The sequence below is a fragment of the Podarcis gaigeae genome (genome assembly GCF_964106915.1).
Source record: "Podarcis gaigeae genome assembly, chromosome: 15".
NCBI classification, from domain to species: domain Eukaryota; kingdom Metazoa; phylum Chordata; class Lepidosauria; order Squamata; family Lacertidae; genus Podarcis; species Podarcis gaigeae.
The window spans coordinates 31,824,873-31,929,372 of NC_139692.1; the positions used below are offsets into that span (position 1 = coordinate 31,824,873).

Consider the following 104,500-nt stretch of genomic DNA (forward strand, 5'->3'; position numbering starts at 1 on the left):
ATTGCACTTGTCAGTTACACAAATCCCCTTGCACTTATTCGCCAGGAGAACATCAGGAGGAGGGAGCATGTTTAATTCTTAATGAGCAATTAGCTGGAGCACTCCCTGTCTGCTTTATCTCCATGCGTAAAAGCGTTAGAAACTTAACTATATATATAAAATTTTAATTCAGAGAGGGACCTGGAATATCTCCAAGGGGGCATTGCTAGGTCCGTGAAATACTTGGGGCCCTAATTTACATTTACATAAAATGTGTATGCACAAATATAGGGCAGCTTTCAGAAGATGAGCAGCCCCGTATTCAATTATTATTATTATTATTATTATTATTATTATTATTATTAAAAAGTTTAAAAGAAGGAGAAAGAGCAGGAGATCCCATGCCTAGTTTAAAGGCACAGAGCTCCCCTTGCCCTGCAAGCCATCCCATAACAACGCCTTTGCAGCCCTGACCTTGGCTAGAACCCTGACTCTCACTGCCTTGCAGGGGTTAGACTAGAAGACCCTTGGGGTTCCTTCCAGCTCTACAATTCTATAGAATCACAGAGTTAGAATTGAGCACGAGGGTCATCTACTCTAACCCCCTGCAGTGCAGGAATCTTCTGCCCAACATGGGGCTTGAACCCATGACTCTGAATTTAAGAATCTCCTGCTCTACTGATGGATCTATCCCAGACCTGTGATTCTACTTGCCTCCGATCTTCTGGGACCCCCAGCGAATAGCTGCAAGTCGCAAAGGTTTGCGTCCATCGTTGCATCTGCTTCTTCCTTCAGTGCTATGTTCTACAACTCCAATGCGCTTGAAGGAAGAAACTCCTGTGAAATTTGGTGCACATTTCAATACATGGCCATTGGCCATTAAAGAATCTATGGCCTGTTAAAGCTGGGGAGGGGGGGACACTGTTATTATGAGTATTTTATTATTACACTTTTTATTATTATGCTCCATAAAATGTGTTCTTAATGCTGTATACCACACTGGGATCTTTTGATAAAGGGCAGTATATAAATCGATTAAACAATAAATAATAATAATACATTTCTCCAGAGGTGGCTGGTAGGGCAGAAGGCAGAACACCCAACAGTAGGTGGTGCTAGAGGCAACTTATTCCAACAGTAAAAGGTAAAGGTAAAGGGACCCCTGACCATCAGGTCGAGTCGTGGCCGACTCTGGGGTTGCGGCACTCATCTCGCTTTATTGGCCGAGGGAGCCGGCTTACAGCTTCTGGATCATGTGGCCAACAATACTAAGCCGAGCAACAGGAACTCACCCTGTCGCGGGGATTCGAACCACCGACCTTCTGATCGGCAAGTCCTGGGCTCTGTGGTTTAACCCATAGCACCACCCATGTCCCTACATTCCAACAGTAAGTGGTGCTAAAGAGACTGAGCAGGGGGAAGCTGATGGGGTGGGGCCACCCCTGGACTGGATGTATGTAAGAAAGAAGGCAGGCGAGGATAGGCTGAAGTTGGCAATGCCCTCCCTCACTTTGCCTTAGGGACCAGCCTCCATCTGGAATCTAGAGATGCTGGTCATCTCTTTGGCAGAAGTGTGGAGGGCAGTCAGTGGTGCCTCCAAGGTAGGACTCTTGGCCACAGGTCCAGAGTCTCCTTCAGCAGAAGGAGCAGGAGGGGCCCCCAAGAGAACCCTGGCTGGTTCACCCCATTTAGAAATAAGTGGAGTTGTCCAGGGTAGACAAGGTGGTGCCCTCCATAGGTTGCTGGCTTTTGAACTCTCATCATCCCTGGCTGTTGGCCATGCATTGGGTCGATACCCACAGGCTAGCCAGCCATCTTTTAGGACAGAGTTAGAATCATAGAATTATAGGGTTGGGAGGGATTCCAAGAGTCATCTAGCCCAACCCCCCTGTAACTAAAGGAGTTGGGTTTTGAGGATGGGATTTGAAAACAGGAGAGAGAGAGAGAAATGGCTCCTGGGTGGTGTCCCCCAACCTAATGCCCTCCAGACATTTTGGAGAACAGACTCCACCAGTGCCAGCAGGGGCCAATGGGAGTTGGCATCTAGAGAGCACCAGGTTGGGGAAGTCTCATGGGCACAGGTGGGGGTTGGGGGGCAGATCCCACCTCCCAAATCAAGTAAAGACCTGGCTAAGGTTGACAATGATAGGGGAGCATCTCAATAGGCTGGGCTTACTGAATGTGCACAGGGAAAAAAACTGCATTGGAAAAGAGGAATTTGAGAAGGAAGTGCTGAAAATGTTTTCAGCAAATCCAAGAAAACTTGTCTCAGTTTAGATTTTCTTAAAATAAGATAAAAAAAGGCATGTTCTTTGTAATTTTGCAAAATATACTTGATAACCACATGAAAGGTACTCCCTGATGTTTTTATTTAACTTCCTAATTTCCAAAGGACTGAAGATTTTGACAGATTTTTCTGAGCACTTGGGGTCAAAACGCAATAATTTAAAACAACTGTTGTTGAGACATTTCATTCCGAACCTGCTAGGCAGAGGGTGATGGCATATGTCCCTAGCCTGATATAAATCCTGGCTACGCCCATGGGAAGTCTGTTTTGGGGACAAGGAGCAGCAAAGGGAGAAGGAATACCTTTTTTTTGGTTTTGGTTTTCGGATGCAGGATCTAGAGATTTTCGCTCTGCCTTCGGTTCCAACTGCCTGCTCTGATTGCCTCGTACAATCTGATTGCCTTGGTACAATCTCTGCCGAAATGTGACTTGATCTTGAAACGGGTAACTTTGAAAGCCGTGGTTCTGATTCTCCTCCGTGAGTCATCGCCACTCTTTCTCCTGCTGCAAAGCCTGCTCTCTCCTCCTCCAGGAATGATAGTGTAAACCGCTCTCAACAGGGTGGACTTTTTAAGCTACAATTTACTGATTGTTCCCAAGTGCAAAGAGATGGAGCCGCTCTGGGTGATGATGGAAGGAGAAGGAGAAGCGGCTGAGTCAGGCACAGATGTGAGATTTTAATAGCAGACGTCATCTCAAACTCTCAAGAACAACACAAGACTCAACAGAAGAGCTCTGTTGGGTCAGACCAAAGCAGGGATGGGTTGCTGTTTTTTTCTGCAAATCTGGATGCCAAGTTTATCTGTGTGGATTTGTCATATTTCCCTCTTATTCCTTATCTTGGTGAAGAACGAGTTTCAGCCTAAAACACGAACAGTTCTGGCATATTGTATGTGTTATACATTTTTATACATATAATATAGTATTCATATTATATGTATATACACTCCTGCTTTTCTAAAGCAGCCAGAACATAAGAGCTAAATAAAAGATAAAGGTAAAGGGACCCCTGACCATTAGGTCCAGTCGTGACCGACTCTGGGGTTGTGGCGCTCATCTCGCTTTATTGGCCGAGGGAGCTGGCGTACAGCTTCTTGGTTATGTGGCCAGCATGACTAAGCCGCTTCTGGCGAACCAGAGCAGTGCACGAAAATGCCGTTTACCTTCCCGCTGGAGCGGTACCTATTTATCTACTTGCACTTTGACGTGCTTTCGAACTGCTAGGTTGGCAGGAGCAGGGACTGAGCAACGGGAGCTCACCCCATTGCGGGGATTCGAACTACTGACCTTCTGATCGGCAAGTCCTAGGCTCTGTGGTTTAACCCACAGCACCACCCGCGTCCCTTCCAAGAGCTGCATAGAAGGATGCATATAATTGGATAAAATAGTTATATGTTAGTATATATAAATTTATCATGTAGGAATATAGTACTGAGTTGTATATGGTTTTTTGTTTGTTTTGGAAATATTTTTGCGTTTAATTTTGCAAGTGATTAGCTGGGCTTTTAAAAAAAAAAAGAAAACAGAACATAAAGTGTCTCCTGGACCAGGCCAATGAAGTTCAGCACCCTGTTTTCACAGTGGCCAACCAGATGCCTGTGGGAAGCTCCAAGGCAGGACCCCAACACAAGAGCCCTCTCCACTTCTGTAGCTCCCAGCAATTGGTAATCTGAAACATTTACTGCTCTTGACCATGAAGGCAGGACATAGCCACCCTAGTTAGGAGCCATTGCTAGCCTTCGCCTCCTCCATGAATTTGTCCAACCTTCTTTCAAAGCCATCCAAGTTGGTGGCCCTCAGATACCTCCTGAGGAGGAGAAAGAGCCATTGTTTAGCTATGGAGAAGGACTTCCTTTTATCTGTCCTGAAACCTCCAGCAAAAGTCATAGGTCATTAGGCCCAGTCCTAAGCAGGTGCTTGCAAGAAGTGGTCCGATGCAGTCACAGAGGTGGCCCAATGGGGAATCTAGTTGGAAACTGTGGGAGCAGGGCTAGAAGGGATCTTCAGAGTTGCTGCCCATCTTCTCTGCCCCTGAAGCACAGAAAACAAGCAGCAACGCCATGCAGAACACCCCGGCTTCCATCCCCACCAACATTTCTCCGAAGAAAACAGGGACATCTCTTGCTGAGTTTGGCAAGAGTCAAGGCATTCTGGGGGTGGGGTAGGGGCAATTCACAACCGGATGGGCCTCCCCTACTTTAGGACTTCATTTAAATAATTTTTAAAATCCTTTTGTATTTTGTAAGGTTTTTTTCTTTTAAAATCCAAACGTACACAAAAGTTTATCCATATATTTTAGCTTTAAGAATAGGTTTGCATGAAATGGCACACCCTGGCTTTCAATTCTTAACAGGCCTGCTTCAATCGATGCCCCTTTTTTGGAAGCTTATAATAATAACACAGTACCCCTCAAACAAAAAGAGGTGCTGGGGGAACGATCCAGCCACTCTGTAAAAGTGTGCGTGTTTTCTGTATATCTGGTGTTTTGTATGAGCCACTATAACAGTGATCCAGGTGAGTGACAAAGGACGTGGCCATTTTCTTAACATGACAGAGGCTATTTTGAATTCCGCCATTCCACCTTAGAACAGGGCTTTCCATGAAAAACAAAATGGCGGCCTTTCTCCCCATACCCTTGCACATGAAACAGCCAGAGCTTGAGCAAAACAGATGATTTTGAGGTGGATGAAGCAGCTGACAGATTATCCTTGTCAACAATCCCTGAGATTAGAGATTGCTGTGGTTATATCAAGACCCCTCAGAGACGTTCCTTGCTCAGAGACACTGAGCTGGGCTCTCCAAAATGGCAGGGAGACGGACGCAGTGGCTGGTCTACAGAACAAAGAGGAAACATACCTGGTTTTTCCTTTTAATTTGATCTCCATCTCATAACAAGGGCTGTTTTACAAGTTTTACGGTCACCTGAAAGATCTCCCAGCAAGGAACCCAGAAGGGAGAGGAAGCATCAAGGCCCCAATCCGATACTCGCTTACCTGGAAATAAGCCTCAATGAACTCCATGGGACTTACTTTTCAGAAAACTGTATAGGAATGGCACTATAAATCTTTTAAAAATAAATAAATTAAACCCTGTTTCCAAATCACCAGGTTCTTTGGAAACCGGACAAAAGCATCCTGCCAGGACATACCTTTCCCCAAAATAAATTGTTTGCTCTTGCCCCCATATGTTGCCTGGAAAATGGTCACTGCAGCACAGAGATTCATGTGGACGTTTCCTCTGTTAGAACAAGGACAATTTGTAGAATCTACCTGTCTGCAGAAAGCTCTAAAGGAAAACCCTCCAGCTGCCTCCCTGATGTCCCTGTCTGAAAACACAAAAGTCTAATGTCCAAATCAAGAGAAATAATAGTTCCACTCTATTCTTGGTCAGACCTGGAATACAGTGTCCAGTTCTGGGCACCACTGTTGTAAAAGGATATTGGAAAGCTGGAAGGTGGACAGAGGAGGGCACCCAAGATGATGAAGGATCTGGAAACCAAACTTTATGAGGGATGTTTAGCCCAGGGAAGAGAAGACTGAGAGGTGACTTGATAGCCATCTTCAACTTTATTCAATGGAGCAAGCTTGTTTTCTGCTCTTCCAGAGGAGTAGGACCCAAATGAGTGGATTCAGATGACAAGGAAGGAGATTCCAGTCAAACATGAGGAAAAACATTTCTGATGGTGAGAGCTGTTCAAGTGTGGAATGGGCTTCATTAGAAGCTGGCGGGTTCTCCTTCCTTGGAGGTTTTTAAACAGAGGTTGGATGGCCATCTGTCAATGATTCTTTAGCTGTGATTCCTGCATTGCAGGGGGTTGGACTAGATGGCCCCTGGGTCCATGTTTCATGATTCTGTGACTTGGATCCCAGGGTTCTTTGGGGGAAGCCTTGATGTTAAGGTGGAATGATTCCGCTTTAAATGTATAGTGCAGATGGGCCTTAAAAATACATGGCATTAACAGCAGCGATTAATTCCTGTGTAGTATTTAAGGAATTTGGAATAATAATAATAATAATAATAATAATAATAATAATAATAATAATAATAATAATAATAGAGCTATCTAAATTCCCAGCCCTTCCATCTCTCTAAACCCAGGAAGGAGGTCAAGAGGAGGGCTGGTAGGCAGGAATTTAAATGAAAATTTATTTGTTTAGTAAGAATTCTCCACCACCACCCCATTAATCTCAGCAGAAATTTAGCTTGTACAGTAATTTTAAAAGAGAGAGCCAAGATTGTGCCTTGGTAAAGTTAGATGAAGAAAAGGTTAAAAAGGCTGATGACTTCCTCCCAATGGATTCATTCCCCTAAATTAGAAAAAAAATCTCATTTAATAACTGCTTCTGTACTGAAAGGTAGACATAAAAAACGTCCCCTATAATTTGTGTCTGTGGTGGTAACAGAAACTGAGAATTTGCTATATGCTGACCTGCCCTTTGTCTGTAGGTATAATGGATTAAAAGAAAGGAATTGAGAAATATAAAATGCATTCGGAAAGTTGGTCAAAACTCCAAAAGAGAGATTTCTTTCTCACTAGTTATGTTGTTGTATGGTATCCAACCTTTGGGGGCCCAGCAGTGTTTTTGGAGACCAACAGAAGTGTCATGGGCACCACAAAATACCCATTTCACAGAAGAAGAAAACTAATCACACATCCCCTCAAAAAAACACCAGGGAAAACACCTACAAAATCACAAAACAAATAAAATTCAAATTAGAAAGCAGTCAACACCCCCCATAGGCAACCCTCTCACAAATAAGTAACTGGGAGGGGCAGGGGGCTTTGGGGGTCGTGTCTGAGGGCACCATATTGGGGACCTCAGGGATATGGCAAATGCCTCAAATCGTACCCTGTCTGGACTTTGCTTGGCCAAAATCCCACGTTTTAAAATCCACTTTCATTCGCCAAACTCTTAAGATTATTGCATATGGATTCTCATAGTTAATGCCCCAAACACATAAACTGATGGGTCCTTTGGCTTTTCAAAGAATAAAAAAAAAATCATTTTTGAAAAAAGCTGAGAAAATAGAAGGGCTGCTTGGAGAGGATGGCTTAAAAGATTTGTTGCAAAAACGATTGCAGCCCTTTAACTCAGGGAGGTGAGGAAACATTTATGGCCTGGTGGGCCAGATCTTTATTTCCCCGCTTCCAGACAGGCCATATGGACAGTAGGTGATTGACAGGCGGGCTGCCCCACTCACCTGTCAAATTTGGTCCTCAGAGGACAAGATCTGGGGCATGTCAGCCAGTTCTGGCACAGTCAAACCCAGCAGGATTGAATGAGGGTTCAATCCTGCTTTCTGTGGGTTTTTCCCAAAGCAGAACTGAATACCCCATGCATCAGTTGAGAATCTTTTTGGCTTGGGTTAGTGGGCAAGGAGATCATGCTTAACCTGTTAAATGTCTTCCTTTATTTTGTTTTAATTCAAAACTCTCCCCAGCTTATTTTCCACCCACCAGGGAAAAGATGTCAGGAAGAAGGCTTTTAACTGATCCATCAAACAAATTCATCAATGAAGCATTGCATTCAAGCTGTGGCCCCAATGTTGCTGGACCCTGGCTCACAGCATCTCCAGTGAACAATCAGAGATGATGGGAATCAGAGTCTAGACACATCTGGAGGGCCACACCTGCCCCATCCCTAAAATACAGCTCATCAGCACGACAGCCACTCTCAACCTTTCAGAGAAAAAGGGTAATATCGCACAATCATTGATAAATCGCATAACCAGAGAATTATGGTCAACTTGGGGTATGCTCTGGTCTGAAGCCTACACCACACAAACAACGCCAACTTTTGCAATGCAGATTTACTTGGGAGTGAGCCTCACTGACCTGGGTGGGACTTTCACACACACCCCAGTAAAAATGCACAGACCTGCACTCTGAACTGAACGATGCTGCGTGAATTTATGTCTATTGCATAATTTTGTTTTAAACATGTGGAGGGGCTTCTAACTGCTGAACATTACAAACCCCACCCTCTTGAGGCCCCTCAAGTGCCTAAGTTTTGCAGTGCCCCCCCCCAAGCTGAGTAACTGATACTCAAACCTGGGGGGGGGGGCGGATAGCTATCACCCAAAAATATGATACCTGATGAATCAGATGACTGGAGGATTCCACTTTAATTTAAAAAAAAACAACCCCAAACCTTGCACATAGAAAGTTAACATGTCAGGGAGAACATTGAGTTGGCAGGCACACCAAAGGTAATCCATTCTCACCCTTGGCCAATGAAGGAGGTCCACAACGAGAGCATACAGAAGGCTGGCCTTCTCCCTGGCATCCTAGTTTTCTATGCACAAGGGCTTCTTAAACTTAGCATCCCATTGCACCAACTGAGGACCAGATGTGCTTAGAAAGAGATCCTCATTGACAGTCCTTCAACTCTGGAGTTTTCTCCTCTCCCATGAAGACCCAACAACTCCTGAGCCACTGAAAGAGTCAGGGATGGGGTTCCGTTCTCCAGATGTTGCTGGTCTCCAACTCCCTTGCCCCTGGAAAAAATAAAATCTGACGGTCTGAGAAGAAGATTGGAGCTGTAGACCAGCAACACCTGGAGAGGTGTAATTGGCGAAGGTTGCTTTTGCAAGCTAAGGAGGGAGGTGGAGAGGCAGATCTGAAGATGACATAATTTAAAAGTGAAGCTCTTGGTGTTAATATAGTATCATTACTCACTCTGAGCCCTTGGGAGAGGGTGAGCTATACGGTAAATAAAAGGAATCCATAACTAGGCAGGTTGGAAAGTGTATGAAAAGATAGGTCATTTAAAAAAAAGGTGTTGTCCCTTCAACAGCAAAAATATTCTTGTGGGGAGAGACTGTAGCTCTGTGGCACAGCACCTGTCTTGCATGCAGAAGGTCCCTGGCTTCTCCAGGTAGGGCTGGGAGAGAACCCTGTCTAAAATCCTGGAGAGCCGCTGCCAGGCAGTGTAGACCAGTGTTTCCAAAACTTGGATCTCCAGCTACTTGGGACTACAGTTCCCATCATCCCTGACCACTGCTCTTACTAGCTAGGGATAATGGGAGTTGTAGTCCAAAAACAGCTGGAGACCCACGTTTGAGAAACACTGGTATAGACAGTACTGAGTGAGGTGGACCAATGGGTCCAAGTCAGCTAGAAGGCAGCTTCTGATGTTCATTTAAACTATGGGCTCATCCACACTTTCTATTTGCCCCACTGCTTCCCCCCGGGGAAAACCCACAGTTTAGCGCAGAATCAGAACAAATGGCAATGGGGTTTTATGCAGATTCCCGTTGGTTCCGAGTTAATCCTAAAGAACGGGTTTTCTGGGGGAAAGTGACTGGTCGAAGGCAAAAACACTCAGACCCATGCCTGGGAAACAAGCAGAAAACCACTCAGACAGGTGGGGCAAGCCCTATATGTCTATGGAGATCCCTAGCAGGACCAGGATACATGCGCTGTTATCATAGCCACTCCATTCCTGGTGGTTTTTAGATGTACAGTGGTACCTCGGGTTACATACTCTTCAGGTTACAGACCTTTACTAACTCAGAAATATTACCTCGGGTTAAGAACTTTGCTTCAGGATGAGAACAGAAATTGCACGGCAGCGGCAGCTGCAGCAGCGGGAGGCCCTATTAAAGCAGCGGGAGGCTAAAGTGATACCTCAGGTTAAGAACAGTTTCAGGTTAAGAACAGACCTCTGGAACGAATTAAGTACTTAACCCGAGGTACCACTGTATCCCAAAGATGAATTGTGTGGACCTGAAAATAGAATGTGTGGGTGCCTCTGACATGTTTGTTTACTATACCCCAGGAATTGGCTGTGGTTCCCTGTTGAGCTTAGAGATCAGTGGCAAACCAAGTCATGGCTGAAACAGCCCACACAGTAAAGGATTCTCTTGCAAATCTCTGTGCTGATGTGACCTGAGATGCCCCCACCTTCCTTGCCTCTGCTTTGCCCCTGTTAGTTAGACCCAACCATTTCCATCCAAGGTCACCTTAACTCCCCAATATCCTGTCCTTTGTAGGTACCTCCCTCCTGTGGGGAGATTTTGATCAGGCAGGATTTCCTTTCTTTGCACCGAGAGAACATGCCCTGCTGCCAACACCCTCCCGCTTTCCGTAGAAACATCCACTCAGGAAATCTGGAACCCGAGGAGTCGCACGAGGCAACCAGACGCCCCCTTAAAGGCTTGATCTCGGATGACACCCAGCAGCTTCTGTCCCATCTGCCGGGAACTCTCATATTCCGGGTTCGTGATCCGAAGCGAGGAAAGGCCTCTTGCATTTGAAGGAACCGGGTCTCCTCTGCGAATCCGCTGCTCCAGGTGATGCGGCAATGGCAAAAAAAACCCAGCCAAAGCTAGATCACACCCCCAGGGGGTTACGGGTGGAGAGGCTTCGTTGTAAAACAGAGTTGCTCGAGACCTCCTGCTCCCACCACCCGCTCCGGGTGGAAAGAAGGGCTCCTGTACACATGGCACAAGGGTGAGTGGTGTTGGCAACACCTCTGGAGATGGAGGGCAGCGACGGAAGGGGGTGCCCGTCCTGAAAGGTCTCACATGATGGCACACCGGTTCCTCCGCAGGGCGCCCTGGAAGCGGATGGTGGTGTGGACATGCTTGCACCGGGCGCATCCCACGCTCTTGAGGAGTTCGCTGAAGAGCAGGAGGATGTGCCAGTTGTACTTGGCGGAGCACTCGATGTAGCCACACTTCCAGGTCTTCTTCACCAGGTTGGAGACGTTCCAGCGGGGGATGACCCGCCCTTTCTGGAGGTCCCTCTTGTTCCCCACAATAATGATGGGTGTGTCCGAGGTGCCAATGACCCTGCAGAGAGATGGAAAGAGAAGCCTAAATGGTTGGAGCAGGGAATGGAAGAGGCCAGGCCCAGAGGCTGCTACACCTAGGGCTGCCATACATCTGGAATTTCATGGACGCAGCCGGGAAATGTAGAATTTGTGCCAAAATAGAAAAGAAAAATAGCTCAACAACTTTGGCTGTCTGTATTAAGTACAGTCGTACCTTGGAAGTTGAATGGAATCCGTTCCAGAAGTCCGTTCGACTTCCCAAAACGTTCAAAAACCCAAGCATGGCTTCTGATTGGCTGCAGGAAACTCCTGCAGCCAATCAGAAGCCACCGAAGCCCCATCAGACATTCAGCTTCCAAAAGAACGTTTAAAAACTGTAACACTCACTTCCGGGTTTCGATCATTCGGGAGCCAATTTATTTGGGAGCCAAGGCGTTTGAGATCCAAGGTACGACTGTATAGTGATTTAATTTACTGAAGTTGGGAATGCTTAAATACATTGCCGTGTGTTTAATTCTCAAATGTTCCCCGGTAACTCTTGTGTGATTGGTTAACACAGGTCCCATGATAGGTACCTTATTACATTCTCCATTCTGTTTTGTGTGAGAGTGGCACATGGCTGCATCTCCATGAACACTGAAGAAGAGACAGTGTTAGATAACTCTCTCTCTAAACACAATAGAGGAGAGGAGTGCTAATATTTCTGTGTGGATGCATGTGATGGAAAGAAGCACAGAAGTTGATGTTCTCTCAAAGAAGCAGTAAGAAGTTCTGCTGGAAGGAGAAAAGGGAACCCTCTCAGAAGGAGCTGCATGGCCCAGCTGGGCCATATACAGGAAAGAGAGAAAGACACAGTTTGTTCAAATGTTTAGTGAAGAAACTGCAGTCTTCAACTAAGGGGGGGGGAGCCCTGGATGGACATGTGAATGTAAATACTTTGCATATATTCTTCTTTGGCTATAGGTTCTGCAAGTAAAAGCTTTTTAATAAGCCATAGCACAACATACATAGAAACAACAACACAAAATGGGGGTGGGGAAACAAAAGTGTATGCTGTTCTGGGCGAACACTCTGAGAAAATGGGGACAACAAAGGCAACGGGAGACTTAAAACATCGAGTGACAGAGAACACAAAAAACAGGTTCGACTGTGCGGCGCATCAACTACATCTGTGGTATTGAGGAAGGAGTTGGTGCCGCTTTCCTCTTCATCACACTAAGCAGGAAATTAGCTGTCATCTCGGTAATCCAACAGTCAGAATCCTGCAGAAGAAGGGACACTATCCAAGGCTGGATTGGGAGATGAAGCTTGTTCACGAGAGGAACAAGCTTTTTAAATATTTTAACAAGTTTTTGTTTTAATTTCAAGAAAAGAGTCGGTATTGCACCTGATTTAGCTTCCTAGCTGCAATTTAGCTACCCTGCCAACAAGTTGCTGAGAACTGCTGTTGGGTACAGTGCTGTTGTGTTCAGGTTCTGCTTGTGGGTTTCCCATATGGGGCATCTGAGAACAGGGTGCTGTACCAGATGGGCCATTGGCCTGATCCAGCACACTCTTCTTCCCTTCTTACAACTTAAGTTACAGCAGGTCCCTTGCAATAGTGATCCAGCAAAGAACACCTGGTTCTTTGGAGAACTTGAGAACATTTTTTTCTTGTTGGCTCCAACTGCCCTTCTCCTTCTATTCTCTTAAGAAAGTTAAGCGTGTATAGCTGCGTATATGACCGTGTTTGTCATTCTCAGGATTTGAGAAACTCCAAGTGCCTAGATCACTTGGATTCCATGCCATGGGAAATCTAAGACCAGAGTTTGTAAAGCCAGGAATTTGCCCTGTTCTCGGGGAGAAACCTGGGGCAGAAAAGTATAAAGTAGAAGGGATTGGCCGGAGGGAAGAGGGATGCTGGTCTAGGATCCCAGGATTTTGCAACTTATTGGATACCCCCCCTTTTCTCCTCCCCTTGAGTATGGGATATTCCAAATGTGGCTGCAACCATAGGATTTGCAGAATGGCATTTACAATATTGGCAGTTTTATTTTCAATGATCCCTAGCACTGAAATGCGCCTTTCTCACAGCTGCCACACACTGGGTCAACCTGTCATTTTGAGACTCCCTGAATTAACATCTGGCTCCATGGCCACTACCCCTTTTTCCCAGTCAGATCCCAGGTGAGGCTGAACAGAGGCATATTTTTACCTTGTTTCCAGGATCTGCTGCCTAATGGTCTTGACATACTCAAAGCTGTCAAAACAACAGATGTCATAGACCAAGATGTAGGCATGAACGCTCCGGAGGCCTCTGCAGCACACGTCCGCCCACTCCTGCAAGACAGAGAGGGACGGATCAGGGAACGCACAACACACAGAGAGCCATGGGGGTGACCGCAACACCACCAGCAGTCCCCCCCCCCCAAGCTTAATCCAAGGAGGAAGGGTTCACTCCCAGTCTTCAGCTCAATTGTGGAAGCAATGCCCAGCTCAGGGACAGTCCAGCTCTCCAATTTCTCTTTAAGTACAGTGGTACCTTGCTTCTCAAACTTAATCTGTTCCAGAATCCATTCCAAAACTAAGGCGAGCTTTCCCATAGAAAGTACAGTGGTACCTCGGGTTACATACGCTTCAGGTTACATACGCTTCAGGTTACACACGCCGCTAACCCAGAAATAGTGCTTCAGGTTAAGAACTTTGCTTCAGGATGAGAACAGAAATCGTGCTCCAGCGGTGCGGCGGCAGCTGGAGGCCCCATTAGCTAAAACTGGTCTTCAGGTTAAGAACAGTTTCAGGTTAAGAACGGACCTCCGGAACGAATTAAGTACTTAACCTGAGGTACCACTGTAATGCAAAATGGATTAATCCGTTCCAGACTTTTAAAAACAACCCCTAAAACAGCAATTTAACAGGAATTTCACTATCTAAGGAGACCATTGATCCATAAAATGAAAGCAAGAAACAATGTACAGTGGTTTAGGAACAGTCCTGTTCACGAACTACAGTCATACCTCTTGTTACGTTTGCTTCAGGTTGTGCGTTTTCAGGTTGCGTCCTGCGGTGACCTGGAAGTACTGGAAAGGGTTACTTCTGGGTTTCACCGCTCGTGCATGCGCAGAAGTTCGCGAATCGCGACCCGCGCATGCACAAACACGAAGAGGTGGGTTGCATTTTGCTCATGTTGTGAACGGGGCTCCGGAACAGATCCCGTTCGCAACCAGAGGTACCACTGTATTCAGTTTATGAACTCCGCAAAACCAGAAGTAGTGTTCTGGTTTGCGAACTTTACCTCGGTCTACGAATGGAAGCTGAACAGTGGAAGGGCTCCGGCGGCAGGAGGCCTCATTAGGAAAAGTGCACCTCAGTTTAAGAATGGATTTGGTTTAAGAGCGGACTTCAGGAATGGATTAAATTCATAAACTGAGGTACCACTGTACTGCAGTCACACAATCAGTAGCTGAACAAGTTTCTACACGGTCATTAAAACAAAAACAAAAATGCAAAATAAATAGCAAAACCAGGTAGACCTCAGCGTAGCACTCAAAACAGAAGTGTGGCACTCAAAGCGAAACATTCAAAACGGAGCACATTCAGCTGCCAAACAAAGTTCACAAACCGGAACACTTACTTCCAGGTCTGCAATGTTGGAGTACCAAGGTGTTTGAGAACCAAGGTACCACTGTAGTAAGAAGCCTGGGGTGGGAGGGGTGAGGGAGGCCACAAGGAGAGACCTTTGAAGTGGGTGCAGCCCACTGAGGTGGGTGGTGGATGCCAGAATGTGAGTGGGATTGAATTGTCTTATAGTACTTCATTCTGGGGAAAATGCTCAATCACCTCCTGCCACCCGTGAAATGAAAGCACCTTTGCAGGATATTTTTTATTCTACAGCCACATTTTGGGAAATGGCAGCCATTTTTTTGTTCCCATCACTTCCAACAATGCCCCGGAATGATGCTATGTTCCAGGGTGCTGGAGCAGATGGGGCCTTTATGTCCTGATCCAATAGCCAGGCTATCCATATGTTCTTGTCAGGAGAAGCATCCCAGTTTGGAAGGGTCAGAGCTGTTTGAGGGCGGAAGAGACTGCCGTCGGAGGTGGTGGACTCTACTCCGCTGGAATCACCGAGTCACAGGCTGGCTAGCTCTCTCCTGACGCCACAGCTGCTTTTTGAGTGCTTCCCTCAGTGGCCAACTATGCCAACTCTAGAGAGACCCCGATCCCTCCGTCGCAGAGTCACGCTGTTCCAGTTTTATAAGCATCCATTTCATTTTCCCTTTGCAGAAAGAACATTTGGGTAACAGCAGAACGGCCTGGATTCCATGAGATACCACTCTCCTCCCTCTCTCTGCCCTTGGCACCAAAAGCCCAGCGAATGAAATTGTGAACGTCCAGCCCAACAGGATTTTTAGGGCTACACCTGGAGCTTGCAGATCCTGCTTCTTTCAGCTCACCCTAGGCTTCCTCTCTGACCCAAGAGAAGCTCAGGCCATGGCAGTGTGAGGTGCTGGAACTCAACATGGTGTCAAAAACGCCTATCCCTATGGGAGGACTTGCTAGCGTCTTACAGCAAGCCCAAAGGCAGAATCACTGCACTCTCAGAGCCTCTAGTCGGAGCCCGCAATGCTCTTTCCGGTAGTGAAAACCTGGGACACTCTGCATGTCAAGCAGATTCTCTACCACTGAGCCACATATTTCCCCATACATTTTCAAGGAAAATGGGAATGGAAAGAATTACAGCAAGCTTGCAACTTACATGGGGGTCATGTTCCGGGGATCGCACCTGAAGCTGAAATCGCGTATAGTCAAAACCCATTGAGTGCAATGGTAGATGGGATTGCCAGAGTTGTTTTCCCTGGAACTTCACCCCCTTTCTATTTATGTTTGCATTATTTGCCTTGTGCATAAAGCTAAATGTGGGCTTACTGTACATGCATGTATAGTACAGTGGTACCTCAGGTTATGTACTTAATTCATTCTGGAGGTCCGTTCTTAACCTGAAACTGTTCTTAACCTGAAGCAGCACTTTAGCTAATGGGGCCTCCTGCTGCTGCCGTGCCACTGGAGCACAATTTCTGTTCTCATCCTGAAGGAAAGCTCTTAACCCGAGGTACTATTTCTGGGTTAGCGGAGTCTGTAACCTGAAGCGTCTGTAACCTGAAGCATATGTAACCCGAGGTACCACTGTAGATCTGTGCCATAATTGAAAAAAGATGCCCTGGAGCCAACCTGCACTCCTGGTGAGTAACCCTTGCAGGCTCTTTCCAAAAAGCATTAATTCCATTTGTTTCCGGGAGATGATCTGTTGCACAGAGGCACCAGCCATTAGCCTGTGTCTGCTGCGTCCATGAGTAGTTCATGGAAAAGCATCAGCCTTTGTTTGCTTTTAGCTGGAGAGACGAGCTTCATTGCTGCTGTTAAAGTAGGCTGAGATAGTCACAGGAACCCCATCCCAACTATCTAAAATGTATGTCCACTTCTGCTTCAACTTCTTGTGATGACCCCCCCCAAAAAAAAGTCCTGCAGGGCGTTGGACTAGATGACCCTCGGGGTACCTCCCAACTCTACAATTCTATCATCTATCAGGTGGGGAGCAATTTTTCAGCCCAAAGGCTACATTCCCTTCTGAGCAACCTCCCAATGCTTGGTGGGGCTAAAGGCAGAAACGAGGTGGAACAAGGAATGCAAATTTTACCTTTAAGGCTAGCTTCTAGACACACACCCTTCATTGATTGATTGATTGATTGATTGATGATTGATGATTGATTCTATTTCCAGGCTGCTTTTTATTCAAATAAATCCCTGCCCTCCATTCAAGCAAGGAATATGCATTATTAGAGTTCAAGGGCATATTTTAGCCAGGCAAAGACACTCAAGGTCTGAAGCAGGGCTGGTGAGGGCTGTGGTCTAAGGAGAGGGGTGTGGCCTGGAGAGAGTTTTGAGGGCCAGATAGAGAGGCTTGGAAGGCCGCCGTTGCCCCCCATGTCAGAAGTCCCATATACTTAGATGAAATGTCTTTTTATTTATCATTACATTTCCTTCCCACCTTTCCTGCAAGGAGTTCAAGGTGCTCGCATGGTTCCCACTTCCACATTTTCAACCTCACAACAACCCTGTGAGGTAGGCTAAGCTGAGAGACAGGGCCCAGCCCACAGTCACCCAGCAGGCTTCTTGGTTGAGAGGGGGATTTGAACCCAGGTCTCTCTCCCAGACGGTCGTAGTCGGACACTCTAACCACTAAGCCAGTCTTCTAAGCTGTGGTGGGGTCAGTAGGTTCAAAATCTGTGACTGTGGCTCCACTGTAGTCCAAGGGTGTTTTAACACTTATCTCAAATTCCTTTTTGTCACTAAACTCCAAGGGCGGGTCAGCATGCTGTTTTCCTGTGAATTCTGGTTTTTTTTAATGGTGGTGATGATAGTGCTTTGTACCCAGGCAATCCAAATCTTGCAAAAAGTAAGGATAGATGAGGTTTCCAATTCAGTATTCATTTAAAGCCAAATCTATCCAATTTGTACTTTATGACGCAGCAGAGGAACCAAAACACAGCAATCTTTTGAAATTCATATGCACCCGAAATTTGCAATGTGTTTCTCCAACCAAAGTAGGTTTCCAAAAATGCATTATGGGGGAAAATAACATACGTCATATTTGGGGAAATGCTTATAAACATGTATACGTCAGTCAAACCTGCATTAATCAGGAGAAAGTTGCACTAAAATGCTGATAATTGCAGATTGCTGCAAAACGCAGAAAACTGAATTTCAGGTTGCAAAAAACAACAACACCCAAGAAACAGAGAGACCAGAAACCTGGAATCCTGAGCCATGTTAAAAATAGTGCAAATCGAAAAGAAAAGTGGAGAGGAGAATGGGGGAGGGGAGACCCCTCTCTCATTTTGCATAATCCATTCTGCTCATGGCAGGAGCTCCACAGGGTGGGCTTATTGTTCAGCAGCAGAAACCCCTCTCCTGCCTTGCACACAGAAAGAGCTGTGTTCATGATCCACTGAAAGGAAATAGATCAAGTTCCTAAGGAAAACTTTTCTGGGCCTGGAGATCCTGAGGAGCTGCTGCCAATAAGAGTGAAAAATATTAGGTTTGGTGGGCCAGTGGGTTAGCCTGGTTAAAGGCAGCTTCCTATTTCATCTTCAAATAATAATAATAATAGGGTATCTGTTTTCAGTCTCTGGATTCTGAAATTTTGGCTGGTATTGTACACAGGCTTTCAAACCAGTCTATATGTCTGAGTATGTTTCAATGCACCATTCAAAGTGTTGGTGCTGACCTTTAAAGCCCTAAAAGGAGCATCTTCACCCCCATCGTTCTGCCCAGACACTGAGGTCCAGCACCAAGGGCCTTCTGGTGGTTCCCTCACTGCGAGAAGCCAAGTTATAGGGAACCAGGCAGAGGGCCTTCTCGGTAGTGGCACCCGTCCTGTGGAACGCCCTCCCGCCAGATGTCAAAGAGAAAAACAACTACCAGACTTTTAGAAGACATCTGAAGACAGCCCTGTTTAGGGAAGCTTTTACAGTGGTGCCCCGCAAGACGAATGCCTCACAAGACGGAAAACTCGCTAGACGAAAGAGTTTTCCGTTTTGGAGGTGCTTCGCAAAACGAATTTCCTTTGGGCTTGCTTTGCAAGACGAAAATGTCTTGCAAGTTCCTGCGGGTTTTTTTCCCTCCCCCCCTTTTTCTAAGCCGCTAAGCCGCTTATCCGCTAAGCCGCTAAAAGCCGCTAAAAGCTGCTAATAGCGCTAATCCGCTAAGCCGTCAATGGGCTTGCTTCGCAAGACGAAAAAACCGCTAGACGAAGAGACTCACGGAACGGATTCTTTTCGTCTTGCGAGGCACCACTGTAATGTTTAATAGATTATTGTATTTTAATGTTCTGTTGGAAGCCACCCAGAGTGGCTGGGGAAACCCAGCCAGATGGGCGGGTTGTTGTTGTTGTTGTTGTTGTTGTTATACGGCCATTTATGGAGGAGAAGGCCATAAAAAGGAGGAGAAAGCCGTCGATGGCTACAAGCAACACATAGTGTAGTTAAACTGGGGAACTCCCTCCCACATGAGGCTAGGATGGTCATCAATCTAGATGGCTTTGGGAAAAGGTTGGACAAATTCATGGAGGAGGAGAGGGCTGCTACTGCTTGGCCATGACGGCTCTCCTCTGCTTCCGCAGCTGGAGGCAGCAATACTTGTGAACACCAGTTGCCAGGAACCACAGGAGGGGAGAGGGCTCTTGTGCTCTGGTCCTGCTTGCAAATCTCCCAGAAAATAGACATCTATTTGGTCACTGTGAGAAGAGGATGCTGGACCTAAGGCAGGGGGTTGGACTAGATGACCGTCGGGGTCCCTTCAAATGCCACAATTCTATGTTTCAAGGATTCCATGAGCAGATGGGCCACTCGCCTGATGAAGCCGGGCTCTTCTTTGGTTCTTCTTCTCAAAGCCGGATTCCCAGTGCTACTTTGATCTACAGCCGTATCTTGGTTCTCAAACGGCTTAGTCGTCGAACAAAACGCCGCAAACCCGGAAGTCAGTGTTCTGGTTTGTGAACGTTTCTTGGAAGCCAAACATCCGACGTGGCTTCTGATTGAGTGCTGGAATCTCCTGCAGCCAATCGGAAGCCACGCCTTGGTTTTCGAATGGTTTCGGGAGTCAAACAGACTCCCAGAATGGATGAAGTTCGATAAGCAAAGTATGACTCTACAGTGATACCTCAGGTTAAGTACTTAATTCGTTCCAGAGGTCCGTCTTAATCTGAAACTGTTCTTAACCTGAGGTACCATTTTAGCTAATGGGGCCTCCCTCTGCCGTTGTGCTGCCACCGCACAATTTCTGTTCTCATCCTGATGCAAAGTTCTTAACCCGAGGTACTATTTCTGGGTTAGCGGAATCTGTAACCTGAAGCGTCTGTAACCTGAAGTGTCTGTAACCCAAGGTACCACTGTATAAGGCCAGGGGAGGGAAGTACTGTCCAGCTAGAGGGCCGCATTCCTTTGTGTGTGAACTCCCGGGGGCCACACATCAGTGGTGGGCAGGGCCAGAGATGAAAGTGGGTGGAGCGATGGATGCAAATTCCCCCCTTTCCCCCTTTCTCAATGTGGAAGAAAACAAGATTCCTTCCCCTCCTCTCTGACAGGCTGCCTCCTTATGGGTCCTGCCCAACAATGTCACCATCTCCAGCAAAGCTTCTCCTCCTATCCCCTCCCCCTTACAAGCCTCCATCTGCTCCTGCATCACACCCACCCACCCATTTGCATTCCAAGGCATGGGCCCAATCCAGTTTGTCCCCACCATATGCCTCTGTTGATCATTTATCCTGTGCTATTTCCGATTGCCTCATTCGCTGACCTTTCCTTCTTCCCGCACGCAAATCTTCCTCGTCACCTGCTCCTCCGCAACCCCCCCCTCAGGAAGACACACCCTTTCCAGGGCAAGAGAGGAGAATGAGAGACGTCACCCTGCATCCTGGAACCTGGCTGGGGGGGGGGTCATTGGCATAGCGTGGGTTGTGGCCCCGGGTGCAAATTTCTCAGGGAGGAGCAACTAGGTGCCCCCTTGGCAGGTTCCCTCATCAAGGCCAGAGCCACAGGGAGGCAAGCCATGCCCAAGCCAGGCGGGGGCAGCGCCTCCTTCTCCTTGTGGCCATTGAAAAGAGGCCCAAACATGGCCGTCCCTGGGTCAGCTGAGAGGGAGGAAGGGGGAGGGGGAGGGTGGTGCCAGTGCCCACCGAGGAAGAAGGGAGGAAGAGAAAGGTGTGAAAGCACTGCTGGAGCCATTTGCATTGTCCAGAGCGCCTTGAGGCAAGGGCAGCAGGGCGAGTTGACACAGCTTCTTTATACGGGCTCCCAGGGTGGGGTTAGTTTGCAAGGAGATACAACCCTTCATTAGATTCTGGCCAGCAAAGGGACTGACCGCTGATTGGTTCACCAGGGCAGCACAACACTTGCCCCGCCCCAGGCACCGGCCACCCATGCTACGCCACTGCCTGGGGTGAGAGACGCTGCCTCTACAGTGGCAGGTTCCTTGCAGCCACCTGGAGATTCAGCTGAACCGTTCAATGCCAGCTTACGGTTGTGAACTGCAAATTATAGCTTAACATGTACAGCGGTACCTCGGTTGACGAACAGCCCTGTTAACAAACTATTCAGTTTATGAACTCCACAAAACCGGAAGTAAGTGTTCTGGTTAGCAAACTTTAACTTGGTCTACAAATGGAAGCCGAACAGTGGAAGGGCACCAACCAGTGGCGGGAGGTCCCATGAGGGGAAAACGCACCTCAGTTTAAGAACGGATTTGGTTTAAGAACAGGCTTCTGGAATGGATTAAGTTTGTAAACTGAGGTACCACTGTACAGTGGTACCTCAGTTTTTGAATGTAATCTGTTCTGGAAGACCATCCGAGTTCCGAAACGTTTGAAAACCAAAAACTCAGTATGGAAGCATCAATACGAAAAACTCAATACAGAAGCCAAGTGGCATGTTGGACTTCCAAGGCAAGTTTGAAAACCAAAGCATTTACTTCCGGGTTTACGGTGTTCGAAAACTGAATTGTTCACAGTGGAGACATTCGAAAACCGAGGTACCACTGTATATTGCTGCAAAACAGCCTTGGCGAAGCTGGCGCCCTGCAGATGTGGTTGGACTGCAAATTCCATCAGCCCCAGACAGCACTTGCAGGGCCAGAGGCAAAGTGGGTGGAGCATTTATTTCCCCTTTACCGCACACCCTCCTCTATCATCCATCCATCCAGGCAAGCGAGCAAGAGGCTTTGTCAGAGTTCAAGGACTCATCCCAGCCTGACAAAAGCATGTGGGATGTGAAGAAGAGGCAGGGAGGGGCGTGGCCTGAGAGAAAGTTCTGAGGGCCACATTTGGCCTCCGGCATGAGGCTTTCAAATAATAAGAAGATAATGAGAAGAAAATCATCATCATCATCAGACTTTCTAGATAGTGGCCCATTTGGTGCCTCCTCCCACAAGGCTTGAAGACAATTGTCCTCTCCCACAGTTTACCCATGGGTGGTAGACTGCCTCTGAACATGGAGGTTTCATTCCTAGCCATCAAGATCAACAGAAACCTAAGAGCTCTCCGACAGATCTACCTGGCCCAGTTTCCAGCTCCACGCAGGAATCACTGAGAAGCCCACTGTCAATGCACGAAGGCAAACTAAGACTTCCTGTTTTAAATAAATAGGTAGGCAATGAGTCTTCCAAACCCCTGCTGGGAAATTGGAGGCTGTGGGTGTCAAGCCTTAGAAAGGCTACCCAGAGATTTCTTAGATTTCTCTCTCTCTCCATTGTGACTCTGTAAACGAGGGACCATCATTTTAAGAAAGGGAAGGTAAAGGCGAGGCTTTTGAAGTTACGTTCTCAGGCTGAAGCTGTAGGAAAAGAATTAATCCTGCTCTGAAAATGGGCATGAATAAAAGGGCAGTGTACCAGATCTTTGGCAACTGACAACATAGTTATTACCTTATTATATGGGGGACCTACAACCAAATGTTCTGTTGGGTGTGTGTGTTCCTGATCAGGGTTCTTACCAGTCAGCCATGCCATGTCTATTTATTATTTCTATATTTAGAGCATTTGTGGCCCTTTTTTCAGCCCAAAAGGCTGCCAGAGATGCTTACAGGAAACCAAAATAAGGCACTTTCTACCCGCAGGAGTGGGGCCTTGCTGCATCGCCTGCAAGTGCAGGGGGAAGCCTAGCTGGCCGATGCAGCCCTTGGCAGGTGCATCCCCCTAATACTGCCCCCCTAATACTGGCCAGGTGTGAGGGGGGTTGGGGCCACAGCAGCAAGGCCGGCTGGGCTCAAGAACCCAGGGACCCCCAGCGGCAGGCAGGTCGGGATGGGGATCCCTGCATAGGAGTGCCTGGCTTGTGCCCCCTCAAAATCCTGCCCCTGGGGCAACGGCCTTCCTGCCCCCTCCCCATGCTGCGCCCCTGCGCCACACCACCTGCCTCACACCTCTTTTACCTGCGCTGCATACCCACAAAGCGCCGGCAGAGACACCAACTTCTGGTGAGATTTTGTGAGATCTTGCTGAGGTCTTGTGAGACCTCATGTGCTCCTTGAGATCTCACAAGGCTTCAGTGAGATCTTGCTAGAAACCAATGCTGGTGGCAGAGTTGGCGGGGCAGGTGGCGGAGGCAAAGCGAGTGTTGCATCTTGGCTTCCGCCAGTTCAGGTGAGCATCTTACCTTACCTCATCAGTGGACCAGGCCTGGTACTATTATTAATAATGGGATTTCTATGAGAACTTTCACCTAATATAGAGTGGTTTAACAATTACGGTAATCCCTCTTCTCAAGGAACTCTGGGAAATAGTAGCTATGTAAAGGGAGAGCGGGGCCTCCTAACAACTCCCAGCACCCTTAAGAAACTACAGCTCCCATGATTCTTTGGGGGAAGCCACGGCTGTTTAAACTGGCATCCTAGTTCTCTAAATGTGCGCTGTGCATGTGGCCAGGAACGGAGACGCTGCGGGCAAGTGGAGATTCGTATCACTCCTTGCATGTAGAAAGCTAGCATGTCTGGGAGAAGGATTCAGAATTAACCTTGTGCCTGGCATAGCTGTTTCTCTGTGTGCATGAAGACACATTTGGACACTGAAACTCCAGACAGACTCATTCCATACATTTACAGCACTGCGACGCCTCTTTAAATACAAATGGCTTCCCTCAAAGAATGGTTCAAAGTGGTTGAGGGTTGTTTGGAAACCTGTTCCTCTTCCAGAGCTACAATTTGCAGAGTCCCCTGTGAAGAGAGATGGAAAACTATGGATCTGGTCTGGCTCCTACAGGGCATGGTGAGGGCAGACAATGGGCCGTCCTCTGCTGCCCCCTCCAGGCAGAGCCGTCCTCTGCAGGCCTGAGCCGGCGAGGGAGACCTACCTGTAAGGTGTTTACTGGGAACGCCGTGATGGGGGGAAAGTCCATGATCTGCAGGTCGTGGACGTGGCCGTTCATGACCACAGCGGGCAGGTAGACGCGTCGGGTCTTGGTGGGGACACAGACCTCGCTGAACTCGTTGTAGAGGAACTGGCGGACAATGGCGCTCTTCCCAACCCCTTGAGCTCCCAGCACTGCCACCTTGAACGTTGTCACCATGCCTCCCGGCCGCGGTGGCCCTCCTGCGCGACGTGGCGATCGGCTCCTCAGCGCAGTCCGCTGCCTTTGCGCTGCCAGGAAGGCCCCCGGGCTGCATATTCCGGCAACTGCGATGTCAGCCACAGTCAGCAACCATGTCCTCTCCGGCTTGGCCCGTCACTGGAAGACCAGGAGAAACCACATCAGGCGGAGGAACAGGAGACAAGGGCATGCAGGGCCAGACCAGGAGTCCGCCAGGTCCAGCGCTAGCTCTCTCTCTCCCTCACTGTGTGCCTTTAAATATAGGAGAATGGGAGGTATACTGCCTCTACACATATACCACCTTTTCCCCCAAGGAGCCCAAGATGGCGTACAGGGTTCTTCTCCCCATCCTTGTTTAATTTCCTTTTAGAAGTGGATGGGATGTTTTTAAATGTATTTATCTTTTCTCTTGGTTTAATGTATCTGGGTGAGGTATATTGTCTATTCAGTTGGTTGTAAGCCCCTTCGGGCTGCCCTGGGCAGGGTAAAGTGACTGACAGACAGTGCTTTTTTTCTTAAAAAATGTTTAGGGGTACTCTCATTTTCCTACTCATATTGAAATACTGCCCCTCGGTGAGGCCAAACTTAGATTCACAAAATGTTTAGGGGTATGCATACCCCTGCGTCTCCCCAGAAAAAAAGCACTGCTGAGATATATGTACCCACATAATCCTGCTCACATGCTGAGATCTAGGAACAAAGAAAGGTGCCTTATTAGGCTTGCCATATTTCAAAAAGTAAATACAAGGACATCCCGAAAGCTGTTGAACCCCAAAAAAGCAATTTTTCAATTTACTTGCTGAAGATTCAGGACAAACCGCCACCTTCCAGAAATCCACCTCCCCCCGGACGTCACTTCCGACTTTGAAATCCTGGTAATGTCCTTATACTTTACTGAATCAGACCGTTGCTCCATCTAGCTCAGTATTTTCTGCCGTGACTGACAGAACATCTCCAAGGTCCCAGACAGGGGTTGCTTTCATCCCTACCTGGATAAGCTGGGAATTGAACCTGGGATTTTCCACATGCAAAGCAGATCCTCTAACCACTACACTACAACTCTCCCCTCCCCCCCCCGGACTCTTCTTGAATGGTCACTGTATAATCAGTTGGGTTGGCACACACAAAATGCAGGGACTTATCAGTGATGGCCCCAAAACAACCTTCCAATGGACTTTGCCCCTTCTGCTCCAACATTGAGGCCGGTCTTAGGCTGGCACCAGCACATTTTGCTGCCATGCTGACCAGAGAAGCAGTGGGATCTCACTTCAACATCTTCCACTAGAAGGAAAGGCTCAGGCCAGCCATAACCTCGCTCCGTCTAGTCACCGCCCCTCAAAATCTGCCACCTGAGGCAACTGTTTTGCTTTGCCTCATGGGAGGGCCGGCCCTGTTAGAAGACCTTCCTCTATGCAGGGCTGGCTAAGCTTTCTGGGTCCCAGCAGGGGCTCCATGGCAACCTCTTGGGGGTGGGGACTGGATACACGTGGAGGGCATCCCTGAAAAGCAGGCGTGGCAGCCAAGCCACAGCCTCACCCGCATCACAGATAAACACCCATCTCACAGGAGCCGCAAATAGCTCCCATCTCACAGAGCAGCTTCTGCTTCTGTTCTGCTGGGGCTATTTTCCCTCTCGTACTCCATCTTCCCCTCCCTTGCGTGTCACTTTCTGAGGGCGTTCTGCTCTTAAAAGCAGCTGAAAATACCTTGAACAAATAAAATGCATTTCAACCAGAAGAGAAAAACAGACACTCTATTATGTCCTTTTAAATGTGTTCATGGGACGGGTTACAGGTAGGTAGCTGTGTTGGTCTGCCGTAATCGAAACAAAATAAAAAAATTCTTTCCAGTAGCACCTTAGAGACCAGCTAAGTTTGTTATTAGTATGAGCTTTCGTGTGCATGCAGACTTCTTCAGATACACTGAAACAGAAGTCACCAGACCCTTATGGGGAGGGGTATTACTCAGAAGGGTGGTGGGAATGGGTGATTGGCAGATAGGTGTGGTAAACCTGTTGACGACCGTTAACGACTGCAATTGGTCTTGCAGGAAAAAGCAAGGGGTAAGATGGCTAAAAATAGCTATATCATATATAATGAGATAAGAATCCAATGTCTCTATTCAGACCAGGTCTCTCCATGGTTTTAAGTTTGGTAACAAGTTGCAATTCAGCAACTTCTCTTTCCAGTCTATTTCTGAAATTCTTTTGTAATGAGACAACTACTTTGAGATCTTGTATAGAATGTCCTGGGAGATTGAAGTGTTCTCCTACTGGTTTCTCTGTCTTGTGATTCCTGATATCAGATTTATGTCCATTTATCCTTTGCCGTAGGGTTTGGCCTGTTTGTCCAATATAGGGAGCTGAGGGGCACGGTTGGCATTTGATGGCATACACAATGTTAGAAGATGAGCAATTAAATAGTCCTGAGATGGTATGCTTGATGTTGTTGGGGCCAGTAATGGTGTTGTCTGGGTGTATGTGGCAGCAATCTGGGTTTATTGCAGGCTCTGGTACCAGTGTCCATGTTAAGTCTGGTTATTGTATTATTGTGGGTGAGGAGTTGTAGTCGGGTGTGGGACGGGTGTGTCTGTGTGTGTTATTGGTCTGCTTTTGGTTGTGTTCTTGCATTTTGGGTTCTCATTTTATAGTTTTATGTTGTGAACCTTCGGAAGAAGGGTGGTATACAAATTTAGTAATTAAAAAAAAAAGAGTGGAGGGTCTTCGAGAGCGTGGCACCCCATGGGGAGTCTGAGACAGGAACCAGCCCAACACCTTCTCAATAACTGAAAGACCTCTCCTTTCCTCACAGACCCTTTCCGATGCTGAGATTGGCAGAGGCAGGGCCTTTTGGGTAGCTCCTCTGCCCTCAGAGGCTTGGGAGAAAGGGCCTTCTCTGGGGTGGCCCCTAAGCTGTAGAACTCCCTCTCCACAGAGGTGTATCTGTACAGTTTCCTGAGGATTTTGGCCTTGAGGTGTATATTTTTAGGACCCACCTTATTTCTGTGATTATAAGTTGTGCGAAACCCTTTTTAATATTGTGTTTTAACTGCTGTAACACGCCCTGGGATCTTGGATGAAAGGTGGGCAGTGCTTAACAAGAAACAAACAACACCGCAACTGGTCTTGCGTAAGCAATAGGCACATGTCAGCCAGGCAAGAACGCTCAAGATGAGATGCAGCGCCGGGGAGGACGTACCGGGGGCCAAGCAGAAAGACCTGGAGGGCCGCATTTGGCCTCTGGGTGTGTGGTTCCCCACACCTCCCCTAAATTGTATGGGGCTGCATTATCTGGAGGGTGTCCAACCTACCCATGCTTTATGATCGGATTTGTATTTGAGGCCCTGTCCACGTGCAAAGTGACCCAATCAGACAGAGCCTGCCTGGGGGTGGCCCCGCATTGGTGGGATGTGGGGAGGTTTTCAGGTGGGCTGCTGACACAGCGGTGCTGTTTTATTCTGCTTATCATCTGTGCTAGGTAGACTGTGGTTTTTTAACACACTGACTAATTCCAATGCTTTCAGCATGATTTAAAAGGCTGAAGACCTTTATTTATTTGTTAAATTTCTATAATTAAAGAGGTTTTTGTCTGGCTACTGTCCACTAATGTTTGATGCTTTGTGAGGAGATTCTGAACTACAACTCGGCGACAAATGGAGAGCCAAATTCTCCTCAGAAGTGGGATACAAATATATGAAAGCAGGAGTGGGGGCACCTGTGCCCCTCCAGATGTGGAAGGACTACAACTCCCATCATCCCTGACCATGGGCCATGCTGGTTGGGGCTGATGGAAGTTGTAGTCTTACAGTGCGAGGACTACAGGTTCCCTACCCCCATCTCAAACGAATAAAAGTTTCCTAATCAAACTTTGGAAGAAGCCAAGAAGTGGACACTCCTTCCTTTGGGTCAGCGACCCAATTTCATTGACACCTACCAGGCAGGCAGAATTAAAATTGGTAACACCTCTGCATCTGTGGGGCAAATTTCACCTGTGGAATAACTGCACAGGAGCACCAGCGGAGGAAAAGGTGGCAACCCTGCTCCCTCCCTCTTGACTCTGCCACACCTGGCAATGCCTGATATTTATTTCAAAAAATACAAGCCGGGCTGAAGTTAATTAAACTCCTGGTGTTATCACTGCTGCCTCTGTGCTTAATGTAATCTGCTTGTACAGATCTTTCCGATGCAATCAAGTCAGCGACGTGTTAATTTAGGAGGCTGCTGGAATGAACTGCTCTCACCTCCTCTCTATAAATCCATAAAACTCTACAGTTCCAAGAATCTCCCTTTCCACAGGGCTGGGATTTCTGAATGGGTAGCCGCTCACTTTCAATTCCCTTTAACTACTCCCGTCATGCAGTTCAAATATTTCCCACACCCCTCTCTGCCCTTGTCTGCAGCTCAGAAGTGGGGAACATCTGTGGCACAGCAGATGCCCTTGGACTCCAACTCCCATCAGCCCCAGCCACTATGGCCAATGGTCAGGGATGATGGGAACTGGAGTCCAAGGACATCATCTGGAAGGCTATGGGGTCCCTGACCTTGCTATAGGTCAGAGATGGGGAATTGCAGGCTAAATGTGGCCCCCTGGCCACTCTATCTGGCCCTTGGGACACCTCCTTACAGGCCAAACCCCTCCCCAGCCACACCCCTTACTGACCCTGCCAAAAAAAACCCCTTCCTTAGTGTCCTTGAACTCCAATAATGCCTCTTATCTGTCTGGAGTTGTGGTGAGTATGTTCTGAAACAAACTGGCTGCAGAAAGGTAAAATTTATTATGCATTTGTGTTTTTATATTGTAAATTTATGTTGTAAGCACCATGAGACCTGCAGATATAGGGCAGTATAATAATAATAATAATAATAATAATAATAATAATAATAATAATAATAATAAATTTCACATTTCACATAGAGACCTGTTTGTGTCTCTAGCTATACCCATCACTGGCATTTGAGCTCAAGAAGGTGGGCCTTGGGCCTGATCCAGCTGCTAGGTCCTTCCTACCTTCTTATGAGAGCATTCCCTCCAACATGTTGCAGAGGAAAATCATAACATTCCTTTCAGGGCCACACTCTCCAAAATGGGTGATTTTGAGAGCCACATTTTCATGGGAGCCAGGTGACTGGCGAGAGAGAATGGCCCCCCAAAATGGGCGCCTATTGGAGCCACCCTATCGCGGGAGCCAAAATGAGACATCTCAGGATCCAATCAGAAGCCGGGGTGGCATCTGTAATTCTGGGATGAGTAGAACAGTTGAAGGGTAAGTGAGGGAGAGAAAATCAGGGGCAGGCAGTGTCCTAGATGGGCCAACGCAATATAAGGCAGCCTCTGTGATGCCCTCTAGATGTTCTGAACTACGACTCCCATTGGGAGCCGATGGGAGTTGTAGTCCAAAACATTTTGGAGGTCAACAGGGAAGCAAAGGCTGGTTTAGACTCCAAGCTGCTCAGGGCACAAACCTGTCCCCTTGGACTTATGAAATGCTGCACGTGTTGATTACAAGTGTGCGATAGATCGATCGATCAATCAAACAATCAATCAATCAATCGACAGACATATCTGATGCGAGATGAGCGCCGCACCCCATAGTCAGGTTTGACTGGACTTAACCGTCCAAGACTCCTTTACCTAAATATACATATATGTGCACATGTTTACATTTTCTTCTAGTCTGCAAACAAAAATGGAATTTCCTTCTGCCAAAGAATCCAGGTCACACTGGACTGCCCCCCTCCCTGTCCTCTGTTTGAAGGGGCCCTGTGTTAGAAGGGTCACTTGCTCTGAGTCCAGTTTAAAGAGAAAGAACCCTAAGGAGGGAGAAGTGCCAAGGATGGGGGTTGGTGGTGCAGAGGCTTGCATTTGCCCACCCACAGTGAGCACCTGAACTACAAAGTGAGGAGGCACCCGCAGGCCGCCTGCCCACAGATTTCCCCACTAGGGTGAGACGGCTTGTGTTCCTATTCAAATCACAGCCCTGCTTTCTAATTTTGCATCTATGCATATAAATCAGCACATGCAAATCTTATGTAAACCTGTGCCCTCCTTTCCCCCTCTTTTCCAAGGGATGAACGACCTCTTTTTTTCTTTTGACAAAAGCTAACTCTGGCTTTGCGATGGGGCTTTTTGGACAACCCAACAACAGATCTCCCGAAATACCTTCGGTGCTCCTCGCACCCCCTCCAACTTTTAAAGTCTGCATTGACTCTCCGCTGCCAAGGCTGGTATCTGGCATCCTAGCAGAAGCCTTATGCCCAGGGGGAATTCAAAGATTCCAAGGGCACCTGGGATTCTGCCAGACTCCACCAAACTCCCACCGTAAGAGGAGAATAAGCAGGTAGCTCAAGGGAAGAGGGAAGGCCCACCTGGCAGATACAGGGGTGGGGGGTATTTTTGGAAGTTTGTGGGAAGATGGCGAGCATCTGGAAAGAAGAGAGACCTCGGCCCAAGCTAAGAACAGCCCCACTGGATCAAAGAGAAGGTCCAGATTTCTGAGCATCCTGTTGCTCACAGTGACCAATCAGAGGTTTGCTGGGAGCCCATAAAACAGGGTGCAAAGGCAAGAGGCCTTTGTTGCCTGTCACCCGGCAGCAGCTGGAAACCAGAGGCAGATTGCAGCCTGTCTCTGGATACCGGCAATCACAGCAAACAGGTGTGCTTGGTAGGCCTATCCTTCCCTATGAATTTGTCTCGGTCCCTTCCCAAGCAACTTTTGTTGTTGTCCCGCTTGCTGCCACCATCACTACTACACTGTTTTGACATTTGTATAAACCACTTGGGGGGCGGGTTGTCTACCCACTTAAGAATGTAACAAGAGCCAGCAACCCACCTGGTGCAGTATCCTGTTCTCACAGTGGTCAATCAGATGCCTCTGCTGGGAAACCCGCCAGCAGGATTCGAGCAGGAGAGAACTCTCCCCTCCTGCAGTTTCTAACCACTGATACATTGGTACCTCGGGTTAAGAAATTAATTCGTTCCGGAGGTCCCTTCTTAACCTGAAACTGTTCTTAACCTGAGGTACCACTTTAGCTAATGGGGCCTCCCGCTGCCGCCGCATGATTTCTGTTCTCATCCTGAGGTAAAGTTCTTAACCCGAGGTACTACTTCCGTGTTAGTGGAGTCTGTAACCTGAAGCGTCTGTAACCTGAGGTACCCACTGTACTCACAGAAGCGTTACTGCCTCCCAAAGTGGTGAAGAAACGGTTAATGAAAATAAACAGAATGCATCTATATAAGCTGAAGGCCCTCACCACAGCTCCTGATGACAAATTCCACAGAGCAATTGTGTGCTGCTGAATAAGTTATTTCATCCTGAGTCTGCAGCCAGCCAAGTTGCAGCAGGATGGAGGGACGGAGGAAAAGTCTGTTCTCCCTCCTCTATCTCTCTCACACCATGCACACTTTTAGAAACCTCTGTGGTGTGCCCCTTAATCCTCCTTTCCCTCTTAAACTCAAAAGCTTGACTGCCTTTTTCTCATAACATGAGAAGATAAGAGCCTGCCTGCAGGATCAGGCCAGTGGCCCCTCTAGGCCAGCATCCTGTTCTCACACTGGCCAATCAAGACACCTCTGGAAAATCGGCAAGCCAGGCTTGAGCACAAGAGCAGACCTCTCCCCTCCTGCAGTTTCCAGAGACTGGAATGCTTAATATTTCCAGTGTTTAGGGTCTCTAAAGGACTTAATCCCACCCTGGGTTTATGACCTGCATTCTGGACTCTGGGGTGTGCTGCTTTGGAGTTAGTCAGTCTCTCCAAATCGAGAACCTGGACCCGAAAGTAGGCTCCTCTGTGTGTGTGTGTGTGTGTGTGTGTGTGTGTGTGTGTGTGTGTGTGTAACAGCCCCAAAGTTTGGGAGGCCCACACCTGCATGCCAGAGAACAGGCTGTTCGCTAGGTGTGCATATGCAGGGATGACAAGACAAGCACACGCCCGTCCTGGCAGCCCATCCATGCGCAGCCTCCGGAGCACATGGATCCTCACAAACGGAGGCTGCCACATTTTGTCAGCTGATCTGTGGCAGCAGTGTGTGAAGGCAGCATGCGCGGCCTGGTAAACAGATACACAGAGACACACACACATAGACTGTAAGTGCATAATTTCCAGAGCATTATGAAGTTGAGGGTGAGGAGGAGGAATTATGCTTTTAAATGTACATCCCTGGTTTGCCTGGAAAACATTTTTTTTTTTGCTGTTTTTGGCTTGCCTAAATAAAAATGTTTTTTGCAGGCACCAAAGGGAGTGTTGTCTGATGTCAACAGGCAGGCAGTTCCAAAATGTGGGTGCTGCCACACTAACAGGTTGATTTCTTATAAGTGCAGAGCAGGTCATAATCATAGAATCATAGAATTGGAAGGGACCACGTGGGTCAACTAGTCCAACCCTCTGCAATGCAGGAATCTTTTCCCCAACGCGGGACTTGAACTCACAACCCTGAGATTAAGAATCGCATGCTCTACCGACTGAGCTATCCCAGACTAGAGAGAGGGTGCTGTTGCTCTTGTGGGCTTCCCAAAGGAGGCATCTTGTTGGCCACTGTGAGAACAGAGTGCTAGGCTCCATGGGCCCACATGGGGTTGATCCAGCAGCCAGGCTCTTGGGGTGCCCTTACGTTGAGAGACTTGTCTCAAACCCCGGAGTGTTTGAGAGTGCAGGAATTTAAAGAGCTAATGGAGCAGTGCTCTGACTCAGTATAAGAGTTCAGAACAGCACTTACATAGGAGACTGCCTTGTATCTGTGCATTGAACCACGCAGCTCAATATTGTCTACACTGACTGGCAGCCGCTCCCCAGGATTTCAGACAGGGGTCCCACCCAGCCCTACCTAGAGATGTCTGGGATGCCTGCAAACCAGGTGCTATGGCCCTACCTGTCACATAGGTGCCAAGGGCCCAAAGTTATTCTTTTTTGGGGGGGGGCAAACTGAATGCACCTGACAATCTCAGACAGACCCTCACCCCAAAGAGCAAACTCATCTACATGTGTGTTATTGTGGCAGCATATTATACCTCCCCACACACAACATCTCGGACCCAACATGTGGGCGGTGAATGCCCACCCACACGCACCTCCATGCACAGTGCGCCGAGCATATTGTCCACACGCAAGCTACCATGTGGCCCATCACACCATGCGCAGGGAGGGGGGGAGTGTGTGTTTGTCGGGGGTGCCACTCTGGCAACCCAGGAAGGGAATTCAAGATGTGCCATGCACCAGCTCAAGAGGTCGGGGAGACTCAGCAGGCCTCGTGTGATAACCCGCTTGCGGTTTAAGGGCTGGGCTGGTGAGCATCACAGTGGAATTTAAGGTATGGGGCTTCATGTGCCAGGAGTGAAGGCCTCTCTTGCTTCAAGTCGGTCTTCTCTATGCTTGCAGGGAAACTGAGCAGCCCAAAATCCACACAAGACCCACCACTTGACTTCCACACACCCCTTCCTTGATGCCAGACTATACACTACAGCTGGGGGCACAAGACCCCCTTTGAAGAAAGTGATGGTTTTGGAGAAAGCGGGGAGGTGCAGCATCTGTGGAAACAGGTATGAGTTTCCTTGGCTGAACAGGTAGCCACAACCACAGTCACGGGACTTTCAAACGCACCCCCGATTTGGCTTCTGGGGAGGGGCCCCAAAACTAGGTCCTTGGCCCTAACACCCCCCCCATCAACTCCTTCCAGGTGCACGGTTTTAACTTTGAGCATCAGCTAGAATCCTCCCACCCATCACTGCTGTGCTGAGTCCAGAGGACAGGTGCATCTGGTGCGTCTCACCTGTGCAGTGCCCTTTGCTCCACCTCCCCATAGATGGGCGCCCCTCGGGAAGGGGGAGCCCTCCTCCTCCCCCTCACCGCCTTCCTCCCACCCACCCCAGCCCCAAAGCCCACCCTTTACCTTGCAGAGATGACGAGGAGGCCAAGGACACTCGCCCCCCCAGGCGGTGTCTCCAGTGATGGGTCCCAAATCCTTGAAAAAACGGGGGGTGCCTGCTGGTTGCAGAGAAGGAAAGATATTCCATTCAGTATCCTCACGCAGATCTTGGAAGGTTTTGGAGTTGTTGGGGGAGGGGGCAGCTCGGATCGGTGTATAATATATATATATCTATTGCAGAGAACTGGGGGGCTGCAGCGCTTACTTGGAGGCAAAAAATAATAATCTGGTAAAACGAAACCTGCGATGGTAAAGGGAAGGAGGCTGGTTCTACAGTTGAAACAATTTCTCTCTCATCTCATCTGGGTTGTTGTTTTTTATTTTCCTCCCCCCCTCCAACAAAAATGAGAAATAGAATCTTCTCCTCCCCACCCCCCTTCCTATATTTCCTTGCAATGCAGGGAAGTCAGCTTGGATGGAGAGAACAGCCTCTGTGTGCGTGTATGTGTGAGGATAGAGAGAAGGGGGGGTTGGAAATCTCCTGCTACTGATTGCAGGAGATCCACAGGGTCACAAAGCCTGACATGTTCTGTCTTGAGAGAGAGAGAGAGAGAGAGAGAGAGAGAGAGAGAGAGAGAGAGGCACACACACAGAGAGAAAACAGCTAAAGGCTTCACAGTTTCACCCCTTTGAGTTTCTCTTTAGCAGCAGGCGTGGATTGGGGCCATAAAGCTCAGAAGGACGTCAGACCAGCTGTGGGTGCTATAGGGTGCCTATAGGGTCGCTGGATGATGCTGTCAGAAGAGAGCTTTCCATGCATTCCCAGCCACCAGCAGGTTCAGAGGGAGTGTTTCGGCCACAGGGTATTTAGGAAGGTGAACATAAGAAGATCCTGCTGGATTAGGCCAAGAATCCTGTTCTCACAGTGGCCCTCTCCCCTTCTATGGTTTCCAGCACCTGGTATTCAGACGCATTGCTGCCTCCGATCGTGGAGGCAGAGCATAGCCATTGTGGCTAGTAGCCAAGGACCTCCCTCTCCTCCACGAATTTGTTTCATCTGCTTTCAAAGCCATCCATCCAGGTTGGCAGTCATTACTGCCTCCTGCGGGAGGGAGTTCCACAAATTAACAGTGTGCTGCATAAAGAACTCCTTTCCTTGATCAGTCCTGAATCTTCAAACATTCAGCTTCCCAGCATGTCCACAACCTCTAGTGTTGCTAGAGGGGTAGAAAAACTTCCATATCTGCTTTTGCAAAACCATGCAAAATTTTATATTCCATGCATAATTTTATACATGACCCACCCTTCCTGCTTCCAGGAATTGTGTTACATTTTCTTTCTTTGTTGTTGGTGGTGGTGATGGTGTTTTTTTTTAAATTTCTGCCCTGCCTTTCATCTATCATGAGGCTTCTGAGCATGTTACACATCCAGGAATTGCCCTGGCCCAGATCAGCTTTCCTCCAGCATTCAATCCACACCTTGATTATGCCATTGATTGGGGGGGAGGGGAGCCAATCTATTTAAATGGGCATGTCAGGAGAACAGGTGTGGCGTAGTGGACCAAGAAGACCTGGGTTCAAATCATTGCCCAGTTAATGAAATTTGCCGCATGTGCCTGTCGCTTTCCAAGCCTGCTCTGTTTTGGGAATGACTTTTGCTGAGTGGTAGAGCACTTGATGTGCATGCACAAGGTCCCAGGTTCAAATCCTGCCATCTCCAAGCAAGGCTGGGAAATATCACCTTGCCTAAAGCCCTGGAGAGCTGCCCCCAAGTCAGTGCAGCCAATATTGCGCTGGATGGGCCAAGAGACTGATTCAGTAGAAGGCCTGTGAACCTATTTCTATCTGCCCTCTCTTCAGAACCACAGAACTGGAATCCTAGAGTGGTAGAGCGTCTGCTTTGCATGCAGAAGGTCTCAGGTTCACCCCCAGGCGTCTTCAAGCTAGGGCTGACTCCGGGTATAAGGGAGCTTCCTATGTCCCTGTTTAAATCATCCCTTCCATGAGGACTGGAACCTTACTTGAGTCTTAGGAGAACGGTCTGTATACAGCGATGGCTACTATATTATACCACTTACATGCAAAAATGTATTCTAAGTGGTTTGGAACTACAAAATCAATACATAATTAAAATACACAATAAACAAATTCCACATTATTTCCAGAAAAAGTTTGTGGATTTGCTTCAAAGAAGCCCCCACCCCTTCCTGGTTTAAGTTCAGAATATCATAAATGCTGAAAGGAGGGGAAAAAGCTGGTGTCATCGTTTCTTTCTTTTTTTCTGAGTTGCTTAGCAAATTTTAAAAATGAAGTTTGACCTCTGAGCCTATTTGGATATCACAGCGACGGACTCCTCATCCTTCCTCAGACCTGGAAGATACTCTTCTTAATTTCATACATAAGAGGCTGATTAAGATTACTCACAGGTGGGATGCGCTCTGCACATGAGCAGATACTATTACTTCACATATTCAGGACTGAGCCATGAATTGTAAATTATGCCCTGATGTGGTCTGGCTCATGTGAAACTGTTGTGTCTTTCAGGTAGACTACTTGGTTCTTTAAGGTAAGAGAAAAGATAGTCTTTTGGATGACGAAAATTAAAATTTGGGTGGGGTGGGGGAGAAAACCTGATTGCAGTTAGAAATAAGTGTTCTTGGTATTTTAAAGTGGTTTTTTTGCGTTTGTGCATATTTTTTGGCAATGGTGCAATTAATATATTAATTCAAATTCATTGTATAAATTCAAAAACTTACATTGTGTGGTATGCCTTAATTTCTAAATAAGAGGCAGTGTAGGTGGAGAGAAGAGGCCTAAAAATACTTTGTTTGCTCTCAGCCCCTTGGACCTCTCTGTAACCCTGAAGCTACCCATGGTCCTGAAATTCCTGACCTCACTTGCCCTGGGGAATCTGGCACCAGACCTGAATGGGACATCAGCAGAGGTTTCACACAGGAAAAAACTAAACCAGCCCATTCTGAACAAAAGGAATCAAAACTGTGCACATACCAAGAAAGCAAAGGTAGAGAATCTTCTATTTTTAGTGTTTTAGTGATTTTATCTGTCCCCAAACACCTCACCTCCCCAAAAAAACAACCCTGTTTATAACCTGAAGCACTCTGCAATACATTCCACTTGGATCAGCTTTGATCAGTTTGGTACCATTCAGCTATTTTGAACCATCACCATCATCTTAGTCATTGTGGCTTTCGGTTCTGATACTACTACATTTTATTCTTTGTATTTTGTGGCTTTAGTGTGAATTGTATTTATTGTAAATATATACCACCGGTCAGATTTCCAGGCAGAGTACCACAATAAAATAGATCCCAACACAAATACATCACAATGCAAAACAGAAACGAGCAATGTAATTTTTATAAATGTGCATCTTTGTTCTGTTGTATTCTACCTCAGGAGGATTTTCTGAAGGGCAGAATACACACACGCCAGACTACAAACTTCAGCAATATGGACTAGAAACTTGATTTTTAAAAAGGGTGGGGAGAGATTCTCATGGAGTTGAATTCTCTTCTGAATTCTGCATCCTCCTGCCAACACACACAGAGAAAACACGTGAGGAGGAAAACTCTTCTCCACAGCAGCTGGGCACCTCGCTGGACTCTGGACGCCTGCAGAATGATCAGGATTCAACAGCAGCAGTAGCAACAAGGCAGAGGCTGAGATCACAAGACGATCTGAGGCGAGGAAGAAAGTGCAGCCAAATCCCTGAGCGGAAGCCTTTAAGGGAGTGAAGACACTTGCTTGTATTCACAAGCAGGAACAAAGCAGAGGGAGACAGGCAGCCACAGGGATTCTTTTGCAACAATACCTGGGAGCCTGGCTTTTATAGCTATAATAATAAAAAGCCCTTCCCTTCCCTGTAGTGGGAGCTTTCATCTCACCAGGGCAGGGCATGAAGAGCGGAGGGTGTCAAAGAGGTTCGGGGGCTCAAGGTGCAGAACAGGCCCCTAACCATTTCCAAAGCACGCAGTGTGCCAAACAAAACAGCTTTGGTTCCACAGAACCCACCCACTGTGAGGGGCCTCCCTGCTGCATCTCTGCAGGATCCACCGGTCTACTCTGTGCTTCCTGCCAATCAGCTTCTATGGAAGGGGGGAGTCATTGCAGTGTGTGGCTGGGTAATTCATTCACTGCCTAACAAGAAACAAAGCAGGATTTCCAGACTTCAGAGGAGGCTCACCGTTACTTCCCTGCACCAGTCTCTGATCTGAGTGCAACCGCCTTCCAACACGCAGCTAATTGCCAGCTGAGGGCAGGACGTTCTTCCTCTGACACCCTCCTAACCACCCCCCCCCCCGAGTTCCTGAACAGGAAAAAGAAAAGGAATATAGGGAGCAGAGATCTCAGAACCACCAAAAGCCAGGGGGATTGGGACCCACCCTCCCATTTCCCCCCCTGGTGTAGTGGTTAAGAGCAGTAGACTCGTAGTCTCTCAGCCCCACTCACCTCACAGAGTGTTTGTTGTGGGGGAGGAAGGGAAAGGAGACTGTTAGCCACTTTGAGACTTCCTTAGGGTAGTGATAAAGCGGGATATCAGATCCAAACTCTTCTCCTTGACCTTCACATTGCTACTTCCTACATGGGGTAAACCAATTCTGATCCCGCTTAAACTTTTGAGAACTGTCTTGCTGTTTTACATCTCCCCCCTCCCTGTTCTGCAATCACTAGAACTCTGCAAAATGGATGCGAGGATGGATCTGGATGTCCACATTACAAAGATGAGGACTGCACTGCAAATATCCACACCATGTTCCATTAGAATATCTTGAACATCAGGCATCACCTTGCAGCACATTTTACAGCTCGCCTGGTCCCTTGCAAATAGGCATGCATGCAGGTGGGACAGGCTGGCTTTTAACTTGCAACGCAGAACGCTACCCATAATATGCATACCAGTTGCCCTTCTAGCCTGACGTTCAAGGGAAATTCCACCTTCGACATTAACGTGATATTTTGATTCTGCTTTCGCCCTCGGGATGCAGGTACAGAGCCTGGACTGGCAATTCTTCACGCTTGAAACATGGAATGTCAAATTGCGGAAACGCCTGTCTTTAAATCAGGCCGCTGCCATTAGACATGGGCTAATTAGGCAGGGTTCCGGCTGCATTTGCTCCTCAGTCCCCTGCTCTGGCAAGTCTAGGGCATTGTCCCACCCTCTTCCTGAACAAAAGCACCACCACCAGGCACCCAGATCTGTGTAAATGACATTTATTGATGATACAAGGCAAAGCTTCATTCCACCCCCCCACCCCATAGTCAAATGCCTCAGAATGCAGCAATTTTGAGCAAAAACAAAAAGTACCCTCCACCCCACACTTCACAGCATGCAGACAAAAAGGAGGCCCAGCAGAGAGACAGAGAGAACAGGGGCATGGTGCATTTCTGGAAGGTCCTGGGCTTGCACCCGCCATTTTGTTTCCATCTTCAGCAGCTCCATTTTCCCTGGGCGTGGTGTTGCTGGGCACCACTGAGGCCACAATCACAACATACATTTAAAGCACCTTGATGCCGCTTTGAGCAGCCATGGCTTTCCTCAAAGGATTCTGGGAACCGTAGTATGTTGAGGGTGCTGAGAGTTGTTAGGAGACACCATCCCTCATTCCCCTCAGAACTACAATTCCTGGAGTGGTTTAATAGTCCATCATCTCTTCACACAGAATTATGGGAGGGGAATAGGGGAGTCCCCCCCAAAACGCACAGCACCCTTAACAAACGGTAGGATTCTTTTGGGGAATCTACGGCTGTTTAAACTGGCATCATAACGCTTTTGAAATCTGAACGTGGCTCAACACTGAGTCAGAAGAGTTACCCAAAGCTTATCGCTGCCAGCCCATCTCCCTCAAGAACTCCACATCCCCCATTCTTGAAACTGCTATGGAAGTGGTTTTTTGGGATGCACTAAATTCTTTACCTCCTGAAGAACACAGCAGGGAGGAAAAGTCCCTTGGTGTGTACAATGTCTCTCCTTTGTTTTTAAAAAAGAGAGTTGGGCCACAGGGTGCTTCAAACTTCGATCCAGAGGGGGCTTCACGCAGCCCCTTTGGGACACCTCAATAAGGCTGAGTAATTGCAGCCTTGTGCTCAAAAAAGAGAGTAAAGAGGGGATCAGGCCCAAATGTTTTCCTTGGCCTCCAAGTTCAGACCTTTCACTACTGCAGATATCTTGGCCCCAAACGACAACATTTCAGAGGCACTGTTGGCCTTCTCAACCCTTAAGAAGCTTGAGCTAAGCTCCCCAAATCTCCTGCCCCAAACTGCAACTGCTGTGAGATCCCATTTTGTTTCTTGGAGCAGCTCAGCAGCAGCAGCAACCCAAACGGCAGCCACATTGACTTTTTTCCCACAAGAACAGGCCTGAAGGGAGATAGTCCGCCACAGGCTACAGCCCCCTCTCCATGCGCTGGTGCTCAATAGCACAGCTTGGGCAATCAGAGGCAGGTGGCAAAAGTGAGGTTACTGAGCCCCTGGGGTGGGGGTGGGGCTCCTGTGTAGGGCTGCTGCCCCATGGCTTGCTTGAGGGAGCCCATTAGATAGCCATCTTGGGGCCTTCAGAGCCTCAGAAAGGAGACCAGCTCCTTGGCTGACGCTTCCCAAAGGGTCACAACACAAGATCCCGAGGAGACAGCAGCCACAAAGCCATCACCGTGAAGAGTATTCTTATGGGATTCCTTATATGTCAATGATTCTTGCTAGGGAGAGCTAAGCTCCTGTGTGGTTCTAAGCGGCAGTAAAGGGAGTCGCCTGGCACATTTTTGCCCTCTAAATGTCCCGTCCCCCCTGTCAGGGTCTTTTTTTGTTTTTAAGTGCTGGCAACCCAACAGTCTTGTCTGTCTCCCTTGCCCAGCTCGGTTCTGGTGAACAAGCTTTCCTGTCAATTCCACTGGATTTGACCTGGATCCATGTCGTGGATTCGGGGCCAGTGAAACAGCAAGAGGCCGGCTGGATCAACCCCACACCTACCCCCTTTTCCCTCAGTGCTTAATGCCACCCCTGGTTTCTTCTCCTGTGTCTTGCAGAAGAAGGAAGGCACCTCCGTCTTCTGCCGAAAGCTAACAGGAGGCTGGGGGTGTGAATGAAGCAGGCGCTGATCCAAACACTGTACATGCACAGAGGGCCCTTGGATATCGAGGATCTGCTCCCTAAGGTGAAGCGAGGAGGTGGCAGTAGGAAAGCGGGCAAGAAAGGGAGGACCATCTTAAGCTTTCCTCAGTAATGGGGCACATTTAAGTTTAGGGTTGGCAAAATGTGCGCTCTCCCTCTCCGGATATTGCTGCACTCCAGCTTACCACCTTCCTGACCATCAGCCATCCTGCCTGCAAGGGCTGATAGGAGTTGGAACCCAGCGACACTTTCTGGAGGGGCCACAGATGCTCCTCCACCACCACCCTCGATAACAGATGCTGGTCAGCAGTTTGAACTGGGTGCCTCTTTGACTACGCCCAACTTGGCCTTGAGGAAGGACTTGGCCCCTACGTGGAGAGGGCCCCACACTTCCTTAATAATGCCAAACATGCGCTGTACCATCAGGAAAGACAGCCGCATTAAATGCAGCCCCGGAAAGCAGCTTTTGTGAGATGCATGCAGGCGCATATTGGAGCTGGTTCTCTGACCTTTCACACCTCCTGAGGTTCCCTAGAAATGGAGTCTCTTCCCAGCTGTAAGACACAGCTCTGGGTGGTCCTTTGCTCATGCTGAAAAGCTCCATGGGTCAGGAAAGACTGCCATGTTTGCAGCAGGCAGGATTTTCAACCAGGGTGGGAAGAGAGCACACTTCAAATTTAAGGGCGGGGAGACGTGCCGGTTCCTAAAGACCAAATTGACCAATACTCAGTGTTGTTTCTTACAAGGCTGGTCTCTTTCAGGTGCCCCTTCCTTCAGCCTCGCCTGCTTGAGACAGCTGGTTTAATTGCAGAAAAATAATAATATCACCGTTGTCATCATCATCATAAGTACACAAATGTAAAAGAATAAAGTGCGATGTGAATGGTTTTTCTCAGGCTGGGCAGAGATGGTGCGTGTGTGCGTGTGTGTCTCTCGAGTGTTTAAAATGAGACTGCATGTTCTGAAGTGTCAACTAGAGGCCTACAGTGGTTCAAGAAAACGCAAAGCGTTGGCACAAGATGAAGAAGCCCCACGGGGAACGGATGAGCGAGACAAGACGTGGCAACGGACTGGCGGGAAAATGAAATTATATTACAAAAAGAAAAACAACGGGTGGTGCAAAAAAAGTGGTTACAAACTCCTCACAGATGCTAAAAGTATCAAATGGGACAACATCCCCCCTACAGTTACCAGCAACGTGGACACTACTCGCTACCTTGGTTTTGCCTCAGCGCGTCGCACCGAGATCTTAGACAACAACACAGAGCTTTTTTTCCCCCTCCCCCCCACGCCAAGAGGGTTCTGGGCCTGCACCGGCAAAATGGGGGCGGCAGAGTGTCTGGAGTCAGCCCCGTCCCGATTTCCCTGCGCGGTGAGGCCGGCCGTCAGCAGCGGCGGCGCCTTCGACGGGCTTAGTTTTTCAAAATGGCGTCGTAGACCTGGTAGACGTATTGGGAGACTTCGGGAGCTCGGCATTTCAGAGAGAGCTGTGGGAGAAAAGGAGGCATGAGAAGAAGGGAAGGGGGCTGGTTTATTTGAAGGCACCTGGGAGGTGTGGGGGGGAGCGCATAAAGTTGCTGAGACAGGTTTCAAAGGCCTTCGTTTTCCTCCCTCCTCATTCCCCAAACTGAGGTTTACAAATTATTGCTGACTCGAGCAAAACCCTGTCAGCCCTTAACACTTCTGCCCCAAGACCTGCTGGCGGCTGGGCCATTCTGACGGTGTTACTATCAGTATGTAAAACCCTAAACAACTTGGGACCAGTTTGCCTGCAAGATCGCCTTGCCACTCGACAGCTTCTATCTGCGGAACTGGCACTGTTACAGGGGCACATCATATTCGTTCCGCAGTTGTACAAAATGAAATTTTCGGCACCGCAGTACCTAAACTTTGGAACTCTTGACCGACTGGCACCAGCCAGGCGTCTTCGCTGTTCAATTCTCGGCACCTGCTGAAAACATTTATGTTGAGAAATGCCTCCCCAGACATGCCAAATGTTGATTTTTTTTTAGTTTAGAACAGGTCTCAATTTTCTTAAATGATCTGAATTGTTCTTTTTAATTGCTTTTACCAATTTTTCTTTTTGTAAACCGCATTGAGGTCTTCTACAATGAACAAATAAATCTGAAGGCAGAAATTTATCGTGCTTTTTCTTCCCCCAGACACAGGGCTGGTCCCACCATTAGGCTGCCTTGGGCGGCAGATGAGAAAGGGAGGGCAGTGAGGCTCTGGAGGCCGCACCAGCGCTTGATGCATGTTCTCCCCAATACTCCCAGGCCAGCCCTGCCAGTGGGGGTCTTACCGTGTAGTTGGGGTTCCCTGGCTGAATGCGCAGCTCAGCCAAGATCCAAATGCCATTGGTGAGCTTCAGGGATTGGTACAGCATGTCCTGTCCTTCCACGTTCCTCTTGGCGATGGTGTAGACGTTGTTGTTCTGGAGCTTGCTGGAAACGGTGTCTGGGCGGAAGGGCAAACAAGGAAGAAAAACCTCATTAGATCACACAAAGGATCCAAGCCAGTAATGTGCTTCACCGGGGTGGGGGTGCCACTGTGAATACAAGGGCTAGACTGGCCCCTGACCTCGTCCAGCAGACTCTTCTTCTGTGCATTGCTCCTGACACTCTCTCCAGAGGCCGGATGTGTGCATGAGTGGGTGCGCACAGAGGAGAGGCATAAAGAGCTCACCCCCAGAAACATTTGAGTGCTGTTCAGTTGCAGTGCCGTCGAGAAACATCCGCAGACCGTTGACTAGCCTCACTTCCCCAGAGCTCTGCTTAACGTGCAACTCTCTCATTAACTGCCAGGAAACTCCACATTTCACGACACAGCATCCTCCCCATAAAATGCTGGCTATGCACACCTTCTCAGCACGGGAGCTGGGCTTTCCCAGGTGCTGAATGTGGAAGGCATGGTCGGGTGGGCCAGATCAATGCCTCACACCCAGCTAGACTCTGGAATGGCTGGTTGCAGGGGGTCGCACAAGGTTCACTCACTCATCTATCTACACACACACACACACACACACACACACACACACACACACACAGACACACACACCATGTTCACAATCTGATGGGCTTCCCTGTCTTTGGTCGCTGTGGAAACAGAGACACAACACAAGTGCCTATCCCTTCCCAGGGCTAAAGCCCCCTTACCTCCATACAACTTTATCCAGGGAAATGACACCCACACAGCCCACCTAAAAATGCAGCTGCAAAACAGCTGGTGACACAGCAGGCTGCAATCATGGGGCTTTGGGAGCAGAGTGGGAAACTCGCCAAGCCCACCTCATCCTACCTTGCGAGGGGACTAGCGCCCTGCAAAAGCCAACTCCCCAAATCTAAACCAGAATCCTCAGTTTATAGGATGGTGGTTTGGCAAACACTTCCAATTTTGCAAAAAAAACACCCCTTACTTTGCAGCCAACACACAGACACACACACAGACACAGACACACACACACACACACACACACACACACACACACACACACTCATGCAGACTACACTACTGAGACTTCTGAGTTTGGAGAGGCTGGAAGACAGCCTACTACAAAACAGTAAGAGTCGCTTCCAGTGCTCCACCGACTTTTCCCTCTGGCCCTGCACACTGCCACCACGCGGCCCCCGGAAGCCTGCAAATGAGAGAACCTGGACCTTGGGGGTCGTCCACCTGTGCTCCAGTAGGAAGGAAAAGCCATTTTAAAGTCTGATATTTTTTCTCCCCTGGCCAAACCAGAAACAAGAGAGGAGCTTCAAAAAAGAAACGCGTAGAGCGGTCAGGGTCATTTCTCTGCCCTGTTGCTTCACATCTTAATTCCTTTGCCGAGCAACTGAAGTTTCCATTGACTGATCTCCACCCATTTAAATGGCTGAGCCTGCCAGCCTTCATAGCAACTGACCTTATGAGGTCACCAGAATTGTGAGTGAGAGGCACGGAAAGGCCTCGAAAAGGATTAGTTTTGGGAATTTTTTTTTTTTTTAAATCAAGACATGCATTTGAACTTGCTCACTGTCTGAAATGGGCCAAACCAAGAAGGGCAGTTTGAAAAAGGCCAGCCACCCCCACCCCCCCACCCCCTAAAACAACACAGTTGGTTTGGAGCCTGCGACGTTGGCTTTGCCTCGACTGTATTTATCATCCTATTTCTTTTACAGATTTCTATGCTCCCTTCCACACAGATGGATCTCGGAATGGTGCAAAGCAACAGTGACAAAACAAAATAACAAAATATTTTTTAAAACTATGGATGCTGGAAGAAAACCACAAGCCAATGTCAGCACTTTTGGCGCCCAGGCAGGTGCCAGGGAGGGTGATCCAAAACTGGGAGCGCCTGCAAGCTGCATGGGGCAGTTTCACATCCTGTCCAGCAGCACCTAGCAGAGTCAGCAGCTCGAGTGAAGAACAGCCTGCAGGATCAGGCCAATGGTCCATCTAGCCCAGCATCCTGTTCTCACAGGGGCCAAGCAGATGCCCCAAAGGGAATCTCGCAAGCAGGACATGAGCGCAAGAGCATCTTCCCCTCCTGCAGTTTCCAGAAGCATCCCTGCCTCTGACTGTGGAGCATTAGCCTTTGCGGAGAGTAGCCATTGAAAAATACTACGAAGGGCGTGCGCTGGGAGATTCGGAGTTCTTCCCTTTCATTCACAGGTAGCAATGCCAGCTCCCCCCGCCGCCCCAACCTCCGCTTCCCGGCACTGTCATGCCAAGGCTGATGTCAGCTTTGGAGGGAACGAGGAAGCGTTGCTAGGCAACGCTGCCCGGCAGTGCCTGACACACAAGGCAAAACGGCTCGGGCCCACGTGACCGGTGGCAGAGGGGCCCCGCTGTCTTCATAAGCGGGCACCTGCTCCGAGTGGTGCTGAGCCTTCGGCAAACAGGGCAGGGGACCAAAGAGTTGCCGATCTGACGCCGGCTCCTTTCTCCACTGCCCAAATCTGCGCAAACAGCATTAGAGATCCCTCAGGCTCTTTCGCAGGCCTAGAGTGGGGGGCGGGGGGAGAGTACATGGCCTGGCAAACAGGAAGGTCCATTTGTCTAATGGATTTGTAAGCCGCTTCCCAGACACAGAGCCTGTCAAAGCAGCGTACAAGAAAGCCAATTCCTTAAAGCAACGGGCACCACAAGGCCATACCTTACCAATTCGAGAAAAGCAGTCCAGCCCACTATTTCAAACATGCAATTAATATTCTGTGACTGGTGCCATACTCACTTGGCACATTCAAAGCGCTACGATGCAACTTGAAACAGTCATGTCTTCCCCAGAAGAATTCTGGGAGCTGTAGTTTGTTAAGGATGCTGAGGGTTGTTAGGAGACCTGTTCCCCTCCTAGAGCTACAATTCTCAAAGTGACTGAATGATCAATACCTCCCCACAGGGAACTCTGGGAATTGTAGTTCTGGAAAGGGAATAGGGGTTTCCTAACAGCCTTCAGCAGGGACGCGGGTAGTGCTGTGGGTTAAACCACAGAGCCTAGGACTTGCTGATCAGAAGGTCGGCGGTTTGAATCCCCGCAATGGGGTGAGCTCCTGTTGCTCGGTCCCTGCTCCTGCCAACCTAGCAGTTCGAAAGCATGTCAAAGTGCAAGTAGATAAATAGGTACTGCTCCGGTGGGAAGGTAAACGGCATTTCCATGAGCTGCTCTGGTTTGCCAGAAGCGGCTTAGTCATGCTGGCCACATGCTGGCCACTAACCCTAACCCTAACCCTAACCCTAACCCTAACCCTTTACCTTTTAACAGCCTTCAGCACTCTTAACAAAAACTACAGCTCCCAGAAGTCTTAGGGGGAAGCCCGGATTGCTTCTCCTCCACAAATCTGTCCAATCCTCTTTTAAAGCCACCCAAGTGGGTGGCCATCACGGCCTCCTGTGGAAAGGAGTTCCAGAGTTTAACTCTGCGCTCCGTGAAGAAGTCCTTTCTTTTCTCTGTCCCGAGTTCTAGCGTTAGGAAAGGGGGGGGGACTATTCTCTGTCCACTTTTTCCATGCTGGGCATAACATTACAAGCTGCTATTATGCCACCTCTTCCTTGCCTTTTCTCTAAACCAGGCATGTCCAACAGGTAGGTTGTGATCTACCGGTGGATCACTGGACGTCTGTGGTAGATCAGTGGTAGATCACTGGCTCCCCCAAAGAAGCTGAACAACTGTGGCTCCCCTAGAAAAAGCTCAACACTTTACCTCCTCCCTGAAAAAACTCAACAACTTTGACCCGAACCCCCGAAAAAGCGGGTAGATCACTGCCAGTTTTTAACTCTGTGAGTAGATCGCAATCTCTTGGGAGTTGGCCACCCCTGCTCTAAACCAAAAGGTACCATACGCTGCTCCTTCATAATTTTGGCTCCCTTTCTCTTCCTCAACTCCACCAGATCCCTTTTATCGAGGGGAGGTGACCAGCCTCCCACTTCTCCCCACTGTGCCTCTCTGTGCTCCCTCCAGGCATGGAGCCGTGAATGGCCCTTGCCGGATCATGAGCGGGTGCTGATACCCTTCTCAGAGGAGGGCGTTCTGAAGCTTCCAAGAGAACACAATGTGGGGGGGGAATGAAAAACCCCTCCCCACCTGCTTCCATCCTCCGCTCTCTCGCAAGCAACGACAGGGCTTTAAATAGAGCCTCTTGCCCGCCCCGGTTGCCACTCAGTGAAGTTACTTTGACATGTGGAAAACGAAACCCCCGGCTGATAGCAACACAAAGGAGGGCAGCGCTGCCGCTGTTTACTTAATTGTAATGTGTATGGCTTTGCTGACATGTTTCAAGAGCTTAGTCATCCGCAGAGGGTGACCTTGTCGTTGCCGAAGGGGGTGGCTCTCGCATGGGGTGGGGGGGGGCAGCCCAGGAACAAGGAAAAAAACCAACAACTTGCTATTGATTGCTCGAAACTGCTCCGAAGGCAGGGAAATGGGTGTGTGTGTGTTGAGCATCCATTGACTTCAAGACCCCTCCCAGGCGCCTGCTATTGTGTGACCTTCCTACTTCGGAAACCGCAGGCTGCCTTTTGTTCTCCTGCGTGATGATAATTGCGCCTTGGAACACTCTTTATTATTCTCTCTTTTTTATTTAAAAAAAAAGTCAAGGGAAGTGGTTGGGAGGCAGCAGCTGTCAGGAGGAGGGCGTCGACGGAAGCACAAGAATGGGAAAGAGAGGAAAAACCCCAATCCACGGAAAAAGAACATTTTGCCTTCATTATAAGGCAACTGAAGCGATTTAAAAAACTAGCTAACTAACAGGATCTTAATTTTCTTCCTAGGAATGCAAATGGAATAATCTGTGGCACAAATTTTGCCAAGCTGGAAATCTTAGCCTGGGTGTGTGATGCATATATACAAAGCTAGATAAATAGATTTTTGTGTGCTTGCGTATACTCTCATCCACATTTATATACCGCATACACTGTAATCCCTTGTATTATGCAGGGGTTCGGTTCCAAGGATTACATGTATACGTGAAAATAGCATATAGCCTAACCCTTGGAGCTGCCTTGTGGGAAGAAATCTCACACGAGAATCCCTAGCCTCCCAGAGCTGGAGCACCAAGCAGGCCTTGCCTACCTAGCAAAGTCGAGCTTTAAAAAGCTCCTTTTGCACCAGATCTGCTTGGGGTTGCCCTGCCTGAAAACAGCTTTAAGCTCCAGGCCTTGCTTGTTGGGCAAGGCCTATTCACCTGGTGCAAACAGAGGTTTTCAGCTGTCTTGCTTGGGACTTGAGCAAAAGAGCAGCGACTTTTGGAGTGTGGACCGCTCTGATCCTCCTGCTTTGGTAACATGGTCAGTAAACTTTCCGTGCTTCAAAGCTCTCCGCAGCCACCTCCCCAGATCAGGGAGAAGGGAGACCCTGCCTGCCTCTCCCCCACACCCCAGAAAACCGTGGCAGAGAGATGAGGCATCTCTGAGATGAAGCTGTCGCTGGGGAAGTAATAGCATGCAAGAGAATCTGCCAGTCTCCCTCCGCTTGTGGAGAGCCTGAAAAATGGGTCATGCCTGATAAACATGATTTTGGTTTCTTCTTATCAGTTCTGGCTGGCTTCCCCTATCTCGGAAGCTAATGCCTTGCCCCCGTAGCAATTACAGAGTACGGCTTCCCGGCCTGCTCCTCCTCTCCGCTTACTCTGTGCTTTGAGATCAGGCTGCTGAGCTCGCTGGAGACGGCAGTATCTCCAACAAGGGGAAGAGGCAAAGATCGGCGGAGGGCCGTGTTCTTCACGTGGTTCATTCCCCGGTGCATATCCAAGTAGGGCTGGGAATAACTCTTCCCTGAAGCCCTGGGGAGCAGGTGACAGTCAATGCAGACAATTGAGTGCAGACTCCATAAAAGGCAGATTAGGGAAGGGATGTAGGTCATGCAGAAAATTCCAGGCCATCTGTGGCTTCTCTGGGTAGGTTAGGAGAGACCCGCACCTGAAACCTTGGAAAGCTGCTGCCAGTCAGTGTAGACAATACAGAACTAAATGAACCAAGGGTCTGACTCTGTATAAGATTGCTTCCTATATTCCTAGTTAAACTAGACCTCTGTTCCAAACCATGAAGGATGGAATCCTGCTTTATTTTTAGAATAAGGACAAGGTTAAGGAACAGGCCATACTTTCTACGCAGAAAGTCCCGGGTTCAATCTTGGGCGTCTCCAAATAGGGCTGGGGAAAGACTCGTGTCTGAAACTTTGGAGAGCTGCTGCCAGTGTAGACAATACTGAGCTGGGTGGACCAATGGTCTGACTCGATATACAGTCGCGTTCAATGTGTGCACAACCACGCACACACATCGACCCTGGAAGTGACCCAAAATGTCACAAAAAGGGATGGCACAGGGCATCTGCAGGCTTTTAAAATGGTGTTTCAGATATAGGCAATCTCCCTCAGATGCGTGGTGCCTTGGAACATAACCACTGCATAAATGGGGGGTGTCCCTCTAATACATCTTCCTATGTTCCTAAGACCTGCCAGCGATGGCAAAGGGAGGCCAGAGTGACTGAGGAGAACCTTCCCTAGAGGAGGGACATCTTGTGGAGGAGCCCAGAATGGGAAGCATCATAGCGGGGGAGACAGGGGAGAGGTTGAGACTGTTCTAGATAGACTGTGCCTGCCACAGGAGGCTCCCTGGCATCACCATTCTCCAAACACCCATCTGCATGTAGTCAACCCCCCCCCCCACCGTCAACACAGGAGGGAGACAATCAGCCGACTTAGCAGAACCCCAAGGTTGCGAAACCATTTTTTAAAAACCCTTTAATGAAGCATAAGAACATCAGAAGAGGCTGCTGGATCAGGCCAAGGGCCCATCTGGTCCAGCATTCTCTTGTCACGGTGGCCAAAGAGATGCCCCCATGGGAAGCCCATAGTAGTATAAAATTCAATCGTAAGTAACGCTTGAGAATTTGTAGAATTGTTGGAAGGGACCATGAGGGTCCTCTAGTCCAGTGTTTCCCAACCTTGTGCCTCCAGATGTTTTTGGCCTACAACTCCCATCATCCCTGACCACTGGTCTTGCTAGCTAGGGATGATGGGAGTTGTAGGCCAAAAACATCTGGAGGCACAAGGTTGGGAAACACTGCGCAACGCAGGAATCTTCTGCTCGAGGTGGGGCTTGCCCACAACTGTGAGATTAAGCATCTCATACCTGACCACTGAGCTATCCCTTGTAGCTCTGGGAGGCGAATGGGAGTCTCCTAACAACTCTTCACACCCTTAACAAACTACAGCTCCCAGAATCCTTTGGGGGGGAAGCCATGGCTGTTTAAAGTGGTACTATAGTGCATTTAGAGGACGTGGGTGGCGCTGTGAGTTAAACCACAGAGCCTAGGACTTGCCAATCAGAAGGTCGGCAGTTCAAATCCCCGCGACGGGGTGAGCTCCCGTTGCTTGGTCCCTGCTCCTGCCAACCTAGCAGTTCGAAAGCACGTCAAAGTGCAAGTAGATAAATAGGTATCGCTCTGGCAGGAAGGTAAACGGCGTTTCCATGTGCTTCTCTGGTTCGCCAGAAGCGGCTTAGTCATGCTGGCCACATGATCCGGAAGCTGTACACCAGCTCCCTCGGCCAATAAAGCGAGATGAACACCACAATCCCAGAGTCGGCCACAACTGGACCTAATGGTCAGGGGTCTCTTTACCTTTATAGTGCATTGAATCAAAACTTAACAAAGATTCCCACATGCAGGACTGTTTATTTTAAAAAAATATCACTCACCAGCATTCAGGTGGCACTCTTTAATCTGGAACTGGAGCTCGTTTTCATTTGGAATGTCTTTCCATGTGGCAAGGAAAACTTGGCGCTCTGTTGGTGGGTGGGAGAGGAGAAACGCAAGAGTCATTTGAGACATCCTTACATCTCTCCATCCAGACTAGTTTTTCCCCCAGTCATTGGGCCATATTTCAGGCAGCGCAGTTTCTGAAACCCAACACCCGGAGGGAAAGATGCAAGAAGCAGATGAAAAGCACCCTTAAGCTAGACTACCATAATGTGGGGCTACCATTGAATCATAGAATCTTAGAGTTGGGTTAGGGTTGGAAGGGACCATGAGGGTCATCTAGTCCAACCCCCAGCAATCCAGGAATCTCAGCTGAAGACTGCTCTGAAGCTACAGTTGCTGCAGAACGCTGCCGCCAGGGCACTAAGTCACACGTCAATCCAGAGTCGTGCTGTTTTCTTTCGCTCTTAATTTAAAAATCCTTAATGGTGCACAAATCACACTGTCAAACACCAACAGAGTAAATTAAAACTATAAAACCATTTTCTAAAACAGCAGCAATCCTATAGACGGTTTTATGATCAAATTTCCCCCGAGTCCTACCCGGCAATAACCTCAAGAAAGCATGAGAGAACAGGTGTACCTTTTTATACCCAATGATACTGGAGTAAAGATTATGACTGACAAGCCTCCAGTGGCAGAGAGTGCCACAGGGAGGGTGCAACAACCAAGAAGGTCCTTGACTGTATCACCACCCTCAGGCCCTACCTTGCAGAAGGCACCCCAAGAAGGCTCCCCTCCAAGGATGTCAATGACTGAGCTGCCCATAACTGGAAAATGTGTTTTGCCAAGTGTTTAGGCACTGAGCCATTTAAGGCTTTGGAAGTCAATGACAACACCTTAAAACGGACTTGGACATGACTAGGCAGCCAATGCAGATCACGATAAAGAGGCATAATCTGACTCTGAAATGGTGTATAACTCAGCAACCAGGTGGCATCATTCTGCACCTACTGCAGATTCCAAACAGTCTTCAAGGGCTGCTCCATGGCAGTAATCCAGGCACGAGGTTATTATAGCTATTATCTCCACTGCCTGCTAATGCATTTCTGGCACAGATTCATTTTTCTGATAGTAGATGTTGATGATGATGATGATAACAACAACAACAACAACAGCAGCAGGAGCAGCAATAATCATGATGATGATTATGATGGTGATTCAATTTCTTACCCACCCCTTCATTAGAAGGTCTCAGTGGGTTATAGCAATTCAAAAATAAAATATTAAGAACAATTTGAAACAAAATACAGTTACAAGAACAGGGTGTGTCCAAAATCTCTCAAGTGTCACTGGGGCCAGGTAAAGAGGTGTGTCTTCCAAACATTAGTCATTTGAGTTTATACTGGTGTTTATGATGATACAATATCCTGTGCTGCTTTTTAAAAAAATGTGAAATCGCATTGTATTTCTTTGTGATATGCTTAGGATACCGTAAACCGCTTAGGGATTGCTTTAAGGTATGAAGCAGACTATAAAGTGTCAATAAATAAATGTCTTCCGTCCCATCCTTTTTGGCCTTGAAGGGCATCCTTCCTCTTTACCCGTCCCATCTTCCCTCTGCCACTCTTGTTCCCAGATTAATCTGGAAGCTGAAGAGACTGGCCCCCTCACTTTCCCCTCCGCCTGAGGTCAAGCGACGGAAGAGGCCCCACTTACCCATTTTGCCATCCTCGACGAAAAGCACGTTGAGGGGAATAAGGCAGCTGAAGTAGAAGACATCAATGTTGTTCTTGACAGCCACCTGCCAGGAAGAGGAAGAAGAAAGAGGGAGAAAGTGATTGGCAATCCGCTTCTCCAATTAAGGGTCACCAAGGGGCGGGGGGAAGAGATGGGGTTTCCTAGAAGAAAAAAAAACTGAAGGTGGTCTAGGAAATGAAAATTCCCCTCATTTTTAGCACTGAGGAACCCCTTTGGTCTTAACGCTGCACCCCCTTTTCCAGTGCTTTTTTCCTGGGGAGACGCAGGGGTACACATGCCCCTAAACATTTTGTTAATCCGAGTTTGGCCTCATTGAGGTGCAGTATTTCAATATGAGTAGGAAAATGAGAGTACCCATAAACATTTTTAAGAAAAAAAGCACTGCTCTTTTCACTTAATGTGTCTCTGCATCCTCCACTAAATAAATCCTAAACAATCATAGGGTCGTAGAATAGGAAGGGACTCCAGAGGTCATCCAAACCAACCCCCTGAAATGCAGGAATCACAGCTGAAGAATCCCTGACAGATGACCGTCCAGCCTCTGTTTAAAAACCTCAAGTGAAGGAGAGCAGTTCAGTTGGGCTTTCTGTTTCCATGGAAAAGGAAATAGCTGGGTGACAAGAGCACCTGCTTGGCATGCAGAAGGGACCAGTCACCAGTGAGTAGTGAGCAGTACTGAACTAAGTAGCAAGCCAGGTGTCTAACTCAATACAGTGGTACCTCGGGTTACATACACTTCAGGTTACAGACTCCGCTAACCCAGAAATAGTACCTCGGGTTAAGAACTTTGCTTCAGGATGAGAACAAAAATCGTGCTCCGGCGGCACGGCAGCAGCAGGAGGCCCCGTTAGCTAAAGGTGCTTCAGGTTAAGAACAGTTTCAGGTTAAGAATGGACCTCCGAAATGAATTAAGCATGTTTAGCCTGGAGAAGAGGAGGTTAAGGGGTGATATGATAGCCATGTTCAAATATATAAAAGGATGTCACATAGAGGAGGGAGAAAGGTTGTTTTCTGCTGCTCCAGAGAAGCGGACACGGAGCAATGGATCCAAACTACAAGAAAGAAGATTCCACCTAAACATTAGGAAGAACTTCCTGACAGTAAGAGCTGTTTGACAGTGGAATTTGCTGCCAAGGAGTGTGGTGGAGTCTCCTTCTTTGGAGGTCTTTAAGCAGAGGCTTGACAACCATATGTCAGGAGTGCTCTGATGGTGTTTCCTGCTTGGCAGGGGGTAGGACTCGAAGGCCCTTGTGGTCTCTTCCAACTCTATGATTCTATGATTCTATGAAGTACTTAACCCGAGGTACCACTGTACAAGGAAGCTTTCCTGTGTAGCTGCCCTTGGTGCCCGTAGTCAAAGCAATCCTGCCCACCCTCCAGACTCCCTGCCTGGTGGAGGGCAGTGTTGAAGTTCAATTATTGTTTGTGGCCAATGGCCATTACAGTATAAACACAAAACACAGAGACAAGCAGAGCAGTGGGAAACAATGAATAAACTCAACTCTGATGGAGTTACCTATTTGCCTTCCCTGATACGGAAGCAGAAACAAGAAGTCTCATTGGAAAACCGTCCCTAGGCAAAGCCCTGGTATGGGGATATGTGGCCACTGGAAAGTTTTTGCATGATGCAACATGGCGGGAGCCGATTGGCAACAATTAACTCCGTGGGGATATTGCCTTTGAGTTATCGCAGTTCCGACGAGTAAGAAAGGGGCCTGGAGGGATCCTTAAAAGCACTGCCCAATAAGCCTGCGTGACATCCCTGACAAAATACATGTGAAACATCTTCTAGTCCAGTTTGAAAAACTGGGTTTCAGCCATGGCTGGTTTCTGCCAGGGGCACACAGCAACTGGCCGGTGTTTTGCTTTGAACCATTTCATCCTAAAGTACATAAACGCTCTATCCAAGCGGCTGCATGCTATGTTTGTGGATCGATTCTGCTCTGCAGCGTGGCATGGCCAAACCCAAGCGCATCACAGATATGCCACTGTCTGAGGTTGGGGCTCTCTGGCAACTGCGGCAGCAGCTGTAGCCATCAGGGGCCTCAGCTGTCCACTCTTCCCCCCCCCCCCCCAAGACAGCCTGCTATTTTGCTCGATGCCGACGGCTCTCAGTAGACGGAAGTGAGATGCCAGAGAAGGAAAGGCGAGCTTCAGTGGCTACCGTCAGTGTCAGGAACACCAGCCATTAGGGAATATAGCTGTGTATACGTTGGGGGGAGATCTGCATCTGAGTGTTGCTGGTGATCACAACCTCTTGTAACCCCCTTACGGTTTCTCTTTCTCAGTGGAGACTAACTGTTCCCCTTCTCTAGGGAGAGGAATAGGTTTTATCCCCATTATGGGAGTGTCTCCAAATGAACAGGGAGCTGCCCTCTATTAGAGCATTTTTACTCCACGCATCAGCCAATAAGGTTTCCAGAGCAGCTTGCATACAATCCTTTAAAGCAAGACAGGGTCTGCCCATGGCTAATGGCAGGGGATGATGGGAGATGAGAGCCCAGCAACATCCAGGGCAGCGGTTCTCAACCTGTGGGTCCCCAGATGTTGTTGGACTACAACTCCCATCACCCCTGAGCTCTGGTCTTGCTAGCTAGGGGTGATGGGAGTTGTAGTTCAACAACATCAGGGGACCCACAGGTTGAGAAAGGCTGATCCAGACGATCACGGATTCCACACTTTATCAGACTTGGTCAACGCAGCCCTAATGATGCTCTAAACCAGGGTTTCCCAAACTTGGGTCCCAGCTGTTTTTGGACTATAATTGCCATCATCCCTGACCACTGGTCCTGCCAGCTAGGGATGATGAGAGTTGTAGTCCAAAAACAGCTGGATACCCAAGTTTGGGAAACCCTGCTCTAAACAACTCCCCATTATCCCTCCTTCTGGCAGCTCTCTACTGCCAACTGTGCACTGGTTGGAATACTGTGATGCCCTCGATGTCGGGGCTACCCTTGGGTTGGTCCAGGGGCTGCAGCTAGTGCAGAATGTGGCAGATAGGCTGTTTGTGGTGGCAAACTCCTGCCAGTGTATGACACTTTGCTTGCAGGATTTGCTCTGGCTGCCAATCTGTTACCAGACCATGCTCAAGGTGTTGGTACTAGCATATAAGGCCTTATACAGCTCAGAACCAGGTTAGTTGAGCCTTATCCAGGAGGTTCCAGAAATCTTGGAAGCAGCATCTCTGAGCAGGACCTTCAGTGTGGCTGCCCCTGCTTTGTGGAACAGCATCCCTGTTAAGATACAACAGGCGCCCACTCTGTACTTTCCAGAAATATTTGAAGCCATTTTGGTTCTGATAGGCTTTTCCAGCTGGTTAAAGGCGACTTTGCTACAAGTCCCCACTTGTTGACATGTTAGTCTTGTTTTAAAAGCGTTGATTGTTTTAAAACTGTCTTTCCTCTTGTGTAAATCACCTTGAGGTGTCAGTTTAGAAGGTGATTAATAGATTTTACTGTAATAAAAATAAATCGCCTCCCCTCCTGGAGTTTCTCTCTTGGCCCCAGAAACTAGCTCCGGGATTTTGGAATGTTGAATTTCTGCACCAAGGAAAACTGACACCCTTTGGAGGAGTGGCGCCAGCCAGAAAGCAGAACGCTCTTGTGAGCTGCACTTGTGTTTTAAGAGCGTGCCAAGTGCCAGGTGGCTCAAGAAGCAGCTAAGCATGTCGAGCGAAGAAAATGTTCCAAATTCGAACATTCCACTGACAAACGTCAATACAACAGGCACAAGCTGAGTCAGAAGGGCGGCCTGCCTCCCTGGAAAGAGCTCTCGAGAAAAGATCTGGGTCCCAAAGGCCGTTCTCTGAAACCGGGACATAAATTGAGCAACAGGGCGTAAGAACGTAAATAGAGAGCCCTGCAGCACCAGGCCAGTTACCCATCTAGTCCAGCATCCTGTTCCCCAAAGTGACCAAGCAGATGCCCTAAAGGGAAACCAGCAAGCAGGGTCTCAATACAAGAGCCCTCTCTCCTTCTGAAACTGGTATTCAGAAGTGTCACTGCCTCCAGCCGTGGAGGCAGAGCATAGCCATCCAGGCTAGTAGCCTGGCTGATAGCCTTCTCCTCCATGAATTTGTCCCAACCTTTTTTCATGGAACTGTAGATTTGGAAGGGACCCCAAGGGTCATCTAGTCCAACCCAGTGAAATGCAGGAATCTCAGCTAAAACAGACCAGAGCCAGGGCTTTTTTGGCCGTGGCCCCAATCTGGTGGAATGCTCTGTCACAAGAGACTAGGGCCCTGCAGGGCTTGACATCTTTCCGCAGGGCCTGTAAGACGGAGCTGTTCCGCCAGGCCTTTGGCCAAGGCACAGTCTGACCCCCTCTCTCCTTCTGTAATCCTCATAGAACTCTAACCCACTGGTTGCCATTCATTTGATTCTGAATTGATTTTAGAATGCATTTTAATTAACTGACTTTGTGATTTTATGTACACTGTGCTATTTTCACTTGTTGTTAGCCGCTCTGAGCCCAGCTTTGGCCGGGGAGGGCAGGATACAAATAAAATTTTATTTTTATTATTTATTTTTATTATTCATGGCAGATGGCCATCCAACCTCTGCTTAAAAACCTCCAAGGAAGAAGAGGCCACAACCTCGCAAAGGAGACCATTCCTCTGTCAAAATGCTCTTCCTGGTGTTGTCAGAATTGCCTTTCTTTTAACTTGAAGCCATTGGTTTGAGTCCTACCTTCCAGAGCAGGAGAAAACAAGCTTGTTCCCTCTTCCATGGGACAGGCCTTGAGATATTGGAAGGTGGCTTTCATATGCCCTCTCAGGCTCCTCTTTTCCAGGCTAAACATTTTAAAGCCATCTAGGTTCATGGCCAGCCCTGCCTCCTGTGGGAGGGAGTTCCATAGTCTAACTATGCCCTGCATGATGGGAGGACTTTATTGTATCTGTTTTGAATCTTCCAGCATTCAGCTTCATTGGATGTCCACAAGTTGTAGTGCTATGATAGATAAAAGTATTTCTCCACCTATCTATCCATGCCATGCAAAATATTATAAACTTTGATCATGTCAGGTTTCTAAGAGCCCTTCTTGAGTAAGTCAACAGTGGGGCAGCCTTCCAAGAGGGTCTCTGCTGGCAAGGAGGAGGCCGGTGGGTTGTGCGCTTGGATTGCAAAATGCTTTTCAGAACCATTCCTGTCAGTGGTTTTCCTCAAAATGCTTCTCGAGTTCTGTGGCTTCCAGGTGTTTCAAAGGGCTGCCCCGAAGGTGAAGGAGCAAATCAGTTGTTCATTTCTGATTAAATGTTAAGAAGATGTTTCTGATGCTTTGAGCTGCCGACAGCAGAACAGGGAGCCTCATAAAAAGGTTGGATCCTCCTTTGTTAGGGGTTTTAAAGGAGCGGCTGGATGGTCCCCTTAGCAGGGGTGCTGTCAGAATGCATCCATTTAAGTCCAGCATCCTGTTCCATTATGTGGGTTCAAACTCCATTAATCTTTAGTTATCAGGCCTAATCTACCTTGAAGGGCCTGTTGTGAGCATACGTGGGCCACTTCAAAGCCCTGTAAGGAGATGATCCAGGAAGAAACAAAGGATAAATCCCTTCTGAGATAGCGTTCCCACCTTTTCCTTTGCCGTGCCTAGAGCAGGCAAGAAACCTCCTACCAGTAGTGAAGGCAGGAAGTAGATATGGAATTAGGGGGTTGTCCTGACTCTGATGCATTCCTCAAAAGTTTAACTTCCTGCCAGTGATGAGATGGGCGGAGACAACCCACATCACGGATCCTGTTTCTTCCCAAAGGAGAACCAAAATTCAGAGGCCTTGCCCGCAGCCTGCTAAAATTTGCCCACAATGTCTGCAAAACTCTAGGCAACTAGGATTCAGAGGTAGGCAGCCTGAACCTTGAGGTTCATTGCAGGTGTATTATTTGGGGCCTGTCAGGATGTTTTCAGCTCCAACCCCTCCCCATCTTCCCAAAGACATACATGCAGAAACCGCTACAGCCGCACCTCTAGGCACCAAAGCAACAGCCTCCAAGCGCCGAGGCTGCTATTTCGAGCCACCTGCCTGAAGGTTCATTAATAAACCATGAAGACACCAGAGAGAACAGCTGAAAGGAGAAGCCGGCACCTTAAGCAGTTAATTAACCTTGAATTTTGTCGCCGGGCGAAACCTCCACAGGTATCTGGTGCCTCTGCACTGGCCCCAATCAAGTCACACAACCAAAGAGAGAGCTGGATCTGACGAGACAGGCGAGTTGCAGCCCCCAAACCCAGAGATGCGCTTTGGTTGCTGCTGCATCTCATATTTAAATTTAATTTGATTTATTTACTTCACCATGTTTATATACTGCTCAATGGTAACAGAAAGAACAAAACAAAAGAAACGTCCGGGGGGAGGGGAATCCAAAGTTGGAAACAACTACTTAAAGCAGTGGCATGCAGGTGTGGCAAGAAGATTCAAGGACAATCAATGAAACATTTAAACATTTGAGTCTAGTGTAGTTTAGTAAAAAAAAAAAAAAATTGCTTTACAGTGGTACCTCAGGTTAAGAACTTAATTCCTTCTGGAGGTCCGTTCTTAACCTGAAACTGTTCTTAACCTGAAGCACCACTTTAGCTAATGGGGCCTCCCGCTGCCGCCACTGCACGATTTCTGTTCTCATCCTGAAGCAAAGTTCTTAATCTGAGGTACTATTTCTGGGTTAGCGGAGTCTGTAACCTGAAGCGTCTGTAACCTGAGGTACCACTGTATTTGCCGACTATGAATAGGTATCTTTTCAAAACGAGAGCAAGACCATCAAGTGAAGTTCTTCCTTCTGCCTGTGCCAAGCATCACCAAACAAAGTCACTGGATAACCCCAGGTTCCAGGTCAAGGAGAGGCAACGCAGCGCTTGCTAGGTATTGGCGGATGCCCATCACAACCGACCAATGGCCATGCTTGGCAGGGGCTGATGGGAGTTCCGTCAACGTGTAGTGAGCATGTTGTCAACCCTATTCTAGTTTGACCAGAGTGGGAAGGAGAGAAAGCTTGCCTTGTTCCCCAGACGGTGCTTCAAAAAGCTTGAAGATTCTGCTACGATTGCTTTCCCCTTTCCCCCCTCTGCAAACCCCAGACATCCCAGGCTCTTCTCCCCCCGCCAATGCCCCTTCCCCAATTCTCCCCCACCCCAGCCCCACTCCACACCTGGAGGTTGTTGAGAGGCTCCATCTTCATGACTGGTCCCAGGGTGTTGAGAGGAAGAGAAACATCGATGCTCTGGTTTGGCATCAGAGGGGTGTGGATGGCCAGCGGGGTGCTGGGGATGACCCCAAAACTGGGGAAAGAAGATGAAAGGTTCAGTGAAAGAAGGCAGAGGATCTCTCTCTTTTTGGGGTGGGGGGAAGAGACTGAAAGAACTGCTTTTCTGGATGAGGGTGGTTGGGGTGGTCTGCTAGTCTAGCATTCATTGTTTAACAAATATAATAAATCATCAACAACAACCACTGCCAGCCAGCCAGATGCCTCTGGAAAGCTCACAGGAAGGGCCAGAGACACAGACACACACCATCCCATTAAGAACATACAAGCTTGCAGTGCATTCACACTTGCAAGATTTAATGTTTCACAAATAGCTGTACAACATGGGCCCACGTCAGGTGGGAGTCCCCAAATCTATGGCACATGTACTCCTGCACTACATTTTCTATTCTGATATGAGAAAACAAATTTACCCTCTTCTGACTCCTCCTCTTGCCAGGTAATCCGGATAAAAGACTGGCAATCAGAACTGGTTTATCCAGTAAGGTCTCATATATTTCTGGACTAACTTTTTCCCTCATTGGGCATAGGAAGTCAAAGGACAGGCTGAATTAGTTTAGTTAGATAAAACTGCATATTTGGGGTAGCTGTATTTTTTATGTTCATCAAAATATAAAATATATCAAAATATAATTTATGTTAATCAAAATGTAATTTTCACATTTAGCCATGTACATAATAAAACTGTGCCAATCAGTTGTGCTTCAAGCCTCATGACCATTTTATTTTATTATTGAATTGTCCCATAAGAGCTATTTGCCATAGTTTGTTGTACAAATTTGTCACAGAGAAGCACCCTCTGAGTTCTTCCTATATCTTGTTATGGGGAGCCTCTTTGCTAGCAGAAGAGAACTTTCTAGAGGTTCAAACTGTAAGTTAATATTGTCTCCCATGAAAAGACTGAGGAGAGCCAACTCCGGATGCTTAGAGACATTTAGTCCAGTAATTGCTTTTATTCTTGCTTTTACTGTTGTTGTCTGTGTTTTTAATATCTCTTGTTATAGCCTTTTAATTCTATTAGTGTTCAATTACATTGTCCTTTCTAGACTAGCTTGTTCTATTTTATCTGTGTAATCTGCCCTGAGTCCCGGACTTCCTCCCAGAACCAAGCCGCTTTCCCACATGCCCACTGTGTGTGTTGATTAGTTCTGCCCTGTATTAATAATTTTAATAATGTTGCTATTTCTACCCCACCCATCTGGCTGGAGTCTTAAAGATCACCAAACTGATGGAGAGGCACAAAGCAAACATGAGAAATACCAGTTTTCTCAGGGAGGGGGGAAGACTCAACCATCACCAAATGCAGGCAGGGTACAGCCTGGAGAGAAGGAATGACTAACGCCACCCCGGAGAAGAGGCAAAAGGCTTCAGAGGACCTGTCTGATCCTTCCAGGAGGAGACGTCATCCTTATCAGGAATGCCCTCCAGCAGCACCAGGCAAACAGACTCCGGGCAACCACCCCTGTCCCTCGGCGGCCTCACCTGTTCTTGTTAAACTGAATGGCAAAGTCCGTCATGTGCTGCAAAGCTTTGTTGGTGAAGCTCATTTCCATGTAGATGTGCCCTTGCCGGTGACTGAAGGTGCCGGAGATCTCCAGGCCTTTGGCTTTCACGGCCGGCAGCCACACCTGAAAGGTTATCGGGGGAACCGTGGTCAAGAGTCAAATGGAGCTGGGCCTGGAGAGATGTTTACGTCCTGCCTTCTCCATTTCAAAGGCGGCTAGCTTCAGCAATTAAAAAGCAATCAGGTTCTGATAGCTGATGAAATCATTTCTGGATGGTTGAGAGAATCAGGTTTTTTTTATTTAAAAAAAAACCTAACTTTCATGGGGCAGCCCAGCATAGAGAGTTCAAACCCGAGGACTTCCTGCCATTAACAGGAAGATTGTTAAGAGAGGTGCCAAAGCACCAATACGAATTGCTGGATGAATTTCCTGGGGCAGGGAGTTCCACAGCCTGGGTGTTGCAACAGAGAAGGCTCTTTCAAGGTGCCTTAAGAGTGGGGGGGGGATGCATTGCCGGAGGCGGGGTTCCTCCCGTGCTGACCTGAGCAAATGGGGCAGGATGGCACAAGAGGAGGCCATCAAGAGTGCAGAAGATGGAGCAGACTCGCTCTCTTGTTGCTCCAGAGGGCAGGATTAGAACCAGTGGCTGGAAATGGCAGGGAAGTAGATTTTGGCAACACATATGGGGAAGCTTCCTAGCAGTGAGGGCTGTTGGGCAATTGAATAGGCTGCCTTGGGTGGTGGTGCTATGGCCTTCCCTGGAGCTATCAGGGATACTGTAGCTGTTGTAGATCCTTCACTGAGCAGGGGGTCAGGCTAGATAGGCTAGATCAGTGTTCCCCAACCCTGGGCCTCCAGCTGTTTTTGGACTACAATTCCCATCATCCTTGACCACTGGTCTTTCTAGCGAGGGATGATGGGAGTTGTAGTCCAAAAACAGCTGGAGGCCCAAGGTTGGGGAACACTGGGCTAGATGACCACCAGACCATCCAACACTACAATTTCTATGATTTTAATGCTTAAACCATCTAGCTTGGAACCAAACTGGCAGACAAGGGAAGCGTGATTAGAGGGCTGCCATGTTTAAAAATAAAAAATCCCTTTTTGCTCAGGCTTTCCCTGATCATTTGCTCTAGACTGGGCTGTCCTGTTTTCCCCTCTAATGATAATTTGTGATGTAGGTATAGATTTAATGTATTATGCTTCGGGATTTTCCAGAGTGAGCGGTATATAAATGATTCCAAATAACTAAATGTGGAACAATGGGAAGGGGGAGTAGAAAACAAGCTCAGTTTATTGTAAACTAAACGGAAACTGCCAGACAAATTGTATTGGGAAAGGTGAAATGCTGCAGCCACTCTCTCTCTCTGCAAGTACCGATTTGGGTGCCATGTATCCTCCAGGTGCCATCCCAATGCCGGACGAGAGCTCAAAGAGGTCGTTGAGTCCGCTGCTGACCACGGCCGGCGTCGGAGACGGGGCGAAGGTTGCTGGAACCGATGATGGAATGAAGGTCTGCCCCACCTGGAAGCAGGAAACGGAGGAGGAAAGGGACGACAGAATCTCAGCGTTTTGCACACAGTGGATGCCTTTATTAAATAAACCACAAACTTGGGTTATATCCTGAATATTTCAAAGCTCTTTACCGGAATCTCGTTGAATTATCAAGAGTGCCAAATAATGGATTTGCATACCAATGCGCTCTGCAAATTTAATCCCCGCAATCATCCCCCCCATCACCTTCGCAGGTTGAGCGTCCTTTGAAAACCGCCTGCCTAAGAGTCCACCCTTCTTCTCAAAAGGCTTTGGAGGGTGGGGAGGGCCGCGGGGGTGCCGAGGGCGGAGGGCGAGCGAGGGACACTCAGGGGAGCTCTTTAGCCCAGGTGGTGCTAATCAGCTCTCATTTCCATTCCTGCATTCTCAAGCACTTGCAAAAAACAACAACACAAAAAGGCACCCAGGACATTAAAATGATCAGGAGCTTGTAAGAATTCAGGAAGCCGAGGGCAAAGTGGGGGTACAAAACTCAGAAAGAAACAACTGGCCCTTGAAGAGCCATCATGGTGTGGTGGTTAGAGCGGCCTTTCTCAAACTTGGGCCCCCAGAAGTTCTTGAACTACAGCTCCCATCATCCCTGACCACTGGTCATAATGGCTAGGAATGATGGGAGTTGTAGTCCAACAGCTTCCAGGGACCCAAGGGTGAGAAAGGCTGGGTTAGAGTGTCAGAATAGGACCAGTGTTTAAATCCCCACTCAGCCATGAAACTCACTGGGTGACCTTGGAGGGAAACTGCCTCTCAGTCTAGCCTGCCTCAGAGGATAAAATGGTGATGGGTCTTTTCCCCCAGACTACTTGGGCTTGCCGCTGAGGACTGAACCTGGGATATCCTGCAATGCAAAGCGAGACTCCACCACCGAGCAACGGCCCTTCCTCTGAGTATTTAGGACACCTCTGGTGCATGTGCTGGAAAGGGCCTGTGGGAAGGGGATGGAGAGGAAAAGAGAACAGAACATTGTGTTCCAAGGGGGTAAAATGAATGGGGGAGACTTACTGCTGGGCTGCCTCCAATTCCCCCGCCAAGGTCACTGCCAAGCTGCAAGAGAGGAAGAATCAGGGAGAAGGGGGGAAAGAAAAGGGGGGGAAAGAGTTCATTTCAGCGAGGTTGTCAGGTGCCAGAAAAACAAAGGACCCCAAGAAGTGCTGCAACACCACACGCCCCGTCCCTTTCACCGTGAGCAGACTAGTCGCCCAGCAGGCGATATAGCAAAATCGATATAGCAAAGGCGAGGACAGCCACGAACCTGAAACCCCAAAAAGTCCGCAAGGAGTAAAAGCTGAATCCAGGCAAAAGCAAGGAAAATACAAAACGTGGGCACTGGCCACAGAGATCTCGTAGGCATGCTCCGGACATCCAGGAGATCTGCCGTACCAAAGCTACAGCTTTTTAAAGTGTCACCATATTTGTCCAAGTCGTTCCTAGATAACCACCTGCATCTGAACCCATAGAATTTGTATTCTTCCAGCAGAGACGACACATCCACCCAGTTTTGACTTTATAGAGTACAACTGAAGTTACAATTAAGGCTAGGTGACCAACACAAGAAACTCTCAGGCTCAGTTAGCAACTTTACTAAATTCAAGGAAGGTATGGGTTGCAATTGCTCCTAGGCATGAGGGCAGTGTGCTCCCTTCTGAACACCAGCTGCTGGAAGCCACAGGAGGGGAGAGTGCCGTTGTGCTCAGGTCCCGCTTCCGTGATTCCAAGGGACATTCCTGCACTGAAGGAGGTTGGACTAGATGAGCCTTTGAGTCCCTTCCAACTCTACAATTCTATGGTTCTACCTGGTTAGCCACTGTCAGAACAAGGGTGCTTGGCTAGATCCAGGAGCCAGGCTCTTCTTATGCTGTTCTACTGAAATGTGTCTTGCAGAGTTCCTAGCATATGGTCAGGCCTGGCTGACGGGGAGCAGAGTTGCCTTATATCGTATTGGCCCGAATATAAGCCCCACCCACAAATAAGCCACACCTTTAAAATTCAAGGGGGGGGGAGAGAGAAAAAAGACAAGACCTGCTACCTTAAAATTCCACAAACACTCACACCTGTAAATGGCAAATGTAGAAGTGATATCACATCCTACAGCGATATTGTAAAAGCCAATTTTTGTAAGGTTGCGAATTTAAGCCAAACTTTAAATTTTCACAGTCGAAATTGGGGGGGAGGAAGTGTGGGTTATACTCGGGCCAATACGGTACTAAGTCAGGTGCCACTGCTCCTTCTACCTCAAAGTACAGTATACAGCAAAGGCCAGAGAACTCAGGCCCTCTGGTTTCCTCTATCTGGCCCTCGGGACTCTCCCCAGGCCACCCCTTCTCTCCACCCTTGCTCTGCCCCCTTCTCAAGTGCTTTTGATTGGCTGGAAAGTGAACTGTAGTCCCGTCTCTTGCTTGAGATGATTCATGTGTGTGTAAAAATCCCTGGCTTTTGTGCAGCTGGAGTGCAGCTTAAGGGCCACATGGGCCGCTCCGCCCACTTCTGCATCTGGCTCCACCCACTATTACCTTGCACCTCCCTGAAAGCCGCCCAATGAACCAAAGGGGTTCCCTGCTCTGGCTACGCCAACAGGGGTGGCTGTTTCTGGCAGGGGGAATTTCCTGGAATGAACCTGGGCCCGCCAACTTCATGCAAGGTATTTTCTCTGCGACTGAGCTACAGCCCTTCGTTACAGCCAGCCGAGCGTCGTATTTCCAGAGGGGGAAAATATCTGAGCACTTATGCATTTACGACTCCCTCTTGCAGTAGTAACCGTGTGGGGCTATTGCCTCGTTTCAATTTATTGCTGCATTTGCAGGCAGAACGGAAGGCTTGCCTTGTGCGGAGAAGGCAGCCCTCGTAAGGGAAAGAGAGGAGCCCCCGGCAGATTAATTCCCAGCCATGGAGGAGTCAGAGGTGCCCCCCCCCAGGGGCCTTCAGGAGTGTTCCCTTGCGAAACAAGGAAGGGGGAGGGTGGAAACAGCGAGCAAGCTTCTTATCAGCAAGCCTCTTACATAAAAGCAGTGTCAAAACAGCTTGTGAATAATTCTGCATAATAGCACCAGATGTTTTTATCTGCCTTTCATCGGTTCCTGCGCCAAGATTATCTCAAAAAGAGCCACGGGGCTGGGAAGCCGACTTTGAAACAGACAATCACAGCTTCTCGTTCATTCACATAATAATTATAATTTTTAAACACACACACCTCTTCCCCAAGCTTTGTAGATCTGGCTGAAATAGGGGAAGGGGGATTCCTGGAGACCCAAGTTTCCCTACAAGAAACTTGTCTGGGGTTTCAATAGGTAGCCTTATGGCATCTAAACAGGGCATTGGCCTAGTGAGCTTCTTGGGACTCTGTGTGTGTGTGTGTGTTTGAGCTTCAGAGTCCTCTTCCAGCCCCAGAGGGCAGAAATTTCAGCCCTGTTTGACTGGCAGGCACCGTAAAGACTGGATTGGTCCAGCCCACCAAAAATATTCAGAGTCCCACAGATGGGAGCTGTAGTTCCAAACACCTCGAGAGCAGCAGGCTGGGGGGGAAGCTGACTGGTTATGGGCTGCAATGGTCTAAGACAGCAAAGTGCTGTCCATGGTGCTGAAGTGGCTGGGAATATTGTTGAGCAGTTTCCTTTGGCGACAATCACGCCATATGTTAAAGCACCATTATGCCACTGTCAAAAGTCATGTCTTCCCCCAAAGAATCATGGACGTTTTAGTTTGTACAGGGTGCCAAGAGTTGTCAGCCCCAAAATTTCCTGGGACGAGGGATTGCTAAACGACTTGTTTCCCCAGAATCTATTTCTACAGCCACTTGCAATTCTCGCTCTTAGGTAAATCCCAAACTTTTTAAAGCCATCCTTCCCCAAAAGGGAGTCATGTAACTGCCCAGTTCTGAGTCACAAACATTTTTGCAGCTGCTAACAAAAAGGATGCAAATTCCTTATGTTCTTTCTGGACGATAAATGACATATAGTGGAGCAATATCAATGCTGGATCTAAGGGAACTTCATGTCTCAGTATTTCTGCTATTCTAATAACCACAGCTGCATGTCCACCACATATGGCTACATGTTCCGTTCTGCTTTTTCATTTGTTTCTAATGATTGCATACTGTTGGTTTACTGCCCTAATAATATCATCTGTTTTGAAGACTGCACACTGCTTAAGAGATTTTAAAATCCTGAAGCGGTTTATAATAGCTTTCTAAATAAATAAACGATGTGCCTGGAGACAGGCAGTCAGGTCATGCATCCACAGCAGTGAACAGAGGAGGAATGACCACTGGGAGGAGCGCAGAGAGAAGAAACACCACAGTGCATCTGCAGCAATACAACCGGACACCTTTGTCTGCCAGCTGCAACAAAACATGCCTCTCCCTTATCAGTCTCTACAGCCAAAGCAGGCGCTGCAACCTGCCAACAAGTTTGACTTCACATCCACTTCTCCATTGTCTCCTGAGACAGACAGATGCCAGCAAAAAGAAATGACGGCAGGTGCTTGAGTCAGCAAGGGACATTTCTCGGCTCCGTTCCCACAAGACAGGCTGCCCCAGGAACTCGTTCCAGCAAAATTCTCCTCCACGCTAATCCAGTTTTTCGCTGGGCATCTGCTTTCTCTGGATTCCTATCTAAGAGCCATGTGTGAGGCAGGCAGGCAAACAAGAAGGCAAGCACTCTTTCGCTGAGGCGCTGCCAAGATCCTGCAATGTTACGTGAGGGACGTGGCGCCTCTAAGTCCCAGCCGGGATGAGAAGCAAGGTGGAGCTAATAACAGAGAGAAGCGCCGGGGAGACCTGCCGTTCAAAGGCTCAGCCATCGGGGAGGGCCAGGGCAGCCGGAAGACGCAGAGCCCTTAATGGAAGGGCTAATGAGTGACAGGGCAGCGCATCTGTTCGCAAGCAGCACATCGGCAGCCGAGAGAGCTGACAGGAAGCCTCAGAGCGCCTCCTCTCCCCGGAGCTTAAAGCGGAGTCTGAGTGGCAGGAGGCAACAAATCATTTCCTGAGCAGAGTCCAGGCTGGGAGGCAACCAGGCCACAGCTCAGAATGAAAACAGGGCTCTGCACACATTGCGGCTCTGCAGGGAAAGTGCGTTGTGGAACAGGGCGCTAAAACTTGAGCACCCTGGAAAGCGCCACTGGCTTTCACTTACTTATTAGTTGTATTTACAATCCCCTTCCTCCCCCTCCCCAAGATCGTCCTAGAGCAGGTTTCGATAATAATCACAATCAAAACCAACAAAGAACCTAATAAAATCATGAAACTAAATCAATAACAAATCTGACAAAGCATTTAATGCACAAGTTTCTAGCCCTCAAGGCTGCAAAAATATGCATTAAAATGTGTTGGCAGCATTTCCATAAGTATTAGAAACTGGAAGGAGCTGGGACAGAATGTGATTTTCAGTGTTTGAAGGAACAGAAGGGTTTTCATTTTGCTTATTTACTTTTTACTTTGCTGATTTATTAGATGTAGATTTTTATCAGACCAACTAAACCAGTCGTTCCCAAAATTTGGGGGGCCACTGCTGCCTTGGTTACATAAACCTGCCTCCCCTGGCCCAAACCCTACCATGTTAAAAACATTATTCTGAATGGAGATTTGCACAGCCCACTAGGGAAGATGATAAACACAATAAAATTCAGAGCAGGGACAATTAATTGCATATTTTTTCAAAATCCGATTAAAACTATTTAAGTTTAATCCATTCAACAAAATGGATGAACTTGATCCAGGGACGCCAGCTTTTCAAAGTCTGATAGTCACTTGCACTTTCAGCCCCCCGCCCCACAGTACACCCCACCCTTGGGAGCCAGCACTGTCTGCTTTGGGAACCACTGAACTAAACCAACCATAAAACGCAATGTCCCCCTCTCCTTGCAAAAAAATAAACCACAGCATAATAAAAACAAGATGCATTGGCTAAACACTGAATACCTGCCTAAGCAGGAAGCTTTTTGACATATGGCAAAACACCCGGGGGGGGGGGGGGGGGAGAAGGAAACTGAGCCCCGTCTAGCTCTGCGACCTTCTCAAAAGTTAGCATAAACCAAAGGCAGTGCAAGGCAGCGTGCGTTCCTGTATAAAAAGATGCAAACGCAAAATTATGCACAAAAAAAAGTTTCCCCAATCTGCATAACTGACACACGGTCACAGAACTCCTTCTCCTGGCGCAGAATTTTAATGATTTTTAGGAGAACTGCCACTCTGGATTAGACTCTGGATTAGACTCCAGTTCCTTCTAAGCCTGTCTGGCCGCTGTTTCCCAGGGGACCCCCCTCCATCTCCTCCAAGAGGAGCTCCATTAGAGCGGATGAGCTTCCCTGAAGGATGGCTCACTCTCTGCTGCTGATCTTGCCTTCCCTCCTACAGACAGCCAGAGAGAGCTTTGGGGATGGCTCTCAGGCGCTTGGTCAACAGCCCCTGGGAAAAGACTGGCCCGCTGTGTTTTGAATTGCACTTTTCCACTTTGTTTTTAACCTTGTGCCTTTCTTATTGCGCTTGTGAGAGGAAGGGCAGGGCAGGAGAAATAAAATATTAACAGCAAGAAGATCGTGTCTCCTACAAGTATCTCCCAGAAACCTCTGCTAGAGCACATAAGGTCTCTTGGGAAAACAACGGAGGAGGAAAGGGCTCCTGGCACTACAGAGTTCGGAAGCCTGGGTGACCTTGGGCCACTCACTGCCTCTCAGCCTGGCCTACCTCAAAGGACTGCTGTGGAGATTACGTGAGGAGGGGGAGAACCATGTACACCACACCTTGGACTCCTTGGAGAAAAAGGTGGTGCTATTAATGGAATATATATATAAATAATTATGCCACAGCACCCTTGTCTCTGAGAACAGCACTGAATATGCTAGTACTGGGGTTGGGCCAGAAAGCAGATCTTGGAGCGATTTGCTGTAGATCTGTGGTAGATTCTGACTCCCCGTTGTTTAAAAATAGCAACAACAACAAGGCTCTGCCCCTCCACCCCCCCCTCTGCTTTCTAAATTATGCAGTTGAAATGAATAAAGCTTGAGGGGGGAACCAAGAGCCCAATTTGGGTGTTGAAAACAAACCCTTTACTGAGCATACACTCAAGTAAGGCACCCTGTTCTTTAAATCCGAGGGTATGTTACACCGCTGCCACCTCCAGCACCTGGCTGTGATTGGAGGATCTTGGGGTTCTAGTAAAAACCAAACGCAACACACCGAAGTAGAACCTTCAAGGCTGAAGTTTGCACAGCTACAAAGAAGGCAAGATGGATGAGCTGTGTTTCCCTCCTCCTCCTCCTCCTCTCTAAGAAGATCTGGTCCAAAAGTTAGATGCATGACATGGCATCCTCATGCTCCATCTTCCGCATCTTTTGCTCAGCTGCAGGGTCCAGCCAGGACCCTCATGGTGTCTTCCCTTAGGCCAGAGGAACCAAGTGCCCCACACCCTACCTTGCCAACAGTGCAGAAGGTCATGAGGAACGGGAGATGTGTCTGTCCTCAGGTCAGAAGGCTGGCTCTCTGAGGACACATTCATATGATACTTTTACAGCACTCTGATGCCACTTTAATCAGTTATGGGAAGTGGAGTCTGTTCAGGGGGCTGGAGGTTGCTAGGAGACCCCTGTTGCCCTCCCAGAGCTCCCTGGGAAAAGGGATTGTTAAGCCACTCTAGGAACTGTAGCTCTGTGGTGGGAAAAGGAGCGTCCCAACAACTCTCAGCACCCTGAACCAACTACAACTCCCAGGATTCTTTGGGTGAAGCCATGACTTCTTAAAAGTGGTAACGCAGTACTCTAAAAGTATAGTGTGAAACAGCCTTTGGCAGCTCAGGTCCCAGCAAGACAGAAAATTATATTCTTTTCAGAACCAGGGAATCTGTGGTCCTCCAGATGCATTGGCACTCTGGCTCCTCTTGGCCCCAGTCAACACGGCCAACAAGCAGGAGATGATGGGAGTTTAAGTCCAGCAACATTCTGAGAATTCCCCATTTATTCAAGTTCATACAAGCGACAGTTCCCAGAAATCTCTGGGGGAAGCCAGGACTGTTTGGAGCCGTATTATAGCACTTTAAATGAATGGTGTGAAGCTGCCCTAAGAGATTTTTGTTCCAGAAAACAGGGGCCCTTGTTGGAGCAAGTTGCTCAGGAGGAGCTCTCCGTGGTGCTGAGGGAGCTGACCTGCCTTTACCCTGTGGGCTCTTGCACGAGACCAGAATAGGACACTGCAGCTCCCACCTGCCCCAGCCAAGCAAGGTCCCAGCAACATCTGGGAGGGCCACAGGTTCCCCAAGACCGCTGTGATATTTAGTTCCACTCTAAGCAGCTGTCCACCCTGGATACTGCTCCCCCACCACAAATGGAGGGCAGGGATAGAGAGAGATGGCAGCTTTGTTCTTGCTGAAATGGGGAAATCTGAAATGGGGCAAAGAAGATCCCTATGGCTCCCACTTTCTGTGGCGGCTGCCTGGACCTCTTCCCCGTCCCCTGCTTCCTGCTGCTTAGCACAAAGGGAAGCAGGTAGCAGTCTGGATTTTTTAGTTATGCAGCTAGCCTAGAGACTGAGAGCTTGGGGACTCCAGGGACAAAGCAACTTGACCTCCAGCAAAATAAAGTTCAAAAGCGTTCTGCTCACCAGACTATCCAGCCCTCCTCCGAGAAGATCCACAGCCCCCATCTGCATGGAAGACACCTGGGGCACGTTCACTGGTGGGCCGAGGTCAAGGTTCAAGAGGTCACCCAGGAGGTCGCCTTGGGAGGGGATCACCTGAGGCTGCTCCAGGTTGGTGGTGGTCGTGGTCCCCATTGGGCTGTCGCCTGCATCAGTGCTGCACAGGAAAGGGGGTGAAGCGAGGTATTAGTTTAGTGCCTTTTTAGAAAAGGATGACATGGGGCGGAAGAACTTCTGCTGCAAGATGTCTAAATTAGCTTTGCAATGCCTCATTAGCCTTGCAGGGGGAACACAGGGGAAAGGTAAGAGCTGCAACATCCCAGCTTATTTTTATTCACTTGCTTATTACCATAGGTAAAGGGACCCCCGACCATTAGGTCCAGTAGTGTCCGACTCTGGGGTTGTGGTGCTCATCTCACGTTATTGACCGAGGGAGCCGGCGTACAGCTTCCGGGTCACGTGGCCAACATGACTAAGCCACTTCTGGCGAACCAGAGCAGCACACGGAAATGCCGTTTACCTTCCCGCCAGAGCGGTACCTATTTATCTACTTGCACTTTGACGTGCTTTCGAACTGCTAGGTTGGCAAGAGAAGGGACTGAGAAATGGGAGCTCACCCCGTCGCGGGGCTTCAAACCACCGACCTTCTGATCAGCAAGTCCTAGGCTCTGTGGTTTAACCCACAGCGCCACATCTGGCCTGAATATAAGCCACACTTTTTTTTCTAAATTCCAACTGTGAAAAGTTGAAGTGCAGCTTAAATTCACAACCCTACAAAAACTGGCTTTTACGGGACTTCCGGTGAGGCAAGATGGGGGGCGCCATGGCAGCGCGTAGCTCCTAGGACCACCAGCACCACCATAAGACACAATTTTAAGGGAGTGGCTATATTTGGGTATTGTCTTCTTTTCTCTCCCCCCCCCCCCGCCTTGAATTTTAAAGGTGCAGCTTATTTGCGGGTGCGGCTTATATTTGGGCCAATACGGTATATAGAAGCAAATCCTGCCCAGGAACTCACTAGGATGATGGCAAACAACTGCTACACACGGGGTGTGGGGTGTGTGTGCTGGACTCAGGTTAGGTTCACACAGGATTAACTTCACATAGGATGAATGTGGCTGTGAGGGATCTTGGCGATTGCATTCCGACTGCCTGAGCCCTTAGGAGAGCTGCCGCCGGTCCATGTAAGATAAGTGAGACAGAGCACTGGCCTGGCTCTGCACAAAGCAGCTCCCCAAATCCCTACCTTCCGTGGTGGATAGGCAAGTGTTTGCGGTGGATCCCGTGGCTGCCTTCCACGAAGGCGTTGGGCGGCTTGTGGTACACGGAGGCCAGAGAACCGATGTGGCAGATGAGCTCGTCCAGCAGAGTGGGCTCAATCAGGTCGGTCTCTTCCGAGATCAGGGGCTTCTCGGACAAGACCACCTCCTTGGCGGTGACGGGGTCCGTGGAAAGGAGGCGCCAGTAGATGTAGCCGCGATCACGCAGGTCTGGGTTGTCGGAATCCTAACGCAAGAGCACAGTAGACATTTATTCACACAGCGCCATCCTCATGACAAATTTTATCTGTCCTTTTGCATTCCTGACTGATATCATCCCTCTTCTTCCTGATTTCTACTTCTGGTTCTTGTTTTGTTTTGCATGGAGTGGTACAGTCCACCTACCATCTCAGGACTCCACCACAATCTCCTGCATGCATAGAGCATCTCCCTTGCCTCTCAGCTCTGAGCAGCTCCTGGATTTCACTATATGGATGTTTTAAGTGTTTTCGTTCTGATTTAAAGTTTAGATTTGATTACTATTCTCCGGAAAGTGAGAGAGCGCTTGGTGGGGTTTTTCTTTCATTCATTCTTTTTACATATTTGTGCTAACAAGATTTTGCTCAGAACATTTGATGCTCGTACGTTTTTGACATGGCTGAAACAGTTCATTCGTTTTCAGCTTTGGATTCTTGCTATAAAAAAGCACACCTACACACCCATAACCTAGGTTTAAGGTGCCATTTTAGTTCCCAGCTTTCGTAACTCAGTTTCTAACACTGGGCAGGAGGACGCAAGGAGTGTGCAACACCACCTATTTCCTGGAAGGACTGCACTTAAAATTTTTTTTAAAAAAAAAAAACTCTGGGTGTGGGAATCAGACAGGACATTACTATGAGGGCATGACTAATTTAGATCTACCATTTTAAAGAGGTCTACTCAGAGTAGAAAATAGTTGTCTACAGCCCTACGTTCCTATTTAAATCAGCCCTTCCTTCAGAACTAGAATCATAGAACTGTAGAGTTGGAAGGGACCATGAGGGTCACCTAGTCCAACCCCCTGCAGTACAGGGATCTCTTTGCCCAACGAGGGGCTTGAACCCACAACACTGAAATTAAGAGCCTCATGGTCTACTGGCTGAGCAATCCCACTTATGAGGAACAGAATCTTACTTTACTCCTAGAAGGGCCACAGCTCAGTGGCAAAATGGTAATGATTGGCTGGGCACCTAGTTACCAAAATCAAAGACTTGTGGAGTTGGAAGGCACCCCCCCAAGAGTCATTCTAGCCCAACCCCTGCTAAAGAATCCCTGACAGATGCCCCCCCAACCTCTGTTTAAAAGCAGAGGGAGAGAAATGAAGTATTTCTCTACTTCCGAATGAATCAGCAGGAACAATAACACATCCAAGGAGTCTTGTTTTGATTTGGTTTTACTTTCCCATCACCACCACGGATCGGAATCCAAGTCCCGAGACACATCAAGAAGCCAACACCGATCCAAGGATGCTATTAAAACACTGCGTGACTCAGCTGAGTGGGCTTTGTAACACCGGGCGTTTGCTGGGCGGTGCAAGCGATCTATAAACTCTTGGCAAGAAAGCCCCGAGTCTGGAAGGAATGGGAAGTGATCTCAAACAAAAACCTGCTGTGCAGACTCAACACACCAAAATCCAAAGGCAGGAGGCCCTGTGCCCACAAAACACAGGAAAACATACGCAACCAGGTGTGAGTTTCGTAGGCCCTTAGATGCATCACCATGGACAAAAATCCCAGCCACTGTTTGGCCTCTTTGCACCTGAGCCTTCCTCAATAACCCTGCAGTTCTTTGTTCTTCCCGTGTAGGAAATGGAGTCCCACACATGCCCAACCGAGAGGCTTACCTGCGTAGCCAGGCTCAACACCTGCTGGACCAGCTCCTGAGTCTCGGACGGCTTCTTCAGAAACAGTTTGACGATGGCAGTCAGCAAGGTGAGCTGCACCTGTAGTAAAGCAGGATAATGCAATTAAGAGGCAGCCCACTGACTTCCTTCGGCGAAAAATGCCTACTCCCCCCCCCAAAAAAAGATACCATAGGACTGGAGAGGGAAATATTACCTGGGTGCTTTCATCATGGAAGCCCTCCAGAAAGCTCTCCAGGAGCTCGTCCGCATTGTCAATCCTCTCCGCATATTCACCCACGATCCAAATCATGGCCGCGCGGGCATCCGGCTCGTCCAGAGAGTCCAGGTTCTCGCACAAGGTGGCAATGATGCTCTCGTATCTGGTTCACCAAGGCAAAGTTAAGCGCTTTGCTTTCTCTATGGTTGCCAACTCCTGTAGCGTCCTAAATTTTCGATTCTCTGGCTCAACATTTTCAAGCTCCTAGTCCTCAAATTTAAGAACTCTCGTTCTTGCCTCTTCTCTGTCACTCACTGTCAGCTGTCCCCATCCCTCCATTTGGGAGGAATCTTCAACCACCAGCATAGCTTAAAATATGGGAGTGAACCCCAGCTCAAGTGAACGTATGTAGGATGCAAGATTTCCATCCACTAAGAGACGGAGATCCCAGGCACTCACCCCCTCCTCAGAAGGTCTGCTTGGACCCCCACTTGTCTCCTTTTTAAAGCAGGTAAGAATGTGGGGGGGGTTATCCTGATCAAACTCTGAAAACTAGGACTGAACCTCACTGCTGCTGTCAAACCACTAAGAGTTGTTTTCAGCATCCAGAAGTTGTACTTAAGGTCTTTAAAAACTTGTAAATCACCTAGAAAATCACATAATTCAAAAGGAGGGTAAAAACTGAGTAAAGAAAAACAGAACACTTAACCATGGCTCAGTTTAAACCAGGTGTCTGAAATCTGCCTTAAAGTCAACGGTAATAAGCAATTGGGTTTGTTTCAAAAACAGAAGAGGGGAATTTCTGCCATGAGAGGTGGAGAAGCCTAGAAGCCCCCCCCCCCCCAAGCACAGCTAGGACATCAACGACAGCATCAGCTGCCCCAGGGCTTTTTGCTGCAGTGGTGTAGACTGTAGGGAGCCATGCTTACTTATTGGGGTACTTGCGGAAGATGTCCCGGATCACCACGATGGCTTCCTGGACGACATAGTTGACCTTGGTCTGAATGAGGTCCAGGAGGGTGCTGACGCAGCGCTCAGCCGATTGCTGCAAAGAGGGACAGGACAGAGAAGAAGGTCAGGGTCTAGCAGAGGCCAGGCCCCAGTGCAAATGCTGGCCAGGATCCAACCCACAACTCTGCAGCTCACCCACCGCCTGGTATTATAGAAATCAGAACGGGATTCTCCACAGGGGAGAGGTCATAGTTCAGTGGCAGAGCACGTGCTCTGCATGCAGAAGGTCCCCATTAAACACCAAAGCAGAAATGGGGGGGGTCAGTTCACTTGCCTCCACCTTGATAGCGCAGCGTCCAATGGCCCGCACTGCTTTGCGGACGAAATCAACATCCACCTCTGTGGCGTACTCCTTGAGCTCCGCCAAAACCTGTTGGAATCAGACAACGATAGTGTAGTAATGATAAAAAGGTAAAGGTAAAGGTAAAGGGACCCCTGACCATTAGGTCCAGTCGTGACTGGCTCTGGGGTTGCGGTGCTCATCTCGCTTTATTGGCCGAGGGAGCCGGCATACAGCTTCCGGGTCATGTGGCGAACTAGAGCAACACACGGAAACACCGTTTATCTTCCTGCCAGAGTGCTATCTACTTGCACTTTGACGTGCTTTCGAACTGCTAGGTTGGCAGCAGCAGGGACCGAGCAACGGGAGCTCACCCCGTCGCGGGGATTCGAACCCCCGACCTTCTGATCGGCAAGTCCTAGGCTCTGTGGTTTAACCCACAGCGCCACCCGCGTCCCTGTAGTAATGATAATGATCACTTAACAATAAGTAAGATTTATAGTTTAACCCTCTCCCTTGCTTTGACCCAATCAATGGAACTTCCATCTTCCTTCTATTTTTTTAAAAAGTCACTGGCTGGGAACTTTGACAGGGGCGGGCTTTGGCCTTTCAAATTTCAGCAGCACCCTGTGCGAGCACAAACTTCAGCTGCTCACCACCTCTCGCTTTCTGTTCTGCTCAGTTCACTGCATCATAGTTGTGATGCTCTGTGGCGTCCCCTAGGCTTGGCGCCCAGTGTGGTGGAACCAGTCACGCTGCCCTAAATCCGCCTCTGGCTTTTATGAGGACTCTGCTCAGGCGACTTCCTTGGGATGGGCAGCTTTGCCGGTGCCTCATTCTAAGCCCGCCCTGTCAGAGGATGCAGCCCTGCCGCCATCCTCTGACTCAGAGGAGGAGTCCCCTGCAGTGCCTCTGCCTCCCTGGCCTTGCAGAAGTCAAAGGCTGCAGAAGACAGGCCAGCTCCATCAGGACTCCGCTCCCTCGTTTGTCACCTGGGGGCACCCAGACTGCCTCAGACTCCAAAAGACAGAAGGCTCACTCCATCAGCTTTGCCGAAAGCCCAGCTCCATCAGGCATCTCTTACGCTGAACTGTGCCACCCGCTCATTATAAGAACAACCTTTTAAGAATTGGTCCCCTGTTTTTATTTTTAGTCTTCTTCCCTCCCTGTCCCTTTTCCTTGTGTGCTGTGTTGTTTTACATTGCAAGCCTGTAGTTCCTGGCGAAGTTAGTGGAGAAGCAATAATAATAATAATAATAATAATAAATTTTATTTATATCCCGCCCTCCCCAGCCGAAGCCGGGCTCAGGGCGGCTAACAACACTAAAACAGTACAACATTATAAAAACATTATAAAAATTAATTAAAATCAAAATTGATGGCAACCATAAACTAAAGTTTTGTAAAGATTGCCAAAGGAGGGAGTCAGGCTGCGCCCTGACCAAAGACCAGGTGGAACAGCTCTGTCTTGCAGGCCCTGCGGAAAGATGTCAAGTCCTGCAGGGCCCTTGTCTCTTGTGACAGAGCGTTCCACCAGGTTGGAGCCGCAGCCGAAAAAGCCCTGGCTCTAGTTGAGGCCAGCCTAACCTCTCTGTGGCCTGGGACCTTCAAGGTGTTTTTATTTGAAGACCGTAAGTTCCTCTGTGGGGCATACCAGGAGAGGCGGTCCCGTAGGTACGAGGGTCCTAGGCCGTATAGGGCTTTGAAGGTTAGAACCAGCACCTTAAACCTGATCCTGTACTCCACCGGGAGCCAGTGCAGCTGGTATAGCACCGGATGAATGTGAACTCTAAGCGAAGACCCCGTAAGGAGTCTCGCTGCGGCATTTTGCACCCGCTGGAGTTTCTGGGTCAGTCTCAAGGGCAGCCCCACGTAGAGCGAGTTACAATAATCCAGTCTGGAGGTGACCGTTGCGTGGATCACAGTGGCTAGGTCAGGGCGAGAGAGGTAAGGAGCCAACTGCTTAGCTTGGCGGAGATGAAAAAAATGCCGCCTTTGTTATAGCTGCAATCTGCGCCTCCATGGAGAGGGAGGTATCAAAGATTACACCCAAACTCTTAACGGACGGTGCTGGCACTAATTGCACCCCCGAAAGAGATGGGAGTTGCCCCCTCAGTCCCATGTCGTCCTGTCCCAGCCAGAGGACCTCTGTCTTCAAAGGATTTAACTTCAACCGGCTCCCACGTAACCATCCAGCCACAGCTTCCAAGCATCTGATCAGTGTGTCTGGGGCCGAGTCCGGGTGGCCGTCCATCAACAGATAGAGTTGGGTGTCATCAGCATACTGATGGCAGCCCAGCCCAAAACTCCGGACAAGCTGGGCGAGGGGGCGCATAAAGATGTTAAAAAGCATCGGGGAGAGTATTGCACCCTGGGGCACTCCACACACCAAGGAGTGGCGGGATGACAATTCCCCCCCAAGCGCCATCCTCTTGCAATCTTGTAATGATATTGATTGCAGCTTCCCATGTTTGTTATTCTGTAGAACACACCCACCCACCCACACCCACCCACCCCAAGTCAGGTGTCCCCTGGCCCCCCAGAGCTGACCTGAGCAATGTTGGCCTGCGATGCCAGGCGGATCATGATGTCCAGTTTCTCCAGCTTGACATAGATGGGGTCATTGTACTTCACAAAGAACACCTTGATCTCCTGCTTCAGGATTTCAGGTCTGGGGAAGGGAATGCATGCACAATTTATTATTGTTGTTATTAACTTATCACCAGCCCTTCACTTCAAGGTCCCAGGGTGGGTTAGGTAAAGGACCCCTGGACGGTTAATTCCAGTCAAAGGCGACTATGGGGTGTGGTGTTCATCTCACTTTTCAGGCCAAGGGAGCCGGCATTTGTCCGCAGACAGCTTTCCAGGTCATGTGGCCAGCATGACTAAACTGCTTCTGGCATAACTGGACAACTGACAAGTGTCAGAGCGCACAGAAACGCCTTCCCACTGCAGCAGTACCTATTTATCTACTTGCACTGGCATGCTTTCAAACTGCTAGGTTGGCAGGAGCTGGGGCAGAGCAACGGGAGCTCACCCCACCATGGGGATTTGAACCACCAACCTTCCAATCGGCAAGCCAGAGGCTCAGCGGTTTAGACCACAGCGCTACCCGCGTACCTATCCCGGGATGGGTTACAACTGTTCTAAAACACAACGTTTTACATGTGAACTGTATAGCTATTGTATGGAAATTAACAAGGGGACAACGAAAATGGATTCTTCGTGCACTAATGATGGCCAAGAGACTGATACTGAGAAATTGAAAGAATAAAGATATGACACCCTTTAATTAATGGACTGACAATATGACAACACCTGCAACTTATGAACAGACTGCTTACAGATGTAGACTTTGTTTGGATCAACATGACATTTGAAATGAGCTTATACAGAATGCAGAAGGCTATTAACATCCACATATCTAATAGGATAATAACACTTTATCAATCTATATAAGAATGTATGGTAGTATATTATGTCGCATTTTTGTATATATTTTTTTCTCTTTCTTTGTTCTCCCCCCCTTCCCCTTTTTTTCCTTTGTGATTGAATTTTTTTTCAATAAAAATACTAACATTTAAATAATACATTTAAAACAACTTACAATCACAAAAACAGGGTGGCTCCTAAAAATACACATCTCACCCACAGTGGGTGCCTTAAACAGGGATGACGTCAGGCTTAGCGACTCCGCGTAAAGAAGCAAAGCCACTGCCAAAAGCTGGGATGTGTGCATGTCTCTGTCACCAAGAGGGAGCCACTCCATCAGGCTTTATTTGAGAGAGGAAAGATAAATGATTTAAATCCCCACTCGGACTTGAAGCTCACTGGGTGTGACCTTGGAGGGGCAGGGTGTCAGTCACTGCTTCTCAGCCTAGCCTACCTCACAGGGTTGTTGTGAGGAGAGGAAAAAGAAACATGGATCTACCTAGAGCTCCTTAGGGAACAAGGTGGGCTAGAAATGCAACTACCGTATTTTTCGCTCCATAAGGCGCACCAGACCATAAGGCGCACCTAGTTTTGGGAGGAGGAAAACAAGAGAAAAAATTCTGAATCCCAGAAGCCAGAACAGCAAGAGGGATCTGGCTTCTGGGATAGCCTCTGGCTGTTCTGGCTTCTGGGATAGCCGAGCCAAGCCTCTTCAGGGCAGCGGGATGAAGGCTCCCCCTGTCCGGAAGAGGCTGTGCATGGCTAAGGCAGAAGCCAGGAGAGGCACTTTGCTGAAGGGGTGCTGCGCAGAAAGGGAAGAAGAAGAAGAGTTTGGATTTGATATCCCGCCTTTCACTCCCTTTAAGGAGTCTCAAAGCAGCTAACATTCTCCTTTCCCTTCCTCCCCCACAACAAACACTCTGTGAGGTGAGTGGGGCTGAGAGACTTCACAGAAGTGCGACTAGCCCAAGGTCACCCAGCAGCTGCAGGTGGAGGAGCGGAGACACGAACCCGGTTCCCCAGATTACGAGACTACCGCTCTTAACCACTACACCACACTGGCTCTCCGCCACACTGGGAGAACTGCGCAGCGCTCCTTCAGCCAAGCGGGAGGCGGAACGGAAGGAGCCCCTTCCATTCCTCCCCCGGCTTCGCAGGAGAGGCACTGTGCAGAGAGGAAGAACTGCGCAACGCCATTCGTTCCATAAGACGCACTCACATTTCCCCTTACTTTTTAGGAGGAAAAAAGTGCATCTTATAGAGCGAAAAATACGGTAACTGATTGGCCACAAAGAAGGGAGGCAGCCCTCCAGGTGGAAGAGTTTCCCCAAGCTGCCCCTCTGACCTTTTCTGCACGATCAGGTTGATGTTCCTCAGGGCGACATACTGGACCTCGGGCTCCCCAGACAGCAGGGTGACCAGCGGCGGGGCCAGCTTCTTCAGCAGCATGTTGTAGTAGTCCGAATCCTTGGGGAGGAGCTCCAGGAACTTCATCAGCACCTTGACGGCCGACAGCACCACCGCGGAGTTGGCATGAGAGAGGCGGGGAGTGACTCGCTCGCAGATGCTGTCGGGGGGAGACAGGAAGGGGGCCGAGATTCAGGATGCACCCGGAAAACGCTGGGAGTAACTCAACATAGTGCTAAGTTAAGTTCCTGAAGGGTGTACAAGTTGGGCTAGCGGGACGGCAAGAGAAGCAGGAATTCAGCAAGGTTCTTGCACCGGGTTGCAACAACAGCCCTGACATTTCCTGTTGCACAGCCAGCCTCCTCTAGCCCTTTAACTAGCAGCCTGCCTTAATGCACACCAACAGTTGCATTTCGAAGCCTGCAAGTTTGGCAAACCAAGTTGATGGACTATGTCGAAATGGCAAAATTAACTGGGAAGCTTGGGAATCAAGAAGACGGGAAATTTTAAAAAGAAGGGGAAATGTTCATAACGTCTATACAAAATCGTTGTAAGCTGGTTGAAACACTAGCAGGGTTTTTAATACACTTGTAACAAGAATGTATAGATAACCTAGGAAGATGAAAAAAATGGAGAAGTATTGATATGCAGTTGAAAACAGAATCTAAAGGACCCATGGAAGGGATGGGGGGAAGTCAGGAGATTGAGAGTAATCTTGATATTTGGATTTTGAATTGTTTTATGCTGTATGTTTATATTTTTGAAAATCAATAAAAAAGACTGTAAAAAAGAAACCTGTAAGCTTACAGAGCTATAGGGGTTTCGCATCCCATTATTATTTATAGCAAATACCACCAACAAAAATGTGAAATTGATGTAGACAGGTCAATTTTTACGGTGATTTGAAATCTGAACTTGAACCCCCTTAATATGTTGGCAGCCTTATTTGCTGAGGTTCCCTCTCCTGTCTTTAAGTTAATTATCTTATTTTTATTTTGCTTTTCTTCTTTTAAAAGGCAAGCCATATGAAGTGAGAGACAGCGTTTCAGCAGCTGACATCCCCCATGGCTATTTCCATGCCTTCCCCAGTGTCTGTTACAAGAATCCTGCAGCAAGGGGCTCCACACGTCAGATGCATATTACTCTAGAGGCGCCACATGCCTCTGCCCACAAATGTGAAGCCGCTGAGCCAGGAGGAAGCAAGTGGAGCTAAGGAACAGGGGTCTGCAACCCGAGGCCCACCTACCTCTGGGCTTCGCGGTCATCCTTTGGGTTGTAGTTGGAGAGGCAGTCCAAGATGAAGATCTGTCCCCACTCAGTGCACTCGTTCAGAGCAGTGAGCAGCTTATTGATGTTCTGGGGGTTCAGGTCCAGCAGGTTGCTGTTCGGGTGAGATTCACTGATTTCGGACAATGCAGCTACAGCGTTGGCCACCACCTGCAAGAGGGAAGGGAAAAGGAACAATCCATGCTTTCAAAATCTTGGCTGAGATTTTGTGGGGGCGTTTTAATGCCTAGCCAAAGGGCATTAAAAAAGCTTGGAATTATATAAAGAAGCAAGATGGTCTCTGAGCATATACAAAGCAATTATGCACACCAGCAAAACTCAAAGTAAAACCAGTCCACAGTTATCTGGGAGTAGAATTGGGGCTGACCATTTGTGACCCTCGACTTGATCTCACAGGATCCTCAACCTAATTTCATGTGGGTGGCAAAGAGAGAGAGAGAGAGAGAGAGAGAGAGAGAGAGAGAGAGAGAGGTGGTTCCACTCAGGGCACTGTAATGGTTAAGAGTGTCAGACCAAGACCTGGGAGACCAGGGTTCAAATCCCCACTCGGCCATGCAACTCACTAGGTGAGCTGGGCCAGTCCCTGCCTCTCTCAGACCAAACCTCTCTCACAGGGGTGTTGTAAGGATCATCATTTTCAATATAACCCTCGCCGCAAGCCTGGCAAATCTGGGACAATCCTCAATGTTCAAATAACACAAATATTCTTCCTTTATGCAAAGACAACATTTGTTCTCCATTTTTTTCCTGTCACTATTTGGGCTTTGTTACTTAACCCATATGGAACTGTGCTTATTCTACATGCCCCCTTTACGGTTTCATTTTTTTATCTGTTAATTTTCTTCTGTTGTTATATAATAGTTCTCTCTGTTTTATACGCATTACAGTGGTACCTCGGGTTAAGTACTTAATTCGTTCTTAACCTGAAACTGTTCTTAACCTGAAGCACCACTTTAGCTAATGGGGCCTCCTGCTGCTGCGCCGCCAGAGCACGATTTCATTTCTGTTCTCATCCTGAAGCAAAGTTCTTAACCTGAAACAGTATTTCTGGCTGAGTGGAGTCTGTAACCTGAAGCGTATGTAACCTGAGGTACCACTGTATAACATAAAATACAATAAAAAAAAACCTTTACAAAAGAAAAAAGAGGGCTTGAGCCCCAGAACCCATCTTTAAAAATAAAAATTAGCCCCAAACATGTGGAAGGAGCAGCATTCTTGGCTCCCTAAGCATTGTTATTTTTTAATTCCAAAGAGTGCCAGCTCAGAGCGACGTGGGTTTGTGTGTGAGAGAGAAACTGGGGACGTGAACGATCCTTCACTGCCAATTCAGCAGTGAATAAAATGACTTAATGAACAAGGGGGTGGGGGGTGGAAGGGAGAGGAGGGAGGGAGAAAGAAGCCTGTCTCTCTCCATCAAGCAGAGAAGGGGGAAATGTGATAGACGGGGAAAGCAGGAGGGGATCCGGGACACCAGGAGGAAGAGCAATTAGATTACTTTTGTTATTATCCAAGGCTAATTGGAAATTAAACCAAGTGTGGAATGTGGCTAATGGAGGGGAATGCGCCTGCCATTTAGAGGCCCTGAATCTTAGACTCAGCCGCCTGTTAAGTGCCAGGAAGGGAAGGAGGTGGATGGAGGCAGCACCAGGAGGTGGAGAAGGAAAGATGGTTAGGGAGAAGGTGGCAAATGAAGGTGAGGTTGGCTCTCCGGTGCTGAGCAGCACATAAACACCCTTCTGCTGCCTTAGACAGAGCCTGTCCATCTCAGCATTTCATCTATGTTGCCTGGCAGCCCTTCTCCGGGGTGCCAGGGAGGGAGTCTTTCCCAGCCCTCTCTGCAGATGCCACCAGGGACTGGACCCCAGGGCCTGCAAAGCCCCTGAGCTAGGGTCCTTCCTCTGAAAATGAAGTGTGACGCTAGTCCTCATGTTTCTGCATAATGGGAACATAGGAAGCTGCCTCGTACCAAGTCAGACCATGGGCTCCATCTAGCCCAGCGCTGTCTACACTGACTGGCAGCAGCTCTCCACTATATTTGTAGATGAAATGAAATGAGGCCAAGTGGCAAAGAAGTCATCTCGAGCTCTTTGGCCCACAAAATGTTTTCGCTCATGTGAGGTTCTTTTTCGAGATGTGCCAAGTCTTAGGATACTAAAATAGCCCAGATTATTTGAGCTCAAAAGTCTTCCAAAGCTTAGCGATTGCGGCCCAGGGAGCAGTCAAAAGATGCCAGACCAGGTCTCCATCCGAATCTACAAATTCAGAAGAGGCAAGCCAGGGAAGGGGGGAATGAATCCTTTTCCAATGAGATCTCAGAAAATGCTTTTGTCCAGAACCTGCTGGTGCCATCGCTGCGCCCTGATGCTTGCCAGAATGGATGGGATCTGGAATCCAACAATATCTGGAAAGAGGCCCACACTGGCTCTCCTGGATTTGGAGCCGTGCTGTTTTTTGGCATCGGTTTTGCTTCTTTTTTTTACAGCAGAGAAGAAAAAGAAAAGCAGGAGGGTGGAAAAGTAAAGGTTTTCACTTAAAAAAAATAATAATGTGGCAGTCAACAAAGGATGTCGAAATGATTCTGGGAAAGGAGGGGGGAGAGAGAGAGAAAAGATCACAGCAGCAAGAAGAACAGAACATGCCAGACAATGGACCCCTTGCAAAGAGCTGCTTTCATTTGGCGTTAAAAATAAGAGCGGCAGAAGTGAAAGGTTAAGGGGGCGCACTTGACTGTTTTGTTCTGCAGCAGATCTGCAGGTGGGGGAACAGGGACGGGGCGGGTTCAACAGCCCGCCCACGGCTACCTAGGGACTCACCACACTGCCTCTTTGTACCAGAGGGGAGAGGAGGTCAGGTATAGCCCCCCCCTCCCCGACCAGGCAGCCATCTCCATTTCTTCAGATTTCAGAACATGCCCACGCCCAAAGTGGGAGGAATAGCCACAAGTGATCTATTTCCGGTAGGACCTAGGAATCTGTTTTGAAACAAGCCAGGCTTGGTCCAGCATGATCACTCTGACCGCCAACAATTCAGGATCTCGAGCAGAGAGATAAGGACATAGGAAGAGCCTCCTGGATGAGGCCAATGGCCCACCTAGTCCAGCATCCTGTTCTCACAGTAGCAAGCAAGACCTGAGCGTGGCAGCCCTCTCCCCTCCTGCGTTTTCCAGCAACTGGTATTCTGAAGCATCGCTTCCTCAGACCGTTTAGGCAGAGCACTGCCGTCGTAGCCAGCAGCCAACCATCAAAGAATCACAGAGCTGTAGAGCTGGAAGGGACCACGAGGGTCATCAAGGGCGGCCCGCCACAATGCAGAAATCTCAGCATGCAGTCTCCCGTCCAATCTGAAACCGTTATCGGACCCTGCTCAGTTCTGCAAACGTGCTAGCGGCTTTATTGTTCCTGTCTAATCCTTTAAACCGGAGGTGCAAGGGGAACTGGCCCATCATCAAAGAAAGTCAAACAAGGAAGTCCCTGGAATTGCACTGCCGGCCCCCCTTAAGGCCCCCTCCAGCTAGAACAAAACTGCATCTCCTGCCTTGTGGGAGCAGTCCAGTGCTGCCCCCTTGTGGCTCGTCTTCCACAGCTCCAGGAGAAACAGCCCAAGGTGCACCCAGCTTTCGGGAACCAGTTGCAGACTCTGACAAGGAAGACTTGGGTTATATCGCAGCGCATCGGCCACAGGACCAGGGGCCTCCACAACCCCCTGGGGCTTCCCAGCCTTCCTGCTGCTATGTCGTTTGCTCTCCGTATGAGGGGTGTAATCCGAGGCCTTCTCCTTTTTCTCTTGGAAGCCGGGGCGGCACAGCGGATAGCAGAATGGGCTACCAATTAGAACACACATGCCCTCCTCTAAAGTACATTTCGCTTCTGGCAAACCGCGTCATTTCTCACGCACAACACGGGAAATAATAATACTGGCCCAATTCACAAGGCCGTTTCAGGGATTCCGATAGGATGAGGTTGCGATAGGCTTTGGATGCTCCAAAACCCTAGATAAAGAACACTCTCGCCTCTCTCTGGCCAGCTCTCATTCCCCTGGGGCTTCTGTGACATCACTGCAGTTCAGCCAATGGGGAGACACAAATCCCCAGGTTTTAACAGCCAATCTGTGCTTACTTCACAAGCTTCACCTTTTCAAGGTGCTGGTATATTGTTGTTATTCATTAAATTAATATCCCTCAGAACACTCTTGTGAGGTAGGCAAGGCTAAGATAGGCAGACAGAGACAGACCTAAGGTTACCTCGTAAACTTTAAAGCTGAGAGAAAATTTGGGCCTCTTCTGATTCCATCACTCTAACTGCTATACCACACTGCTGCTTTCAGCAAAATGACTGGATCCCCTGCACTCAACCTGCAAAACGTCCACGTTCTCAGCTTTAATAGGATGCTTCCGTCTTTCGCAATGCCCCAAATTTGTGTCCCCACAGGACCACAAGCCAGATTTTCACCTTTCTGCTGTAGGATTTTTGTCTTGGCATTTCGGGGGTTGTATATAAATAAGGCTATTTTAACCTGGTGACAGTTAAATAAAGACTTAAGACATAGAAAAGGCATTCTTTTTACACTCCCCAACATAAGGAGACAGTTGCTTTGGCGAGAACACTGCGTCTCTGAGAAACTATCAATATTCATGGGAGGAAGTCTGAACAGAACCAGCTTGGAATGCTGCCTTTCAAAAGCCAGAAAGGCATCTAATTTCCTAGCAAAGGGCTGGCCGGGGGGAGAAGCAGCAGCTTCCAGCAAAATGTGAGGGCAGCAAAGTCAGACACTTTCGGAGCCATTGTCTCAGGAAAAGCCACAAGATCAAATTCAGAACAGATCGTCCTGAGGTTCCTTGTTTGTGGAAGAGACTCTGGCACTTGGCCAGCAAATACATCACTATCAAGAGAGGCTCAAGCCAGCGGGATTGGCATTCCGGTCCATTTGTTCCATTACGGGCCCAGAAAGTGGGGAAGCCGGACAATGGCACAGACACCCCAGGATGAACGGGTGGCAACCAGATGTCACCTCCACCACCAACCATGCGCAACACGAGAGGGAGAGGAGGTTTGGGAATCTGTTCTCGATGGCAATTCTGGCCCTAACTTGCTTTGACTGGCCTGGTCAGAACCGGATGTATTTGAAGCTAGTAACTTAACATGGAGAGCTATTGGGAGCCTTCAAGTTGGTGCATTAGAAAAATCTGCCCACAGCAGCTGCATTCAGCCCTTTGGGGAGACCTTAGAGGCTAGGCCTTTAGATAATCCAGACCAGCCTTCCCTGCAGATGTTTTAGACTACAAACCGCCCCCCTCGCCAATCTGGATATAACCTGCCCGGGAAAGGGTGCTCTCTGCTTACCGGCTGGTCATCTCAAAGGCTTGTTTCCTGCCAGAGATGATTACTCAAATGAACACATGAGAGTATGGTAAATTGGAGATGATCCCCAAAATCTGGCAGCCTGTAAGCAGGGACTCTGCACACAGACCAACTATGACCTGTGTACATGCATCAAGATTAGGAGATGAAGGGGTTGACTAAAGGCCCCACCGCCCAAATGTAAAGCTCCCTGGTGTTGGGGGATTATTTCTGTTTGCAGCAGGGGTGGGCAGGCATCTGCCTCAGCAGCCCATGGTAGATGAGCTCATGGCCAACCAACGCCACCCCAAATCTCCATGGGGGGGAGCAATCTGTTTGACCCTACTGAAACAAGAGCACTTTTCCCTGGTCCTAACCCAAAAGAGCTGCCAGCTGCCGTCCCCGTTGAAATACAGAAGCGCCCCTGTAGAGACATCCTCATACCTTTTGAAGACACACCTGTTCAGACAGGTAGGCCCCTGATCTCTCAACCTGTGTCTGCCATGTTGCTTTAATACGACCGTTTCTATCGCATCTTTTCATTATGGGTGTTTACATTCTAATATTTCACATGGAATTGTTTTACTGATAACCAGCAGCCACGCATCGGACCTCACTAGTGAATTCTAAGGAGCAAGGAAACCTGTGCAGTTTCAAAACCAGTGGTTAAAAATCATTTTAATTCAAAATGGCCTCCGCCTGTACCCAAACAGTCAAAAACCTCCTCCTTGGTCTCAGGAACCATAATGTAAAATGGTTCTCCAGCTGTTGTTGGACTACAACTCCCATCATCCCTAGCTGGCAGGTGGTGATGGGAATTGTAGTCCAAAAACAGCTGAAGACCCACGTTTGGGAAGCCCTGGCCTACATTGACCAACAGCGGCTGTCCAGGATTACAGACACAACTCTTTTCAAACCCGTACCCAAGCATGATTCTAGTCCTCATTGTTCTGAGTAAAGGCTTGAAACAGGAACATAGGAAGCTGCCTTGTGCTGAGTCAGACCAGTGGTCCATCTAGCTCAGCCCTGGCTACAATGACCAGGAGGATTTCAGACATCCCCACTTGGAGATGCTGCTGGGGACTGATCCTGAGGCCTTCAGCACAGAATGCAGGTGCTCTGGAGCCGAGCTGCACAGCGGCACAATCCTGCGCACATACACACTTGCGTTAGCCAAGAAACATTAGGCCAAGCATCAAGGAAGCGTCCCCTGCGAGAGGGGTACTTTACCATGGGATTGGAGTCTGCAATGAGGTCGCGAAGGGAGTCCAGGAAGCCCTGGTCCTCCACCATCTGGGCGTTGATGTCGTGCAGCTTGGCCACGCAGACGGCCGCCGTCTTCCGCACGTAGGGGTCCTCATCCTTCAGGCACTTGCGGAGCGGCTCACACAGGTACTCGGTAATTTTGTCCACGCGGATGCAGCCCATGGTGCGCACCGCCAGCGCACGGATGAGAGGATTGGGGTCTTCGCAGTCCTGGGGTTGGGGGGGGGAGAAGAGAAGCAGGTCGTCACAAAGGTGTTCCGTGCAGTTTCACTCCCCCAGAGGGAGAGAGTTTGAGTCCCGCCACTTCCTGGGACGCAATCAAGTTGCTTCAGGGCTGGATTGCTGCAATGTGCTCTATGTGGGGCTTCCCTTGCGCTTGGCCTGGAAGCTGCAGCGAGGGCGGGATGCTGTGGCATGACTGCTGGCAGGAGGAAGGCCATGTCAACATGCAACGCCTCTGCTCAGAGAATGGCAATGGCTGCCAGTTTGCTACCTGGGCAAGGTCAAGGTGTTACTATTGGGGTATCAAGCCCTTAGGAACCTGGGATCATTTTACGTGTGAGATTGCCTTACCCTGTATATGCCCACTCAACCATTTCAATCTGCTGGCATGTAATACCTGTTCTGCACCTTTAGCGTGGCCACACGGACACTCTGGAACTCCCTGCCTATTGACACCAGGCAGGCACCTTTACTGTACTCTTTTTAACACCTGCTAAAACAATCTTGGGACACAGGTGGCACCGTGGGTTAAACCAGAGCCTAGGACTTGCCGATCAGAAGGTCGGCGGTTCGAATCTTCGCGATGGGTTGAGCTCCCGTTGCTCAGTCCCTGCTCCTGCTAACCTAGCAGTTTGAAAGTACGCCAGTGCAAGTAGATAAATAGGTACCGCTCTGGCGGGAAGGTAAACGGCGTTTCCGTGCACCGCTCTGGTTTGCCAGAAGTGGCTTAGTCATGCTGGCCACATGACCCGGAAGCTGTCTGCGGACAAACGCCGGCTCCCTCGGCCAATAAAGCGAGACGATTGCCGCAACCCCAGAGTCGGCCATGACTGGACCTAACGGTCAGGGGTCTCTTTACCTTTACTAAAACCATCTTGCCTAGATGACCCTACCCAGATTTGCAGAACGTTGGCATGTGTTGTAACCTGCCTTGATTCAACCTTTGATTTTTAATTATTCTTTGAATGTTTCAAATAGGCCTTTTTAATTATTCGTATTTCCTGTTTTATTCTTTTCGTAAACCGCTTTGAGGTCTTTTTTGGCTTAAATCAAGCAGTATATAGATTTTATTAGATAAAGCCATTCTCCTAAAGATGCGCAGCCCTGCCTGACGATACTGAGGCTTGAACCTGGGATGCTATTTCACTGAGAAATGCTATTTCAGAGGACATGCTGCATATAAGGATGTCATCATACCATCAGGGAGAGGGGTTCCTTCTGCAGGCAACCCAGCCATCGTGACAACTGGCACTTTGCTGGCATGTAGTAAAATTAAAGCACCCATAATTTCCCAACTGCCCCCATTACCTTCACAAAACTGTTGACTGCCATGATGGCCATATCTGGCTGGCTTTTGGCATAGTTCATCAAGTACAGGTAAACCAGCTTCTTCAGCTCCAGGTTGTCGGTCTGCATACAGTTCACTACATCTGGGAAAAGGGAGCTAGATGATGGAGAGAGAGAGAGGGAGGGGATGAGAATGTAGCGTTGAAACAGGAACCCTGAAACTGGAAGCAGACCTCCAACATTCCAAGCAGATTATTATTATTATTATTATTATTATTATTATTATTAGGAATATTTCTTTATATTTTAAAGGAATAAATCTCAAAGCAGTTTAACGACACACTGAAACATCTAATTAAACATTGCTGAAGTATACATTCAAAGCAACGTAATTAACAGGAAAGTTAAATACTATCTTAAAGATTTCAAAACAAAACACTGCAGAAGAGATCAACTACAGAATACACATTTAACAAATAAAATGACCTTAAACAGTTCGAAAGAAAACATTACCAAAGGCAGTCAAACATAAAACACACTTTTAAAACAGATCTGCATTGCCTAACGGTAGGGCCGGCCCCAACGGAGGAAAAACTGAAGTGTGGAAACCTGACTTGGGGTCTCAGGTCAGACTTGCAAGCTGGTTGGTGTGGCTGGGCCAAAATGGCCAGGCAGGCCTGATTCAGCCCATGGGCTGGAGTTTCACCACCACTACCACCTGCCCTACAGAATTTGGCAATAGGGGATAGTATGACCCTCCTGTTTTTGCTGGACTGCCCATGATGTGTTGGGGCTGATGGGAGCTGGAATCTCAACAATATTTAGAGGAGGAACATTTTTCCTTGAGTATGCCCAGAGAATGATTCCTCCATGACAGCAAAGAGTCCCAGATACATGGACCAGGGGTGGGGAGACTGCTACTCTCCCAGTGTTGCTGGACAAAAACTCCCCTCACCCCTAGTGACTGGGCACGGTGCACTGGGGCTGATGGGAGCTGGACTGCAGCAATGGCTGGAGGAGAGATGCAGCTTCCTGCATCCCTGCTAAAGGGCTCCAGCACTGCAGAGACAGAAAGAGAGGAAAAGGAGTGTTACCTGAAGGGTAAAAGCATATTGGAAAATGATACATAATGAACTGAAAAAAATGTTCAAATGTACTTTCCAAAAAAAACCCCCAAAACCAGAGTCCTTTCTGTTGGGGATAACTCAGACTGAAATTCCCAAGCCTCCAAAAAGGTTATTTATGTATGCCACTACTGTGGTCCGTGTTTTGTTAGCTCATAAATGGAAAACGAGCGAGGTCCCATCCAAAGAAGAATGGCAACTTAAGTTGGCAGAATATGTGCATCTTGCAGACTTAACATATAGAATAAAAGAACAAGAAGAACATACGTTTAAAGAAGACTGGCAAATGTTTATTGAATATATGGGAAATAATTGTGTGCTGCTGAAAATGCTGGCAGCATTAAGATAAATTCAACGGTGTAAGTAAGCTTTGATAGATGTAACAACGGAATACTGAATGGTATGGTTTTTGTAAAATATGCAGGGATTTATGATATGTAAAATGAACCATGGAAATAGAAGGAGCGAAGTCACTGATATCGTAATGATGTAAAAATGAGTACTTTAAAATTGTAAAACAGAAAATTTAATAAAAACCATATATTTATATAGGAGTGTTACCTGACATCCTTCCCCACGGTCATGGCAGCAATGACCTTCTTCACAGCTTCTTTCCTCTTCTCCTTCTTCTCATTGTTGAGCTCCGCTTTCAGTTCAAAGATCTCCCCTGAAATGAAACGTGAGGCCGTGAGAGAGAGCCACAGTGTACAGAAATAATACGGCATAATGATGATTCCTGCTGGTTCGGGCCAATGGCCCATCAAGTCAAGGACCCTCTTCTCAAAGCAGCCAACCAGACCCCTGTGGGAAACGTACAAGGATCCAAGCACAACAGCATTTTGCCCTCCTGCGGCTTCCACCAACTGGTATTTCAGAAAGCATTGCTGCCTCCAACTGTGGCGGCAGAGCATAGCCATCGTGGCTAATGCCACCAATAGCCCCCTCTTCCAGGAAAAGGAATTCCCCACCGCTCAGGTATCATGCAGTATACCCAGTATAGCTGAAGGGGCGTCTGCACCCCCACTGTTCAGCCCGGACACTGAGGTCCAGCTCCGAGGGCCTTCTGGCAGTTCCTTCCCTGAGAGAAGCGAAGTTATAGGGAACCAGGCAGAGGGCTTTCTCGATAGTGGCACCTACCCTGTGGAAATCCCTCCCATCAGATGTCAAAGAAATTAACAACTACTGTATCTGACGTTTAGAAGACATCTGATGGCAGCCCTGTATAGGGAAGTTTTTAACGACTGATGTTTTAATGTATTTTTAATCATTTGTTGGAACCTGCCCAGCCACTCTGGGGAAACCCAGCCAGATGGATGGGGTATAAATCTAGAACATTTCCCCAAGAACTGAAACAGAGACTGATTCAGCAAAACCTAATATTCTGCAGACACTGGACTCGGCAATGGTTTTATAGGATGGCTGCCAAAGCGTTTCCCTCAAACCCAGTGGAAAGAGAGGTGGCATGGAAGGAAGAGCCTTCATGTGATCTAGCATGCTGCCTAGGCTTTCCATTAATGAGTGGAATCTAACCTTTTTTATTGGTGGTGAAATATTTGGAGTCCGTCATGATTTCAAGTTCTTATCACACCTGGAAACAAACAATACAGCAACATTTTAATGCTTAATAATAATAATAATACCCTATGACATTTACATAAAATGGTACAAAATAGTTCTTTAGAGAAGAGCAGACCTAATACAATTATCAAAATACATTTAAGAATTAGGCTTTATACTCTTCCGGATGCTCTGAGAATTAGGTAAGAGGGAACTTTATCAATTTGAAGCATTAAAGAAAAACTCTCCTGGGTCAGACCAAAAGTCCATCTAAGAGCACTTTTATCAACAGAAATCCACTGGAAGATCTCGGGCGGCTCTCACAGACATCTCCTGCTTTTTTCTTGCACCTGTCAGAGAGAGGTATCCCGTTTCTCCATTTTTAATCCTATATTCACAAAGGGTCAATCTAACGTCACACAGAAATCCACCCATATCCATAATCCATCATCTTTTTGCCCAGTCTTTCCATAAGATTGGGCACTGTCATACTATTCATTCATTCATTCTTTTGTATTCAAATCCTGCCATATATATATATATATATATATATATATATATATATATTTGCTTTCGTAGATTTTCACGGGTACAGGAATGCAGGTTTTGGTGTCCTCGGGTGTCTTCCCGTGTAAAAGTTGGGGTGTCTAGGCGACGTTTCGACGAGGTCTCACTCGTCATCTTCAGGCTGGTGCTTTCGGCTTCTTGTTACTGGAACAGAGCGGGATCTCAAACATTGAGATCCCGCTCTGTTCCAGTAACAAGAAGCCGAAAGCACCAGCCTGAAGATGACGAGTGAGACCTCGTCGAAACGTCGCCTAGACACCCCAACTTTTACACGGGAAGACACCCGAGGACACCAAAACCTGCATATATATATATATATATACACACATATACAGACACACACACACCACCCTCTCTCGTAAAATATCAGGGTGGCATAGAGCAATATAAAATTTGTATTAAATAAACATGATTTTAAAAATAGTAAGAAACTGATCTTCCAGTGTGGTCGTACCAACACTTCAGAGCTTCCTGTCTATCGACATGAGGTAGGCTGCCTGTTTAAAATGAAATTGTTGAGGTAAGTCTTTCCAGACACATAGGAGATGTGTTTTAAACTCTTTCACTACTAATTTTAACTATTTTTAAACAATTTTACCTGTGTTTTTTTTTTGGCAAATTAAATATTGTTTGTAAACCGCTTAGAAGTTTTACTACAATCAAGCGGTATGTATACATTTTGTAGGGAGAGGAACTTTTTTTAATAAAAAAAATCATCCAAAGTAGTACAAAACAATAATTAAAACGACTGGCTGAATAAAAAGTATTTTAAACAACTGCATAGCCTATTGGCACAAAAAGGGGGGGAACACCTTTCAGATAAACTCATGAGAGTTAAGAGCAAGGATGCCTGCTGAATCTCTGACTTCTGGATGAGGCTATCCTGTATCCCTAGAAGTATTCATGTACAGTGGTGCCCCGCAAGACGAACGCCTCGCAAGACGAAAAACCCGCTAGACGAAAGGGTTTTCCGTTTTGGAGGCGCTTCGCAAAATGAATTTCCCTATGGGGTTGCTTCGCAAGACGAAAAAAATCTTGCGTCCCCCCGCGGGGTTTTTTCGCTTTTTTCGCCCTTTTCTTAAGCCGCTAAGCCGCTTATCAGCTGTTCCGCTGATAAGCCGCTTAACAGCTGATCGCTGGAAGCCGCTTGACAGCTGTAGCGCTAATCCGCTAAGCTGTCAATGGGCTTGCTTCGCAAGACGAAAAAACCGCTAGACGAAGAGAATCGCGGAACGGATTCTTTTCGTCTTGCGAGGCACCACTGTAATTCATTTATTTGTAGAACTATTTTATATTTCTGATCAGTAGGGGAGGCCAGTGGGTGATGGTGAGGGCACTGCCCGGCTGCTGCTAGGGCCTTTTCAGTGGTGGTTTCCCCAGCTGCGGAATGCCCTCTCTAGCAAGGTGCATTTGTTTCTCTCGTTATTAACACTCATGGTGGATCTTAGAACACTCCTATGAACCCAGGCCTTTGATGGCCAAAATATACTGTTCCAGGCAACCTGAAATTATTCAAAGTGAAGCTATGTAATTATTTCTTAAAGTGCGTTTTGGGGTTATTAGCATTTTGAAATGGGATTTTATTTTAACGGCATTGTTTTGCTGTCTGCCGCCCTGGGCTCCTTTGGGAGAAAGGGTTGGGAAATTTAGATAGATAGAAATTAGATAGAAATCTAATTGATAACAATAATGCAGGATGCTGGCATTTTGAGATTGCAGATGTTTTCCCATCCCTGGGTAAAATTAGGAAGGAGGGATGCCTGAGCAAGTTTTTAAAACCAGGAACAGATGAAAAACCTCTCATAGAGTCATCTAGCCATCCCACAGCAGTCTAAGCAGAGGGGTGCCTCACCGGTGCCAGTATATTTTTCTAGGAACCAAGATCTGATAGACCAAAAGGTGATTTTGGCAGGTGGGGATCATCTAATGACCTACCGCGACAAACCAAATTCCTGGGAACTGTGAGGAGGGGAGGTAGATACAGATCCTTTACTGGAAATTTATTTTTGTTCATTGTATTTATATAAATTGAATTTATATAAATATTACCTGGGCTGCTTACAAAGAAACAAACAGTGCTAAAAAGTACAATATATACCATGATTCCAATAATCAAAAAGCAATAGAAGGAGGTAAATACTAATAAAAATTACAAGACTTAAAGGAACCTGGATTTAAAGCAGAATTACCGGTAAAATGCCTGAGTGAATGAACAGGGTGAGTGAACCTGGCACAGAAAAGGCCCTGTGGATACGCATGTTCCACGGGGACTCTTTTAAAAGACTCACCCTGTATTTCCAGAATCAAAAAAGGAGGGATTTCCAGGGCAAAAGGTCTTATTTCTGGCCCAGGTTAAAGATCTAGGCCACCACTCCAAAAATTGAGCTTCTCCAGCCCTTCTGGCTAAACTGGGGGTGGGGGGGGGTAAGAAGCTTTCCTCCAAAAAACATCTGAGTCTGCTCTAAGCCTTTCCTCTTTGGTTGAGTTTGGGACCTGTTCAAATTAAATGATACACGGATGATCTGGTATGCTCTCTCTCTCTCTGACTCGGAACACCCCTTCCAACCTGGAAATCTGAATCCAGTTACAAAGATTTGGGATGAGAAGCCCAACAAGGAAGACTGAAGGTTTCAACTGGACTTTGCACTGAAGGAGCACTACCCCACCCCAGTTTCCAAACCCTAAAAAGGCAGCAGAGTGAGGAGAGGAAGAGGCAGGGTTAGGAAGGGAGATAAAAAGAGGTCAGAATCTGCCTCCATCCCATGCCAGAATCTCGACCAATTTCAACCCTCTCCAATATTCCATTTTATGTTCAGTCCATTTATACCAAACCTGCAAGACACTCTCCACCCACAGAAGACTGTCTCTGACCTGGCCCAGCCCTGCCTCCATTCATAAGACCAGGGCCAGTTTCCACTTTCCCTCTCTCCACCTGCACACGTGAAAAAGGGAAGGGTACCTATTTTTTAAGCAACTCCCATTGTAGAAACCCCACTGGAGTCCCCCCCCCAAACCCCAGGTCCTCCCACTCCTTCACTCCAAACAAGCCCATCTTTCATTTTCTCCAGCCTCCCACCACAACCAACTCCGAATGCCTTTCTTCATTCACTGGGGTGCTCCACAATCTCTGTCGCTTGCCCCCCACATGCTGCCCCACTGCAGGGACAACTCTACCCTGGCAATATTGCACACACCGTACAGACTGTAGGTAAGCCACTCTGGGCGCCTTTGGGACTGGGTACAAATAATCTAAATAAAGACTCAGATTAACAAATGATTAAACAAATTGCATTGTTGTTATTATTAATATTAATAACACTGCCAAGGCCTTTCACCTTGCTCCATAATAATAATAATAATAAAATAATAATAATAATAATAATAATGGTGGTAAAAGCAATAATGGCAATAATAATGTTACTGCCAAACCCAGCCCCCCCCCCCAGCACAACCCTGGGGTAGGGGAAAAATAAAGAATCCTTTTACTCTGCGGGAGGGGCACTCATCTCCCCAGCCCTCCTGAAAGGCATGTCCCACCCCCACCCCATCTCAAGCCCCTCCTTGGAGGGGGCCCCAATTCCTGCCCTCCCCCCTCAACAAGCAACAGAGGGCTCCCCCAAGCTAGCAGCCCCTCCCCCAATGGATGCGGCCCCCTTTTTTCGGAAAGGAGAAGGGATGTGCCCCTCCCCTATTTCCTCTCGCCCAGCCCAAAACAGAGGTATCCGTCGCCCCCCTCCCCGTTACGAGACCCCCCACCAATTCCCCCGAGGGCCACCCCGAAGGGCCCCTCCCCCCGACTCACCTGCAAGGGGGTGGCCGGTCCTCGAGAGCCTCTTCGGTAGGCGGGAGGGGGGGACAGCAACGGCCGCGGAGAGCCACAAGCAGCTCGGCTGGGGAGGCGGCCGGAAACCGGGATGTCTCGGAGGACCAACCACCCGTCCCCGCCACGCCTTCTCGCCTAGAGCGTCCCGCGGCCACAGAACTTGAGGGGCTAGGTCGGTCCACGCTCACTTCCGGCCGGAGGGACCTAGATATAGAAAGGGTTGAGTGGCTCATATACATACCTGACACCGCACTTGTGCGTTTCTGTTTTTTTCTGTTTTTGTTTTTAAAGGCCGCTCATTATACTCTCAAAGAAGATATAAATACAGGGCTTTTTGAACCATAGAGATGACGAAGGCTAGGGAGGAGACGCTTTACTTTCCTCCACCGGCAATAGCGGGTTTCCGGCCATTGCAGGAAGTTCCACCCCCTTATACTACTACATCCTGGAAAATGTTCAATTTTATATATGAATAAAATCTTCGTTGTTACATATATCTGTGCGTGTGTGTCAATACGCATTTTTTATATTTAGTAAAAAATCATTATTTATGTTGCTTGCTATATTATACATTATTTATACAGTATATTAACATGCAACAAAATAAGATTCCTCATGCCTTAGCCCTTTCCTAACTCTACCTTACCATAGAGATGAGGAAGAAAGGCTAGAACAATAGGCTTCGCCTGAGCTACTTCCGCTCTCACATTTGGACCAGGAGACAAGGAGACCCATGGAGTGCAGGAGGATCTGAGGTTGTGCTAAGAGGGAAAGCGCGGGGAAGGGGAGGAAAGGGAGACCCCAGCCCACCCCTGCTCCTAATAATAATAATAATAATAATAATAATAATAATAAGTATACCCCGCCCATCTGGCTGAGTAGCCCCAGCCACTTTGCCTTTCCTTCTCCCGAGGGGTGGCTGGTGATGGGGGCACAGACACAGGAAGCAGCCTCATGCAGAGTCCGGCCATTGCTTTGCATAGCTCAGTATTGTCTACACTGACTGGCAGCAATAGCTCTCCAGGGTCTCAAGCCAGTCTCCCCCCATCCTATCTGGAGATGCCACTGGACTTGAGACCGTCCTCACGCCACCCTCCCTCCTCCCAAGTGCAGGTGCAGTAATTTCCCAGCCTTCAACTTTTCCAAAGGCTAGAAGCTTGTGAAGCTTCACTGAGTCCAAAGCAGTAGGGCGTCAGATTGCACACCGAAAGGTGAACCCCCCTAACGCTCCTCCAAATCTAGACGCTTTGTGCACCCTATTAACAGCAGCCTGCGGTAACCATTTTTGTTCTCTCCATAAGATTTCACCAGCAATCCGGATTTTCCATTCCAGAAGACGCCATGGCAGAGCATGGGGCTCACCTCACTGCGGCCTCCATCTATGAGGACAGGCCATCCATCTTTGAAGTTGTTGCCCAAGACAGCTTGATGTCAGCCGTGAGGCCCGCACTGCAACATGTGGCCAAGGTAACAAAAATGCCCCGTGGGTAGCATTCCACCCTGCTGAGTGGTATTCAGCAGGATGGCCCACTGCTACTTCTCTGTGCCTGTGGGACCAGCCCAAAATGGCTGCAAATAAAACGTTTTAAGTGTATTGTAAAGTGCATTATACAAATGTGACACTAGATGGCGATTGCGAGCTATGGCAAAATCAATATATTTTTCAAAACTTTTAAAAAAGCATTTTCACATTTTTTATATGTCTAGATTTGACCTATAGCTACTGCTGATTTCAATCATCCATTGAATATTTTTATATACCTGCTTGTCAGTAATTCTAATGCTTTATATTTTTATAAACAGCTTCAATCAAACAATATATAAAAAAATTGTTAAGTGAAATAACTCAGTAAGCAGCCCGGAAGCTCAGGAGAACCTAGGAAGCCTGCATGCTTTTGCAAAGGGGCATCTGTTTGGCCGCTGGGAGGCTACTGGACTCGGTGGCCCTTTGACCTGGTCCAGAAGGGCTCTTAATTCTTATACCATTGTTCCATCTAGCTCAGGATTGTCTACAGCAACCTTCCCCAAGGAGCGCCTGCCATGCTGGCTGGGGCTGAGAATTACCCCTGAGAAAATGCAGCTCTTATCAGGGGTGGGGAGGGGAGAGACTTCCTACCACTTACTTAGGCCTTGCTTTCTCTTGTGCCAGGTGCTGGCTGAATCCAACCCTGGCCGTTACGGCTTCCTGTGGCGCTGGTTTGACGAAATTTATGCCCTCCTGGATCTGCACCTCCAGCATCACTTCCTCTCAAGGTGCAGCGCCTCTTTCGCTGAGAACTTCTACAGCTTGAAGAGAGTGGTGATGAGTTACGGGGGCAGCAAGCCCAGGCAGAGGCACTCAGTCACTGCCGGCTTGCCACGTAGGCCTCACTGGAAATCCCTCTGCCTGCTGGTCCTCGTTCCCTACCTGAGGACCAAACTGGAGGCGCTGGTTTCCCGTCTCCGGGAGGAGGACGATTACTCTATCCACCCGCCATCGTCGGCCTGGAAGCGGTTCTACAGGGCCTTCCTGGCCGCTTACCCCTTTGTGAACTTGGCTTGGGAGGGCTGGTTCCTGGTCCAGCAGCTCTGCTACGTCCTGGGAAAGTCCCGGCACCACTCGCCCATGCTGATGTTGGCTGGCGTCCAGCTGGTCAGGCTCACGGCGGAAGATGTGCGAGCCTTAGAGAAGGCGGCAGCGGCTGCGAGCGGGAGCCCACAGCCAGCAGGAAGGTGAGCTGAAATGGGGAAATGGGCAAGCTCTGAAAGGGACATAAGGACAGCCAAACCATCTGTCTGGACCAGGGCAGTGCAGCACGCATGTGGCCTATTTTGGCAGCCCTCAGCAACATTTGATACCCGCAACCCTTGTGCTGCCTTCCCAAAGCCAGGTAAACAAGGTGCTGGGTTTTGGGAAGGAGGTGTGATGGCTCTGGCAAGATCCCCCTCTTTCCCAAAGCCTAGTGTTTTTCCAGCTTTGGAAAGAAAGTGGGGGGGCTTTAGGACCCTGCCAGAGCCTCACACCAAAATATTGGAGCAGTCTACAGCAATTGGGCAAGAGATTCCTGCATTGCAGGAGGTTGGGGTAGCTGACCCTTGTTGTCTGTTCCAACTCTACGATTCTAAGATCGTAAGACTAATCGTGCATAACACAGTACGATAAATTCCAGATTTTAGAATCGGAAATCAGGTAACTGTTCTATCATTAATTGCCTATATATGAGAATAGAAAAGTTTTCAGCAGGCAGTTTAAAATCTTGCACAGAAGGTGTGTGCTGAATCTCCATTGGTAGAAGATTCCCCAGTTTTGGGCAGATGACACTAAAGACTCGGTTTCTTCCTGTTGTCAAATGAGCCTCACCAACCTGCTTAGCTCAGTTGATTAGAGTGTGGTGCTGATAATGCCAAGCTTGCAGAATCGATCCCTATATGGAACAGCTGCATATTCCTGCATTTCAGGGGGTTGGACCAGATGATCCTTAGGGTCCCTTCCAACTCTACAATTCGATGATTCTAACTCGAGGAACCCACTCTGCTCCTGCAGATGTGCTCAGTGATCGAGCTGGAATATAAGGGTTCAGGCTTGAGTGGTTCAGGGCTCTGCAAATTAAGAGAAGAACCTTGAGACTGGCTTCGTAGCAGATGGGCAGCCGGTAGAGACAGTTAGCAGTAGTGTCAAATTTTCTCGGCCAGATGTCCTCGTCAGCAGTCTGGCCTCTGCATTCAGCACCAGCTGGAGCCTCCGATCCAGACCTCAGGGCAGCCCCACAAAGACTGCATTACATTAATCCAGCCCCAAGATACCGACTATAGTGGTCAGCTGGCAGCAGAGAAAATGCCTTCACCTAGTGCTCTTTTTTATCGGTCTTGTGTCTCACAGCTTGAAACGGGAGGTACAGTCTGCCGCCAAGAAAGCCTTGGGCGGCCTGGCTTTCTCCCTCTCCACCGGGCTCTCTGTGGGCGTCTTCTTTCTCCAATTCTTGGAATGGTGGTACTCGTCTGAGAACCAGGAGTCCATCAAGTCCCTGACAGCTCTGCCTACTCCGCCGCCGCCCGTCCACCTGGACTGCAGGACAGGCTCCCCGCTCTTGCCGAAGCTCAAGACCATCTGCCCACTGTGCCGCAAAATCCGAGCCAACGACACGGCCCTCTCCACCTCCGGCTTTGTCTTCTGCTACCGCTGCGCCTACAACTACGTGAAGCAGCACCAGCGGTGTCCTATCACAGGCTACGCCACGGAACTCCAGCACCTTGTCAAACTGTACACCCCTGAAAACTGACGGAGGTGGCCCACATCCTCTGTCTCAGGCACCATGTGGCTGGATGGGATACTTGATTCTGTTTGTATGTGTTTCTCTTGTACACACATGAAATTTATCTGCTACGCAGGCATCCTGTGACGTTTTATTGGTGGTCTCTATGAGCTTGACTACTGTATGAAAAGCAGGCAGGCTTTGACCGTTGAGAACTCTCTGGTTATCTCGCTCAACTTATTTCTCCTAGAAGCTGAGGAAGATAAGCTGAGTGAGAGAACTAGAGAGATAAGCCTGCCTTGCCTTCTTCCTTTCAGTACGTGAAGGCACACCTCCATTGCAGGCTCCCATATATGAGAATCGAGAAGGCTCCCTGTGCACAGAGTGATGTGCCTCAACTCTCTTACTGGCTATTTTGCTCAGCTAATTTCCCCCTGTAACAAATTAGACTGTGATGGGTATCAATGGATATGTCCCTTCCAGAGTCCTGACGAATCTAATCCAAAACTGCTACAGTGGTACCTTAGTTCTCAAATTTAATCCATTCCGGGAGTCCATTCGTCTCCCAAAATGGTTCGGAAACCAAGGCGCGGCTTCTGATTGGCTGCAGGAGTTTCCTGCACTTAATCAGAAGCTGTGTTGAACATTCGGCTTCTGAAAAAACGTTCACAAACTGGAACACTCACTTCCAGGTTTGCGGCATTATTTGACTACCAAGGTACCACTGTATTTGCTTTTCAAGGAAATCTGTTTACAGCTTCCCAGGGGCAGTGTTTATGGGGCATTAACCCTTTCCTCCCTACCACCATCTGCTATGTTTCTGAGGCTGCTTTGGCTTCCTCCAGCTGCTATTTACATTTAAAAAAATGTGCTTGCTAAGTTAGATTCACAACATCCAATTTGTTCATGAGAGAGAACAATTTATTTATTGTTTTAGGTTATATATATATATATATATATATATATATATATATATATATATTCTGCTCTTTATCCAAAAAAAAAAGGCTCCCAGCAGAGTTTACTGGTAAGACAGTTCCCTGCCTGCCGACTTGTAATATAAAGGACGTTACACAAAAGGAAAGGGGTTTAGGAGGGAATAGGGTGGAAAAGCACACTTGTCTTAGTCGCAGGTTTCTCACCATGATCAGCTGGAACAGAAAGCTTCCAATGGGAAGGGGAGCTTTCAGTAGCTGGATGTAGAGCTCCTTTATTCCCATCCATCCCCAGCAGCCTGATGGAACAGGTGGTGCAGATGAGAGTTGATGGAGAGCTGCATGGTGAAACTGCTCTTTTAGCCAAGGAGCTGGAGAAGCCCCAACTAGAGAACTCTCAGAAGTCAGGGCCTGGCTCTGGTGAGCACCAGAGGAACGCACAACCTGTGGCCCTCTAGATGCTGGAGCAAGGGTGCAGAGAGTTCTTAGGGCAGGCATGGCCAAACTTGGCCCTCCAGCTGTTTGGGGACTACAATTCCCATCATCCCTGACCACTGGGCGTGTTAGCTAAGGATGATGGGAGCTGTAGGCCAAAAACAGCTGGAGGGCCAAGTTTGGCCATGCCTGTCTTAGGGGGATCCCTATTCCACTCATGTAGCTCCAACTTCTGGTTTATCAGTGCCTCTTCCCAAGGAAACTGGAGCTTTGTAAGGGGAACCAGGGACTCCTAGCAACTCTCTGCAGCCTTAGTAAGCCACCGCTCCCAGGGTACTTTGGAGGAAGGCACGGCTGTTTAAAGGGCTATGACACTGCTTTAAATGCACAGTGCAGATGGGCCCTAGGATGGCCAACTGTTGACTGCAGCTCCCCTCGGCCCCAGCTAGTGTGGCAAGTAACTCAGCAATACCATGGAAGCACCTTGTTGGTCAGCCCCACTATAAACTATGGCAAACGACGCTTTTGTGTCCCATTGCAGGAGATGTTCTTAATATCTGGTGAGGGAGGGCGGGGGTCAGAGCAGGACTCTGCTAGGAGGGATTCTCCTCCAAGGGCTCCCCTTCAGAAGCGTAGCACTTGGTGGGTGAACCTCCCACAGCATCATCACTACCTCCTTTTCTATGCGTCAACAGGAGCAGAAGGCCATTACCTGCAAGATATGGAAACAGAGGTCCGTGTTAAAACGTTCAAGCAAATGCGATCCTAAAAACATATAAGGCAAATAATGTTTTACACTACAATTCCCATCATCCCAACCCGCCACCGCCATTTTGGACTCTTTCTCAACCCCAAACCTGCCCTTCCGGTTCATGGGAGTTGTAGTCCAAATCGTTTGGAGGGTATCAGGTTACAGGAAAGGTTGGATATGACAAT

At 48.3% G+C, this 104,500-nt stretch overlaps 3 protein-coding genes across 7 annotated transcripts; 1 reads left to right on the plus strand and 2 right to left on the minus strand.

Annotated features, from left to right (window-relative positions):
* Positions 1-9,974: 9,974 nt before the first annotated feature.
* RASL10B (RAS like family 10 member B) lies at positions 9,975-34,541 on the minus strand. The gene is made up of 4 exons (XM_083714877.1): positions 34,042-34,541; positions 23,924-24,298; positions 13,238-13,362; positions 9,975-11,062 (listed from the first exon to the last, which is right to left on the minus strand). Exons 2-4 carry the CDS (start codon positions 24,137-24,139, stop codon positions 10,792-10,794), a joined length of 612 nt encoding a protein of 203 aa, XP_083571003.1. The 5' UTR covers positions 24,140-24,298; positions 34,042-34,541; the 3' UTR covers positions 9,975-10,791.
* Positions 34,542-39,234: 4,693 nt separating this feature from the next.
* On the minus strand, positions 39,235-98,315 carry AP2B1 (adaptor related protein complex 2 subunit beta 1). Of its 4 annotated transcripts, XR_014558333.1 has the most exons (23): positions 97,942-98,313; positions 93,546-93,603; positions 92,577-92,682; positions 90,913-91,048; positions 89,347-89,592; positions 82,740-82,930; positions 81,432-81,653; positions 79,205-79,325; positions 76,649-76,744; positions 76,293-76,408; positions 75,361-75,526; positions 75,147-75,245; positions 73,252-73,511; positions 71,970-72,162; positions 64,385-64,426; positions 63,209-63,355; positions 61,809-61,954; positions 60,213-60,342; positions 53,035-53,119; positions 51,315-51,401; positions 43,444-43,598; positions 39,792-42,628; positions 39,235-39,567 (listed from the first exon to the last, which is right to left on the minus strand). XR_014558333.1 is itself a non-coding variant. In XM_083714436.1 (22 exons), the coding sequence occupies exons 2-22, from the start codon at positions 93,580-93,582 to the stop codon at positions 42,554-42,556; spliced, it is 2,856 nt and encodes a 951-aa protein (XP_083570562.1). In that variant the 5' UTR covers positions 93,583-93,603; positions 97,942-98,313; the 3' UTR covers positions 39,235-42,553. The 4 variants fall into 4 exon arrangements, 2 of the variants coding, with proteins under 2 accessions (XP_083570562.1, XP_083570563.1); XR_014558332.1 differs by lacking the exon at positions 64,385-64,426 and having other exon boundaries at positions 97,942-98,315; XM_083714436.1 differs by having other exon boundaries at positions 39,235-42,628.
* Positions 98,316-98,620: 305 nt separating this feature from the next.
* PEX12 (peroxisomal biogenesis factor 12) lies at positions 98,621-102,325 on the plus strand. 2 transcript variants are annotated; one of them, XM_083714763.1, is made up of 4 exons: positions 98,621-98,717; positions 99,264-99,429; positions 100,112-100,674; positions 101,822-102,325. In XM_083714763.1, exons 2-4 carry the CDS (start codon positions 99,304-99,306, stop codon positions 102,219-102,221), a joined length of 1,089 nt encoding a protein of 362 aa, XP_083570889.1. In that variant the 5' UTR covers positions 98,621-98,717; positions 99,264-99,303; the 3' UTR covers positions 102,222-102,325. The 2 variants fall into 2 exon arrangements, with proteins under 2 accessions (XP_083570889.1, XP_083570890.1); XM_083714764.1 differs by having other exon boundaries at positions 98,646-98,717; positions 99,296-99,429.
* Positions 102,326-104,500: the final 2,175 nt, after the last annotated feature.

What these genes read in the sequence shown, in the direction of transcription:
- RASL10B (XM_083714877.1), bottom strand. Translation starts at nt 24,139, where the DNA reads ATGGTGACAACGTTCAAGGTGGCAGTGCTGGGAGCTCAAGGGGTTGGG. An exon ending in TCCCAGTAAACACCTTACAG is followed by an intron (nt 13,363 to 23,923) that starts GTAGGTCTCCCT and finishes TCTGTCTTGCAG; the next exon opens with GAGTGGGCGGACGTGTGCTG. An exon ending in CAGCAGATCCTGGAAACAAG is followed by an intron (nt 11,063 to 13,237) that starts GTAAAAATATGC and finishes ATCTCTCTGCAG; the next exon opens with GGTCATTGGCACCTCGGACA.
- AP2B1 (XM_083714436.1), bottom strand. Translation starts at nt 93,582, where the DNA reads ATGACGGACTCCAAATATTTCACCACCAATAAAAAAG. An exon ending in TTTCACCACCAATAAAAAAG is followed by an intron (nt 92,683 to 93,545) that starts GTTAGATTCCAC and finishes GTTTCATTTCAG; the next exon opens with GGGAGATCTTTGAACTGAAA. An exon ending in TTGCAGACTCCAATCCCATG is followed by an intron (nt 82,931 to 89,346) that starts GTAAAGTACCCC and finishes TCCCTCTTGCAG; the next exon opens with GTGGTGGCCAACGCTGTAGC.
- PEX12 (XM_083714763.1), top strand. Translation starts at nt 99,304, where the DNA reads ATGGCAGAGCATGGGGCTCACCTCACTGCGGCCTCCATCTATGAGGAC. An exon ending in CACTGCAACATGTGGCCAAG is followed by an intron (nt 99,430 to 100,111) that starts GTAACAAAAATG and finishes CTCTTGTGCCAG; the next exon opens with GTGCTGGCTGAATCCAACCC. An exon ending in AGCCCACAGCCAGCAGGAAG is followed by an intron (nt 100,675 to 101,821) that starts GTGAGCTGAAAT and finishes TGTGTCTCACAG; the next exon opens with CTTGAAACGGGAGGTACAGT.